Below are 143,819 nucleotides of genomic sequence, written 5' to 3'. Positions count from 1 at the left end.
TTTCGAGCAGCGCCAAAAACCAAAATCGAGTGTCCAGTCATTGGCCAGTGGTTTCTTTTAACTTTTAAGTTTAAGATCATCTGTTCCAGCTGGATTAACAAACAAAATGATTGATTTTTAATTATTTGATACTGAAAACATCTAATTTTCTTTTTAATTTTTTATATCCCAAAGTTGAGCTGAGTACTTTTGCTCAAAACGTGTGAATGAGAATTAAATGAGGACCGAAATGTTTGCTTTGCTTCCGCAGCGTGTACAATTGGAAAATAAGGAATCAAAACAGGAATCGCGAAATGTCAAAACCAGTGAGGCCAGGCAGTGCGTGAATCGACCTATATTCGATTATTTTTTATGATGATTAACTGAATCTTTCATGAATAATTTTGTATCTTATCGGCGCGTTGCAAGATTCATCAATTAGATTCTTGGAAGATCATACGTATCTTTTAAAAATGGTTTTGGATTGGTTTCTAGCAAAGGCACATTAGCAATGACCCAAAAGCAATCGAAACTATTAATGTAATCAGAACCTTATGGTTCGGAAGATTCCAAGTATGGTTTTTGGCTATGCAGGAGGCTTGTTTTAGGGGCACATGACAGCAAGGCCCAAGAGCGTTTATATGAATTGGAAGATCCAAGTCTTGATGAGACTGAAAAGGTGTTGATAGCTAGAGAACAAATGATGAAGAATTCGGAACTTTTGGGCAGCTACGACAACAGAGTGAGTGCTATAGATCGATTGGGTCCAAAGTATGATTCTGGTAGGCCTTTTGGAAATCGAAACGGTCGAAGAGAAATGTACCCAAACCGAATGAGACAAACTTCAAGCGTTTCGAGAGACTGCAGGATAGCGACTCAGATGAGGATCTGGAGTGTATGACGATAACTGCTGGAATACAGGTAAATAAACCCGTTTTTCTTTTTGTGAAAATGGCTGGGAAAGTTTTTAGAATGGAAGTAGATAGCGGATCTGCTGTTTCGGTTGTAAGCAAACAAATTTATAGAGAACATTTTAAACATTATAAATTGAAACCATGCAAGAGAAATTTATCCGTTGTGGATGGTAACAAACTTACGATACTTGGGTTTTTTGACATTGACGTATCATTGAATGGTTTTTGTAAAACCGTCATGTTTATAGTGATCGAAGTTGCAGGTAATTTCGTACCGTTAATTGGCCGTGACTGGCTGGATTTATTTTTCAATGGTTGGAGAGCTAGTTTTGTTGAGTCTGTGGCAGTAAGAAATGTTAAAACTGTAGATATCAACCAAAAATTAATTGATGATTTGAAAAATAAATTCAAGTCTTTTGTTTTTTAAAGATTTCACGGTTCCGATTTAGGGTTTCAAAGGTGATCTAGTCATTAAAAATCAAAGACCCATTTTCAAAAAGGCTTATTCAGTTCCTCTAAGGCTCAAAGACAAGGTGGTCGAGCATCTGGATTATTTAGAAAAAAATGGAATAATTACACCAATTTCGCCGGTAGTAGCAATTGTAAAAAAAAAAAAATATAACGATATTAGGCTCGTTATCGACTGCAAAGTCTCAATCAATAATGTAATTGTATCTAATACATATCCTCTACCCTTAGCTCAAGACATTTAAGCCACCTTGTCAGGGTCAAACATATTTTGCTCGCTCGACCTTGCAGGTGCATATACCCAGCTCGAGCTGTCTGAACAGTCAAAAGAAATTATGACGATAAACACAATTAAAGGGCTTTACACCTACAATCGTCTGCCCCAAGGTGTAGCTTCTAGTACTGCAATTTTCCAACAAATCATTGAACAGGTGCTACACGTTATTCAAGGCGTTCCATGTTACCTGGATGACGTTCTTATTTCTGGAAAAGACAAGGAAGAATGTAAAGTACGATTATTTATGGTTATGAAGCGTTTACAGACAGCAAACATTAAAGTTAAACTTAATAAATGCCAATTTTCCGTAAAAGAGCTCACATTTCTTGGACACATTATTAGTGCTGATGGACTGAAACCATGTCCAGACAAAATTGAGACAATTGTGAAAGCAACTGTACCTAAAAACACTACTGAACTAAACGCATTTCTAGGTCTATTAAGTTTTTATGGGAAGTTCATTCCAAACCTTTCTGTTAAATTAAACTGTTTTTATAATCTGTTAAAAATAATGTCTTAGAATATTTTGATTCTAAGAAGCCACTGATAGTTGTTACAGATGCGTGTAATTACGGCCTAGGAGGAATACTAGCACATGTGGTTAATGATAAAGAAAAACCTATTTGCTTCACGTCATTTAGTCTCAATGAAGCACAAAAGAAGTACCCTATACTACACCTAGAAGCTCTTGCGGTAGTGAATTGTATTAAAAAAATTCACCGCTATCTATACGGTCAAAAATTTGTCGTGTATACAGACCACAAACCGCTTCTAGGTGTGTTTGGTAAAGAAGGAAAAAATTCCATCTTTCTAACGCGTCTGCAACGCTGTGTTATGGAACTCTCCATCTACGATTTTGAAATTCGTTATAGGCCATCCAGCAGAATGGGTAATGCAGACTTCTGCTCTCGGTTTCCACTTCCCTCTGCTGTTCCAAGAAGTATTGACAAGGACTATGTAAACAGTCTGAACTTCACCGATGAACTACCAATCAATTTTTTAAATATTGCTGATGAGACAAAAAATAAGATTATATCTTGACAAAAAATATAAAATATCTTAGACAAGGTTGGCCAGAGAAAGTGGAGAAAGAGTTAAAAGATGCGAAATCTCAAGTAGTTGTGCCAAAAACTTTACAGGAAAATACTTTAAAACTACTTCATGCAAATCATGCCGGAATAGTTAAGATTAAACAATAAGCGCGTAAAACCGTATTTTGGTTTGGTATAAATGAGGATATAGAGAAATTTGTAAAAAATTGTACAATATGTAATCGAACTTTAATAACTCCCAAGAAAAAACTAGAAACCTCATGGATACCTACTGTGTAGCCGATGATAAGGTTTGCGTCACACGCTATCATTCGCGGATGACACGACTGCATCTCAGGCAACACTGTCAGCAACGGTGAGTCGACAAAGATCCTCGCATTATGGTGCGCTCATATTCGTGCTTCATTCGATAGGCAAAAGTGCAAGTGTTCGGTCGGTAGCGCTCGCACGCTAACTTTTGGCTACCCCTTAAAGGCGTAAAATTGACCCGTTATTGAGAACCTTCGCGATCTGTCAAATAACGGGTCATTTTGACGAGTCAATATTACCCCTTATTCCGAACAAGTAGCGAACGCTTCAAAAAGGGTAACTTTGGAACTTGTCATTTGGTACGTTACTTTTTCCATCGAATTGTTTGTGCAGAAAGATTTTGGTAAGATTTTCTTATTACAAATTTATGTTTCTTTAATATTTATCTTAATTAATTTTCATTCAGATCTGAACATCAGCAGGCCGCGGTTGAGGACCCGTTAAATCCAAATAAAAAATATTCAACCACAATTGATGCGGTTAAGAAAGTTTTTGGTAAGTTGTTTAATTTTTATTTTCAATTTCAAATTTTAAATCTCATCTTAAATCATCTTTTATCTTTTTAGGGACATTAAACACGATGGATGAACCACAATACCGGCCCAGGAAGCATCGGAAAAACATCAACATTTCGACGAAAAAAAAACATCTTGTGGAAAAAAACAATATTGATGGAAAATATTGAAGTGTTAATGATTCAAGACAATTAAGTGTTCAATTATTGGCATTTTAACAAACAGAATGGAATATTATTCATTTGGTTTGATTTTTTTCTCTGCAAACGAAAATGCTTTTAGCTAATACACAAACCTCCACCAAGCTCAAGCGTTTCAAATAAGGGGTAATTTTCATCCGCTACAAGCGTTATCATACTGAGTACCCCCTAAAAGGGTAAAGTGACTCTATCCGTAAAAAGGAGTTATCCCAGTCTTATCGAATAACGGGTCATAAGTATTCGTTAAGGGGTAGCCAAAAGCAGGTACTATCGGCTTCTGAGAAATTTTGGGGGCAAAACACTAGCGCCAAAATAAAAATTACGAGTAGGGCTTTAACCATTAATTAGAAAATTTTAACAGCATGCTTTGAAGTTTTGGTTTACACCACAATCGATTGGAGCTTTGAAATCAAATTTTTTCAAATCCCTGTCTTCACAATTCGGACGAAGAGCTGGAAGTCTGGGTCAAAAGCCTCGAACGGGATTCGGAGAATCGTGAAGAAATCACCGGCTTAGATTGTAAGTATTTTGTTAAATGAAAGTTCGATAAATTTCGATAAACTAACCGAATGTTAATACGCTTCCAGGTTTTCTCAAAATAACACCCACTTCTCAGAAAATGATACTGGTGAAAACCAAATCTTTGCCAAGGCAGTGGCTATTCGAGACGACGACGACGGAGATGCATACAAATATCGTCATGACAAAGTGAATCCACGTTATCGAAGCGTACCCTACCAATCTCGTTGCCCCTTGCGAACGCATAGACACTGGCGAAACGCTAAAGTCGGTGTCGTTCCCCGAAGGAATGAAGGATGAAGTGCTAAAAATCGATCCACATCCGGACGAAATGTCGTCACCATACAAACCGCCGGCAGACAAGGCTAATCCTCGACCACAATTCCACTACCGGAATATGCCGAGGCGTGCACGAAAATAATGATAATAAATAACAAAGCCAGTTTAAAAATGTGTGTCCGATAATAAAGCCTTTTAGAAATTTAATTTCTTTTTTGTTGAATTTATATGTGAGAACTTTCCTTTAAATGGTGGGAAAAGTCTTTTACAGTTGGCATATCAAAATTGAAGATTGAATATTTATATTTATATTTTAATTGTTCATATTTTATTCATATTTGCTTATTCATATTCGTACAGAACAGCTGCAGTTCGTCATCACATCCAAATAGGATAAGGTTCGGACCACGGTTTTTAACACATGATGCAAGAACCTGTTAGAACCAGAAAAATAAAACTGCAAAAGTAATGTGTTTTCAAGCTTGAATGCTTGAATGTTGGAAGCTTGAAGACTTTTTCGCTGGTGGCAGCACCGTAAACAAAAAGTTGATGTCCCAGACTACTTGTTCGAAAAACTATTCAGCCGGGTATCTTGATAGAATAGAATATCTTTGCCAAAAGTTAGCGTGCAGTCGATTTTTAAGTGTTAGTGTTGTCAAAAGTGGAATAGTGTCAGGCTTGGCAAATATCATCACGCTCTTTTTTTTGACGTAGAATTACGTCTTACGGCAACACTATAGGGGGGCAAATTGAAATTTGCGATCGAATCTCGCGTCACGAAAAACGCCTCTTTCAAAGACATCCTATCTAAAGGATTATGACGTCATCACCAAGCCAAAACAAAAAAAAGAGAAAAAGAAAGAAAACACGGATGCCCCGCCTCTTGATGAGTTTTGATTTTCCATGTATACGAAAAGTATAAAAACAACGGGGCGCCAGCGGCACGGTTTCAGTTTCTTTTTGCTCGTCGTCGTGTACAGTTCTCCTGCAATTCGATCTGCGTTTGGACCCCACCAGTGGTAATCCAACGCAGATATCGTTTTGCAGTTAGTTTAGTGGAAGCCAGCGAAGCAGAAGGATGGTTCAGCAGCAGACATGACGATTTAGCGGTGCTGGCGACTAGCAGCGGTGGTGGTGACTAGCAGCGGAGGATAACCAGCGGAGTTAATGACATGTTGGCATGACATTTTGACATGACATTTTGACATGACATTTTGACATGACATTTTGACATGACATTTTGACATGACATTTTGACATGACATTTTGACATGACATTTTGACATGACATTTTGACATGACATTTTGACATGACATTTTGACATAACATTTTGATATGAGATGGGTATGACATGACATTTTGACATGACATTTTGACATGACATTTTGACATGACATTTTGACATGACATTTTGACATGACATTTTGACATGGCATTTTGACATGACATTTTGACATGACATTTTGACATGACATTTTGACATGACATTTTGACATGACATTTTGACATGACATTTTGACATGACATTTTGACATGACATTTTGACATGACATTTTGACATGACATTTTGACATAACATTTTGATATGAGATGGGTATGACATGACATTTTGACATGACATTTTGACATGACATTTTGACATGACATTTTGACATGACATTTTGACATGACATTTTGACATGACATTTTGACATGACATGTTGGCATGACATGTTGGCATGACATTTTGACATGACATGTTGGCATGACATGTTGGCATGGCATGTTGGCATGGCATGTTGGCATGACATGTTGGCATGACATTTTGACATGACATTTTGACATGACATTTTGACATGACATTTTGACATGACATTTTGACATGACATTTTGACATGACATTTTGACATTACATTTTGACATTACATTTTGACATTACATTTTGACATGACATTTTGACATGACATTTTGACATGACATTTTGACATGACATTTTGACATGACATTTTGACATGACATTTTGACATGACATTTTGACATGACATTTTGACATGACATTTTGACATGACATTTTGACATGACATTTTGACATGACATTTTGACATGACATTTTGACATGACATTTTGACATGACGTTTTGACATGACATTTTGACATGACATTTTGACATGACATTTTGACATGACATTTTGACATGACATTTTGACATGACATTTTGACATGACATTTTGATATGAGATGTTGGCATGACATCTTCATGAGATCTTCACATGACATGCCAAGTTTAAATGACATGTTGACATGATATTATGACATACAATTTTGACATGGCATTGCATGTCGACATGACATTAAATGTAGACATGACATTGAAATTTGACATGACATTTTGGCAAACCAATTTGAAATAACATTTTGTCATGAAATTTTGACAGAACATGTCATGAAATTTTGAAAGGACATGTTTTCGTGACATTTTGAAATGACATTCAAGCTTGCTGCCATCACGGTTTGAAATGACATGCAATGATGATGTCATTTTGACATTAGTTCTAAGCATTTCATTATAATGCAATTTTTTTGTTTATGTAATCAATACAGAAATAAGTTAATCATAGAGAGTTATCGTAATTCTACGCTCACTACATGGTTGTAGCATGATTACAACCTCTTCAACTTTTTAACTCAAAATTAAGTATGACCGAGGTTCAAAACATAGTTCGATTCTATGAACTTAAAGTTAAGTACCCTTTTTCCTCCGGGCGATGGATCAAAACGGAGTTCGAACTGCGAACTCAAAATTGATCCCTTTTTTTCCTTCGGCGAGGGATCAAAGCTGAGTTCGACCTTATGAACTAAAAATTGAACTCTCTTTGTTGGACTGAAAACACTTAGCGAGTTCAGTCCGAACCGGAACAGCAACCAACAAACACGTCGCAAAATTTTGTCGTTCCGGAACAATTACCGGAAGACTATGAAGGAACTTCATAATGAAATGCATGTTCACCGTGTCAGCGTAAAATTCTGTCCGTCATTGTCATCATATGGTGAGCGGCTTGGAATGTCCGGAAACTTCCGGATGTTGTTTACTTCGTTAGTGGGAAGTAACATCCGGAAGTTTTCTTTGACCGGGAGTGTCAAAACTTTCCACCGCTCTGTAATTGCTATGCAATGTACCGGAACAGCAACATCCGGGTACAACAAATTTTAATCATCCTTTGATTCCCTGAAAATAAGCTACCCTCGAAAAAAAAAGGATAAATTCGAGTTCGGCTGCCGAACTTAGTATTGAGTATGCCCATGCTTGTCCAACACCTCGCAAACCGAACAGAGCAGAGAACGAATTACACTTTTATCATTTCGGTTTCCGAGTGCACTGCTCAGCCGATCAACGTTCACTTATCTTTTTGCCGAGTGCGCCCGATTGCGGTTGCTCCGACGGTCAGGTGGACGTCGCTCGCTCTAAAGAAAAGAGAAGGAGCTGGCTAGAAAATTGTGCTCTAGCGACGCTGCTGTGTCGCTCAGTGTATCAAGCTAGAAAGATTTCAATGCAGGAATGTTTTCTTTAAAAAAAAAGCCGCTATGCAGTGCGAAACAGTGCATCAGTCGAAGAAGTCCAATGTAGGTTTATGTATAAAATATTTTTGTACGTAGCCGGGCCTGCCACTTCCTAGCAAATTATTTGAAAAACATGGTGAAAACCGGGTAAATAATCTGAAATTTTCCATTCACAAAACCGAGCAATATCTGGCCAAATCTGAGGAAATTCCAGACATTTATCTAATGGAGAAAAACGACTTACATTTTTTGGGTCGCAACACATCGGCAGTGTTACATTTATGTTTAAAGCATACGAAGGAAAGTTTTGGTTTGATTTTTGATGAAACAAACTTTCACAAATCCAATTTTCGACAAACAATTTTAAACTGAATTCGATTTTCTTGTTTCATTTTCCAAATAATGTTAATAAAACTGGGCAAAATCCAAGTAGTTTTTTCACAATATTATCACGGCATCCGCAAATTGCTGTATACTTAGGTTGATGTACTTTAAATATCGTACGTGGGTAGCATTCATTTACTAAAGCAGCAATTCGCAAAGTAACATTTACTAAAATTATCCAAAAATCTTTGTCTATTAAACAAACCCTGAAAATTACGCAGGGATCTGGGACAAATTTTAGTAATAAAACTGCAAAACTTTCACAAATCGTAAAATTTAGGATTTATCTTCCTTTACCGCTATGCTTTTGATATTTTTTGACAGAAGAAAGCTTTTGTAGCTAATCATTGGTCCTGGTGCAGAACATCAATCTAGAGTAGAGGACTCGCTCAGGAATGACCGTGTAGGTGTTTTGGGCAAAGTTGTTAATTCGTATATTTTGATATAAAAGTTAAAGTGGAGAGATTAAAAATAGCATGATAATAACAATAACTTTTTGTATAATTTTTTTTTAATTTAACCGTATCTCCTTGGGTTAAGATTGTAGAACTTTGACATGTTAAGCAAAGTTGTGTGTTTTATTGAGATAAATAACTTTGTGGAAGGAACTAAAGCTCTAAAATGCTAAACAAGAAAGTTATGATTTATATCTTGCTATTGGTGGACCTCTAAACTTTATATTTCATATCAAAATATGCGCTTTATTATACAGAGCAATATTGTCGAAGACACCAGCATTCTATCTTAACTATCTTTGGCGTTATTAATTTAGTTCCGTTAGATTTATGTTCTGCCTTGTAAATTCTGACGCACTTCGAAACATCGATCCAGACGCAACCGATGAAGACAAACCGAGTTTTCTGTAAAGCTTCCCGCATAGCAAAATACTGTACGCTGAATCTTCCGAATTATTCCGTTCTGATTACATTAATAGTAGCTTTTCATATTGCGTCTTGACTTGATGTGCCTTTACTAAAACAGATAAAATATTATTTCCGAAAGATATGATTAATATTCTTAGAAACAAAATGATAATTTTTGCAACGCAATCAAAGGATAGAGAATTATTTCTGAAAGATACAGTTAATGGTCATTGAAATTGATTATTTTTGCAACACGCCAATTTTTCCAACCAATTTTCTGCTGTCACGTAAACGTGGCCGGGTGCTGAAAAAATATCTCACGGCTTAGTTCTGCCCAATTTTAAAAGAGTCAGAGCTCGAAGGAGTCGGAACGCTAGGCGACGGATCAGCCCTCTTGGTGATGGTGATGGTGAGTTCTTATTCAGCACTTGGAATAATTCATGGTTATGAAAAATATATTTTCTTCCAGGTGCTGCAAGGGAGGACGAGGAAAGGTTGCAGGCTTTCGGTTGCGCGAACTGAAAATGGCAGGAGCGCAGATCTAAAGAAAACGATCATGAAACGGAAACGTTGCAGTAAGTTCCAGTCGAGTTCCATAACGGTGGAGTGGTCGGTTGTGATCAATATAGATAGCTCCAACACTTCCGTTGTATCTCCGCCTCCATCTCAGCAGCCGGGAAGGGAAGCAGTGGTTCAGTGGAACAGCCAACAAAAAGCACATTGCATTGTGTAAAATGTAATTGTTCTTCATGTTTCAATATGTTGTACTTAAATGTTAAATAAACAATTATAGAAAAACAAATTTTATTTTATTTTTCTCATAAATCCATTGATTAATAATAGAAGATACACCGTATCATCCGCATTTTATGGGTGGATCATTAACAGAAGATAACACGTACGATCCAGGCGGTTCGTTGTATTTGAATCGTTGTTGAATCGTAACTCTACTTAACAACCCGTTTCCTGTATCGTAAAGTGTGTCCAAACGATAGCCAAAACGATTCATATAATCTTTGTTTAATAATCTGGTTACTATTAGGGTAATCTTTCGGGTGTCTCGGGAAAAAGATTACAGGAACAGTCACTTTATGATACTGATTCATGCGGGTTCTCTTTCGCCCGAGTGCGAACGAATTTATCTGCACCGAGAACGCACTTCATCAGTTTGCTTGCTTCTCTTGTCCACACTTGGGTGGACGCTTGGTCGCTCTGGAGGTAACTGAGCATTTTTTAAAGATTCTCCGTTTGGGAAGAGCACAGCGAAAATAATACACGCTCTTACTCTGAACGGGCAAATCTGAGGAGCGATGCCATGCATGAGTATGCCTATCAGAACTTAGTTTTGCTCTTGCCCAGTCAAACTCAAAGTTGAGGGATGCCACCGAAGTGCTGTTTTGAACCAAAACTACTTAATTTTGAGTTTAAAAAAAAGAGCGTGATCGTCATGAGGCGTGAAGCTGTGACTGTGAAGTCTCTTAGTCCGTCAAACTCAATTGACTGTTCCTTAACGACCAGTCACTTCGTTTGCCAGTCATTCATTCCCCATTCATTTGAAGCTAAAATAATAACCTAGTCAAGCAATCGCATTCAAGCGACCGATGACGAAAAAGAAACGCATTTATTATTATTGTTGCTCCTGCCAGCAAGCCGAAGACGACCGAAGAGGAACAAGAAAAGCATTTATTATTATTGTTGCTCCTGCCAGCAAGCTCGTTTTCAGTTTTTTATTGCTATTGTTGCTCTCTGCCAGCAAGTCGTTCAATAAGTTGTACCTGCCGTCAGCAGCCGATCGAAGTGTGAAGAGATTTGCCAGTCACTCTCAGGAGAAATTTTGACCATGTGTAGGAGCTTCGCCAGTCAATGATGGAGAAATGTTGATTGTTGTCGTGCTTTGTCCGTCATGCGAGTAGTGAGGCTCCGTCAATTGAGAACAGTGCCAGTCGTTTGATGAAACAAAACTAATCGGCTCAAGCGTGACGGGCGAAATTTACCATCACTGATAGTGATCATAAGGTGTCGAATTGATTCGAAAAACGGTGGGGTTTGTAGTTCTTGTTGGCTTGTCGTTTTCCAGAATGCGGAACTCGGCCAGGAGGCCATTCCCAAGTAACCATTAAGCCGTTAAAATTGGCCCTACTTCAGCTCTATAGTCGGATATAGGGCATGCTTACAAAGTAGACTGCACCAAATTTGTATGGGAAATTCAAAACCTGTGAAATGTTATGCGCTGCAGGTTAAAATTGATCCTTGGCCTAGTACAAGATCTCATGCCAAATTTGGGCCAGATCGGATCACGTTTAGGGGTCGCTCAACGAGCCTGAAGTTTGTATGGGATTTTGAGACATTTTGTTCGGGAGAAACATGAAAAACCAGTTTTTCATCAATAACTTTGGTTCCCGTCGGCCGATTTCTTTCAAAAACGGGTTTTCTTAAAGCCTAAACTATGAAAAATATTTCATCCTAAGACTGCATTTCAATTAGAGTTAAGATAAGAAAGTTATAAGGCTTCAAAAATGGGTTAACTTTTTTAAGGATGGTATTCATCATTGTTAATGAGTCGAGGCGGTCGAACATATTGACGCCTCATTAACAGTGCTGAATACCACCGTTAAAAAAGTTAGCCCATTTTTGAAGCCTTATAACTTTTTTATCTTAACTTTTATCGAAATGCAGTCTTCGCATGAAATATTTTTCATAGTTTAGGCTTTAAGAAAACCCGTTTTTGAAAGAAATCGGCCGACGGGAACCAAAGTTATTGATGAAAAACTGGTTTTTCATGTTTCTCCCGAACAAAATGTCTCAAAATCCCATACAAACTTCAGGCTCGTTGAGCGACCCCTAAACGTGATCCGATCTGGCCCAAATTTGGCATGAGATCTTGTACTAGGCCAAGGATCAATTTTAGCCTGCAGCGTATAACTTTTTCAAAAGTCGGGTCATTTGGGGCACTCTATTACAAAGCCTCATAAGCTCTATATTCGATTTAAGGGCTGCCCAAAAGCCACTTTTGGCGTGTATTTCGGCCGATATACGGCTTGCCCCCACTTTTGAAGTACGTCTTTTGCAAAATGTCAAAAAATGACAGCGAGCAAAAAATAAAATAAATAAAAGGCGAATGAAGATTTGATTTTGTTTTTTCCTCTCCCATGGAACCTTTTTTGTTTCTATCTCCCTCTTACTTACTATTCCACCTCATTTAAGCAGGAACTCGATTCGAACTCAGAACATCTACGACTCGTTGTATTCAACAGTAGGTTTGTCATGCTTTACTGCTTGCCCCATATCGACCTTTCATCAATTATAGCAAAAAAGACATTCTTAAATACATGTTTTGGGGATTCAAATTGGAGGCCAACTTTAACGAAAATAAAACACTTCAATTAAATAAAACTAAAAATTTTATTTTGTTTTGCGTACGACGTCAGTGTGGAACAAAATTTCATTCACTTTATTTGTTCTGTGGATAAAAACTGGACAAGGACAAGGCACATCACATAATTTTCTCAGCCTTGTAAACATTGTTTTCGACTGTTTCTGCTCCTTCTGCTTCTGCTCCTTCTATGTCCAACACTATGATCTAGCACAAAGGAAATTCGGAGGGAAACTCGAATGGAATACTGTTGATACCGCCGACTAACTTCCGGGCTTTCGTTTTCCATTGGTATTGTTCACTTTTGCCTTGATCGGCGGGAACTCCTTGTGTATGACCCGCGGTTGAAAATTGTAAAGCACCAAAACCACCAAACCACCGACAAAAGTTTAAAATTTTGAAAAAATCTATCCTGATAACGAAAATTTACTTTGATTACCTTGCTCATTTTCTTTTTACTCTTTCAATTTTGATGGTTTTTCGTTCATCTTCTTCAAAATTACAACTGAAAGCCGCAAATCAGCATTGAACTTATTTTAAAAGGGCTTCAAACCCTGTGGCACTGTTTCAAAACTGATATACGGCCTATTTAAAAGCTTCATAGCCACAATGCTTATTAGCATTTAAAAAGACACTATACGGCTTGTAGGCACTGAAGTGCTGTTATTTCGCCATTATTCGGCTTATAACAGTGCTTAATGGTTTATTGGGTTGTTTTTTTCAGCTTGTGCGAACGGCAGTTAAGGTAGGTGAACTGCAGTTATTCAGTGGAAAAATGTTATATTCCCTAGACTGTCAGAACCAAGTTGGTTAGTTTTGTCGCTCGTTTCCACTTGCATTGCTTATTAATTTTTGAAAAGGCGGCGAAAGTTTAACTAAGAAACAGAAAACTTGCATTTTTATTCAAAGCAAAAAATAAAATACAACGCGTTACTGTTTATTCTCTTATATGGCGGTAAATGTTTGTGAAAGATGAATTCTTTTCATTTAATGACCGTAAACTAATTGTTCCCTATTAGTTGTATAACATTTATTGCGGAAATTGCACCTATTTAGACTCCTGTGCAAATAATTTCTACGGAGAAATATTTTCGCACTGACGCACACATAGACAACCCGTGTCAGTTTTTCAAATCAGCCGTTGCTCGCTTCTAATGTTCGAATCACATTTCCAAACGGCATAATCGTAATTGTTTTGGCGAAAATTATTATGAAATGCGAACCAAGGAGTTTTATAACGAAAATTGACCGATCGACAAATGAAAAGAAACGAACAGAAAACAGAATGCATTCTGTACATTCGGGTTCAAGAATGAAAGTGGATCAAATAAATCTTGCATTATTCGGGCGTTTTTCGAATTACTGAATCATTAGCCAAAAAATTATGGATTCACTGACAATTTTTACTGACACACCAGTCGCAATTGTTTTTAATTCAATTTTATCCAAAGATGTAGAGAATATCGATATGTGTCATTGTCTATGTATAGGTCTGTGAGCAGATTTTACTGCGCGAGTTAACGCCGTCTCTTGCCAGACGTCGTAGTCAGCTTTTTGGGTGTCACCTGAATCAGTAGCGGCATCGAGTATCATCAACCGGCAACGAGGACGACCGATTCCCACAATGGAAGCGCTGAGTAGGCATTCCACGAGTCGGTAACATGTATGAATGTAAAAGGTGTGTTCTTTCTGAAGCAGGTTGAATAAAATCAGTTTTAGTTGAACAGTAGTCAGGTGTAGACCTTTTTTTAAAAGAAATCCCACTGGCAGAATTCTTAACTGGCGCCCGAATAGGGACCTCGCGAAAGTGGGAAAAGTATAAGTCTGTGGTGAAAAATCGTAAACAGTGCAAAGTGCAAAAATCCTCAAAGTGGAATATCACAATATTCCAAGTGTTGGTCCAAGGAGCCAAGCAATATCACAACCTGGTTCAACGAGCCATTATCACGAAGACGAAAGCGGAGATTAGGACACCGAAGCCAACCGGCTCAATCGCTACTAGGGACCTTAGTAGCAGCGACGCAAACGACGGGCAAAAAGGAGAATCCCAACATAGCTGCCTGGTTTCCCCCCACGAGCGAAGGTCACCCCGAAGCTTACCCACAAAGTCCAGCAGGAATGCTTAGCACCTACTTGTAAGTAAACTAAACTCATTCCCCCCCGTGTAAAAAAATTAACTAATTAATAGACACCGAAACGTCGGAATAAATAAACGTCGTTTATAAAAATTAATTGGAGTGATTTGCCGTAAATAAAACACTAAAACATACAGTCGACATCTTCAAAATCAATATTAACTAATTAGTTTAAAGAAAGTGAAGTGTGTGAAAACTAATCATGGCAAACCCACCAGCCGCTCTGACCACCCAACAGTTTATTGATCTGGGTAAAGTTCCCGATTTTGTTCGGGACGTAAAACCATTCACCGGCAATCCGACTAAACTTATCGATTGGATCACCGATGTCGAATCAATCTTTAGGACTTATCGGGAAAATGGTGCGACTGCCGCACAAATGAATATTTTAGAAAGAACGATTCGTAGGAAAGTCGAAGGTGAGGCTGCAGATATTTTAAATTCGAATAATATTACTGCGAATTGGCCCGATATTAAAAATTCTCTGATTTTATATTACAAAGATCAGAGAGATATTAAAACTCTCGATTATCAGCTGACGTCAATTAAGAAGTCAGCAAATGAAGATTTGAATAGTTATTATAGCCGGGTCAATGAACTCCTTTCATTATCCATAGCGCAAATTAAAACAGACGATACAATGAGACTCAATGCCAACGCACACATAAGCTATTTTCGGGAAAAAGCTCTTGATGCTTTTATCAGGGGACTGGAAAAACCTCTCAACATATTGCTCAAAAGTTCAAACCCAGCAACACTTAGTCAAGCGTACAACTTTTGTATAGAATATCATAATTTGGATATGAGATCCGCACCATTCAGGAATGAATTAGGTGGGCAACCAGTTCCAAAACCCCGTGCTCTTCCAGAAATTCCACCAAAAGTACAGATCCAACCAAAGTTATTTTTTCCACCTCCTATTCCACCAAGGAGACAATCTATGAATCCATTTCAAAATAATTTGCAGCATACTCGAGGTTTCCCATTCCAAAATCAAATGCAAAATAACCCATTTCGCTCACACCCGCAAAATAATCCATTCAGACAGAATCCATTCCAAAACAATCGCCAAAAAAATCCCTTTGGGCAAAATCCATTTCAAAACAACGCATCTTTTAGACCAGAGCCCATGGAAGTTGATCCCAGTCAACAAACGCGAGCCCTCAATTACGGTAATCGACCGATGATGAATATGAAACGCCCGCACCCTCCTTCAACACAACAGAACAATTTTAAAAGACAAGCGCACCCGCTTGCAGCCGTTAGCCCCTATCCCGAATATTATGATGAAGATTACAATTATGGATATGATAGTCAGTACTGGGAGAACAGTTACTACGATGACTCATACCAAGAATTTGATCAACTATCACCTGAAACAGGAAAACAGAACAATCAATCTGAGGTTGCCAATCCTGAGCCACAGGAGGCAAATTTTTTAGAATGGCTCCCGAGTTGGTAATTCCAACTATGCCATACATTAATCTTAAAACAAATATAGGAGATTTCCCCTTCCTTATTGATACCGGTGCCAACATAAACCTTATTCATCCAATGTTAGCATATAATTATTCACTTTCTAAACCGTACTGCTTTAAAGCAAATAACATAGGAAGTGCTTATGGCAAATTCAATGCGGACACAGCGATTGATATTAATTTTTTCCAGCCCAGGATAAATTACATTGCTCAGTTTCTACTACACGACTTTCACCCATTTTTTCATGGGATAATTGGAACTGGAATTCTATGCTCCTTAAATGCACAAATAGATTTTTCTAAGAACATGTTGCAGCTGAGTAAAGGAAACCAAACAATAAATATCCCGCTCCAGCAATACTATCCCGAACAAAGCGCCCCTACAAAAACAACAAACAGTATATCTCAACCGACGGTACCTCATAAAACAAACATAGTACCTCGGCAAAATAACACCGAGCAAACGTTTCGCACGTCTCATCTTTCACCCAACGAAAAAAATAAACTTTTAGAAGTGCTACAGCGACATAGAGAAGCATTCCATAAACCGGATCAAAAATTAACTTGCAGCACGATAGTGGAATGTGCAATTAACACTGTTGATGATATTCCAATTCATCAAAAGGTTTATCCATACCCTGCTGCCTACACGGAAGAGGTGAACAAGCAAATCGAAAAGCTTTTGCAGGATGGAATTATACGGCCTTCGAGATCAGCATGGACATCGCCTGTTTGGATTGTTCCAAAAAAATCTGACGCCTCAGGCGAAAGGAAATTTCGGATGGTAGTAGATTACCGAAAGTTAAATGAAAAAACAATTTCGGACAGGTATCCTATGCCTGAAATAAATTATGTTATTGATCAGTTGAAAGGCCAAAAGTACTTTATAACTCTCGACTTAGCGTCTGGTTTTCACCAGATAAAAATGAAGAAGAGTGACGTCGAGAAAACAGCATTCTCGATAAATAATGGCAAATACGAGTTCACTCGTATGCCATTTGGCCTCAAAAATGCTCCAGCAATATTTCAACGAGCAATCGATGACGTTTTGAGGAAGCATATTGGTAAAATATGTTACGTCTACATTGATGACGTTATCATTTTTGGCAGAACACTCGAAGAAGCACTTAATAACTTGGAAATAATTTTGAAAGCTCTGAACGATGCCAATTTAAAAATTCAATTGGATAAGTCTGAGTTCCTACGCAATGAAATTGAATTTCTCGGATACGTGATAACGTCCGATGGAATTAAGCCGAACATTAAGAAAATTGAGACTATCGAAAACTACCCAGAACCGTCATCAATCAAGGAGCTGAGATCATTCTTAGGAATGATGGGGTATTACAGACGGTTTGTGAAGGACTTTGCAAAGATAGCAAAACCCCTTACAAACCTTCTGAGAGGGGAAGGATGTACATCAAATAAAAAAATTAAACTAAACGAGGCAGAGAAGTTTTGTTTTAGGAAGATGAGAAAAATTATCACATCATCTGACGTTTTAATTTACCCTGACTTCAATAAACCGTTTTTACTCACGACAGATGCCTCCGACTATGCTATCGGAGCTGTCTTATCACAAGGTGATATAGGTAAAGATAAGCCGATTCACTTCGCCTCAAGAACTCTTTCCAAAACAGAAGAAGGGTCCTCCGTTCCGGAAAAAGAAATGTTAGCCATCTATTGGGCCCTACAAACTTTTCGAAACTATTTATATGGTTCAAAATTCACTATCCTCACAGATCACCAACCATTAACTTTCTCACTTTCTCCGAAAAACACCAACGCAAAGCTAAAGCGTTGGAAGGCATATCTAGAAGAGCATGACTATTCCATCCAATATAAACCCTGTGGAGTTAAAATCCCTTTAAAATAAATAAACAAACAAAACATCCAATATAAACCAGGTAAGAGTAACGTAGTCGCGGATGCCCTGAGCCGGATAGTTTGTTCAATGACTGGTACGCAGCATTCAGCGGATAACAGCCAACATTTTTATATAAAATCTGTTGATGTGCCAATCAATGTATTTAGACATCAAGTAATTTTAAACCAAGGACCGGATCAAGTGACAATAGAAAAACCATTTGAAAATTTTACTAGAATCAATGTATTTATCAAAGATATTAATGACAATTCACTTTTGCAGGTTCTGAAAAATCATTTTGACACCAGTAAGTTAAACGGACTTTTAACAACGGAAGAAATCATGGGTAAATTACAAGAAGTATATAGAAAGCATTTCGGAAACCAAAATATGTTAAAAATCCGTTTTTCGCAAAAACAACTTCACGACATCCAGGAGGAGGACAAACAATGGAACGTTATAAAAAAGGAACATTGTCGTGCACACCGGGGTGCAGAAGAAAATAAGTGGCAAATTTTGAGGAGGTTTTATTTCCCAAAGCTTTCTCAAAAATTGCATGAATTCGTAACAAATTGTCAATTATGCCACGAAAACAAATATGATCGAAACCCTATCCACTTTCCTTTACAAAAAACTCCCATACCAAATCAACCATTTCAAATAGCTCATATAGACATTCTTTTCATAGACAATCTCCAGTATTTAACGTATGTCGATAAATTTTCAAAATATGCTCAAGCTTATTTAATTCAGTCTCGAGCTGCAGTAGACCTCGTGCCTGCTGTAAAAGAGGTGTTATCCAAATTCAAATTTCCCGAAACTTTGGTCATGGATCAAGAAAAATCGTTTATGACAGGGGATCTAGTACACTTCTATAACACCAATCAAATAACGCCTTATATTGTGGCAACTGGGCGAAGCGAAATGAATGGCGTTGTAGAACGGTTCCATTCCACGATTTTGGAAATTTATCGAATCACGAAGAGAGAAAATCCGACAAAACCACCTGAACAATTAATGGAAATTTCAATAGTCAAGTATAACCACACTATCCACTCTTCCACTAAATATACCCCATACGAAATCGTTATACCAAGCTCACAGAGTTCACACATAATCGAGACTGTTTATAAAAATTTATTGACGAAACAAACGAAAGACTTAAAATACCATAATCGTAAGACAAAACATAAACACATCATAGAAGGGACAAATGCTTTCGAAAAGACTAGACGTAGAGTTAAAACGGTACCTAGGTACAAGAAAATTAAGATAGACAAAGTTAATAAGAGTACTGTTAAAACAACTGACGGCAGACGTATTCACAAAAACGACATAAAAATAAGGAAATTTTAGACGAGACTTATAAAAACCTTATTTTACTCTTTCAGATTCCTGACACTTACGGTGCAGACATGGACATTCGACATAAAAAGACTGGACCAACCAATTTTCGTGTACGAGATAGGAACAGCAAGGATACAACATCAATCCATATATTACATACACCATTTTAACATAGAAGCAATACGTACCCATGTAATGGATTTGAAGATCAAATTTAACGAAATTGAAGCAAACCAGTTTTCAAAAATTATACTTGAGAAATTTGATGAAATTGATACTTCACTTAAAAACATAATCCCTACTAAGAGACAGAAAAGATGGGATGCTGTAGGAACTGTTTGGAAATTTATAGCGGGAACTCCCGATGCAAACGATTTAAGGATGATAAACTCTAGCATCAATAATCTCATTTACAACAATAATGAACAAGTAAAAGTTAATAAAGAAATGTCTTTGCAATTAAAAGAATCAGTATACAAAACTAAAGACGCTATCCGACTGTTTAAATCAAAATCGTCAGAATTGTATTCTATCAATATTTTGTTCAATCTCAAAAATCTTAATGAAATGATAAATAATATAATCGATACTATAATGTTAGCTAAGCTAGGGATTTTAAATGAAAAAGTTTTGACTAAGAACGAATTAGAAATGTTAAGGAAGGATTTAGAAGATCAGAACGTTACAATTCACTCCTCGTCAGAAGCAGTCAACTACGCCAAGACGTCGATAGCTACCAACCATCAAGAAATCGTACTCTTCATAAAGATACCAAAGCTGGATTCCCGAACCTTCCGCAAAGTCCGAGTTTACCCAATACTTCACAACCATCAACAAATCCATACAACCAAGAAATTTCTCCTGATTCATCCAACTGCAAAATTAACCATCAAGACGTTAGAACCGACAATCTATAATATTGAAGATACTGAAGTGGCTGATTCTACATGCATACCAAATCTCTTAGATGGAAAAGCAGCCATCTGTAACTACACATTAAACCCGATACAACACGAAGTTGTACAGATTGATATGCACCATATACTTATCAACGCCGCTAATAACTTTACCCTATCATCCGATTGTATTACTGCTGAGAGGATCCTGTACGGATCTTATTTACTACAATACGAAAATTGTACATTGATAATCAACAATAATTCATACACCAGTAAAATCCGGAATGTCACTGGTATATCCCTTCACCTGCCACTGGACGGAATCTCCATTACCAAAAATGGTGATGTACTAAACCTGAGCATGGAACACCTCCACAAGCTTCACATAGAAGCTCGAAAAGATCTGGATTACCTGCGTCTAAACAACAACAGCTTGCATTTCCCACATTGGACAATATTTGGAGGAATAACTCTTCTTCCTCTTATAATTGGTATCGTTATTGTCTTCAGTATTTTCTTTCACAGAACAGCACATATTAAACTACAGACCACACCAAATGTCAAGGAAAAGGTTGAAAATCTAGAATCAGGAAAAGGCATTGAAAATTTTAAACCACTTTCCATAGCGGATATCATGAACCAGGAGGTTCATCTTTAAGGAAGGGCAAGTTAACGCCGTCTCTTGCCAGACGTCGTAGTCAGCTTTTTGGGTGTCACCTGAATCAGTAGCGGCATCGAGTATCATCAACCGGCAACGAGGACGACCGATTCCCACAATGGAAGCGCTGAGTAGGCATTCCACGAGTCGGTAACATGTATGAATGTAAAAGGTGTGTTCTTTCTGAAGCAGGTTGAATAAAATCAGTTTTAGTTGAACAGTAGTCAGGTGTAGACCTTTTTTTAAAAGAAATCCCACTGGCAGAATTCTTAACTCGCGCAAATTATTTGCACGGGGGTCTAAATAAGTGCAATCTGCGCAGTTTGTTGAAGACGGCAACGGTGCGTATGAAAGTTGATTTTTTGGTAGAAATAATTTAAAGTAACTGAACTCTGATGTTGGTCCTTTTTTCATATAGTCCCTTTTCAACTTTCAGAACATGATAGTTTATATAAAGAATGTGATGGTGTTAGTGAGTGCGAAATTGTTACCTGTCAAATCAGATTCTCTCAATAGTCTAAAAATTTGTGCAATTGACAATAGATGGTGGCAAAAATAAAGTTGAATGATAATAGCTTCGTTCAATGGTTGGTAAAAATCGGTTTCAACTGATTTCGTCAACTGGTACATGTTCAATGAACCAATGTTTTGGTCGAATCTAGTCAGGTCGTTGTTCAATGGAGCAAGTAGAAACTAGTAGAAACCAATCCAGCTCGGGAGCAGGATTTGTTTCGACCTGGTAGAAATCGGTCGAAGTCAATTGGAAAGAGACAGGTGATCAACTGTCAACCCATTTCATGTTTCGACTAAATGTTTTCCCTCAATTTGAGAGCAAAAGAAATTTCTTCGAACAGTGGTGGTGGTGAGCTTATTCAACAATTGAAGGTGAGAGCATAATGGTTGCTTAATTTTTATGTTAAGCATGTAATACGAAACAGAATTACGGAGTATCTATGAACAAATCTTGTGTACGAAAAAATGGTTACCTTGACAACATGTTCATGAAAAAAAAGGTAAAAATTAAGTGTGCTTAGGAAAAGAGTAAATAGTATTATTGATTCACCTTAAAATAATGAAGAGTCCTGTAAGTCGTAATTATTCCGGATATTATTGAAACAGTGATTACGTATCGTCTGGGTAGTTTTATATTTAACCGACCGTTTTCAGCAAAGATCTCTTGCCAACTGATTTACATAGAAGTGTTTGTAATGAATGTAACATTAAAATTCTCTCTCTCTCTCGAAGCGCTTTTCGGCTCCCTCCCAAAACAGCAAAAATTTGGATTACTGAACGTTTCCAGCATTTTTTTTGTTGGAAATCGAGGCAAAAATTTGCTGCGTACGTTTAAATTTTTGAAGCTGAAATCTACCGTTTTATTTATTTAATCATTTCACAGACCTCGAGAGCGCCAGAGAGATGAATGAACACCGTAATTGAAACCATCTTTAGCTGAATCATATTTTGGAAGACTACTTGCGTTGACAAACTAATTCAATATCAAAATTCTGTTTAGAAAAGTAGGTAGAAAACTCGTTTCGGTACCGAGAGAAAACATCACCCTTAGTCTCTGAAGTAATTTGTTTATTTCATTCACTTTGACTAGCTTTAGCAACACAAAACGGCAAACATGTACTCGAGCATTGTTCAGAGGAAACATCTGCAACAGATTACAAAGACAAGATTTCGAGCAGACTGAACCGAAACACAAAATTGTAGCAATCAAAGAATGATCCTTAATTTAAATATCACTCGACCTGGATCCAGTCACGATGGCAGTTCCGACTGAAGTTTGATTGCGACGAGAGTTCCAATCAAAGGCTTAAGTTTCCAGTCGTGATGGGAGTTCCGATCGATGTGTGATTGTAATACACTTTATAAATTAACTTTGGATCGGGAGGACCAACATGAAGAGTGTTCTGAAGGTTCACTTTATAAATTAAGATTGGATCGAGAGGACGAACATGAAGAGTGTTCTGAAGGTTCACTTTATAAATTAACGTTGAATCGGGAGGACCAACATGAAGAGTGTTCTGAAGGTTCACTTTACAAATATACGTTGGATCGGGAGGACCAACATGGAGAGTGTTCTGAAGGTCACTTTATAAATTAACGTTAAATCGGGAGGACCAACATGAAGAGTGTTCTGAAGGTTCACTTTACAAATATACGTTGGATCGAAAGGACCAACATGGAGAGTGTTCACTTTACAAATATACGTTGGATCAGGAGGACCAACATGAAGAGTGTTCTGAAGGTTCACTTTATAAATTAACGTTGGAGCGGAAGGACCAACATGAAGAGTGTTCACTTTACAAATATACGTTGTATCGGGAGGACCAACATGAAGAGTGCTCTGAAGGTTCACTTTTTAAATTAACGTTAGATCGGGAGGACCAACATGAAGAGTGTTCTGAAGGTTCACTTTATAAATTAACTTTGGAGCGGAAGGACCAACATGAAGAGTGTTCACTTTACAAATATACGTTGGATCGGGAGGACCAACATGAAGAGTGTTCTGAAGGTTCACTTTATAAATTAACGTTGGATCGGAAGGACCAACATGAAGAGTGTTCACTTTACAAATATACGTTGGATCGGGTGGACCAACATGAAGAGTGCTCTGAAGGTTCACTTTTTAAATTAATGTTGGATCGGGAGGACCAACATGAAGAGTGTTCCGAAGGTTCACTTTTTAAATTAACGTTGGATCGGGAGGACCAACATGAAGAGTGTTCTGAAGGTTCACTTTATAAATTAACGTTGGAGCGGAAAGACCAACATGAAGAGTGTTCACTTTACAAATATACGTTGTATCGGGAGGACCAACATGAAGAGTGCTCTGAAGGTTCACTTTTTAAATTAACGTTAGATCGGGAGGACCAACATGAAGAGTGTTCTGAAGGTTCACTTTATAAATTAACTTTGGAGCGAAAGGACCAACATGAAGAGTGTTCACTTTACAAATATACGTTGGATCGGGTGGACCAACATGAAGAGTGCTCTGAAGGTTCACTTTTTAAATTAACGTTGGATCGGGAGGACCAACATGACGAGTGTTCCGAAGGTTCACTTTTTAAATATACGTTGGATCGGGAGGACCAACATGAAGAGTGTTCTGAAGGTTCACTTTATAAATTAACGTTGGAGCGGAAGGACCAACATGAAGAGTGTTCACTTTACAAATATACGTTGGATCGGGAGGACCAACATGAAGAGTGTTCTGAAGGTTCACTTTATAAATTAACGTTGGAGCGGAAGGTCCAACATGAAGAGTGTTCACTTTACAAATATACGTTGGATCGGGAGGACCAACATGAAGAGTGTTCTGAAGGTTCACTTTATAAATTAACGTTGGATCGGGAGGACCAACATGAAGAGTGTTCTGAAGGTTCACTTTATAAATTAACGTTGGGGCGGAAGGACCAACATGAAGATTGTTCACTTTACAAATATACGTTGGATCGGGAGGACCAACATGAAGAGTGTTCTGAAGGTTCACTTTATAAATTAACGATGGATCGGGAGGACCAACATGAAGAGTGTTCTGAAGGTTCACTTTATAAATTAACGTTGGAGCGGAAGGACCAACATGAAGAGTGTTCACTTTACAAATATACGTTGGATCGGGAGAACCAACATGAAGAGTGTTCTGAAGGTTCACTTTATAAATTAACGTTGGATCGGGAGGACCAACATGAAGAGTGTTCTGAAGGTTCACTTTATAAATTAACGTTGGATCGGGAGGACCAACATGAAGAGTGTTCTGAAGGTTCACTTTATAAATTAACTTTGAAGCGGAAGGACCAACATGAAGAGTGTTCACTTTACAAATAAACGTTGGATCGGGAGGACCAACATGAAGAGTGTTCTGAAGGTTCACTTTATAAATTAACGTTGGAGTGGAAGGACCAACATAAAGAGTGTTCACTTTACAAATATACGTTGGATCGGGAGGACCAACATGAAGAGTATTCTGAACGTTCACTTTAAAAATTAACGTTGGATCGGGAGGACCAACATGAAGAGTGTTCTGAAGGTTCACTTTATAAATTAACGTTGGAGCGGAAGGACCAACATGAAGAGTGTTCACTTTACAAATATACGTTGGATCGGGAGGACCAACATGAAGAGTGCTCTGAAGGTTCACTTTTTAAATTAACGTTGGATTGGGAAGACCAACATAAAGAGTGTTTGAAGGTTCACTTTATGAATTAACGTTGGATCGGGAGGACCAACATGAAGAGTGTTCTGAAGGTTCACTTTATAAATTAACGTTGGAGCAGAAGGACCAACATGAAGAGTGTTCACTTTACAAATATACGTTGGATCGGGAGGACCAACATGAAGAGTGTTCTGAAGGTTCACTTTATAAATTAACGTTGGAGCGGAAGGACCAACATGAAGAGTGTTCACTTTACAAATATACGTTGGATCAGGAGGACCAACATGAAGAGTGCTCTGAAGGTTCACTTTTTAAATTAACGTTGGATCGGGAGGACCAACATGAAGAGTGTTCTGAAGGTTCACTTTATAAATTAACGATGGATCGGGAGGACCAACATGAAGAGTGTTCTGAAGGTTCACTTTATAAATTAACGTTGGAGCGGAAGGACCAACATGGAGAGTGTTCACTTTACAAATAAACGTTGGATCGGGAGGACCAACATGAAGAGTGTTCTGAAGGTTCACTTTATAAATTAACGTTGGAGCGGAAGGACCAACATGAAGAGTGTTCACTTTACAAATATACGTTGGATCAGGAGGACCAACATGAAGAGTGTTCTGAAGGTTCACTTTATAAATTAACGTTGGAGCGGAAGGACCAACATGAAGAGTGTTCACTTTACAAATAAACGTTGGATCGGGAGGACCAACATGAAGAGTGTTCTGAAGGTTCACTTTATAAATTAACGATGGATCGGGAGGACCAACATGAAGAGTGTTCTGAAGGTTCACTTTATAAATTAACGTTGGAGCGGAAGGACCAACATGAAGAGTGTTCACTTTACAAATATACGTTGGATCAGGAGGACCAACATGAAGAGTGCTCTGAAGGTTCACTTTTTAAATAACGTTGGATCGGGAGGACCAACATGAAGAGTGTTCTGAAGGTTCACTTTATGAATTAACGTTGGATCGGGAGGACCAACATGAAGAGTGTTCTGAGGGTTCACTTTACAAATATACGTTGGATCGGGAGGACCAACATAAAGAGTGTTCTGAAGGTTCACTTTGCAAATATACGTTGGATCGAGAGGACCAACATAAAGAGTATTCTGAATGACCATCGCAAAATGTAGATATTAATGAAAAAAGTGGGCTTGATAGACCTTCACTATTGGATCGTGATGAGTGGTGTTCCGAAGGGTTCAACTGAAGTTCTTACTGAGTTTAGTTAAAGTGTTCTTTGTGTTTAGTGCGAGATGTTCAATACCGAAGGAAAATTTGAGATACCTGACCAGGGTACTTTGAGATTTGAGATAGCACTGACCCGGGTCAGGCGGTGCAAATTGAGACAGTTAACTTCGTTCGATGCAATTGTCATTTATCAAACGTAAACAATGATTGCGATGAGTTCAGTATCATTGCTAAATGCACTAAAGGCGTTTTCGTCACTTTGCTAATCCTTATTCAAAAGGATCTACATTATTCTGGTAAATACATCATCATTTTTTATTTCGGTGAGAAAGTATTCCTTTTATTCGTTGATAGCTTCTGGGGTGGGTGGAAATTGATTATATGCAATTTGGAACAGATGCTAAGAAAGTTACAAGGAAATTCATGAATATTATTGCTCGTTTCGGATTACCTGACGTACTAGTCACCGATGGAGGACCACCATTTAATTCAGTAGAATTTGTTAATTTCATGAAGAATCAAGGAATATTGGTATTGAAAAGTCCTTCTTATCACCCTGAATCTAATTGGCAAGCAGAAAGGTCCGTTATAACAATTAGAGAGGTTTTAAAGAAATTTCTTCTTGATCCACAAATTTACAAATTCGACATTGAACTGCAAATAAATTACTTTCTGATAAACTATCGAAATGGCTGTCTAACAAGAACGGGTTCTTTCCCTTCTGAAAATGTCTTTGATTACAAGCCTAAAATGCTGCTTGATCTCATGAACCCTAAGAATCACTACTCGAATAATCTGGATACTAGCTGCCAGAAATCAAAAAGGATACTAAAACATGATGTCAGCGATCGAGCTGATTGTTCTGGGCAGAAAATACATCCTGATGTAAGGGATAGAATTGATCATTTCAATCATTTAGTCCCAGGCCCCAGGTGATAAAATATGGTATCGCAATCACCAAAAAGGTGCTGAGCGATGGTTAGAAGCCCAGTATGTGAAAAGATGTTCACAAAATACTTTTCAAATTTCTATAAAGGGTCACATTAGATCTGCGCATCGCGATCAGTTAAGGTTGTGTTTGAACAGAACACCTCCTGGAAATTCGATGATCAAAATTGTGTAATCGGAAACGAAAATTTGTAGAAGATGACTACGAACCGGACTTTGCAGGATTTCCGGAAAGCCCATCAAACCCTACTGATTCAGGACAGCATTTCGATTCTCTAATTACAGGCGTTAGAAGGTCCGACCGAATAAAGCGAAGGCGTCAAACGGCCTTAGATTCTACAGCTGCATGAATTATGGTTGAATTAAATGAATAGGTTTCGAATTACAAGATTTAGCATGAATTATAATTAGAAAAACATACTTGAAAAATGAAGGATTGTCGTGTCTGAGCTTTTCCGTTAACGAGAGAGTCGATTTAAGATCGTTCGCGAGTGACCCGACTTCGAATGTCATATACAAAGAATAAACAAGCCAGTCGAAGCTGGACTATCGAGCTGAGCAGTCAACTAAACTTGTTTGTTTTATTTCCCCTATCGCAGGAAGCCCCAAACACTTTAAGCGCGAGTATAAGCCAATGCTTTTCCGTTCACGTTTAAAATACGAGAAAAATGGTGATTTTTTTTTTCATTTTTGCCAAGTTAGTTTCAAATGAAAAATCGTTTTTTTTTTTCAACAGGTCGCTTAGGAGGATTATTCCTGCATGGAAAATGCGTTTTTGGAGTGTAAGTGATGCTCTTACCAATTCTACAGAAATTCTTGGAATCGAATTAAGAATTCCGAACACTAAAGTGGTGTCGGAGTATGATGAAAAATATAAGTTTCAAAATGAAAATATTGTTCTGTAAGTTCATACAAGTTCGTCGAGATAATTAATTCTAATGTTCAAGTGAGGATGTCGTTATTAAAATACATTTTCGTCAACAGTAACATACGTATTTATTATTTAATGCTATTGATGACAATGACAAAAAAAACAGCTCAGTTAAAAACAGCAGACTAGACTTAGGGATACCATAGGTACTCTTTTAAGAGTACATGTACTCTTTTTCGATTGAGAAATGAGCGTACTCTTCTTTTTGTGAAATTTAACGAAATGTACTCTTTTTTTTTGGTGCAAGGAATTAAATATAATTTTCTCATATAAAAAATAACTTATTTCTTCCGATACATGAAGATTGTATTCTTATAAATACAAGAGATCCAACTTTTTATGCATTCGAAGCACAGCACTTCAGTTTTGCGTCTTTTGTTGAATGTTCAAAGGATGGCACCAATGGAAGGAATCACGGTTACATTCACGATTTCCATTAATAAATTTCGTTCTCAATTAGCGTCTTTGAGTATGCAGTTAACTCCCGGACATCAGGCAATATGCAAACAATAACTAGCTTTAAAGCATAGTGACTAAAAGCGCACAAATTAACAATGATGTTTCAAAGAATGAAAAAAGGTGCCTTTATAGAAAAAATTTAAAATGCGGGTTTTATCAACTTTGGTGTGCTTCTCTGCAAAAAATCGAAAAATTCGAAAAATAAAACTTAAAATACTAAGCATTTGTCATGTAAGTCACAGGTTTTGCAGCAGCTTGGCGGTATTTGAATGACCTAAAACATCATGATTCGAATGATTGATGTTCGTCTTTACAATTTTGAAATTTTTTCTCATTGTACTCTTTTTGGCGTTGCAGGATATGGTAACCCTAGACTAGATCAAAACCATCTCCGAGAATATAAACGTAACCAAAATTGAAGTCATGTTAAGTTTGAAGAAAAGCAGTGTTGCGCTAAAATGACAACGGTGTTGCTGTATGATTTATTTTAAAAAGGATCAGATTGCGTCTCTTTTGTTTTTAATACAGGCTCTTTAGTTGCCACATTTTCACAGCAAAAAAAAAACAAAGTTAGCTAACTGACATCAACTTCCTTTCCAAAAAGAATTTACTACCACACGCTTGAGAAAACCAGAAAAAAAGAATTCTCATCCATTCACTTGGACTTTACGTGAAAATTACGTGTCAGATGTATGGAATTACATTAGCTATACTACAAAGCACACATAGAATCGATGTGATGCATCAAAAGCTAAGTATACGTAAAAAATCCCGTATTTTTAATTTCAAAATTATTTTGGGTGCAGAGTATCCTGTCGCCTTTATTTGCCGTCTTCTCCGGCTGTTTATGTTCGCACTAAAAAATCAGAATTAAGAACGACAATTCCGCACGAGAGCTATTCTTTTTAAAGGAAAGTTGTCCGCGCATTCCGCTGAAAATATGCTACAATCTAAGTTGTCCGTGCTTTCCGATTATCTTATTTTCTCTTTTTCTCAGATGATTCCAGAAAAAAATAAGAATCCATGAATTTTTGGCTCTGTCCTTTCCACTGCCTAAACAATCTGTATCCTAACATGGCTTTTATATTGAATTGATGTAACGGGTAATCTTTTACTTCTAGTTCGCTGATAAGCCAGGAGGAAATATAATAGCTAAATGGAAGTGGCCTCGAGAGGTTATTCCTTAAAGCGATTATTTCAAATCAGTTGAAACGCCCTATCGGTAGTTTGGGATTAGTCGCGTTTCGTCAATTGAAGTGATCTTGTATTTTGAGTGGAATGCGAGGTTTACTGTTTTACGTTTTGGCAATCCAGTGTATTGCGCTTATCCTTGGGTCAACTAAAGATTACAAGGATAACATTTGTTTCAATGGAGATTATGATACTGCTGGCAACTGTCAGTGTAGGGAAGGATATTCGTTGTTTAATGGAAATTGTTTCCTTGCAACAAGTCCAACAAATTATCAAGCACCCCTGTCTACGAGGACCACAAGGCGCTGCGGTGCAGGGATGATCCAATATAACGGGAATTGCGCACCGATCGATTGCTCTGGAACTTCATGTGGTGCGGCGTGTCTACCTGGCTTCATCCTCAAGGATGGTTTTTGTGTGCTCCCAGATCAAAAGTGTCCACAAGGAATGGTTTCACATGATGGCTATTGCCATTACTATCCACTTCTTCCGTCATCGGCCACATTACCACCATTAGAGAAAATTGAAGAAGTTCCTCCGTTGCGTGTTACTATTCCTATGCCCGAGCTCCCTCTCGATCCCCTTGATCCAAACAACGGTAAAATAACAGACTCGGAAGAAGTAGAAGTAGTCCCCAACCTTAGACCACCCAGTCAAGCGTTGCCAGCTACGAGCAATGTTCACAATCTCAATACAGTGAATTCACCTACTGACGTCAACACTCACAATGTGAACAACGTATTCGTCCACATAACTCGAACGAAAGCTAACGGGGCCATCAAGGCCGTAGTTATAAGAAACAACGAGACAACTGTTTACGAAGAACCACCGAAAGAGAAATCAGACCCAGCAAGCTGCGAAGAAACCGAAGAGGAAGAGGAAGAGGATACAAGTGAACCCCCATCAGAACAACCGAAAAAGTGCTGTATTGTGGTTTCTCCTCGTATCTGCCAGAAACAGGATCAAGACGAGTGGGTTTGTTTCCATCGGAAGCATTATCGTTGCGGCAGTTTTTGCACTGCGGACATTATGTACCTGAAACCACGCCAGCCGAAAATACACAACTCGATGTTGCTCATGCCACCGACTTATGGATATTCTCCCATGATGCGTTTCGGTATCTGTCGTTGGGGAGTCTGCCCACCGATAGGTAATCGAGATAGATCACAAAGTTAAGAACATTTCTCTCTGACAATTTTTATCTTGCAGATTGTTCCGGTTGCCTCAGTGGAACGTATCGCTGCCACTATAAGTGCTACACCTATGATTGTGCTCAGTATGGTAAATGTAATTTCATTAACCAAGAGGAATTCTGTAATGAACATGACGATGACCTATGTTAGCTTAAGTAAAATACCTAATTTAAATCAATTAAATTTACTGAATAAATAAAACTTAAGCATCTTCAACTCTAGGCGAAACACTGTGGATTTTTTTTTTATCCTTACTTGGAATCGACTGATTTTACTGGTTTACGTAAAAATGTTCGAAACCCAAACTAATGTCTTGTGACTCCTATCCTGCAACACCAAAAATTTAAATGCTCGAAAAATAATAAGTTTGAATGATGGGCCTCAAAATACATTGAAATCAATGTTTCAAATTAATGCAATTTCCGGTAAGTCATTATTAAATTATTTAAAATGATGATTCTTATTCTGAATTTGAAATTTGATTGAAAATAAAATTAAAGCGGCATTTGTAAACTATTTGTATAAATGTTTACAGAATAGAATCAGCGACAGATTAAAATCAGAATTTAAGTTTCGGGCCACGTTCCACGTCGCCAATGGTTGCTTCTCCTTGATTACTCGAGGCCATCAATTTTACACAAAGTCCGAAAGAATGATGCTTGGTTAGAAGCCATTCTCATTGTACAAAACTGTGGCTTTTCCTTTTTTATATGATTTATATGGTTAATAATGGCGCTGGCCCCGTCCCAGTAATGAGTAAGATACTCTTTAAGTTTAATTAGCAAATAGTCAGAACTCAGAACCAGAGAAAAGTTAGTAAATATCACTAACTATGGAATATAAAATACAACACCAGATTTCCAAAAAAAAACTAAATCCGAATAGTAAAATAAATTTCAGACTAGGCTAGCGATTGACCATGATCAAAAATTGTTCAGAAAATGATGATAACTGTTGATTATTGATCATCTTAATGTTTACTTTCTTCATTTTCAATTGAAGGGTTTATAAAACAACATGTTAAGTTCATCATTTATAGTTTAAGTTGGCAATGTATTAACAAGTTAAAATCTGATCATTTTATTTTTTTCGATTCCGGAACCGGCCAGATTGGCCATGGCCAGGACCAAATGACTCCGAACCACTTCTCCTATCAAATCAATCAATTCATTTTTTATACAATTTTTTCAAAAACTTTACTATTTGATATTAATTTTTACATGGGAACTAGTACTATTTACTATTTACAGTTACTATAAAAGCGCTTTCATTTTAAATTTTTTTCCGAAATCGCCAACCCATTTGGCCGCGCCCGACGCAACCATCCTATCCGAAAAACACTAATCATGCAGCACAAAATAGTCGCTCATACACGATACGTGCGCGCGAATATCCAAACTCGCGGTGAGCTAGCCCGGGCGTGTGCTCTTCTGGATTTTCGTTCTTTCGTTTCGCACAACCTAAAAATTATTAAACCATTACGATTACAAAAGACGTGTGTATTCGATAGAATGAACTTTTAGATTGAAAAGAAAATGGCACTTGTTCTCTCTCCATAGTCGCCGTCTGGTAGGGGCAAACCTGGCAGTGGTTGCCATCTCAACACCCCTGCTCAACCACAGCAAGGTCCGATTCCTAAGGTTGACCGTAGTTTCTTGAAGGCACCCGATGGCAGTCCCTTCGTCATGATGTCTGCTTGTTGATCCGTTGAACAAACGAACTGTACCGCACCAATCCAAAATCAAGGGTCCCCTTGACATACCGAAGAGCCCGTTTGAGGTGAACCCAGTGTTCCTCATTCGGACTGGAACTGGCTGTAGTAGTTCACGGCAACTCCTAGGTCGGGGCGAGCCGTAAGCGAGGCATACATCAGGCAGCCTACTAGCTCTCGATAGGGCTTATCCGTTCTGCGATCTTCGATTCCCTTTTTCAATTGGGGTGGAAATGGGTTTGCTTTCAATCATCTCGAAGCGTTTGAGTAAGCTCTCCAGGTATCCTCTCTGGCCAATGCTCATGATACCAGTTCCTACGTCTTTCTTGATGGTCATGCCGAGGAATTGTTTCACTTCTCCAGCATCTGTCATATCAAACTCCTCACTGAACCTTTGTTTGTACATCTTCACAAGGTCCAAAGACGCTCCAGCGATCAGAATGTCATCAACATAAACTATGACAATGATCTGCTGCTGTTTCTCACTAGCCGTGTACAGACACTGGTCATCAGCACTCTGTTTCAACCCCAGCTTCTCGGTGAACTCATGGAATCTCTGGTTCCACGTTCTGGACGCTTGCTTTAGTCCATAATAGCGCGGTGAAGTCGACAAACTGAATCCTTCCCCTGCTGAAACCCATCCGGCTGGGTCATGTAAATTTCTTCACTAAGAACACCATTCAGGAATGCCGTTCGCACGTCCATTTGATGTATGTGCAAACGGTCCCGGTTCGCAAGCGCTAACACCATCCGAAGAGTATCCAATTTAGCCACCGGCGAATAGGTCTCGGTATAGTCGAAGCCTTGTTTTTGAGTAAAGCCTCTGGCTACCAATCTGCAGGTTACAGCCTTCCTGCCCTTGGGAAGCTTCGTTAGTGTCCATGTTTTGTTTCGCCGCAGGGAATCCATTTCGTCGTCAATGGCCGCTTTCCAGTTGGCCCAATCCGCACGACATTTCAGCTCTTCAATCGTGCTCGGAATGTTGTCGACGTAGCTTATTGCACTCAACGCAAACACAGCATACTCAACATCAAAATCTCTATGCCACGCCGGAGGGGCACGATCTCGCTGCGGTCTTTCGTTCAGTGCTTCGTTTTCGGAGAGCTCTTCGGTTGTACTGGACCGACAACTCTCAAAACCCTCGAAATCCTCGGACGTCGTCATAACACTTTCATTATCTCCGGGCTCATCCTCAATTTCCACAAGAGGATTCGATGAAACTTCGACGCACTTTTCAACCGGAATCAATTCGAGGTTCACACTTTCTTCGACTTGCGTCTCCACAAAAACCACATCACGAGTGACGACAATCCGACCCTGTTTCGGATTCCAGATTCGGTAGCCATTCGAAGAATAGCCAACGAAAACACCACTCCACGCCTTGGAGTCTAGCTTCTTTCTGAGCTGCGACGGGACGTGCACGAAAAACTGAACTCCCAAAAACTTTCAGCTTCGAAACATCCGGTTGTCTATTCTCCCACAGCTCAAAAGGCGTTTTCACTTCCGTCACTGCACTTGTGGGGCTTCTATTCAGCAAGTAGGCGGCCGTTTGCACGGCTTGTCCCCAAAACTCCTTGCTCACACCCCACTGTACACCCTCTTCCGCACAAAACTTCCTGAAGGCTTTCCCGGTGTACCCCGTGTTATCGCACCGCAAGCGAGAGATTTTCTTGCCAAACTTGGCCGTCACTACGCCTTGAAGCAACGCAGCACTTCACTTTTCTGCTCCATCAAGTACACCATGGTAAAATGCGTCCAATCATCGGTGAACGTGACGAAAAATTGTTACAGTACTTTCCAATAATAAGAATTGCGCTTAACAACAAACTCATAAATGAGTAACATAGATGTACAGTTGAGGAAATCAAATGATTACTGTACCGCAAATCATCGAACACTCGGTAGCCGCTCTACTGAAATCGCTTCTACTGTCAACACAGTAACTGTCACATCGAGTTCCGCTATAAGCTCAAAAACCTAAAGAACCTCAACTTGGCACATCACGTGAAAATCGCCCTAACAGGGGAACTGAAAGCCAATCGACAACTAAAACTACATCCTCAGGTGAACCACACCTTGTCGATTAACCGTCCGCCAAGGCACGAGTTTGATGCAAACCCTCCATAGCCCACGGAAAGAAACCTAGCTGTCCTCAGAGCCAACCAATAACTACAATACATAGAGCGGGAAACGGTAAAGTTGAGAAATCCCAGGACTTGAACTGGAATACTGTCCTCCAGGACAGTCGACTTAAACAGCATTTCATCGAAGCTAACCTCATTCATAAAATTTTAGAATTTGGGGAATCCCAATTCCAGAAGGTTAGGCCGTGTTAAGTAAACCAGATAAAACGACTAATCGCAAGCTTCAACCCTGGCCAAATCAGCCTGCATGAGTGCATGAAAAAGCCAGCGATAAGAATAGTAGCGGAACAAACTTTATTGCATGAATGCCAGTGAAAGCGGAGACATAAACGATCCACGAACAATCATCTGACTACAGGTAAAATCGAGCGTTTAAGTTTGTTTGACAAAATTATTCTAATAGTCCTGCCTCACACACATATATAGATCAGTTAACATCCTCGGGCATATGATCGTCCCATTGCGCAAGGAGAATAGGCAACATCACCGTGCTAAGCAAAGTGATTCTATCTGCACTCACACCATACGGAACCGTAAATAATCGGACTCCAAGAACCGGAGAAGGTCCTCGTCTACGCCGCAGGTAGGACAAGCAAACGAGCACTAGAAATCGACGTGTATACTTACATAAATCATGCCATTTCAGGGCCTTTTTCTTAATACGGTTCTGATCGCTGAAGGAGATCAGAAAGCGACAGAATATTGCTTTAACTGCATGCAGCTCGATCAGCTGATTGTCAACATTCGTTGCCCAGTGTGTGTGAGCGCCACAGTACTTGGTCGTCGATCAGCGCCGAAAATTGCGGAGAGGGAACTCCGACAACAACAGAGCGACAGTGTTTGCCGAAGTGAGACGCTCCTTTGCATGTGTGCATGATACGAAGAGGAGCAAAACAGGAAGAGTGGTGTATGCATGTTCACACTCGAGGCAGAGGCAATAATATAGCAAGTGATTAGCTATCACGATGTCGGAGTGTACACGTGAGCTACGCGTACGGGGAAGGAAGCGTATGCAGGCGAATGCATGCGGAGAAAGCAGTCTACGATTCCGGGGCCCGTCGACGTTCATCAGCAGCGACAACTCTATGTGTAGCGGTACAGGTTCGATTAGATTATAAGGAATTATGATAGCATAAGAATAGAGCTTCAATGTTAAATCGTACTTATATCACAGAGAACAGACATCGAGCCCCGAACAAAAATGTGTTGAAAACGTATGTGAGAATACCAACCTAAGTTTCAAACCAAATTCGTAAGTGGACTAACTCCATAAGATGTCGCTACCAGTACACATATTTTTCCATTTTTTCGACACGCTTAGAAATTAATACTCATAGCTTATCTCAAATGAGGCCATTGCAATATATGAGAGTAACACAACTTTTGTGTAGTAAATTTTAAGAACATCTTGATTTAAAAAAATGCAAATCATATTTCAATCATACTTTAATCACTGTCATATGTCCCAGCATATGCCCCATATTGTTCAATCAATATTGACGCTGAATTGAAAGTTGAACTCCAAGTTTTAAAGTATGTCTGTCAGTAAATAGTTTTCTAGAACAGAGAATGTGAACATAAATGCTATAATTGTTAATTATGGGTCGGTATTCCGGTTGATGTTATCTTGTAACTCATGTGTAACTCAGTTATTATTTACTCATTTGTACTGATTACTAACCCTGAGTTACAAGTCCTCTGTATCGATCTCAGCCCAATAAACATTTTGGCTGCTTAAGAATGGCAATTCGCTGAACAAAAGCTGAGCTAAAGCGTAATTGCTGCTACAGCTTAATGGTTGAATAAAGACAAACTATAACCATGTTTCAGCGTTTAAAGAAGTCTCAGTGCATCCAATGAAAGGAGTTCAAGAGTTGCTTCCATAACACTATTTCAGCCTTGTTTCAACCATTCGCTACCATTGGAATTTGACAGACTGTGAACTGTGGTAAAATTGCCCTGCATGATGGCGGCTTGATTGGAATGAGAGGGGAGTTTTTGTTTTCTTTATGCAATGAGATATTTTTTTTATGATTTCTCATTTAGCTTAATTTTGAAATAAAGAATAAAGAATAAATTGTCTCACAAATTTTATTTTTGGTGCCCGAAACTGAAAAAAAAGATCATTTCTCTCACACTTATTTGAAAAAAAAAAATCGGTTGAGAGGCAGGTTGGTCGCTTAAGATCGACAAATTTTCATCTCGCCGCAGACTTCATGATTGGTTCTGCGTACTGCGGCATGCGACCAACAAGCCGGAGGTTTAAAAGTCGGGGCAGTTGAAACGAAAAAAAAAAAACAACACAGAGGGGAAAAAGTGGGTGTGGAACATCTGACAGACAGACATTTGCCTTTTTTTATTTTTTTTTTTTGGATGATCCGTCAATTGACGTTTAATGACGTTTGCTGAATAACTTCTTCAGATCAAGATGATTAAAGGCTGAAGACACGTGAATTAGTGAATTTTTGAGACCTTCTTTTAGCCAGATTGCTGGTTAAAAATTAAACCACGATATTTTTTCAGCGTTTATTCAGCAAAAAGTGTTTGTTGGGAGGTAACATCAACCAGAATATCGAGCCATAATTTACAATTATAACATTTATGTTCATATTTTCTGTTCTAGTAAACCGTTAACTGATAGTAAAATCCCAACACATACTTTAACACTTGGAATTCAACTTTCAATTCAGCGCCAAAATTGTTTGATTGGTGCATATGACAGCGTTCAAGTGTGATTGAAATATGATTTGCATTTTTTTTAAATCATGATGTTCTAAAATTTATTACACAAAAATTTGTGTTACTGTCATACATTGCACTGGCCTCATTTGAGATAAGCTATGAGTATTAATTTCTAAGCGTGTCGAATAAATGAAAATAAAAATAGGTGTACCGGTAGCGACATCTTATGGATGTTAGTCCACTTACGAATTTGGTTCGAAACTTAGGTTGGTATTCAAACACACGTGTTGAGCTCCAGCTCGAACTCTGTGTTCTCTGTGCTTTAGCGCATCTCAAGCTTAAAGCTTTCGCATGAGAATCGAATCTTCGGCCAATTAAGCCAATAAAATTACTTGTTTCTTAAATCATGAATTTGCGTGTTGACTTTTGATACACTCCGGGTAGGGCAAAGTTGTTACAAAATCTCGAACCGAACTTCCCGACCGGCGAAACGGAACCACATACGTCTGAGTGGACCAGTTCGAGCACACGCGACGATCGTCTCTCGACAGACGATGAGAACGGCTTCCGAGCCATTTTCCCGGCGATACACGATTCACAGGTTAACGTTGCACCTTGTTTCTTTTCAGTGTCTATTTTCAGTCCCGAAACCATATCGTTACGAACGAGCACTTCCAAGTTCTTCGCGGAAATGTGGCCATACCGACGATGCCACAGCTCGAAATTCGACTGAGCTACACCGCACGACAACAACGATTTCTCAATAACACTGTTCCCGATCGGCCGAAAGTCCAGTTCATACAGTGTTTCGCGACGCGTTCCGCTGGCTACGATTTCCGAATCACGATAAATCAGTACTGTTCCTTGTCCGAACACTACCCGCATGCCAGCTTTTTCGGCCCGCAATACCGAAAACAAATTGTACCGTAGTTGCGAAATGAACAAAACATTTTTCACTGTGCACTCAATGTTCGCGCCATTCGCAATCGATAACACTTTCACAGTTCCGATGTATTCTGCCACAAGGGACTCGCCGTCCTTCGCAACAGCAATTTCGATCGGTTTCTTCAATCGACGAATTTCCGTGAACAACTCCTTGTCTCGGACCAAATGTTCCGATGCCCCGGAATCGATGAACCACTTGGTTCCACGCACTTTTTGGGACACACAGCCAGTCACACCGACGAAACACACTTCATCCGAATTATTTTTAACACCATCGGCAACATTTGCTTTCGGGTACCGATTCACTTTCTGAAACGACTGCTTCTTCTTTTCCGGACAGTCCACTAACTTGTGTCCTTCCTTCTTACACCGAAAACAACGAAACTTTTTTCACTTCCATCCATCGTTGCTGTGCACCTGCAGGAACATTTTACATTATTTATTTTATTCTTACCTGTATTTCAATCAGCACTTTTCAGTGCTAAAATTATTTTCATTTTCTTTTATTCATATTTTCTCTTTTCTATCCAGGATGGGGAAGTCATCGGCCGGCTCAAGGGCCGGAAGAAAACGGATTGCCGAACCTAATTGGTCCATCGTCCAAAAAAGTTGAAATATCCAATTCATTCGATGTCCTTCATAACATCGGTGATGAGGAAATATTCATATTTAATTCTGATAAGAGTACTAAGAAACCTTCTTCTTCTTCTTATACACTTAAAAACGAAAAGATTCCACCAATAACGGTCACGATTCCTGACTTCAATGCCTTTCGAAAGAAATCGTCACTTCCGTCAAGGATGTGAAGATTTCTTTTCAGATCGGTCGAAGGGGAACTGCTCGTTTATAGGCGGAATCTTTTAATGATTTTCAAAAAATTTTAAATTATTTGAATAATAAAAAACACAAATTTTTCACGTACGAAACTAGAAGTGATCGTCCATTTAAAGTTGTACTTCGTGGTCTCACCGGCGATCAGACACCGGATGAGATCACAACTGAATTAAATTTTTTGTTAGGTTTTTCTCCAATTCAAGTAATTCAAATGAGGAAAAGAACCAAAAGAACCAACACGAATAATACCAGTAGTATTGGTTTTGCTCCTGAACTTTATTTAATCCATGGTAAAAAGGATCAGGTTAATAATTTGAAAATACTTGAAAAGGCTCGTATTATGTTTCATTGTCGAGTAAAATTTAAACCTTTTCGTAAATCTTCTACCAATTTTTTACAAAATATTACGCAATGTCGTCGTTGTCAAGATTTTTGTCATGGCACTAAAAATTGTAGAATGAATGCCAGATGCATGCTTTGCGGCTCATTCGATCATGAAAAATCTAAATGCCTTTTTGGTGGTGATAAGCCAAGAACAGATTTTTTTAAGTGTGCGAATTGCGCAGGTAATCATTCTTCGAATTCTCTAGACTGTCCCGTTAGGGCAAAAATTGTTGCTTCTAGGAAAAATCCCAAAGTTTCCAGAAAAGTTTCTTCTCCTCCTTCCTCTTTTTCGTCTACACACGTCAGACCGGCAAACAATCTGCCTGTTCGCAGTCAGCCTCGGCCTACATTGGAATCACGACTTGGTAATGCTCGAAGTGATTTTAACGTTACCTGGGCTGAATCTGCGCCACAGACTCGTTATTTATCGTTCTCAGAGGTGGTTGAAAATGAGTTGCCCTCTTCAGGTTTAACTAATAAAAATGGGAAAACACCAAGTCTCAACGTTCATGCGAAGGCTTGGGAAAGTCCCCGAAATTTAAATACTTGTTCTTCTCCTTCATTTTCTGATCCTAACAATTTTGTCGATTTGGGTGAGATTACTGAGGAAAAATTAAAATTTTTGCATCAAAATTTAATGGAAATGATGCAACTTATGTTGAAAGCAAATTCAATGTTTGAAGCTTTCCAAACTTCTTTTAATTATGCTAACAAAATTATTATGACTTTGCGATTCCCTCATGGATCCAAATAGATGTTTAAATATTATGAATTGGAACGCCAGATCTTTGCTGGCTAACAAAGATGAATTCTTTTTATTTTTGAAAACTTAAAACATAGGGGAGAGTGGGGTATCGTGGGCCATGGGGAAACATGGGCCACTTTTAATATCTCAGATGTGTGTTGAGATAAAAATCTCAAACCAACTGTCATCGTCGTCGCTTTGTGTGAGCATATATTTCTATATGTTGTTGACTGAAATACGCATCATATGCTTCTTTTATTTATTAAGCTAAAAAAGTTAGAAAAATTTACTTACATAATTTAAAAAAACACCCGCTAATTTCATCGATGGGGAACCTAAAGTGCATAACAAAAATATGCTCATACGCTTATGATCTTAGTTTTGTCATGATCTTTCACGTGGAAAAGGAATTTTTGACGAAACACCAATAAGTCACACAAACGCAACCAATTTGCAAATCATTGCTTGTGGGGAATCGTGGGCCACACATCTTGAATCTGCTATATTTTTATGTTTTTATACACATTCAGAACTTAAAATACGTTTTACCTATCTGCAAAGTTTTCTTACACCAAATGAAGAGTTATGAAAAATATTTTGTCCATCCTGTATAAGAAATTTTGCCAAACCGTTCGCGAGCCAGGTTTTGGAATCTATGCGATCATACACAGCTCACTTTTTTATTTCATCATCTGAAATTGCTTTTAAATAACGAAATGAATAAGGAAATCACAGTTTTGGGTCAACTCATAAACTTTGCATGTTATTTGGTCAATTTGGATTTGGTGGCTCACGATTCACCACCATTTTTCAAAATCCAAAAAATATTGCTTTTTTTCAAACAGTCAGAATTTAGGGAAAACAACTCATTAAAAATTAAAAAAAAAAACCATATGATACCTTGAAAATGTAGAAAACCATACCATTTTTTATTTTCATTTTATCTTTTATAATAAAGAAGTTATGGAACAACGAAAAAAAGTGGCCCATGATTCCCCACTCTCCCATACATATTGCTGCCATCACTGAAACTTTTTTAAAGCCAGACAATAACTTGAAAAGCAATGCTTTCTTTAAAATTTTACGAAATGATCGACTTGATCGACAAGGTGGGGGTGTAGCTATTGTCATCAATAGTCGTCTCAAATTTAGACTTCTTCCTTCTTTCAATACAAAAGTCTTAGAAACAATTGGAATTGAATTAGAAACTTCTATGGGGAAAATTATAATTGTTGCCGCATATTTGCCTTTCCAATGCAGCGGTGAACAGAAAAATTTTTTTGAGGAAGATTTACAAAAACTCACCAGAAATAAATCTAATTTTTTTTATTATTGGTGACTTTAATGCAAAACACCGATCTTGGAATAATATTTCATCAAATTCTAATGGGAATATTTTGTTTAATGACTGCTCTGCATGTTATTATACTGTTGAATATCCTAACGGACATACTTGTTTTTCTTCAATTAGAAATCCCTCCACAATTGATTTGGTTCTAACGGATTTAGGCGAGCATTGTAGTCAATTAGTTACTCATGCGGACCTCGATTCAGACCACCTTCCAGTAACATTTTCTTTATCCCAAAGTCCCATTGAAAACCCTTTAAAATCAACTTTTAACTTTCAAAAGGCTAACTGGGAGCGATATATGAATTTTATTGAACGTAATCTAGATGTAAACGTTCTACTGAATTCAATAGAAGATAGTAATTTGGCTGTAGAAAATTTGACAACTTCAATAGTCAATGCAAAAGCCGCTTCAATACCTAAAGTTAAACATAAATTTAATCAACCTTTAATTGATGATGATCTTCAGTTTTTGATACGACTGAAAAACATTCGTTGACGCCAATATCAACGAACTAGGGATCCTTAATTGAAATTAATTTATTGCGACCTTCAAAAAGAAATCAAACGTCGTTTAAATTTCATTCGTAATGAAAATTTTGCTAAAGCAGTAGAGGACATAAAACCCTACTCAAAGCCATTTTGGAAATTAACTAAAATTCTGAACAAGCCCCAGAAGCCAATTCCTACTTTGAAAGATGGGGATAAACTTCTTTTAACTAATTCAGAAAAAGCTCAAAAATTAGCCCAACAATTTGAGTCTGCTCATGATTTTAATTTAAACGTTGTAAGCCCAATTAATGCTCAAATTTCCCTTGAATTTGATGATATTCTTTCTAAACAAAATGAATTTGAAAGGATTTTCTATATTCTTATTAAAAAGTTGTCTGAAAGCACTTTAAATTTTTTAGTTAAAATCTCCAATAAATTTTTTCACTTGGCTTATTTTCCCTATTTTCCCAATAAATGGAAAAATGCCAAAGTAACTCCAATTTTGAAACCTGGAAAAAGTGCTTCAGAGCCTTCAAGTTATCGACCAAATAGTTTGCTTCCTTCTTTAAGTAAACTATTTGAGAGAGTTATTTTGAATAGAATGATGATTCACATTAATCAGAATTCAATTTTCCCTGATGAACAATTTGGTTTTCGTCATGGACATTCTACTACACATCAACTTTTGAGTGTAACTAGTATGATTAACGCTAGCAAATCTGAGGGTTATTCAACTGGTGTTGCTCTTCTTGATATTGAAAAAGCTTTTGACAGTGTTTGGCACAAAGGTTTAGTAGCTAAATTAGCTCGATTTGATTTTCCTGTATATCCCACCAAAATTATTCAAAATTATTTGACTAGCCGAACCTTACAAGTAAGCTATCAAAATTCGTGCTCTGAAAGGACACCCATTAGAGCTGGTGTCCCTCAGGGTAGTATACTTGGGCCTATTTTATACAATATTTTCACTTTTGATCTTCCTGATGTACCAGAAGGAAAAGGTAGAAGATTATTTGCTGCTGATACTTTGCTTTCAGCCAAAAGTCGGAATTTACTGGTGGTACGCAGTAGATTGCAACAAAATTTAAATTCCTTTTTGAATTACTTGAAAATGTGGAAAATTTCTCCTAATGCTTCCAAAACTCAACTTATTTTATTTCCCCATAAGCCAAGAGCTCAATTTTTAAAACCTAATGAAAATCATTCCATAACTTTTAATGGGGTTTCATTAGAATGGTCTGATCACGTGAAGTACTTGGGACTCACACTTGATCGGAATCTTACTTTTAAAAATCACATTGAAGATATTCAATCTAAATGTAATAAATACACTAAATCTCTTTATTCTCTCATCAACAGGAAATCCCGACTCTGCCTGAGGAATAAGATGCTGATATATAAACAAGTTTTCCGACCAGCGATAATGTATGCAGTTCCGATTTGGTCTAGTTGCTGCGTGACGAGCAAGAAAGCCATCCAGAGGATTAAGAACAAGGTTCTGAAAATGATTTTGCGGCTTCCACCTTGGCACAGCACCGAAGATCTTCATCGGATTGCGGGCATTGAATCGATCGAAGAGATGTAGAATGTCCTACCCGGGATTTCCTGGTCGGGAATTCCCGGGAATTTAAAAAAACGGGGAATTCCAGAATCCCGGGAAACCCTTAAAAATTCCCGGGAATTCCCGAAGCCAATAAAATGTACTAAATTACTAAAAACTTACACGATCTAAATAAAAAATGGGTCAGATTGAGCTAGGAAAATAATAGTTATACCTTGATGGCTTAGTCTCAAATATTATTTATTTTCTTAAATCTGATTAAAACATTGAATCTTATAAAAAAAAATTTTTTTCCGATAGAAAACTTCATTTAAAAGAGAAAATTTCAAATAATTTCAATAATGAAACGCTACAGAAAGATTTTAAATTTTCCATTTTGAAACACTCATCATTTAGAACTTCCGTTTCGGAAACTGTAAACAGTAGCAAAATCATCGGCAAAGATATGACATAATGTGAAACATATGGATAGTTATTTGCAAATTTACGATATTTGATGAATAACCTGAAGTCTAGCTAACTAACTTCTATCGATAATGAAAAATCTTTCTCAATTATTTCAAATTTTTGCAGCTAGAATCACGCCAGCTTCTCGTTTAAAGTATTTTGTTTTTGGGTCTTGAGTTTGCTTATTGAATTTTTGAGGCATTAAAAAAGGTTGAAATGTTTTGCAATGCTTCTACCTTACATTTAAAAAAATACCATATTGATAAGGATTCTTATGCAGAAGTTGGTTAAAATCTTCATGTTGAAATCATCATTTTCAATTCTTCCCGAAATTCCGGGAACTCCCGGGAAAAGGATCGTCATATTTCCCGATTCTCGGGAACGCTCAAACGGCCGGGAAATGGACACTCTAAAGAGATGGCCAACAAAAGCATCTCCAACTTCAGAGGAAAATCGATGCAGTCTTCCATCGCAGAGATTCGTTCTCTTTATAATTAGTTTAATTTTAGGATAGTGTTTAGTTTTAAGTTTAAAATATTTTTGCCATTACAGGATGTTCTCCTACATTAAATACTTAATTGCGCTAAGCAAATTTAATTCTTATAAATCAATTTTTAATATCTAGTTAACTAAAGGGCTCTGAACAGTTCATTATTGAGCTGAACACCTAATTTAATGTAATAATTTTATATTACACTAGCTGATCCCGTACGAACTTCCTTTCGCTTTAAATCATTGGTACGTCAAAATGAGTTTAGAAAAAGAATTCGAAACATTCTTTCGACAATTTTGGGGAAAAAAATTCAACAGTGTATAAAGTCGCTACTATTACTATTACTTGAAATTCAAATTAATCGGTTGATTGGCTTTTTATTAAAATTTATGTGAGAGTGTTTTTTTCTCGATCGGTTGCAAAATCTAGACATTATGGCAGAAACATGTACTATTTGTTTATGTGCACGACTCTTTTGCTTGACCTTCACACTTAACTCTTTTTCTGTCGCATGGCCCGAAATTTGATAATTGAAACCAATTTTACGTTCCTCAAAACTCCCTTGTGCCATGTTTTCTTTTCAAATTATGTGTAAAATAACGTCAGGAACTTGAAAACAGTGAACAGTGAATATAGACGCCCTTTTCGCCGATCCTTGACACGGAACATGCTACCTGGAGTCAATTGCTCATAGTTTATAACCCTCATCTGAACATTTTCATCTCAATCCTATGCATGATCACGACAATATCATGAAAACAGTGAGCAACTGACATGGACGGCCTTTTTTGACCACGCTTCAAAACTTGACACCTGAAATCAATTATCTTTTCTGTTAAACTCCCATGTGTCAATTTTCATTACAATTCTATGCTCAATCAAGAGAATATCGTAAAAACAGTGAACAGATAATAACCCCTTTTGCCGACCCCTGAGTCAAGATTTGAAACCTGAATGCAACAGAGTGTTCCTCAAAACTCCTATGTAGAATAACGTTAAAATCGCAAAAACATTAATCAGTGGATATGGACGACCCCTTTTGCCGACCCCTAACCCTAAACTTGATAACTGTAATCGATTGCTCGTCTCTCAAAACAATCATGTGCAAATTTTCATCACAATCCGATGTATAATAACGCCAATATCGCAAAAACATTAATCAGTGAATATGGACGACCCCTTTGGCTGACCCCTGACCCTAAATTTGATAATTGTAATCGACTGCTCGTCTCTCAAAACTCTTATCTGCAAATTTTCATCACAATCCGATGTAAAATAAAGCCAATATCCCAAAAACATTAATCAGTGGATATGGACGACCCCTTTCGCCGACCCCTGACCCTAAATTTGATAACTGTAATCGATTGTTCGTCTCTCAAAACACTCAAGTGATAATTTCCATCGCAATCCGACGGAAAATAACGTCAATAACGTGAAAACAATATTTGTATTGTATGGACGACCCCCTTCGGATGGGGTCATCCAAAAATCTATAACATTTTTCATCATTCCTGGTCCTAATGAGTATCCATGCCAAATTTCAGATCTCTAGCTCTTAAGGCAGCTGAGCCTATTGAAGACAAACATACGCACGAACAAACGGAAATTACTTTTTATATATATAGATTAGGGTTCCAATTCTATATAATTAGACAATAATATTTAATTTGTATCTGGATATGTCAACAATAAAAGATGGAAAGTCTAATCATAATTACATGACCCAATTGGTCATACAGCTATGATTGGGCGGGGCTTATTGGCAATGGAAGTAGCCTCGGGATGTGCAGCTGCCATTCTGAAATGGGTTACTGGAATTTCAGTAGAGCTTACACCACCAGCACCCGCGATTGGACAATGTTAATCAAATAGATTAACATTGGCTCTCTTGCATAACATACCTGCCAGCTCAGGGGGTCGTTGGATGGATCATACATACATACACACTTAATCTTTTTGCCTGTGGTCGGTGTGGAATCGCCTCCTGATCCGTTGTCTAAGCGGAACCACGTCCTATTTTGGTTGTCCTGTAAGTTGCTTCCGACTGATGAAAACGCCGTAACACGAGTGCCTTGTTCGACCACTGCTCGTTCGTCGATCAACGGCGGTCACATGAGAGAGAGAACTCTGAGGCTGATATCATGCTGAAGCAACTAGCAACGCGACCTACAACGCAACGTTCACACGACTAACCAGCTCTCATTTGATCTCCATGGAAATCGCGCAGACCTGTCATACTGGTCGCTTTGTATAGCGCGACCAATCTGATGCCAATGTGTTTTGTAGCGCGACTAGTAGGAAATCCAATAGGAATATTGTTTTTTCTCGATTTGAAGCAGTGATTCCGGGGTTTAAGCACAATAGTGCGAAGATCTGTCCGAACTTGTGATAATAAACTAAAAAATATCTTAATCGGCGAGAAAATTTTCATGAATTCTTAGTTCCGGCAAAAAACAAGGAATTTTGTCTGTTCAATTTTCGGCATTCTTGCAATCCGGGTCGTGATTTGATGAGTTTTTGATGGCTCCCGAAAGAAAGGAGACGATTCAAAGCATTATCAGATATAGAGAAGTGAGGATTTGTAGGGAATTTCAAAGTGACAGGTCGCGCCAGCATGACATACCAATGCGTTGCAACGCAATCTTATTGGAACGTTGCGTTGCGTTGCGTTGCTAGTTGCTTCAGCATGACATCAGCCTGACAACGTCGACGACAAGGTTCTTAGATACACTAGGTTCTCCGACTTTCACAGTAAGTAGGCGAGGAGTGAGCGGGGCTCTCAATGAGTTTGTTTATTTTTTGCTCAGCTTTTCTGGGGTTTATTGGTAAACAAACTTCATGAGTTCCATATAGTTGCATAGCCTACATAGCCAAAATGGCTGAATCGGGAATTCGTTATTCGGGAACACCTCCTGAATATATACCCACCTTGGTCGACGATGCGAGAAGGGGAATCATACTGATGTAGAGACTACTAGAGAAACGTCAGATGCTAGCGAAGAAGGTTGCCAATTTACAAGATAACGCGTTTTGTCAATACATCAAACTTTATTATCAATATCTCACAGTCGGAACGATTCAGTCCTGTATTTTCAACAGCTGAAAATTACAGGACGATCTCAGGACAGAAAAACACTACAGGAAAACAACTGTCAAAATCACCTGTGGAATCGAAACTGTTTCCTCCTGTAATTTGCGGGAGGTTTCGAAATTTTCCTGTAGCCTCGAGACTTCTTTATTACGAGATTTACATGGCATTCAGGGATTTATTATGCAGAAAATTGAATACATAAACATTTTTTCAAATTATTACAAAGTTTATTCATGTTTCGATGAGAAATGGATGAGCCTGGGTGTTCGTTTGAGTACAACTTTTTGCCTGAAAAAAAATTACAAAAATATCAGTTCCATAATCAGATATTACCTATTTAAAAAAAATACCTTTTCATCCAGTACTTGGAAATCATTTATGGTGTTTTTGGACAAGCAATCTGGTGAAGTACTGGAAATGTTGCAAAAATCAGTTCAATATGTCCTATATCTTCGATTTCAAACACCACCGGTGATCCTTTGTAGCAAAACGACCTTCGACAACCACCTCGGTTGCATTAAACTGTGGCCACACTTGGTTGTATGCATTTTGTCTTTTTACGCAAGAGAACATTATTTTTTCGATACCGATAATATAAGTACACTGAGGTTTTTTTTACGTGGTATTTCGTCCCGCGTAAAAATAAAACCGCGTAAAAAAAACCGCGTTAATTCGAAAATCCGCGTAAAAAAAAACCTCGTTAATTCGAAAATCCGCGTAAAAAAACCCCGAAATTCTAAAATCCACATAAAAAATCCATTTTAATTAAAAAATTCGCGCAAAAATGCACGTTACTAAAAAAACGCGTAGGAACCATGATTATTTAAAAATTTGCGTACAATTATAATTTATTTTTAAGATAAAAAACAAAATCAATTAGATTAATAGAATAGTAGAATATAGTGAGCCTTATTTGACAGTGTGGAATTCAGATCGTCTCATGTCTCATGTCTCAGGTCTCATGTTCCATGTCTCAGGTCTTAGGACTCATGTCTCAGGTCTCATGTTCCATGTCTCAGGTCTCATGTCTCATGTATCAGGTCTCATGTCTCAAGTCTCATGTCTCAGGTCTCATGTCTCAGGTCTCAGGTCTCATGTCTCATGTTTCATGTCTCAGGTCTCATGTCTCATGTTTCAGGTCTCATGTCTCATGTCTCATGTCTCAGGTCTCATGTCTCATGTCTCATGTCTTAGGTCTCATGTCTCAGGTCTCATGTCTCAGGTTTCATGTCTCATGTGTCATTTCTCATGTCTCATGTCTTAGGTCTCATGTCTCAGGTCTCATGTCTCAGGTCTCATGGCTCATGTTTCATGGCTCAGGTCTCATGTCTCATGTTTCAGGTCTCATGTTTCATGTCTCATCTCTCAGGTCTCATATCTCATGTCTCATGTCACATGTCTCATGTCTCATGTCTCAGGTCTCATGTCTCATGTCTTAGGTCTCATGTCTCAGGTCTCATGTCTCAAGTCTCATGTCTCATGTCTTAGGTCTTATGTCTCAGGTCTCATGTCTCAGGTCTCATGTCTCATGTCTCAGGTCTCATGTCTCAGGTCTCAGGTCTCATGTCTCATGTCTCAAGTCTCAGGTCTCAAGTCTCAGGTCTCAGGTCTCAGGTCTCAGGTCTCATGTCTCATGTCTCTTGTCTCAGATCTCGAGTCTTATATTTCAGGTCTCAAATCTCAGGTCTCATGTCTCAGGTCTCAGGTCTCAGATCTCAGATCTCATGTATCACGTTCTTAGTCTTAGAGCTAAGATTTTCTTAGTTCTAAGTGTTTTCCTTTAAAAAAGTCTTAGAATATTTTCTCTCAAAAACCGCGTTAATTCGAAAATCCGCGTAAAAAAAGCCGCGTAAAAAAAACCGCGTAAAAAAACCGCGTAAAAAAACCTCAGTGTACGCTGTTATAGGAAACTTACTGCACTTTCAATGCTGGCTTCAAAAGATTGGACATTCAAAAGATTGACAAAAAACTAACGTGAAAACACATTAAAGTTCCTTAACAGCTGCTAGTACAGGATGGAAAAGGATACACAATAAAAAGCGCGATAGAAAACGGTTGACAGATGCGACCATCTGTAACCATCCATTTGATGGGTTACAATAACATCTTGGTTTTTGGGCCAATTTGGATGTTATTCTGTAAATATTGTACTTCTTTTATTGTTATTAAATATCTAAAAATAGGACAAGATGTCAGACTCTGTGATTTTATGTTTGAGTGATATCTTTTCCTGTTTTTAGCAGCATAAGGCTGGTGTCAATTCGCGTTTGTTTTGTTTAGCCATTTATTAATTAATTTATTTATTTATTTATTTATTTATTTTGTACATTTTCGTTAAATATTTATTATTACATTTACTTAGTTTTTTATTCGTAATTTTGTTATACAGTTAAACTTGTTAGTAAATTTGTTTGGAATGCACAAGATAAATATAGATGTACCTATAACCGTTTGTAAGTCCGACACCAGCCATGTTTTTGTAAATAGTTGTGAAGCGTTCAACGAAGGGGACAACAACACCATCCACGGGAAGTGACAAGGAAAGGAACACATACAGAATAAATGATAGTTAAGCGCTGCGCCCGCAGCTCGTGGCTGATTCTATCGAATGATAGTTCCGGTCCGGGTGGAGTGAGAATAGCGACAGCGACGTTTCCTACGAAATTGGGTGGCACAGACCCCCTTCCGCTAATTTGTAAAAAAAAAACAACGATCAGCTAGACGACTACACGCAGTTGATTCCTTGCTGGTCGGTCGAGTGTGGCCGAGTGTAGTGATTCCCAGGACATTTGTTCTTCCCAGTGCCGATATCACCATTGCCCAGAAAAAGTCACCGGTGTTCCGCGAGTGCAAAAGGTCGTGCTGTGTTAAAGTGCCCTTTACGCTACAACCCCCTTGAGGCACGGTGGCAGTGGTGAGGCCTGGTGGAGGCACGCCTGGGAGTCCATTCGCCAACCGCTTTCGTTAGTGCCCTCTCGATTGGTGAGTCACTCGCGTGGAACTGAAAAGTGCACCATTACCACTCCCCGGACCTACCAAGAAACAAGGCCTACGCCTAAAAGGCCGAGTTGTCGCCGGAATATTGATTCCAATACCAGCTACGGCAGTCCTGTTCCTGAATCCCGTTCCGTGGTTCCCAAAAGGTGTCCCCCAACGAGTCGACCATCGCAGCAACGGCCGCAACGAGATCCAGAACAGTTAAAAAAAAAGCGCAAGTACAAAACCCCATATTAAAATAAATTACTTAAATTTAATTACAATTATAATCATTTTTTTTGAAAGCACAAAGTGCTAAATTATCAATCCACTCCCAATTATTGTCCCTTACATCCAAATTGTAGTGACATTAATTGATTGCATTCCGTAAATCAAACATTGAATTTAATCGTTTTTGTAAATATCATGTCGTATTGTTTTTGGTTAGAAATCCGCCCATAAACCTAAATGTTTCTGTTGTTGTGATTCCTCCTCGAGAACCATCCAGTTTATTCCCCTGTTGAGCTAGCGCAGGGAAGTGGGATCTTTCTGATTCTAACACATCTTACGTACAGATCCCTGCAACGTTATACGATTTGTCTATGTATCTTGTGACCAACATCTTTTGAGTAAGTCTTGGTGAATCTCGTTTTTAAGCTTTTTTTCCTCAGATTTATGCTTTTTTTTGCCTTGAGAGCATAGGAGATGAAAGCTCAAATCTGAAGAAAAAAGCTCAAATCTGTCAAAAAAGGGGAAATCGGAGGGGAAATCTGAGAGACCATACGGTTTGAATAGCGTTGCCGCCGTCTGCTTACGTAATACATGACAATTGTTCGAGTGCCTGTGCGTTCGTAAAAATTTCATCGCGAATTTCAGGAGAGATGAAGCATCCCGTGATTCGGGTGAGTTCCCATTCGAGCTTCGTTTGAATTGAGCAGTTGTCCTGTGAGGCTGAAAATTATGGTCTCGAGCGGAATAAATGCATTGTTAGTGTGTACATACATACAGCAGTTCACCTTTTTACCCGAAAATAACCTTGTTATGTTACTTTAATTTGTCGGCCTTAGCGGTGAAAAGTGATGTCCTTTTTAGTAGGGACATCTAAAGCTTATGAAATTTTATAGATGGATAGAAGGTTAGATGAAAATGAAAGATGTTGAAAATGAGCGGGTAGAATTTATTTAGAAGCATATCATCACATATCAAATTTTTGTTCCACCGCTAAGGCCGACAAATTAAAGTAACATACAAACATTACGGTGGTTAATCTCTTCATAACCTTGTTATGCGTGCCGATTCAACGCGAAATATTATACAACAGAATTACAGCGGTAACAATGTTGTATTTTAATGGCTTCAAGATTATCATCAACCCTCACAGCGTGTATTATATCATTGCAAAACCTTTGGACGGCCGTTCCCGAACACATACACCGCCAAGTGTTTGTCATGCATTCAATAAACAGAGTAAAAATTAGCAATATAACGCTTCATTTGCCAAAAGATAACAAACGCACTCTGGCGGCATGGCTTTCGATCTCGCTAGCTAGCTGTAAGACTGAATTCGCCTGAATTCGCAGAAAGTCTGAGGTAATGATTAATGGCATTTCGGTGAATAATACATTCTAATAGGAAGAATTTCAAATGAAAGTAATGAAAATTATAGACGGATAGATTAGATTAGGAAGCATGAAACGTGTTGAAAATGAGAAAACTTCTTGCCGCACAAGACCATTCGTCCAGCATCGTATCATTGTCTAGAAGAAGCAAAGTCGATAGGCTGACTTTGCATTGATCTATACAATGATACTTAGATGGATCGAAGTACATGTTTTTCGTACCCCGATCGGACAAGGTTTTCTAAAATCACGCTCTTGGCTCATTTTCAACACATTTCATGCTTCCTAATCTAATCTATCCGTCTATAATTTTCATTAATTTCATTTGAAATTCTTCCTATTAGAATGTATGATTCACTGAAATGCCGTAAATCATTCAATTAAAATCATAAACTAGCGGCGATAAACTACATATGTGGAACTGTTTAAGCCTGCGAATGTGGCAAAAAGGCTCCGAGGGGTTGCGGATAAAGGTGCAAAAAGGGAGAGAGGTACACGGTCACTTCTTTTCCTAATCTCGATAACGCGTCTACGCGCTTTGGTGGTGAAGTGATAACCACTGCTTAGTGGATCGGAAAACAAAACGACGGCGACGTTCGACGGCCCATCGTTGATGCGTCCAGGTGTGCTCAGAACGAAAAGTATACTTCCGCAAACTAGACACGTTTTGAGTGCCTTACTTTTCCGAGGCGGGTAAGGTGCGGACCCTTTTTAGACTTCCTACTGGTTAAAACTGTCAAAGGTATGTAGTTTTGATTAAATTAGTTTCTAGATTTCCTTAGTTTTTGTGTGCTCGGTGTGATTCACTTAAGGTTATAGGGGAGAAGCAGGCTATATGCGCCTATTAAGCACTAATGATGTCATCGAATATTTCAACTTCAACAAATATGTATATTAAAACTATATACACATAAGCAGACGTTTCTTTACCATACATTGGAGTAATTTTCATGATGAAGTATTTTGCAGATTTCGAGAAATTGATTTTTTTAATAAAAGTTGTTTAAATTCCAGATCCTCAAACCGTGCGAGCTAAATGCGCCTATTGACGCTTTTAGCAAAATTCCAGTTCGGGGTTTAGGTGCATAAAGGAACACTTTCCTCTAAATGCAGTTGATGATTAGATACCGACTCGCCGTTATCGCAGTGTCCAAATTAGCAAATATCATTTTTGAAATTGTTGATTGCAAACATCATCACCGGTTATCGACAGAATTGAGGGGGGTAAAGCTCTCTAGTAGACAGCAACGGTTTATATGGGTTTGCAAGTTGACATTTGGACGGTAATATGACAGCTGTTTGTTTGAAATTTTATTCGAGTCAATCAATCATAAGTTAGTAAAATCGCATAAATACTGTCTTATCGAATGATAGCAATACTCACATGTTTCTTATCGAACACGTTTGGATCAACAGTAGAAAACCTAATAAACCTTAATGAAGGTCATTGTTAACGTTAAATAAAAACCTTTAAAACTATTTTCAGATGATGCTCAAACATGTGCCAGTGGTAATCGCAACAGTAATGGTGGTAGCTTATGGTTTTCCAACACCCGATCCATGTGAAAATCTGACAACGGAACGAGTGTGTAATGAAACACAGTACGAGCTTTACCGCGATTGTATTGAGGAAACCAAGGAGTTGCGCAAAAAACGCCAAACCATGTGCCCCTACGCTTTGATACAACAAGATGCACCGTACACAGCGAGTACGAACTGGTACGAAACGGACGAAGAATCTCTCCAAACGACGGGACTGCCCGAAAATATAGTTCCTCCTATCGTACACGTGATTCCAGCATGGCAGAACGTAATAACAGTGGAGCCAGTAGACTCAAACAACATACCAGACAATGATATACAATCCGATCCAATTGATGACGATGAGGTTGTGGATGACGAGCCTCCTCAAGCTCTTAAATCTCTCAAACGAAGAATTATAGTACAAGGCGAAGGTGACGAGGCCTTGGAATACCATGTTCCAACAAACGTTACCACAGTTATACGTTTGACAAACGTAGTTAATAACACAAATATAGTTAATGCACCTACAAATGTTAACACTACAAACGTCAACAACATTCACATTTATGCCAACCTAACAGAAGGTGAACCAGAACCCAAGCCGGAAAAATGTTGTACAGCGGTTCGTCCTAAGACCTGCAGCGCGTCAACGCAAGGAGTTCGCTGTCAGCACAAAAAATTCAAGCTTTGTGGACCTAAATGTACATCGGACGTGATGCACGTGCAACGAAAAAAGCGATGCGATGCCAACGGAAACTGTCAGGAAAAAATCAGCTACATTCCACAGCCAGAGAAGCCCGTCTGTGTGTACATCGATCAATGGCCTTTCGTTGCCTGTGGGAAACCAGCTAACATGAAGGTAATCTGCGACGGATGCTATGATCACTATGGTCAAGACTTGGCAGAATTCAACGGTGGCCCTATGCCGGAACAATGCAGGGCTTGCTACGACGATGGCTTCCAATACGGACCAATGTATCGTCGAGGCCCAGTTATGAGGCCATTCTACTCTCATGAACCACCCTGCCAGTTTTCGGGTAATTGCCCAAGCTCGTACCAGGACTGGGGATATCCCAACCAGGCTTGGAGTCAGCCGTCACCTTACGATCCAGCCATGGATGAATCCAACACCTTTTATTACGATCAAGCCGAACCAACAATCACCAACGACACCGAATCCGACTGGGGAATCCCGGTACACAAATGTACTGTAGTCTCCGACGATAACACGATTTCCGTGCAGAATTGCACCAATACCGTTGAGAACCAGTATGCAGCAGCACCAGCCAGCTATCCCTACTACAACTCGCCTCAATTCGGAGCAAAATCGAACACCAAGGTCTACAAAGTGAAGAAAGCTGCCCAGAAAAAGCAACAGGTTCACAGGCTATCGGAAGACGATTGGTATCCGTCTTCAGGGGAGGATGCAATTCAACTCAGACAATTGAACTCAGACAGTGCATTTGTCGTTGAAGACGACGATGATTACGATTTAAGTCTTTGAGAGTATTTTGGTCGACTTATCAGCTGACAATTGTTCATTTGTGATATGATATGAGTTATGTATGGTTGGTTGGAAATACCAAAAGATCGTGTGAGACAATAAAAAAGGGAAAAACGATGTTCAGTTTATTCTTCCCCTGTGCAGCATGGAATCGAGTTAATCGTGAATCAGAGTATCATAATCAGTAGACTGTGTGGCAAAAGCTACCTGCGCGAATCGAGGATGTTTTAAGCAGATGGCTGCAACGTTACACGATTTGTCTATGTATCGTGTGACCAACATCTTTTAAATAAGTGGTCGTGAATCTCGTTATTAAGCTTTTTTTCCTCAGATTTGAGCTTTTTTTACCTTGAGAAGATAGGAGACGAAAGCTTAAATCTGAGGAAAAAAGCTTAAATCTGTCAAAACGAGGGGAAACAAAGGGGAAATCTGAGAGATGTGCTCCATACGGTTTGAATAGCGTTGCCGCCGTCTGGTTTTAAGTCCAAAGAAAACAAAATGAAACGTATGAGTTAAAAAATGGACTATTAGATAATCAATTTTTCATGAAAGAAAATTTATATGAACTAACTGACAAAAATATAGCTTATATTTTCGAGCGTCCTTGCGCAATTTATCGCGCATTAAAACATTGTCGGAAAAAAATAATCGTCTGTACATGGTTTTAAGATCTTTCTTCGATTTCATTATCAATCAATCTTGAATTCTCGTAAAAAAACGAAATGCAAAATGTCCAGTTGACCAGCGTACAAAAAACATAAATAAAAGCCTTTTTCGGAAATTTTTCCTCGTTTAACTTCAAAATTCCTCCTTAGTTTTCACAATATAATTGAATATTTTATTCAGCCGCTGTCGCTGCAACTTTGCCTGCAGCTCCGAAACCAGTTGAGGAGAATGCAGTGTCCAGACATGTTTGTCTATGTACAGCAGACACCTTTTCACTGTTTGACTGGTTGCACCGACCTTCTGACCAAGTGCAAGCAGCGATGTAGCAGTTTTGCCTTTGTTCGTACTCTTGAGCACCTTTTAAAAAACTTCTTGTCACACAAGGAACCGGAACCGGCGGCGAGCCTTGCCTCTCTCGCTCGTGTTGGCTACCGCCATAATAATATGCGCTAATACAAAAATCAGAAATGTGTACAATTTAATATAATCCATACTTTCTAAAACTTCTAAACATTCATATACATTCATATTCATAGGGTAGGTGCACCATCCTCCGTCGTATCCATCTGATTCGTCTTAATTCATGAATGCATGTTTTAGAGCCGAAAAATCACTTTCCACCTTAATTAGCTACTCTATATGATAAACTTACGCCTGGGAGTTTATTTTCTATCATAAATTTGTCACTTTAAAACTATTTTTTGAGATATTTGATTTTGAAATCGCGAAGTGAAATGAATTATTGGCGCACTCCGCCATATTGAAAGACGAACTTAGTGATCCCTCCAACGTGTTTCTTTGCTTTAACGCTTCCTGTCAATGCCTGTAACGATCAAAATCATAAAATCCAACAGAAAAATGTTTAAATAAAATTAGAAAAATGATCTCAGACTAATCTGATTTCTATAAATTTGTTAATTTTCGATTAAAATCGAATCGCTCGGACCCCATAATTCGTCGTAATTTTGCGACAAGCATAGGAAACCGTTTTGCAATAATTGGAATTAGACCGGTTCATTTTTAATATTTTTTGCTGACCACAGTCGGACTCATAAAGAATGAACATAACTGATTTCCAAGTAATTTTGTTTATTTGAACTCATTCAAGCTAGGAACTTGTGCGCTGGGAGATAAGTGCAAAAAGTCTATTTATATTAAAAAATTACTTGAATGTATTCAGCATTGCTTATAATGCATGGTTTTAAATGAACAAAGAATTGATGGCTTTTTTAGCTAAGTGGTTGGTGTTTTACAAATTATTTACTACCAGTACAGTGCATAATTTAATAGACGTTGAGGTGCACGCAAGAATATCTCATACTTTACACATATGTATTTAACGTTCAACTCCAATGACATTGTTTCTTTAAAATTTTATATTTAGAGATTTGATTTTTTTTTTTATTCTATTATCTGATGACATTAAACTTTTTCTTAAGTATTCGATACATAAGACACATCAATTCTATGAAAATAAGACTGTTTGAACTTCTTTCATTCAAGCTGCAATATCTCACATACGACCAAACGCTTTACTCTACAGAACGGTCACTGAGAAATCCTTGAAAACTAAAACTAAAACTTCTCCAGTTTTCAGAGATTCTTTGAATTGGAATCAATAACTACTCAAGGAAAACATCTCAATTCCTGCAAAGAAAACCTCTATTTCTATTTAATTTTAACGATGCATGGAAAAACAATGCAATTAATTTCCGTTGAAAGTCAAAATAACCAGAAAATTTGGATAAATGTATCATTGAAATTTTGAAATTAGAATTCATGAGTCTCTGGTTTGGATTTCAATACAAGTTGAGATAAAAAATCGATAAATATGATTTTTTGTACATAAAGTCGTTCAAAATCCAACCAAATCGATCCTGCTTATATTCTGATTCCTACCATATAAGTTTTGAAAATTGACTCATGTTTGCTTAATTTTTATAAATTCTCAGTGAATTTGCAACAAAAGATGTTTTGTCGTTTTTGACATATTACAGTTTGAATGGAAAAAGTCGAAAAGTTTAATTTTAGTGGAATTACTTTACGTCATTTCCCAAAAATTTTAACCCAAAAACTTGCATTTAACTGACTTAAATGCAAACTAATTTGCAACTTTGACAACAACAAAATTTTAGAATAACGAAGCGTCAATTTCCGAAAAAAAAACCTTTTTGCAAAAACTTTTAGCGCTCGTAAAAAAACACGAATAGATGAGCTGAACCTGTCTAATGCGCATTACACGCATCAACGTCAGGGATGCCAACTGTTTTTCAGAAATATCTGGAAGATTTTGGAAAAAATGTCTGAAAAAGTCTGGATGGCTAACTTTATAGTAGACGACCTTTTTTTTTTTTTTTTGGTCACCAGCTCGCAATATTGTAGTCTAGGGATCAATACTCATTACATGAAAATAATCAATGTCTGGTCTACGAAAACTTAAGCAACCGAATGCCAACCGGTCTAATGAGCTTCATATACTGATTTCAGTTCGTGCGAGGGCTAAGTCTTCTCGACCGCAGTTGCTTGTGGAGTCCATAGTAGGCACGACTTCCGCTGATAATTCGCCTCCGGATCTCACGGCTGGTGTCATTGTCTGCGGTCACCAGTGAGCCGAGATAGACAAAGTCTTCGACTATATCCAGCTCGTCGCCGTCGATCGTGACCTTGTTATTACTGAACAAGCGGATTCGGTCGGTCTCGGATCCGCAGGCCAGCATATACTTCGTCTTGGACGTATTAATCATCAACCCAATCCTTCCTGCTTCGCGTTTCAGTTTGCGGTAGATCTCCTCCACGGCCGCAGATGGTTTGACGAATAGGTCAAAGTCGGCAAAGCAGATAAGTTGACTGAATCTGTTGAAAATCGAGCCCCGCATTCCGCCCACCGCTCGCCGAATAACACCTTCTAGTGCCACGTTGAACATCACGCAGGATGGGCTTGTCTCAGCCCCCTGCGCGATTCGAATGAACTCTAAAATTCACCCGAAATCCACACACAGCACTGCTTTCCATCCATCGTCGGCTTGATCAGTCTGATCAGCTTCCCGAAGAAGCCGTTCTTGTCTATGATTTTCCACAGCTTGTCACGGTCAATTGTGTCGTATCTGGCTTTGAAGTCGATGAATAGATGATGTGCAGAAAAATTGGGTTTTCGGCAATTTTGGAGGATTTTTTTTTAAATTTTTTTTTCCCAAGGATTTTTACTCTTTTGAGTAATTCATCCTTTTCCTCCGTTTCAACTGTATGATGTCTTTTTTTTTTAATTTTTTTTTTACATTTTTTTTTGTATATATTTTTGTGTTTTTTTTTCAAATGGAATTCAAATATGTTCTGTGAGTTTGGTTTCCTTGAGGAACTTTAATATTTTCTCCTCTTCCAAGGGGCAATTTGAAAGGGCCTGACGAAGGCTGTCTGCAACCTCACAATTTGTTCGAGAAAGGTGGTATTGTGGGCAGAATAAAATTATGTGTTTGATAGTTAGGGGGGTATTACAAGATACACATATGGGTGGGTCTTCGCTGTCCATTAGGTGACCATGGGTAAGCCTGGTATGGCCAATACGTAGGCGTGTTAGTATTCGCCTTTCGTGGAATGTTGGACGATCCTTCCAAGCTTCGGTGGTGTTTTTAATTTCTTTCAGCTTATTGTTCGATAAATTATTCCACTCATGGAACCATGCCAACGTGAACCATGCCAACGTGCCAACGCTTGGTTTGGGGGATTGCGTAGTCCGCCAGCCGCAGCAAGGCGATCGGCCCTTTCGTTGCCAGGGATTCCTGAGTGCCCAGGGATCCAGCACAAAGTGGGGTTTTTTCTGAGGGATGCTGAAGAGAGTTCAGAGACCCAAGGGTGCTTGACATTTCCGGCAGCGACCGCTTTTAGGACGCTGGCGGAATCAGAGAAAATGACCGAAGGAGTCGAGGGACAGTGGTCACGAGTTGCTACCAAGAGGGCGAAAGCCTCTGAGCTAAAAACTGAACAAAAAGTGGGAAGGGGAAGTGATATGTTGTGGTGATTGCTAAATATACCGCAGCCAACCTGTCCGTCGAGAGTTCTAGAACCGTCAGTATAGAATTTAGGAATGTCGTTGTATTTCCTATTGACGAGGTGATGGAATAGTGATAGGACCTTGGATGGATTATCTCCAGCTCTTAATTTGGAAAGCAGGGAAAGATCAATATTGGGAATTTTTTCGTTCCATTTTTGTATTCTGGGTTCGTTACGAGTGGCAATTTGTGGTAAGGACACGTGGATTTGCTCAAGAAACCTTTCGGTGCGTAGAACTAAAGGTACCTCATGGGATCGATCGTAGGATAACCACCGTACTGTTTTTGTGGCAATGTTTTTGAATAGCACGTACCTGAAGGGCAATTGGACACTTTCCGACATAAGCGATGTTATGGGACTTAGGGCTTATGTCCCAGGACGCAAGACTGAGATCAATTGCGGACAGATTACCAGTGGAAGGGCAAATTATGGTGGGGAGGAGGTTGTTCAAGATGGTGAGACTGTTGTTGTTGGAAAAATTCTCCAAAAACGAACCTTTCTTGTCGGTTTTATTTGCCCCCCATTCTGTTGAGTGGGCATTAAAATCTCCCATAATAAGGACTGGTTTGGGTAGTTGCTCAATAATATTTTCCAGTTCTTCAGAGTACACTTGATAGGATAGTTTTGGAGAGATATAGATAGAGACGGCTGAGATTTTTACGGGGGATTCAAGGCGAATGGCAATTACGTCAAGTGAAGAATTTATGGGTAGGGTTGTGTAAGGGAAACCAAGTTTCCCTTACCGGCGCCTTGTCCTGTCTGATGGAGGTGGAGATTGTTATCTTTATTAAAGGTTTTAGGGATGAGCTGAGGAGGTGCTAGCGTTTCTTGTAGTGCGATGAGAATTGGAGAAAATCTGGTGGAAAGAAGCTATAGTTCCAGGCCACGCGCTCTTAGGCCGTTGAGATTCCACTGAATGGCTAAGGGGACTTTGCTTCTGCGAGTCGGAGAGTTTCTTTGATGGGGGAGGTTGGGGGGGGGAATTGGGAGCTAGGGTTTGAGGATATGTTGCTTGTGGGGAGATCTATTTGCTGGGAAAAGCTTTCGTTTGGACTTGAAGCCATTTTAGGATTGGTTTGGTTTTGACTTACCGATTAGTGGTTGTGGGTGGGGACGGCTGTTGTTGGTTTTGGAGGGTTCCGCAATTTTGATCGGATTGACACACTGTTTCTTGGGAGTACCTGTTTTCTTGTCATCTTTGGACCTTCGGTTGCGGCGATTTCGTTTTGATGCTTTGGAGGTGGTGCTGGAATGGCTGATTTCGGTGACCATGGTGGTGTCTGAGTTGTCCGTCTCGGTTTCGGATGTTGATTCGGTTTCGTGGTTTGCTTGGAGAAGTTGAAGTTGGGCAATGAGCTGCGCTACCTGTTCTTCCAGCTGACGAATTCTCTGGTCCTTCGTATTTCTGCTGAGGCCATAGTGAGGCGTTGTTGAATTTTGCTTGTTTGTTGGGAAGTGGCTTGACGACTACGGTATTCCTTTGCAGCGGCTCCTTGGGAGATTCCTTGATCCACCCGGATCTTCACTATCTCCTGTTCCTCCCTCTGGACTGAACACAATCGGCTCATAGCGGGATGGGTGCCGTCGCAGTTGAGGCAATGGGGGTATTTGTTGCATTTTGGGTGTGCCGGAGATTCACCGCAGTTCAGACATACTTCGGAGTGTTGACATCTAACCTTTGTATGCCCATATTTTCCGCCCTTGAGGCAGATGAGGGGCCGTGGGTAATATGGTCGAGTGGGGGTGCGTATATAGCCGAAATAAACAAAATCCGGGGCCACAGTTCCGCTGAATGTGAGGACCATTGAGTTTGTGGGTACCGATTTACCGTCGATCTTCTTGATGAAGCGGTATACCTTGACCACTTTTTAATCGGCGAGATTTTTTTGAATTTCCTCGTCTGAAAGTCCCATGACTTCTCGACAGGAAACTACCCGTTGGCATGTGTTCAGGGTTGGGTGAGGCGCAATGGTGATTTTTGTTCCGTCGACTAATTCCGTCAGTTTACAGAGCTTGTTCATTTGGTCGGTGCTCCTTATTTTCAGAAGGTAGGCTTCTCCATTGTTGATGGTGTTGGCCCCTTCAATTCGACCGACGAACCGGTCAATCGATTTTGAAATGCTTCTCTCAAGCTCATCTCTTCAGCATTTGTAAACAAAATGTTCTGCCTCACAATGAACGTTATTTTATAAAAATTGATCGACTGTTGAATTTTTGATGATTTTTTAAAGCTGATTTATATGAAAAATCGTTCCTATTTAGCCCAGTGTACCTTTTTTATAAAACAACTTTGATGAAGAGCGCAAAACATGTTGATGTTTGCATTGAAAACTGAGATTCCTTCGTGTTAAAAATTACATCAAAATTTCTTTTATTTCTCAAACGAGAAAAAAAGACAAAACAAAACTACTGTAACATTTTTCATATAAACTATACTAGCGACATTTGAGAAAGTTGATCGATGATTTAAAACTAAGTTTTGAATTTAAATGTTAGTAGTTGTAGGGAATAGGATTGGTTATTATAATTGATCGAATGAAAAGTTGAAGATTATAGGAAATAGGTATAAATATGTTGAGGTTATGGAATAAAATTGAAAGTGTACGCGAAAATGGAGGGCTGCATACTTTCATGAGAGTGTGCACAGATGAACTCGTGAGTTCCACAAGAAAATGACAGTTGAGCGAAAATGCGATATAAATGTCCGTGAGTGTGCGTGTGTTTCTGTGTCATCCAAAAGGAGTGCGAGAGCAGCACCTTCGAGGCGCTTGGGTGAGAGTGATTCATATGGCAGTTAAGAAAATATATTTCATACGAACGGACGCGTAAAAAAATATAAGGTGTCGAAAACAAGAAATGTGTCCTCAGAAAAAGGACGCCCGGTCACTACAATGGCGCAGCATTCGCTCCCAATCGGTAAGTATAACAGTGAATAAAAGTTGAATGATTGAGAACATGAGTCTTTACGGAAGTATATGTTTTAAACGTAGAGCCATTTGTAAAAAAAAAATAAAATTAACATTTGGAAAGTTTTGTTTATAAAAAAGGATGAAAACAGTAAAACTGATGCAAGGTTTGAGTGAAAAAAGGTTAATCCTAAAATGAGGTTGTAAGATGTTTTTTATGTTTGTGAAAATTTCTACTTTCTCTGCGACGAAAGTTAAAAAAAAATAATTGTATGTAACTCTGCCGGCGAAAGAAACGAAAAAGTGAATGAAACCAGAAAACTTATGAAACTCTACTAACGACATGTTAAAAAAAAAGTTAAATGAATTGAAATTTTTTAAATAGTAGTTTTATTGAAAACAGGAATTTTACGTTGATCTTGAAAATAGTATGAAACTCTGCCGAAAAAAAGGTTAGAGAAAGAAAAGTAAAATAAAAAGATATTTGAATGAATATTTTTGCAAAAACGGAAATTTTAATAAGCTCTGCCGACTTAAGGTAAGAGAAACTGAAAACTGTATGCAACTCTACCGACGAAAGGTTAGAGAAAGAAAAGCTAAATGAATTGAAAAATTTTAAATGGATTTTTTTTATTGAAAGCGAAAATTTTACGTTTATCTGCCGACGGAAGGTAAGAAAAACGGTATGAAACTCTGCCGACGAAAGGTTTGAGAAAGAATGGTAAAAATAAAAATAAATTTGAATGGATTTTTTTTTGTATAGACGAAAATTTTAATAAACTCTGCCGACGTAAGGCCAGAGAAAGAAACTGAAAACTGTATGCAACTCTACCGACGAAAGGTTAGAGAAAGAAAAGCTAAATGAATTGGAAAATTTTGAATGGATTTTTTTATTGAAAGCGAAAATTTTACGTTTATCTGCCGACGGAAGGTAAGAAAAACAGTATAAAACTCTGCCGACGAAAGGTTAGAGAAAGAATAGTAAAAAAAAAAAATTAAAATAAATTTGAATGGATATTTTTGTATAAACGAAAATTTTGATAAGCTCTGCCGACGTAAGGTCAGAGAAAGAAACCGAAAACTGTATGCAACTCTATACCGACGAAAGGTAAGAGAAACAGAAGTTAATGAATTGGAAAATTTGAAATGGATTTTTTTATTGTAAACGAAAATTTTTCGTTGATCTGAAGGTAAGGAAAACGGTATGAAACTCTGCCGACGAAAGGTTAGAGAAAGAAAAAAAATTTGAATGGAAATTTTTGTGTAACAGGAAATTTTTGAAAAAACTTAATGAATTGAAAAAATTTAAGTGGTTTTTATTGTAAGGTAAAATTGTATGTTGATCTGCCGACGGAAGGTATGAAAAATGGTATGAAACTCTCCCGACGAAAGGTTAGAGGAAGAGAAGTAAAATAAATAATGGATATTTTTGTTTAAACTAAAACTGGAAGAAATAAACTATCGAGGGAAAGTAGAAGAAAAATAAATTAAATGAATTGAAATTCGCATTTAAATAATTTATAATAAAACAAATTGGGCTGAACTCTGTCGAAAAAAGGCCGAATAACAGAAGCCGAATAAACGAAACGGATTTTAATTTTATGCAACTCAAAATGTATTGAACATTCCCATCGAAAGGTTACAGAAAGAAGTCATAATTACCACATTTTCAGTGTTGATTTCGTTTGATAACAAAAACTGTAGCTTTATTAAAAGATTTTCATAACCCTGCTGACGGAGGTAATTGAAAAAGTAATGGTAGTGATAACGCACTTCGGTACAACGAATTCGAGCTATGAAAACTATTTGGGAGATAATACAGATAAAAATATTAAAATAAAGTAGTTATAGAGATATTTGGGAGTTATAGAACATATGGGGTAGATTATTTTTAGGAAATGATCGTATGCGATCTATTATACATAAATGATCATAAATCACCATATGTCACGATGAAATATAAAAAAAAGACTGATGGAGCAATTGACAATCGGATGGATATAAACTGAAAGAACTTTAAACCAACTAAAAAAAAAGTTGAGGAATCGAAACCAGTATTTAAGCCACGACGTTTATCTCATTTCTTCAAAAATATTTCTTTAATTATTGACATTTACCATTGAGAATCGGAAATCCCTCAAGATTCTTTTAGGAAACGTACATAAAATGTCTTTGGATTTGAGGATCAATCTACGATAAAAGACATGAATTAGAACGAATTGAACATTGATGATTACATATGTCGAATAGTTAAAGGCTGACGAATCAATTAAAACTGCATGAATATGAACTGGAATAACTGTGAACTATCTTAAAATAAGATCGTTAAGAAATCGAAGCCAGTAAGCCAGTATACTTCAGGAACATCCAATAAAGACAAAGCTATCTTCAGTAGAAATTTTGTATCTAATTCTACGAAAAAACTAAGGAAAATTGAAATGCATTAAGAAAAAGTGAATCTTAGTGACAAGCCCCACAATCGAAATATGGAAACATCGTAATCTTGATGACATAGAAACTTCCTCTTCAAAGAATTTTGAAAGATGATGAATGTATTCTTTAATTTTTGAACAGGTTACTCAGTAACCTATCGTTTTCTTTTAAAGTTTGAATTAAAAAATATTGAGATTTGATAATATAACGGGATTTCGAGAAAAGCATACCCACTGTTAAATATTAAAAAAAAAATAAGTTCAGTTTTGGCAGAATATTTCGAACGAAACATAAGAAAAATATGAATATCTACAGGTTGTAGCAACAGATATCTCAAACTCAAACCAACAAAATTTCTTCACGAATTTATACCAAGGATACGAAAAACAAAATCGAATCTGTATTTTTATTTTTATTTATGAAATTGCCTAAAAAGCACGATGAAAAGTTTTGAATGCTTTTGTACACGAGCGTGTCTATCAATAAATCATCATTTTTAACAAAAATGTTTGGTAGTACGTCACTTGAACTTAACTTCCACTGATAATTTTCACAATATACAATAGACCATCTGTAGATTTCAATGAAAAATAATAATGTAGAAGCTAGAAGCAAGAAAGACGACTTAAAGCACTGCTTCAAGTACTATCAAACCTACAACTCTGTCAAAAATTACGGTTTTCTAAAATGTATAATCGCCGGAGGGTATTAGTGAAGAAAGAATAGCCCATAGAGGTAAATCTGTGGACGAAATATGTACCTCGATACAAGAAACTGTGCGGCTACGGTTGATAGTAGGACACTTCTAGTAATTGATATCCGGGTACAGTTGTTGGAGACACGATGTTGTGAACCCATTGATGTTGAGCACGAGTCAGTCCCGTCCGGTGAATTCATTGAACACTTTATCAGCTTCATTTAGCTTCTCTTGTGTTGAGGATCTTGTTTCACAAGCTTTGAGTATTTTTGCTACACAGTAAACGAAAACTACCGAGTTCGGTAATTTATTTTACAGAACCAGTTCTGTAATTCGAAAGTTTTCGGTAATTGCTCGATCTGACGTCTTGTTTTTACCGAGTTCGGTAAATCAGTTCTTGATTTGCCGAAGTTCGTTTATTTTTATGTAAACAAATCGTTTTGCCAAAAAATTTCGGTAAAAAAAACACCGAAATCTGTAAATCAATGTCTCTGTCAACACAAACGTCAAATATCGAGCGTCCTTTTCTCGCAACTTTGAGTGCAACTATCTTTCTCTGATAAACGATGTATTAGTGGCATCCCGCTTGCTCTGTGACAAAAGGCAAAGTCGAATAGGAAACGTTTTACTGCCATTTTTTCGTTTCGTCTTAGTGTGAAATCTTTAATTTTACTGAAAATAAGAGAAAAATGAGTGTTTTATTCAACAGTTTTTGTTCTGTTATCGTTTGCTAAGCGAGGACAGTCCATCAGGTAGTGTCAACAAGATTCTACAGGAAATAAATAACCCGTAAGCCTGAATAGAACATTCGATATGGGTAAGTCGATGCCACCATTTGTGTTTTTAATTATTGAGATTCCAAATCGCTTATTTACAGGTGAGATAAGAATAACTTTTCGCTTCCATCGCCCATTCCGAAAGTCGGAACGGAGCGCTATCTGACAAAATCCGGTGGTTTCAGAAGTTTCGAGTTTTTGCTTGAACTAGAGCATGTCTTTCATCAAGCAACCAGTTGAGCAGTTGCGAGATAAGAACAAAAGGCGTCTTAATGAAGAAGAGTAATGAAAATTTCATTTTCCAAAGTTTCAACGAAATTTCTGGTAAGCTTTAATTATTTTGAAATGATTTGATTTTATGTATAGCAATTAAGTTTCTTCATAGAATCCCCTTTATTAAATCAGTACAATTATTTTTTCAGATATTTTCATACGGACACACCAAAAACACTGCCTTCAAAGCTCCCACATCAGTATATCTGAAATCTAACTACCACCGCTACCACCCCGATAAATTTTTTGGTCATGAAAGAGTCCAATGTCCAACTGTGGGCATGGGTGTGTGGAAGCAACAGCAGCAGCATCAGCAGTAGTAGCAACGAGGCTGGCACCTGCCACAGTTAACGTATAACAACAACCGGCGACGCAACAGCGGAAGAGAAAAGTTCGCTAGAATCTTCGTACAAACCAAAACAACAACAAGGTTAGTGATTTTTAAAATAGTTCCTTGTTTTTGGTGGCTCGATTTAAATAAACTCCGTCAATATTGAAAATAGGGAGGATTTTTAAAATGAAACTAAGGAAGAACGCTTATGCTGGAACAAAAACAAGTTTCTCTGCATCGCTCGGAACTTCCGGCACAACTCATAATCGATTCGCCTGCCGTGCTTCTGATTTTTTTCCTTTTCAATCTCTCATTCATTGTTTTCAAATTCTAAAGCTAAAGTGTAGATGTCTTCTTCATTCATTTTGATTTTTTTATTCCCACAGAGCGGAATCTTCCGACAATGTTTTGGGCACTGTTCAACTGGCTAATAAAACGCTCTGTGGTGGCAACGAAAACGAAAGAGAAGATTTCTTTCGACGGTTCGGCGAAACAAAACGATTTCTATGAGTCCGATTTTTTTCGAAAGACATGTTTCCCAAGATGTGCCGATTCTTCTACAACCTAAGTCAAGCAAATAATCTTGATCGGATCTCTGAGTAGGTATACCATCTCACGTCATCAGTTGGCTTTTGTGCATGGCCTTCAGAAGCAGTTACCGTCAGTGAAACCCCCATCAAAATGTATGATCCCATCGTTGTACTGTTTCGATATACAAGCTTTGATCTACACAAAGCTTTGTTTTGGGATGCTCCAAGCAATAGTCCTTCAAGAGCACTCAACACTTTTCAAAAGTAACGGTAATACATTAAAACGACCTCGGTTTTCCAATGTCGAATAAACAATGTTGTGCCGTTTCAGGAAACCAATTGCGTTGATCGGTGCTGATAAGCTGGACGCGGTAATCATCACTTATCAATCAAAAGCTACTGAATCCGAAAGCCAAAAGCTGATGTAAAAGGTATGTAAGCTCCTTGATGTTGTTCGTTTTTTTTTATTTTAATTATCTCGATTTTCAAGTTAAAAAATACGTCAGGCACTGCACCAGTTACTTATGCCAAGCAGCAACATCACAAACCAAGGCATCAGTGAGCATTGTTAAAAAAAACTTGATAGCTTCGGAAGCTGCTACCAGCCGTACTTAGCAACAACAATCTGCTTCTCCGAAGCCGCTATGGATGATACGTTGTTTCTGCTAGAAGTCCGTAGAAAGGGTTTACCTCTTGAGAAATTGGCTCACAACCATTCCGAAATTAATTTTGAATCTTATGATGCCCAGAAAGTCTCCAGTTATCTGTGGAAAGACGTTAAGAGTTTCATTTGAGTTATTGGAACTCTTGTCTAACAGAATATCATCGTTTGAAATGTGATACCTATTTGAATAATCTAGAGGGTAAATCATAAATGACTTCATATGGTTTCCGAGCAAACGCCTTCACCTTCTGCACCAACAGCTGTTGCCCCTGAGAGCAGCACCTGCAGCCTGTTCAGCAGCAGCATCTACTGTGTATACGGTCCAACTCAAGCGGGTGCAATAATTGGCGAGGCTTTCTCTGATAGGTTTGTGCGTTTGTAAACAATTGGTATATTTTGTGGGCAAAAATTAGTAATAGGTACATTTATTTGGAACCATTTCAGCAATCCTTTTATCCTGGTGTAATGCAACCGTGGTCAGCTTATAAAATAAATCGAAGCTCTTTTGTTGAGAGCAACAAATTGGTCCTATGTGTCTCCCATGCCCCCATGTTGGTTGATCTTTCGTCAAACTTGCGCATCCATAACGAGGCGTTGGTACCGAACCGGTACGATTTGGCGTGAAAAGATGGTATTCAGAGCAACGTTGGTATTCCAAAATCAGACTTAACTCAATTTTCAAGTACCGAACCACTGACCACACTACCATCAACATTAGAAAGTAATGAACTGCTATTCTTTTTCTTCAAAAATTTCGTCGAAAGTTTGTGAACAGGAAACAGCGGCACACGGTTCGATCAACGACCAAGGTAATTTTTTAATTAAATCAATCGCAATGCCAATGAAAAGCTTCAAGCATTTTATAACTGACTCAAAGCTTGTACAAAACTTTATGTATGAACATGTTTAAATTTAAAATTCATTATCTTGTCAAAAAATCAAGATGTAAAATTTTTGCTGACTTTAGATGCAGATGGAAATCTGCTTTCCAACTGAAAATTGACATTTCAAATAGTAATTTATAATAAATTAACAAAAAAGGCAAAAACTTATTTACAATTCAATCAAGACTGATCCGTTGCACACAGATGTTCAGTTTACCTGTTTCTTACTGTCGATTTCATACTTTTATTTTCAACATGTCACAAAAAGGACATCAAAATTATACAGCCTCGAATTTGCTAAGCCCCGATTCGTATTCGCATAAGCCTGATAATTCTGGTGAGTACTAGTATTTTTGTAAGCAAAAATTAAGAAAAAAAAAATAAAACTGTTACTTCAAAAAAAAAATTTTTTAATGTTTTTTTTAAATTAATGCGATAATCGAGAATTTAATAGGCGTCGTAAAAAAGGGTAAGTATTATCATGTTTTCTGCGCTTGCGTGATTTCCACTCGATGATTGAACTTGCACAATTACAATGAGTTTAGTTGTTTTACCTGAACCCACAATATTCTTCTTTCCAGGACTATATTTCTAAAATTTTATAGCCATAGCCAATTTCTATTAAACATATCGTTCTTATTTCGATTGAAATGTGTCAGATGAATTTGAATTTTTCTTTTATTTTGGATGTTTTTTTAGGTAGAACAGCAAAATAAGTAAGCAGTTTGAAAACAATGGTCACATATGAGGACATATGTTTTTTTTCCTGCAAAACGCAACAACAGAAGGGCGATGGCTGCTATGGGAGGGGCTTGGCGCAAAGTGTCAGACTAATGAACATTTTTGCAAAAACCGTCCGAACATTTTTTGACTCAAGCATTCAGTCAATCCGAAAAAGGTAATAACCGTAAAATTTGAAATATGTTTATCGCTTTTGGTGATTTTTATAACTTTTTTAGGATTCTGTGAACCAGTTGCACTGATGCTTAAGTCCTCGAGAGATATTTTGGGAATCAGATGTTTTTTTAAATTCAAAACCATTTCATAGTAAACAACATGTCTGTTAAGAAATGTTGTGAGACATTAACAATATATGTGTATTAATTTAATTCCTATTTTATATTTTTTGAATTTGATATCAACTAGCTACAGTCAATTTTAATTAATTGGTTGCATTACTTATAAGGCATGGATTCCGACGGGAGGGTCGAAATCCTGAATTGATGATGTGGTTTGTTTCGCACAGCACAAACTTCGATGTGAGATAACACGAGTCGATTCCAGAAAGTGCTCCATGCCAAAAAAAAACTTCGTTTTGACTGAGCCTCTAATGCTCATCATAATGGATAGATCTGTTTCGCTTGTAGTGTCGCCTGAAAATGCCAGTAATTTACTGAAAACTGTGAAATGTTCGGAAATTTTCACCGAACATCGTAAAACATTCGGTAATTTCAGTTTGTGCATCATATAAACTGAAATTATCGAATATTTTACGGTGTTTGGTTAAAACTCCTGAATTTTGCAGTTTTCGGTAAATTAAGACATTTTAAGACGACACTACAAGTGAAACATATCCATTCTGATGAGCATGAGAAGCTCAGTAAAAACGACATTTTTTGCATGGAGCACTTTCTGGAATCGACTCGTGTTATCTCACATCGAAGTTCATCATTTAGGTAAAAATAAAAAAATACCCATTTTTCGGTAAAAGTTACCGGATTTTCGGTAGTAATTACAGACATATCGGTAAAAATCACCGGATTTTTGGTAAATATTACCGAACTTTTTGAAGTTGACTGGTAAAATTTACCGGTAATTCGGTAGTAATTACAGATATTTCGGTAAACTCTACAGATTTTTCGGTAAATATTACCGAAATTTTACAGTTTTTTCGGTAAAAATGATCCATATTTCGATTATAATTACGGTATTTCGGTAAAAATTTTAGGGATTTCGGTAAAAATTTTAGGAATTTCGGTTAGAGTTTTAGGTATTTCGGTAATAATTACAGGTGTTTCGGTGAACTGTACCGGTTGCTCGGTTCATATAACCGAGCTTTTATAGTTTTTTGGTTAAAAATGACCGACCTTTCGGTAATAATTAAAGACATTTCGGTTCAACAATACCGGTTTTCGGTAATATAACGAGCTGTCATGTTAACAACTGTCAATATTTTGTCAGATGATCTGCCGAGTTTTGGTTATTTTTTACCGAAAAAGGTCCGTAATATTTGACAGCTGTCACTCCTCGGCCATGAAAAAATTACCGAACAGTTTAACGAACTCCACATGTTAGGATTTCGGTAAAATAATTACCGAACTCGGTAATTTTCGTTTACTGTGTACATGTACACGGAAAAATTGAGTTATTCATAAAATGTATTGCGATTACACTTTCATTATAACTAATCAGTTGTTTCTCAAAATTTGTATATCCCCAATTCAATTTTGAGTAATTTTAGATAGTCAATATACAGATGTGAACTAAAACTCGATTATTCAGCTCTGTATAAAAAGTTTGCTGTTGTTGGAAAGCTTTGGACGGGGATGTCAAATCATTAATATTTTTTAATTTCATTACTTATGTGCTACGTCAGGTCAAATTTTATCGATTTTACGTTCGCAAAAGGTATGTAATTTAAACATTGACCTTCTTTGTTTAACCCTACTTTGTTATTTCAGGAATATTGCCCACACAGTTGCTGCATTTGGGTGTTTCCCATAACCGGCCTTTTCGGCAGCCGGAGAAAACCATCCGTTGTGTTTGTGGCCGACTGGATCTTGGAAAATGATTACAGCTGTGATGATTGGTGTTGCTTCTGGGGTTCTAATCTGATTCAAAGCTTTTCCAGATAATTGAACGAGATCATCGGATGGTCCGTGATTTTCGTAAACCAGCTTCCTTACTTCCTTGAAATTGATTGGTGCTTACATTAATTTGTGTTTGTTTGCAGGTGCAACAAAAAGCAGAATTTGGAATAAAAGCATGTGAAGAAATCTTGAGGCATTTTTTACGTCGGCAGTTGAAAATCCCCGACAAAAAGAACCACAGTGATAGCAGGAACAATAACCGGATTGAGAAGAACAACATGCAGTTACTGATTTTGAGGTTCCAAACAGCAGTCGAAACCTGACGGTGGGCTCAATTTTAGGAACGAAAACTAAAAAAAACCGACAGTGCTGAAGAAAACTCTGCTGCTACGAATGAACTCAAAACAGGAACTGCATCAAAAAATGATGCTCCCAGACGATAGTAAAAATCCGGTCGCTTACTTGCGAAACCATGCCAAGCTCCATGTCATTGCTTTTTAACTTAAAAGTAGTAAAAGGCATGCGGATAGACAATATCGAATTCAAATACTGTGTCCAAATAGTAAGTATCGATTTTTACTACTAATTGTTGAAAATCTTCTTGATGCCATTCGCATTTCAGTTTTGTATATAACTTTCATTGAAATTCTTTGAAATAGACATTATTTCAATAACTACCTAGAGTTCAACAGAAATGGAGTAATTTTGTCAACTAAAGTTTATATAAATTTGTATCAAATTAATTCTTCTATAATCACGGAACTGATAATGTCATTTCTTTAGATAAAGTGGTTAAAGCATGTTAAACAATCTAAATTAAGTCTTCATTGTTTTAGAAATTGAATTTCAGTGGAATTTATCTTCATTTTTATACGTTATGTTATTTTTCAGTAACAACATTCCTTGGCATTAACATCGACGAATTGCACACCGTTGCATTTCAGATTCAACAACGGTGTAGTTCAACTTCGGACACGACGGTGGGAGACAACGACATGCTAGAGGCTAAAATCTTTTAAGTAGGAAACTACCATCAAGAATAATTCAGATTTGTAAGATAAATTATCTATTCGTAATTGTTGTTACAATTTACAGGAGCACATTAGTAGGTCCGATTTCACAGCTGTGCTGAGTGGGCAGTCAGAAACCGGTGCTGAGCAGAGTAAATGTATCTGGGGAACGGCACGCTGGTTCTCAATTCAATCGGTGTTCTGCTTCCGGTGTTGAATGCCTCACAAGCATCTGTTCATCAGCATTGTATACATTTGGTTGACCCAAAGATGGGTGGCTTTCTTGAGCTATCAGTATCCGACGATTCCTTTAACCTAAGGCAATGGCACTTTGATCAATTGGCTTTGAGAAAGATGGAAAAACTGTCGATAAGGAGCTGATCAGTGTTGGATTCATCAGACATCCGGATGTAAGGTTCGAGATTTCAATTTTCTGACTAGTCATACCTAAATGTTCGCTTTATCCCGTATAGGAAGTAAAAAGTCCGCAAAGTTGCTCCGATCGCTGGCGAACTCAAAATAGGGCAGTACACGCACTGATAGAATGGGCCTTCCTTTTCTTCGGAACAATCTCTAGTGCATGCGGTACAAATGTACAACGTTTCCAAGTTGACCTGCACAGCAGAAAACGGCAACCGAATCCAAAAACGACAACCAAATTCATGTAACACTGTGGTGGAAGACAGGTTTTTTCGGACGATTGCCACCAAGGAACCTATACTGACGGCCAAACAGAAGCGAGTCTTCTATTTTGTTTATATTATTACCTATAACGATGTAAATAAAGAATAATTAATTGTTGAAAATATCCTTTTTTTCCGAAGAAATTCCTCTAACTTTACTTTTGCAGAGAAATTATCAAAATGCATGGGCATCCCCATGTCAAAATATACAGAATTGACTAACTGGCTTTAAAGCTCAAAATGTATAAAAGCTTTTTGCTCACGCTCTGCGTAGAACGCCCAAACATAAAACTAAGTGGAGACACTTTTCTTGAAACTGTATGGATTTTTATACAGAATAGAGTAACTTTTGTTACCGTGTAGTGCACTTAAATGTAAACAATTAGAGCAAGTTCACTGGTTGAGATGGAGTTGGAAATTTCGAAGGTTTACATCACATCACAACACATTTGCCGTCCACCGGTGTTGGGAAAATCTGATATTCGAACAGTTTCGCGCTGCAAAATTTGTATCGTATAACACTTTTTGGCGGAGGGTGATAGAAAAACACGATGTTTTGCAACACCGAACCGAGTGATAGAGTCGGCGTTGCAATACAGTATTCGTGCATGAAACGCTTCGGTGCTGCCATCTACCTTATGCTCAAAACCTCATTTGAGGGGAAAATAAAGGAAATTGAGCAATTTCAGAATTTAAACGAAAAGTGATATTTTCTTTTTCTTTTTTTATCTTTTATCACTTAAATTGATACGAATTGCAATGAAGTTAATCAACTCTTTCAAATTTACAGCCAATTTTTTTCATGCCCTTGCCAATCGAATACATTTTGAGGCGCAGAGATGCCAGATAGCTGGGTGAATAAATAAATTCTGCTTGTTTGTTTTGTTTGAGCGGTTTTCGGGAGTAGGAAATTGTTTCGTTTATTTATTTGAAAAAGATATTCCGTCGGAATGTCCGATAACAAGTTCGGAACGCCGCCTTTAATGGATCCATCATCTTTAGAAAACGGAACCCTCGCTGTTAATTCGACAAGTGTCAATCAGATCAAACGTAGGCGTCGAATCGGGAGTAAAATTCAGCTTGTGTCTGAATTACCTATACTTTTTATACGTCACTTGCCTAATTATCACTTTGAAAATGATTAAGGAAGAGTTAAAAAACTTTATCAACTCGTGTAATCAAATGCACTCCAATACAAAACTCCTTATTCTGCAGAATACAGTTTAATATTGGAATGCATTATAACTTAAACAATACTTGTTCATACATATAAATAATAAAATTTTCATATTGACACTAGGTACTATTTCAAGTTAATGATCAAGTAAAATGAATTTGATTTCAATTTTCAAACGGTGAATTCAAAATAAAAAAAAGTCAGTAAAATTACTGAAAAGCTAATTCACTTGGCATCGCTGGTTGCTTTCGATTTTATACCTTCGTATTCTATCACACCGGTGGACGGCCAACATTTTTGGTCTATATTTCACGATAGAAAAATTCCCATCTGTACTACAGCTGTCAAAATTCCTACCACTTTTTCCCAACACCATTGGACTTGCTCTTACAAAAGGTATTCCCGGTTGACATAAATATAACAAATGGGCCGCATTCAGGCTTCTCCAGTCGAGATGTTTCATACGTTACTTATTTTCTATAACTCCCGTTAGAGGTGTTACAATACAGGATTCATATTAAGATGGTTCAGTCATTTTTTAAGTCAAATATAGACATTCATGAATACATTTTAATTTCGTAAAGAATAGATAATACCATTATAATTTTCTGCATAAAAGGTTCAAAACCATGTTGACAGTTTTCAATCAGGTATAAATTTTCATATAGTAAATTGCAAAGCGTTTTTTTCAAAAGGTTGGGAATACTTTTATGAAGAGATTAACCACCGTAATTTTTGTTTGTTACTTTGATTTATCGGCCTAGCGGTGAAAAGTGATGTCCTTTTTAGTAGAGACATCTAAAGATTATGAAAAATTTTTTTATATAGATGGATAGAAGGTTAGAAGAAATGAAAGATGGTGAAAATGAGCGGGTAGAATTTGTCTAGAAGCATTACCATCACATACCAAATTTTTGTTGTGTAGGCTCGTGAGGAACTCAAAAGGAGTTGTTTCCATTAATTACTAGCTGAATATAAGGTGTTCAAAAGGAGTTGTTTGCATTAATCACTAGCTGGGATCGTGCTTCTGTGACAGCAAAATGCGCCTTGTCACGATTTGGTCAGTTCTGGTTCTGGGTTTTCTCGATTATTGCTGGTCTGGATTTGGGTATGTTCCGGACTGGGGGAGGAAGACTGAAATTTGCTGCATCGTTTTCTGCATCGTTTTTTTACTGTTCGGCAAAAAGCCAGCAATTGTTGAAAAGATTTGTAATCGTTCAAATTTTAACTTTAGATGATCAGTTTCGTGTAACTCAGTTGATTAGGTGCTAAATTTACATTTAGCTATATTTTTAGAACAATCATTAATCAAGCCATTTTTATTTATCAGCTTCAAAACTTTGACGAAATTTGAGCGACATAATACGCCTGATCATGCAGGAATTGGAAAGAGCAAAACAAAACCTAATTAAATCATTGTTTTATGCAAAACAAGTGCTTTTCAGCATGAAAAAAAGTTTTATTAAAAATTACTATATAAGAAAGTAAAATTTTGAACCTTCGCACTGGTCGGTAGATTGATGAGAGAAATTTGACGTTTGAATTTTTTTTTTCTTTTTTTATTCAGTCTTCCTCCCCCAGGTTCTGGAGATTGATTTTTGGCGGACCGATCTGAAACTGGCACTATGGAATTTGTGAATTTTGGGTACATAAATAAATTCGTTGCTTGTTGTCGTCAGAGTGTTTTCGATTGTCAAAAATACCTTACTAGCGTTACGAGCGTTACACCTTCAAATACACGATAAGCCGCAAACATACGAATTTAAACAAATAGCCATCACGTTTACGTAAAGTAGAATGGATGAGTAAATTTTATTCACCTATGATGTTTGATAATGATAATCAAATAAAGTAAAAACAAATATAGTGAGTGTATTTATAACTTCAGAATAGCACTCTACATGGAGTTAGGTTATGTGTCCTCCGCTCCCTTTCTGTTATTTTTTGATAAAAAAAAAGACTTACGACCACAGTATCACACGCATACGGAATATTAAATTTTCATCTGACACACTCACATCTATATGGAAATAAAAGCATTTGATTGAAAGGATTTTATGAAATATGATGTTCAACTGATCCACTTTATTTTGAAATTTTAGTTTTTATATTACGTAGATTGATGAATTTCACAAATGATATGGATAGAGAATAGCAACTTAGGGTAGTTTTTTTTTTTTTCTAAATGAAAATATCAGAACCTTCAGCTCACGTGCATCGTGTCCTCGACCTCTATAGAGTAGGCAAGGAGGCGGATGTAGGGAATAGGATTGGTTATTATAATTGATCGAAAGAAAAGTTGAAGATTATAGGAAATAGGTATAAATATGTTGAGGTTATGGAATAAAATTGAAAGTGTACGCGAAAATGGAGGGCTGCATACTTTCATGAGAGTGTGCACAGATGAACTCGTGAGTTTCACAAGAAAATGACAGTTGAGCGAAAATGCGATATGAATGTCCGTGAGTGTGCGTGTGTTTCTGTGTCATCCAAAAGGAGTGCGAGAGCAGCACCTTCGAGGCGCTTGGGTGAGAGTGATTCATATGGCAGTTAAGAAAATATATTTCATACGAACGGACGCGTAAAAAAATATAAGGTGTCGAAAACAAGAAATGTGTCCTCAGAAAAAGGACGCCCGGTCACTACAGTAGTTATCTACAGTTTTGCCATCACATGATGTTTACTCTTGGACTCGAGCTCACGGACATCGGCTCAGGAGGTAACTGTCTTGCCAACTGAACTATATAACACACAAGACCCGAAAAGTGTAGGTAGAAGTATTTTTAGTTTATTCAACTTTTATTTATGTCTGTTGATGTTACCAAATCTTTCACTAAAGATTAAAGTTATCAACAATTGTAGCACACTTCAGGGAAAGGTATTTCAGCAAGTACGACATTCAAAATGTTTTGAAAGTTCCATCGTCTGAAAGGCTCTAGCATGTGATTTCGGAAATCGAAGTTTGTGTTAATCTAAAAAAACCAAAAGCATTAGCTAAATGATTAATTAAAATCTTACAAATTCAACATACTGCTCTCGCAATCATCTGCACGTGGGCGTTGTTCGGATGGCCCACAATGGTGATATCATTTTGATTACTAATGCTCATGAAAGTTAAACTGCCGCTGACTTCTCCGGAAGCGAATTCACGTTTAGTTACGATTGGAAACTGGAGCTGCGCAAACGTAACCAACACTGTTCCCGATCCTTGCCAACCTTCAAGATCGGCCGTAAAATCTAGCACAACCGCTACGTTCAGCCACAGCATTTCCGACTCGAAACGTACTTCCGAATCCAGAAGAATTTCTCGGAAACGTTGAGTACTGAGCTGTATTTCACCAATGCGGGCCACAAAAGCCGAATGGAATGACACATCTCCATCCAGACGGATGCCTTGTGATGTGATGCTGGTTATTTAAAATAGAATTAGAATGAATATATATATATTGTTCTATTAAATCCCGTAAAATATTCGGCTACTAACTTAATACTTGCTGTATAACTGTCGATTGGTAGATCCGATCCAGTGATAAAACGTGTTTCAAGTATTTCCACCACTCTTTTTGCTACCTTCTCAAAATACACTTGAGAACCGATGACTACGAAAAGAAAATTATTTTATGATAATTTAGTGGGCGAACTCTAAGAACCAAGAACATAAGAATTACCTCTAACAGCGCCATTAACGAAACATGCGAGATAGCACAAAATTAAAAATATCGTTATGATCTTCATTGCTACCCTAAATCAAATGGCCATATCAGATTAAGCTACGGTTTTGCAACCCAAAATATCATTGGCATTTCAGGACAAAGCGTCAAGAGATTAGCTAAAATGAAGATAGCTTTCTATGTTATCGACGGTCGAATGTGTACAGCTGATAAAGTAATCAAATAGTACGAATCCCGAAAATTTTAATACATTGTAGGTATAAACAAACAGCTGACCCGGTGTGCTTTGCTATACCTACCTTACAAAAATAAATTGAGTTTGAAAAAATAATTAAGATTTAATTTTATTTCTTAGCCAGCATTTCCAATCAAATTGCAACATAATTTAGAAGCAAAAGCTTTAAAAAGAGAGCTGCAACCGGAGTTTAAATTTCGCTACATAGATGATTTGGTATTATTTTCTTCTCTTAATTTTTTTTCATGATCTGAAACTTTGAAAATGTTTATTTTAATGATATGTTAAGTGCTCACTGTAGAGGATAGATGAAATGAATAAAAAGATATGTATATAAAATAAGAAAGTTGATATAGGTCAAAATTTTACATGTTAGAGCAAGTCCAATGGTGTTGGGAAAAAGTGGTAGGAATTTTGACAGCTGTAGCACAGATGGGAATTTTTCTATCGTGAAATATAGACCAAAAATGTTGGCCGTCCACCGGTGTGATAGAATACGAAGGTTTAAAATCGAAAGCAACCAGCGATGCCAAGTGAATTTGCTTTTCAGTAATTTTACTGACTTTTTTTATTTTGAATTCACCGTTTAAAAATTGAAAACAAATTTATTTTACTTGATCATTAACTTGAAATAGTACCTAGTGTCAATATGAAAATTTTATTATTTATATGTATGAACAAGTATTGTTTAAGTTATAAAATGCATTCCAATATTAAACTGTATTCTGCAGGATTAGGAGTTTTGTGTTGGAGTGCATTTGATTACACGAATTGATAAAGTTTTTGAACTCTTCCTAAATCATTTTCAAAGTGATAACTAAGCAAGTGACGTATAAAAAGTATAGGTAATTCAAACACAAGCTGAATTTTACTCCCGATTCGACGCCTACGTTTGATCTGATTGACACTTGTCGAATTAACAGCGAGGGTTCCGTTTTCTAAATATTATGGATCCATTAAAGGCGGCGTTCCGAACTTGTTATCGGACATTCCGTCGGAATATCTTTTTCAAATGAAAAATCGAAAAAATTTCCTACTCCCGAAAACCGCTCAAACAAAACAAACAAGCAGAATTTATTTATTCACCTAGCTATCTGGCATCTCTGCGCCTCAAAATGTATTTGATTGGCAAGGGCATGAATAAAATTGGCTGTAAGTTTGAAAGAGTTGAATAACTTCATTGCAATTCGTATCAATTTAAGTGATAAAAGATTTAAAAAAAAAGAAAATATCACTTTATGTTTAAATCCTGAAATTGCTCAATTTCCTTTATTTTCCCCTCAACTGAGGTTTTGAGCATAAGTTAGATGGCAGCACCGAAGCGTTTCATGCACGAATACTGTACTGCAACGCCGACTCTATCACTCGGTTCGGTGTTGCAAAACATCGTGTTTTTCTATCACCCTCCGCCAAAAAGTGTTATACGATACAAATTTTGCAGCGCGAAACTGTTCGAATATCAGATTTTCCCAACACCGGTGTGTGCAGATTCAACTTTAGAGTGGAAATCACCCAACACGCGAGCGCCGAGCACATGACTGACTTCGCCGAGGAATGGCTCACGAATGGGGCGACGTTGATCGGCTCGCATGTGCGTGAAGCAGAGAGCTAGATTCGGGTTGAACTCCGACAACGACGATATTCACAGTGGTTTAGGCAGTGTGCGTGTGGCTACTAGTTTGGCCCCACACATCCTCCTTCTTCTCTGATGAAAAAAAAATTGAACGTGAAATGTTTCCAGGCGTTCAAATTTCCATCATTCTAGCAATCTTGACCCGCCACATCTTTCTTGTTAGTAATCAAAATTTTACAAATCAACGGAATTTGCAAAGGCTATTTGCTAAGCTCATGCAACTGAGTGAATCTAGCTAAGCGCTTACAGCTTAACAGTTCAAATCACGTGCTGGCTATGGGTGCTACCGACCGAGGGTGTTATCAACCTTTTTAAGCACATTGAAAATAAAAACCAACATCTGTATTTATTTTGGTTTTTCTAACAAAGTAGGGGACACTACCTTCAAATTCTAAACCGCTTCCTTGCTCATATTAAAGGTCGTCCAACCCAACTCAACTGTATTGATCTAATAACTTCTCTCACTTCTACTTTATTAACAACTGTTAACACAATAGTTTAAGTTATTTGACGGCTGCCAGCCAAGCTTAATTAAACAAATCAAAACAGTATCTTATTTCGTTGATAATCCAAGCTCAATGGAACAGAACATGAATTATCAAACTTCATGTTATACGGAAGGTTTACTATCTGAGCTCAACTGCCGCTCATAGCAAGTCCGTCCCATTTGCGTTTTTGTTGAATTGAGAAAAACGGCAATGAAAAATCGTAAAATGTTCCATCGAAAATTCGCCACTGGTATGCGTTTTTAATCAAAGTAATCACCAGAATCTGTCACTGCAACGGGAATCTAAAGTTTTTCGCTTTATAAGGTTTGTTTTTTCGTTTTAATTCTGTTGAAAATCATTTGCTGGGCCCTTATGGCAGTGGGACCGACATGCGATGATTTAAGCCATATGGGACCGACTTGCGATCATTTGTGCAATGGGACAAAATGACTTGGGGTTTTTTTCAATGTTCATCAGAACAAAGTGCTGAAAACAAAATTTTCTATTGAAACTACAGATAAAATTAAAGTGATTCCAGCGATTAACTGAAAAATGACAAAAACGCAAATGGGACGGACTTGCTATGAGCGGCAGTCAACTAATCGTGGTAAAGGTTGGCTGTTGTATCAAGCTTGCTCTTTATTCTTACACAAATTATCATAAGAATGACAGCTAATCGGAGTGAAATTCGAGTGAAAGCTATTGGTATTTTGTTTTTAGGAATTTCACATTTATAAAAAGTTCTATCTTCAAATAAATTCAAAGTTTCTCTAGTTCCCCATCAACGTCTTCTGTCAGAGCCTCATTTGAATACCGACTGTTATCGATACGTTTCGATATAAAGTTTCTGCGGAATCATGCTTCTTTAAATTCACAAGTATGCTTTTCTAACAAAAAGAAACAGAGCATATCAAGGCTTTCCAACAATCAATTAAGAATAGTGTTGCCAACCGCTTTTCCCAAATTCAGGAAGCTTTTGAAACAGCAATCCAACATGAAATTATCGAATTGATGGCCATTTAGCTTTCCCGCTGAAACGATAGGGATGGATATGAAGCTACTTTTTCACTCAGAAAGAAAAATCCACAATAAATTTCACAAGTTGGTTGAAATTTTATCTGCATTCGTGCTCATGCAAAACACCCAACCTCAACAGCGATTCACCATTGTCAATTGAGCCATGCACGGATGTAACCAGTACCTAACCTTCCAACTGGCACCATATGGGTATTTGCGTTTTTTCCCATTTAGGCATTTAATAATGCCTATTCATTTCCATTTGTTTAAAAGTCAACAGTACATAAACATATATTTTAATAACTGAAGATTCACATAATAGCTGTACCTGTCTCGCTCAACGTTAAGTTGTTAATTTGCAGACTGAACTTGAGAAAATCCTTACATGAGGTAGCCTGTGAAAATATGACGCAACACGACAACAGCATTTCATAAACACATTAACATCACCGTTCGTCAAAAAGCATCAATATCATTCGGCCGATCGTGTGTTTGAAACATTGCGTCCTGTTCGATTGCAAAACTGGTGGGAGTCAGACGGAGAGATTGAAAGAAATTACTCCGACAAGATCTTTCGTGTTGCCGATGAACGGGGTTTGCATGTGTGCGTAGTAGAAAAGGACGAAAGCGATGACTGCAGTGCTGCCCATTTATCTGTACTGCAACCAATCCGTCCTTTTTCTAAAAAATCTATACCGACGATGAATTTAGTACAATCGTCGGAGAGTCGGTTATTTTCACAACTCCAATGTTTGAAATTGAAACAGTTTCTAATACTTCAACCAATTGTAACTTTTTCAATCACTATAAATATTTCAAAAACAACAAAAAATCTGTCATCTGTACGAGCAGACTCTGTAGCAAAAATTAGCTCTAATATCTGCGCTTTTCTAAATAAATCTGTACGTGTGGTAACCCTGTTATACTTTTGACCGTTTCGCACGATGCATGTACGAGCGCTGAATCAGCAGAGCGAAGCAAGCGAAGAACTGTATTAGAATTCGTGTAACAACCGAACCCAAAGCGCAGTGTATCAATAGTATCAGTGTATCCGAATAGGGCCGGTGCAGGGTTGCAGGGTTTAGAAATTCAAAAATCTTTAGTAAAATCTATATCGCACATTTGGATGCGAAATGCTTTAAAAAAGGGAAAAAAATACTTAATAAACACCTCAAAACATGTATGTTAAATCAAATCTGATTAAGGCAGTCTTTTATTTCATACTCTTCATACTTTTTTTTGAGAACATCTAACACTTGCTTCCGTGTGTTTTGGCCAACGATTTGCCTTTGAGAATTGCTGTCTTTTTATTCATTACAATTAAACCATAGTTCGTTTTTTTTTTCAGACCAACTTCATGGAAAATTGCTACACGATATATTAGGCTTTTTTGTATATTATAAATATCGCGTCAATGTTCATCCAATTTTTTTTTTTTAAATTTTAATCCATTTGACATGAATAGCAATATCCAATGTACTGCTTAATGGCGTTAAACCCCCTTTTTTCATTGCAAGAACAACTTCATCTGGATCATCCATTCTGTGCGTAAAATGTTAACTTTTAATTCCACTCACACACAAATGAAACCATTTCCGTAATGCGTTTTTGGTTTTGTAAGAAAGCCTTGGTTCTAGATCGTAGCAATTCATGGAATCTATTTAAGTATATTTCTGGCAATCATTACAATATTTGCCTTTTTTTTTGATTTATTTTTTTTGTAATTCTAATTTAAATGAATCCAATTGCCGTATTTGCGTTGGAGATAACTTAGCAAAATGATTTTTTTTAGCATCGGTGATCACAATTGAAAAGAATTCTTATTTTATTTTTCTTATTTTTTTCAAGTAAAGTTTTCTTTTCATCGTTTTATCTTTTCTGACATCCCCCATTCATCCTCGTACCGACAAAGTCATTTAATTTCTTGGCGGATAAATGTGTTAATCTGTGTTAATGATATCAACTTAAGTGCACATGTTTCCAATTGTTCTTCTTATTATTTATTTTTCTTCAAATTTTGACAGTTTCTTCATGGATAACGAAAGTGAACTCCCATCACATCTATACGTTTGTTTTCAAATCGGACTTGCCGCAAGTATTTGCCAGTCAATTTAACACGATAGTTTGTTTTTCTATAATTTTGCTTGGATCATATATTCCCTAATATTCTTTTTATTTTAAAATATCAGTCATATCGGGTTCTCACCACCCTTTGTTATTGAATCGAATAGCGGACTCTTTATGCTTTTCTGGTATCTTAGCATTGTTCTTATTTGACACTCAAATAAAAATCTAGAACGCTTTTTCCACGAAACGGACTCTGTAAGCTTCTATCAGCATTGCTTACTTAAACCCAGTTCCATCACTCGCTATTTTGATTTTTTTTTTTTTATTTGGAGCAGACATTCAAATTCAATTTATTTCCAAACTGTCCTTCCAAAGACGGGCCCTCATCACACTTTTCAAATTTCGAAAGCAGGCTCTTAACGCGCTTTGTTTCTTGAATATAAGAAGCGAGATCTTAACGATTTTGGTTTTCTTTTAAACACAATTCCTTTTTCTGTGTATAGAATTCCTTCTTTTCCCAGTGGACTCCAAACACGGTATTTCTAAACTGGATACTTAACGTGCTTTTCTTTTAAAATATTTTCCTCCCAAGCAACTTCGCTTGCCATTTTAGAATTGGACTTTCAATGCAGTCTTCTCGTCTATTTTATGGCTACCTTCAAGCCATTTTCTATTTTATCTGACTCCATAAACTGACACTAAAAGCCCTTTTGTAACTTCAAAAGCGGGCTCACAACGAGCTTTCTTTTCAATTTATTTCAATTTCAAAAGCAAACTCTCAACGTGCTTTTTTTGTTTTGAAACTCCAGACGCGGACTCCCAACGCGCATCTCTGAACGCACTTTGATTTGAAATTCCAGAAGTGGACTCTCAACGCACTTCTTCTTTTTCGGCGGACTCCCAACGCGCCATTTCTAAATTTCAGAAGCGGACTCTCAGCGCGCTCTTTTGGAATTGCAGAAGCGGACTCTCTACGCGCTTCGCCTTTTAATTTGATGGCGGACTCTCAACGCGCCTTTTCAAAATTTCATAAGCGGACTCTCAGCGCGCTTTTCCTTTGAATTTTCGAAGCGGACTCTCAGCGCGCTTCCTAAGTTTTGCTTTCCCTTTTTCGACTAACTTTTTTATACTTACGTTTACATCACTTAACGCTTCTTCTGGCACCACTTACACTCCTCGCGTGCAGGGTGATTTCCAAATTTTCTTCCCGTTTACTTTTTCCTCTTCACCGGTTCACAAAACTCAAACCGGCAAGCCTGACACAGTCGCCATTGTGCAGATTCAACTTTAGAGTGGAAATCACCCAACACGCGAGCGCCGAGCACATGACTGACTTCGCCGAGGAATGGCTCACGAATGGGGCGACGTTGATCGGCTCGCATGTGCGTGAAGCAGAGAGCTAGATTCGGGTTGAACTCCGACAACGACGATATTCACAGTGGTTTAGGCAGTGTGCGTGTGGCTACTAGTTTGGCCCCACACACGGTGGACGGCAAATGTGTTGTGATGTGATGTAAACCTTCGAAATTTCCAACTCCATCTCAACCAGTGAACTTGCTCTTATTGGGTTTCGCGTTTCATCGTGTAAGTTGAGAGCGAGCGAGAAAAATGCCAAGCTCCGAAACAGGAGCAGAGCAATTATTCAGTTGCAGTGTTCCAAATATCACTCATTTTCAATGAATGTTTCTGATTGCCCTTCGCACCTGAACGTACAGCGGTCGGGTTTCGTTATTGATTGCTACTCGACCTACCCGATCATCGATCGTTCAATTCATCGCTAAAATACAGATCACCTCGCACGATGCTTGCTGTCAAAACAGTGCAGCACCATCATCAAATTGGAATCTCACCAATGCACAATGCATATGGCGAATCTTGTTGGTCTTCGATCAGGAGTGAATGAATCAGGCATTGAGTGAGTGATACATGAAGCCGATCATAAGCGTATTTTGTTTGATTTGATATACAGCAAATTAATAAATTTATTTGTTGTTATAACGTTTTTTAACATCAGTATGATTAAAATCAAATTGTAGTTGTGTTTGTGAGGGAAAAATGTTCACTTTCGCCGTGTTTTTCAATTTTTACAAGTTCTTTTATTAAACTGTCGTCCGTCACGTTAAAATTACTGAGAATTTATGGTGTTCCTCACAATTGTTTGATTTTTCTCGTCCTGCAAAAAATAATTTTGAATTTCATATAATTCAGGCAGATACTGAGTGAGCTACATTCAGAATGGATCAGTTTGTATCTCAATCATCTCCGATATGCGATGTTTGCTAAACCGATTATTCTGAATGATGCGACTCGGTTTGCATAGCTGATAGGAGCGCTGATCGAGATTGCATACCAGCCAGGCGAAGCAGTTGCGAGAGGCGCTATCCCATTATACAATCAGAATGTTTCCAACAGGAAACGCATCCTGAGTGTTTGTTTTGATTGATATTCGGAACACTGTTCAGTTGTTCTACGACTATTGGATTATACGGATGTGCGTTGTTAAAATAGAAAGTAGTTAGAATCGGAAGGAAACTGGCGGATTCGACAATGGCGCAGTTGAGACTCCCTCCGCCAGGTAAGTTAGTGATATTGAAAACAAAGGAAATTATCTTAGTGTTTCGTTTTGGAGAATTCAAAGTGAAGTGAACAGAAGAAACAATTTTAAATGGTTTGATATGGCAGAGCTCTGACGCAGGGGCAGAGCTCTGATCAAAAGTAAAGATTTATGATAAATGGCAGGCTGATGATGGAGCTCTGACGCAAGGGCAGAGCTCCAAAGCCAGGGCAGAGCACTGACGCAAGGGCAGAGCTCTAGAAAAAAAACTGACTCTGACGCATGGGCAGAGTTGTTGGATGGATAATTTTTGCATATTGATATTGAATCGGAAACAAAAAAAAATCGTAAAGGTTGAGGCTCTGACGCAAGGGCAGAGTTTCGAAATACAATATTAAGAAGGAAATCAAAAAAAAATTGAAAAAGGTGATGTTCTGACGCAAGGGCAGAGCTTCGTAGCAAAATAAGAGAACTGACGCAAGGGCAGAGCTCCAATAAAGCAGGGTGTCATCCGCGATTTCGAAGCTAATTTTTGACAGATCGTGTGTGTGCAAGAAAATGTAAACAAATGGGTGGAAATACTAGCCTGTAATAAATTATGATTTTCTCTGATTTGGTAAGGATTTTCAAAAAATTGTGAATACATGCATAAAGTAAAAGGTTCAGAGATTATTGTGAGCTATAGGAGAAAATCTGTATGTGCCGTGATGCATCGTAAATCGACGACAAAAAATGTGGTTTTTTTACTATTCCAAAAACCTCTTGGAGTATTTCACATATTTTTGAATGAAAAATTAAGCCAAGTGCACATTTTCAATTGCAATTTGTTAAAAGATAAGTCAATTAACATTTCTTCAAAATTTGGAAAAGCCCCAACAATTGATAAGCTAGAAATTTCTATTCAAAAATCCATAGATTTTTGCTATTTTCTACTAAGTTTTCTTCTGCAGCTACATAAAATCAGGCGTAATAATTTGAAAGCTGGAGGGTGGATTTTTATATTTGATGGTGGTTTAAGTGAATAAAAACAAGATTCTCGAGCTACTACACAATTTTAGATTACTTTTATGCTATTAAATTGACATCGTTCAATGGTATTATCATGTTCTGTCGTTTTATCGGACCTTATGGTCTGATTTTTTTTTTGGCGAAACTTATTGAAAATTTAATTAATGCAACCAAAAGCCGTACAGAATTTCAATTAAGAATTTAACATTTTATACTGTCTTAAGCTGAAACTTCATACATTTTTATATCTAACTTATTTATGAAATGTTATATTTAAACTTAATCCAACAGTTAGTTGATAGTAACAACGAACAAATCGTTCATGCATACATACCAGCCAAAATGACATGAAGTTCAATATAAAGATATAATATAAAAATATAGATAACAAATTTGAAAAAAAAGAAAGTCTTGAAAATAGGCGCAAACAATTATTTAACATTGGTTACATTTGGTTTTTTCTCACCGACTGACTAGTTTAAAATGGATCAATCACATAAAATTGACTCTTCAACCGGGCAAATTTATTACGATTTTAGTGGAAAAATAAACTTTTTGGTTTGTGTTTTTTTTCATAATCATTTGGATTTATGAAAATTTTACTCAAAAGATTATAAAGTCTTCTATAGTTTATCGTTTACCCAGAATGTTGCTCACGCTTCATCGTACTACTCGAGATGGCAGCAGCGCAGCATCGAAACAGCGAATAGTTCTAAATAAAAAACTTTGAAAATGCAGCAGTTTTAGAGGAATGAAAGCAAATTAAAACGTTCAATGAATGGGAAAATAAAAGATGACAAAAAAGTGATGAGTGAGCTAAAAAAAAATACAATTATGAAAAATTGAGATTTTAAAAAAAATTAAAAAATAAGAATTATTGAAAAATATAAACTAAACTTGAAAATAAATCTTTGAAAAGTAAAATTTTAAGTCGCTAAAAATGGTAAATGATTGACATGAAATAGCTTTGGATATTGGAAAGCCATAGAAATTTAATAAGTAAATGGGCATGAAAGATGGAACCCGATTATCACAATTGAGAATTGTAACGAAAAAGTATGAACAAAAGATATTAAAATGTAAATGTAAATATAATAAACTGAATGATTGAAATCAAGTAGCTGAAAAATTGAGCTTAGGAAAGAATAAAATAGATATGTAATTTTGAAAATTAAATATAAAAAATAGCTACGGCAAATGTTGTAAGAAGAAAATAAGAAAGTTTTTAAATAAATTTAAATCCCAAAAATGGTAGATGATTGAGATGGATGAATTATGAAGTAATGAAACCAAAAACAAAATAGAAAAAAAAACAAAAATTTTGACAACATATTTATTCAAAAGATATACTATAGGTATAAAAAAGCAAATAAAAAAAAATGAATCATTGAAATAAAGTAACATTAATGCAGATAATTTTAGAGCAAATTTTGTGTGATTTTTTGAAAATAATTCAAAATGACAAAAACAGGTTAATGATTAAAATGAAACATTTATAAAGTTTTGGAATACTAGAAAAAAGCCAAATAAAGTAAGCGCCGAATTTCATAATCGAAAAACTGTTATGCACAAAAAGAATTTCAAAACAAAAACTAGATCAGCCTTTGGTTAGAACTGAAAACGTTATTGACAAATGATAATAAACGAAAAAGAAATAATAAAGAGAGAAGTTTGAAAAACATTCAAATCGCTGGAAGTTGGAAAAAGAGATAAATAAGAAAAAAACATCTACAAAGTAAAAAAAACGTTTCTCTGACGAAAGTGTGGGGAGAATATTTCTTCACATTTTCCATAATGATCTTTTTGACTTTTGGTGCGATTATTTAAAATTGATACTAAGTTTGTTTTAATTTTCTAACAATTCGTAATGTTAAGTAAGATTGAGAGTAGAGGAGGAGATGAATGTAGAGGATAGATGAAATGAATAAAAAGATATGTATATAAAATAAGAATAAATAAGTTTCGCGTTTCATCGTGTAAGTTGAGAGCGAGCGAGAAAAAGCCAAGCTCCGAAACAGGAGCAGAGCAATTATTCAGTTGTTCTACGACTATTGGATTATACGGATGTGCGTTGTTAAAATAGAAAGTAGTTAGAATCGGAAGGAAACTGGCGGATTCGACACTCACTACTGTAAAAAAAACCTTATTAGTATCTAAAAGTTTCATTTCGGTATATTTTCCAGATAAGTTAAATTATGCCGAATATCGTAAGAATAAAGACTTGCCTCCTTCTTTCCTACTTCGACCAGAAATAAGGGAGCATCTAAAATTATTCAAAACTTACCTTCTACAGGGCTAGAAGCGGCCATGAAGCAAAAAAGTAGGGGAGAATAGAAACTATCAAATGAAATTAGGGCAAAATAAGTGACCACATCAAGCCAAAAATTTTATCAATAGGGGCTTCAAAAATTTCAACCAATAAATAATCAATTTGATCAATTTGAAATTTTAAATACAGTTTTTATAAGGATTAACGAGCTCCTCGTAAATAAAAAAAAAGTTTACCAAATGGCTCAAGGCAGGCAACTGAGTCAATTTAAGGTAATTTTTTCATCATCTCAGGGCCTGAGATCTTAAAATTTGGCTCAAACTTCATCCAGTTTTTTGCCGAATTTTAAAGAAAAGTTTTCATCTGAAATCCAAATTTTCAGAATTTTATGGAAAAATTTTGCTCACACAATATCTTTCTTCCTGCTCTGGAAGGCGTTTTATCGCGGAAGGCGTTTTTTTAACTTTGTCTAAGACCTTAGCTTCGTACCATTCAGTTACACATAACTTTGCATTTTGAGCCAAAACAAAAAAAAATGGCCCTCAGGACCTGAGAAATTAACCCTCTAACAAACCAACATATAGTTTCGATTTTTTTTTACATTTTTTTAGCTTTATTCAGTACCTACTTGTAGGGATGAGATGAAGAATATACAGAAAATAAATCAAATTTAATTAGGAATAAAATAATAGTTGTATTCGGCAACACTGTAGATGAATAAAATCAAATAAATTTCTATGAGAACATTTGCTATTTTGGCAGCACTTGACAAACAAACAAAACAAAGTCAGTCATTGATCTATTCTTTCGAGTGACAGACGTGTTTAAGTGAATCTCTGAATTGAGATTCGTAAAATCACGACAATGGCGTGGTTGGTAGAATAAGCACAAACAGCGCAGATATTTAAGGCAGCTGCTGCTGATGGTTTTGATTTGGCCTTCCGGTGGAAATAAGACGGAATTGCCCCTGAAAAGCGCAGATATTTAAGGCTGCTGCTGCTGATTGTTTTGATTTGGCCTTCCGGTGGAAATAAGACGGAATTGCCCCTGAAAAGCGCAGATATTTAAGGCTGATGCTGCTGATTGTTTTGATTTGGCCTTCCGGTGGAAATAAGACGGAATTGCCCCTGAAAAGCGCAGATATTTAAGGCTGATGCTGCTGATTGTTTTGATTTGGCCTTCCGGTGGAAATAAGACGGAATTGCCGTTAAAAGCGCAGATATTTAAGGCAGCTGCTGCTGATGGTTTTGATTTGGCCTTCTGGTGGAAATAAGACGGAATTGCCCCTGAAAAGCGCAGATATTTAAGGCTGCTGCTGCTGATTGTTTTGATTTGGCCTTCCGGTGGAAATAAGACGGAATTGCCCCTGAAAAGCGCAGATATTTAAGGCTGATGCTGCTGATTGTTTTGATTTGGCCTTCCGGTGGAAATAAGACGGGATTGCCGTTAAAAGCGCAGATATTTAAGGCTGCTGCTGCTGATTGTTTTGATTTGGCCTTCCAGTGGAAATAAGACGGAATTGCCGTTAAAAGCGTAGATATTTAAGGCTGCTGCTGCTGATTGTTTTGATTTGGCCTTCCGGTGGAAATAAGACGGAATTGCCCCTGAAAAGCGCAGATATTTAAGGCTACTGCTGCTGATTGTTTTGATTTGGCCTCCCCCAGGTTAGAAGCACAGATATTTAAGGCTGCTGCTGCTGATTGTTTTGATTTGGCCTTCCGGTGGAAATAAGACGGAATTGCCGTTAAAAGCGCAAATATCTAAGGCTGCTGCTGCTGATTGTTTTGATTTAACCTTCCAGTGGAAATAAGACGGAATTGCCGTTAAAAGCGTAGATATTTAAGGCTGCTGCTGCTGATTGTTTTGATTTGGCCTTCCGGTGGAAATAAGACGGAATTGCCCCTGAAAAGCGCAGATATTTAAGGCTGCTGCTGCTGATTGTTTTGATTTGGCCTCCCCCAGGTTAGAAGCACAGATATTTAAGGCTGCTGCTGCTGATTGTTTTGATTTGGCCTTCCGGTGGAAATAAGACGGAATTGCCGTTAAAAGCGCAAATATCTAAGGCTGCTGCTGCTGATTGTTTTGATTTGGCCTTCCGGTGGAAATAAGACGGAATTGCCGTTAGAAGCGCAGATATTTAAGGCAGCTGCTGCTGATTGTTTTGATTTGGCCTTCCGGTGGAAATAAGACGGAATTGCCGTTAGAAGCACAGATATTTAAGGCTGCTGCTGCTGATTGTTTGTTTTGAATAAGCCTTCTGGTTGGGCAGGCTGTTTCTTAAAATACTATCGAATTATTCCGGCTCTTGTAAACAGAGACAGAGTAACAAGGAAAGTACAGTTTGAGAAAGCTGTTGCTAAGAATGTTTTTTTTTCGCGGATTGTTCCGGCTCTGGTATTGTCATTGAAGTTGAAATCCGAAGTTTTCGCGCTGGTGATCGGCAACCTTGCCAACTAGCGACGTTGTGAAATATCATTACTGGCACCGCTTTTGTAAAGTAATAACCACCCAGACAACCATTTGGTGGGTAGGGTGAATGTACCCAATCTTGGCCCCTAAGGCATGGTTGACTAGATGATTGTAGTCTACCTGGAATGTGTACCTTCAAAAGTCCTTCGACAAATATGATTGCTTACTAGCCTGAAATGCAGTAAAAATATGTCCTTGTTTGAAAACGGTTGATAATTTGAGATAAACCTGATCAAACTATTGATTGAAATGCTCCTTATTGTAGCCCCCGCGCCGAATTTTGGCCCTTTATGAGTTCCTTAAATTGGCCGTCTCTAGGAAAAGCTTGCCTCACTAATACAACAACAGCCCCACGTATTCATTGAAAATATCACGGAAGGAAGCACATCAATGTTCTGTATTGTTTTCAAAAAGTCAGAAGTACGAAATGTCAATCAATTTTTATAATTGATATTTGCATGTAAAATTATAATCTTGCGTCAAAAAGCATTACTAGTTTATTTAAATTTTTGTGTATTCATAATTTCTATTATAAGTTCCAAACTATGGCATAAACATAACATAAATATGTTCATTAATCAAGCAAACAAATTGTTTCCTAAATCTGTAACATGCAATCATGATAGATCTGTTTCCAGTAAAGTTAACAGGGTAACATAAGATAGTAAATGTTCATATTTTTTTATTCCACTCCCATAAAAAAAGGACCGACATTTTAAAAACTGTTATGATCGAGGCAAGAAGCAAGCTAAAGCTAAAACTTGAGTCAGCGAAAGATTCTTTTAATCATACATATTTAAAATGTCGCCCTTAGGAATTTTCTAGCAATCGTTTGCGTACACCGGGAAAGCAAAACAAGACAAACTTTCGCTCACTCCAGCCAGTCTAATAGAAATAGGTTGCATCTCACTCATTCGTTTGGAAACTATAGGCAATGGAAGCGAACAGCAAATTCAAAAGCTGGGTGAAATTCAAGCTGCATCCCACTCGCACTCATGCAAAATCATCACCCAAATTCGGCAGCGCTTCTTTCGCATATTCCTTTCCTACAGAGCAAACGTCATCACCTCTTGCTGATGCACAGTGATCTATAATAAAAAACAAACTTGGTCAAAATATGATTTTTGATTCCACATGAAACTGCAAACAATAAAAAATTAAGTTCGTTACTACATAGTATTCCAACATTGCAGTGCAATAATTTTTTTAAATAAACATAATATTTAGAGTGTCATAATTTGAGCTTTATAACAATTCCTTTCAAAGCGACACATATACATCAAATCAAATTAAATCAAAATACGTTAAACATCATTTCCAAATGTGGAATTTTTTGAGTATGGATATAGTAACATCAACATTGAGATCCAAGATATCAATTCGGATTCGGATTCGGTAAATTAATTTATTGAAAAGTAAATTTTATTGAGAAGAAAAGTTCTCGAAATTTACTATAAAAGAGCAGCTCAAATTGTAGCATTATAATTCCAACGAAGATGCCAAATAAGCTCGAGTCGACTTGAGTGATAAATAAATTAATTTTAGTCCAAAATACATTCATGATATTTTAAATTTATTTCAATCCTTTACATTACTTTTGACCGGCTTTTCAATTTCTAAACCACTGTGCACCGTCGGCCGACGAACGGCCGCCGGCTACCGACTGCCTGCTGATGTCGTTTTCACACATACATACATACTTCTATTTGTGGAATTGCATGCCAAGATTAGGCCAAAAATTTTTTTTATATTTTCTTAAATTCTAGATAAAAATGTACGTCGTTTGGAGTAAATAATAATTTTATATTTTTTGCCATGTTTCGCTGTAATCAACGGTAATTTTTAGTGATTTTTCCGTGAAGAGGTGTGTTTTCAAAATCAATCCGAAGTTGGTAGATGCACTAGCAAGGTAGGTTCATTTAAGATTTTTTCCGAAGATCATAATTTTATTCGCAGTTTGTCATGTGAAAAAAATTTATTTCGTAGTCATTTGAATTCAATTGTGAACAAATGCTACGCAGAATGTTGCAATATGCGATTTTCTGTTATGTTTGATTTTTTTTTCATTTTTTGGCGTATGTTTGACATCAAAAACACCAAAATGCATTTTGGCATGCCAAGATAAGGAGCATGCCAAGTTAAGGCTCACTTACCCTATTTCGAATTTGCAACGCAAATATACGTGCAAATATAGGTGTAAACATATTGTATATTATGTAGCAAAACCAGTATATACGTATCATTTTGGAGGCCATATAGGTACATTAGCAATCATATTCTTGATGTGGATTGTATTAAATTACGATTTGCACGACTTGTCATGCGCATCATTTACGACTACCCTCATTCTTTTTGGAATATACTATGACAATTTACATCATCATACAGATGATTGAGGTTGTAATATACGACATTTTTCGTAACAATATGGAAAGTTTGACGACTTATTTGGTTGTCTTTTGCGACTTGAGTGCAGGGCTCTCATTTTCCGTCAGTTGAATAAAAATAAAATTATAATTTTTTTTTTTGTACTTTAAACCAATTGGTTTATTCATCCCCAAAAATAATAAAAATAAGATTATTTCAAAGGAATGCGTTTTTGCTTTCAAGTTTCAAGTTTATATCGTAATCGTACACATTTATTATTTGCCTGATTGCTGATTTTTTTTTAACGTTCATGAAGTTATTGTTAGTACCTGGATTTGATCCCCTGACCATACGATTTGCAGCTCATGATGGTACCTCGACGCTATCTGGAATATATAAATTCAAAGGGATTTGCTTCAAAGGCATCAAACCAAAAGCAAATCGTATATTTCTATAACTTAAATTTTTTAAATCGTAGAACACGTCATCGATGATCTAAAAATAGACCAACAGTTTGAAGCCTCCTTTAATACGATTCCAATCATCGATGTCCCATCATCATAAACGTTTTTATTGAACTTTTTTGTATACTTTTACGATTACCAGCAAATACGTTTTACGAAAATCAGACATGCGAATTAATTCGCAAAGGTATACGATTGCATGCACATTATTACGAATCAATGCAGTTATATACGTTTTTTTATTTCGAACATAAATACGAGTCTCTCTTCTTGTCGTAATAAAATCATGCAATGCTTTTAAATACGATAAAGAATATGCTGGGACCGCGCATTGTAGGTGCAGATATACGAAAATGAGTATAAATAACATTCTTTACGATGTAATCTGTAAAAGAAAATACGACTTCTGGTTGTCTGGGCAGCGTGCCTATACAGCTACGGGTGGTTGCATATTGAGCAACAGTAGGCAAGGAGTACCAAAAGTTTTTCATTGGTGGGGGGTGGAGACGGAGCGCTTTTTGACAGCGAATTGTTCGCCTACCATGCCTACACAGTATTAAATAATTACATGTTATAACCTGCAAATAAATGGAACACGTTATTTCTACTAAATTTACAAGACTTATGTCGTAATGTAAATTCCAGAAACGAAAAAAATGACAATGTGAATTTACATGACCATAACAATGAAGCCGTTCCAGCTCATTGTTCCCTTTTAGTTTTTGAGTCATTGTTTTATCAACTTTTAGCCATCAGCCTTGCAACAAAGCATGACATAACAATGATTAGAAAGATTTTCAAAATGGTTTACATAACTGAAATCTCCGAGTTCCAGATTTAAAACGGCATTTTCTTGGCGCATCGAATCGAACTTGCTCCTTACCGGTCGGCCGTTCGGTGTTTGTTTGTGAAACGATCCTGCTACAGGGTGTATCTGAATTTTATTTTAGTTTCTTTAATACTTTTTGGATGGATATTTTGAAAATCATTTTTCATTACTTTCCAAAATAGGCATCACTATGTTTATCTAGAATGTTTTTTGATTATTAATACTTGTTATTTGTTCGTTGTACATTGAAATGTCCTTTGCAAAATGATGGGATGTGAGGAAGGGTTAATGAAGCTTGTAATTTGTTTGTATAAATATTAAACAATTCAAAACGATTCACATGTATATAAATCAAAGAACCTGATTTTTTTTAGAATTCACAAGTTTATACTTAAATCGAATAATAAAGAGATAAAAAGCTCCATTGTGATGAAACTTTTGTAACAACAAATTGAGAATAATGTTGACCTTTTTGTGCAATATTTATTTAGTCTGACTACATTTTGTGCTATTCATTTTTAATTATTAGATTTCGTATCAATGTTATCGGTTAGAGCTGTTCCTATATTTTTTTTTTAATTATTAAAAATCAAAGACAAGAAGTGAACTGTTGCTTAGAACAAAATATCACTTTTCCAATGAAATCTACGAAATTCAATCTAGTATTATACTATTTTTAAGAGGTTTTTTTTTACTATGAGCAATAAAATATAGTTTGTTTTTGGTGAAAATTTTTAAAAGGATTTCACTTTTTTATATTTATTAAAATTGACAAACAATAAGACACACCCTGTGCTCGACAGCAACGTTTCAGATTCCAAACATCGTTTCAAACAAAAGTCATGTAAAATTACAACAAATTAACCCGAATGAGGAAACGCATGATTTTTTTCAGGGCTGCGTTATAGTATACAGCACATCTGACCGAATTTTACATGAAATTAAATTTTACATCAAATGTATTGTCAATTGCATGATTTTTTAGACTATTGAGAGAATCTGATTTGACAGATAACAATTCCGCACTCACTAACACCATCACATTCTTTATATAAACTATCATGTGCTAAAAGTTGAAAAGGGACTATATGAAAAAAGGACCAACATCAGAGTTCAGTTACCTCAAATTATTTCTACCAAAAAATCAACATTCATATGCACCGTTGCCGTCTTTAACAAACTGCGCTGATTGCACCTATTTAGACCCACGTGCAAATAATTTGCGCGCAGTAAAATCTGCTCACAGACCTATACATAGACAATGACACATATCGATATTCTTTACATCTTTGGATAAAATTGAATCAAAAGCAATTGCGACTGGTGTGTCAGTAAAAATTGTCAGTGAATCCACATTTTTTTTGGCTAATTTTTCAGAAATTCGAACAACGCCCGAAATGTATGATTTATTTGTTCCACTTACATTCTTGTACCCAAATGTACAGAATGCATTCTGTTTTCTGTTCGTTTCTTTTCATTTGTTGATCGGTCAATTTTCGTTATTAAACTCCTTGGTTAGCATTTCAATTTTCGCCAGAACAATAACGATTATGCCGTTTGGAAATGTGATTCGAAAATCAGAAGCGAGCAACGGCTGATTTGAAAAACTGACACAGGTTGTCTATGTGTGCGTCAGTGCGAAAATATTTCTGCGTGGAAATTATTTGCACAGGAGTCTAAATAGGTGCAATTTCCGCAATAAAACTCAGATTTTTTTTGTGTGTATGATAGAGTATTTCCTGAGACAGATTATGGTAGGGTAGCTTTTTGTTTTTGTTTTGAAAAATGTGAACACCAACTGGTCGCCATTTTGATCTTTGATGATAAGCACTGTTCAATGCTTTCTTTTAAAAACTTCTTTCATTAAAAGCATCAACATACCTTCATGTCTTAACTTGTTGTGTTTTTACAAATCATTAAATAAAGAACTTTTATTCTTCTCACCAAGATGCGCTTACAAAACCACTACAATTGCATTGTCGGTTTTATTTCGTTACTATCTGGTCATTGAACATGCGTAATGTTGTTGTTATGTTTACCCTACCACGATATGCCGAGAAAATGTAAACATGAGAAATCAGCTGTTCGTCTGACAAGTGGGGAAATGCCTTATTACGATTGCCTGTCACAAGATGGACGATTCCGTGTATTCACGCAGAGTAAACTTGAATTTTGGAACGAACTAAATCTGACTTTGATTCAAAACATTAATTTTTTTTAATCCAGCTCCTGTTTTCTTTGAATCAATGAATTATAGTTTTTATTGAAAAGAATAATTTTTGAAAGAATACATTTTTTGAATTGAATAACTTTGGACTTTGATTTCAAACAAATTCTTTGATTCAAAAGAAATTTGTTCAATTGCATATTTTCTTAGAAACAAAGTAAATTTTCTTTCAACCGAAGAAAAATGTTTTAAACTGAAAAGAATAATTTTTTGAAACAAAAACTTCAAACTTAGAAGATATTTTGCATTGACTTGCAAGAAGAACAGAAAACCGAAAAATCAAATAAAGTTCGGCCGCTCGTTTTGAAAATCAAACCAGTGAATCGGAGTAAGCTATAAATAAGGAGGATTCAGGATGCAAAATGGTAAGTGTAAGTTGATAAATACTGAATATTTAAGTGAATTCAAGATTTTCTAAAACGCTTGTATAGTTACAGGACCACGGCCGACGGATAGATTTCCAAGTCTCTCGAACATGGAGAAAGCTGCGCAAAGTAACACCTCCCCAAATCCCGCGGTCGTATTTTTTCGGCCCAATCTTCAACGGCAATCACCAGTCGGACCAGCCAGCAGCTGGAGTGGCTTTCGGAAGTTTATTGACCGGCCCAAGGAGAATGCGAAACTTTGTCAACGATATCAAGGACCCTACTCGGTTATAGTGAACCAGTGTTTTATGTGTTTGTGAATAAAAAAGAATTTAAGAACTAAAATTGTATCTTTTTATTATTCAAACTCCTAATTGGAACTTCGAAAAAACAGGGTAAAAATCTTCCAATTGGAATAAATGGAAAATGGTTCAATGAATAAATGCTTTTAAATCTATATCTAAATTACCTTTGAGCAAATATAATAACTTTAAATCAAATGAAACTGGTTTTTGTATCAAAGCATTAATATTTTCAATCTAAGATTTTTCAAAAGAAAAAATCTCTGAAACAGAGGAAAATGCATTTGAACTAAAGGATTTTTTATTTATACCAAAACCAAAGGAAAAAATCCTTTGTTTTTGCAGCACTTTCCTTTGAAATAAAAAATCTTTGGTATAAGAACACACTCGAAGTTGTACACGTCCTGATAATAACTTGTCGCGCAGACACCAGATACCCAGACTGATCAGTGGCGCTTGAATTCATACAACTACAAGTCGCCCAGAATCATACGCCATCTGTCGGGGCATCGTGAAACTACTGTGCTACATCAAGAAAATAAAATACACTTGATAATTAACAAGCCAAATAAAAACCGTCTTGATTGAATCACCTATTAGTATTTGAAATTCTATCTCAAACATTTTCACTATCGTTTTTGTCTTCAATGTTAATTGTTTACTTTAATTTACTGTATCATAATAATTCATTGAGTTCGGAATTGTTTGTCATAATCTGAAAGGTTTGACTGCGACCAAAAAGACAAGCAATATATAAATCCTTGAAAAACTTGAATTCTAATTTATCTTAACTGTTTCTTGGCTCGTACCTAGATAGGTTTGAGGAGTGAAATAAGTTATTGACATATATTGAATAATATTTAAATGTGATGAATGTATTGATAAGATCTTAAATCCTATTTGCCGCTGGAAGTATTCGTGATATAATGCTGGTAGTTTCACGTGGTTTCACGACCGTGTTTGTCGACCGGGTATTTTTCCCTGCTCAAATGTGCGTGAGAAATGTCAAAAACATCTGTTTTTGGCATAATTCTAGACTGGACTGGAAATAAAAGCGACCATGTTTTTAGACTTTTTTCCCCATCTTAATCCGTACACGAGAGCAAGTACGCGTGAGAAATGTCAACTTAAAAATCTTTTATTCGAAAAAAAATTGTCGAAAAACTGTACTGAATTTGGAATATTTCAAAATGTAGGCTTCAAATCCACTTCGCTTTGCTTCCGAAATTTCTTCACCTTGGACATTCAACCAAATTCTTTGATTCAAAGTTTTGTTAAAACCATATTTCGAAAGTAATTAGTTTACTAAATGAATCCATTCTTCAAAAACTATAATTTTGAATAAGGGTCATTTTAATGTTCCTTAACCGATGCTCAGTAAATAAGAAATAATTTCGCTGTAACTAAACTTATATATCGATTTCAATGCTTTTCAACACCACCAAAACGAATTTTGAATGGTAAAAGAACAGTACTATCTTGATGCAAACGAAAATCATTTTTATTTTCTTGTCGTTTTATGGAATGTCAAATATCGTATGTCTGTGTGAGTGAATTCATTTAATGTTTATATTTTGATGTGACGAATTCACGTTTGTTTTATTTTACCCATGGATAAAATCAATTACACGTGCGATATTCAAAAAATGGTTCGAAATTTAACCAAAAAAATAATAATGAAATAATAACTTAACAACAGAACAGGAAAAGCTAAACTAAGAATAGCTAAGAATAAACAGACTCGGATAATTGAGATTGTTTGTCAAGAATCATCATTATGTCAACCAACGCACTTTGTTAGAAATTGTACTAAATTTGATGGAAAATGCATCATCTCGAAGCCAAAAATATTTTTTCCACAACTGCCTCTTCCAGTGGGCAGTAAAAGGGCTAGTTTGGTATCCAAGTTTAGTTAGATATTTTGAAAAGAAGACATTTTTCGAATGTGACTAATTTTTTCATAGAAAGGGAAGTTTTAGGATTTATTGGAGGAAAAAGTAAATAAAAATCTGACACCGGTTTTTTGTTGTAGATGGTGACTTAATGGTATATTTCGTTGTTGAGATTTTCATTAAGCTTCTTCTGTTAACAAAACATTGCTTTACAAATTTTGTAAATATCACGTCTACTTTTGTTTTATTCAGTTTTTGTAAACCTCTATAAATGCGGCAATTTGGCTAGGTGAAGGGTTTTGAGAAACTCTAACTGAAACAGATTGTTCAACATAATTTTGTTAGAATCTCGTCCATTTAACTGATTTAACAGTTCTAAACAGTAATATAATTCAAAGCCACATTCAATATACTGTAGTTTTGCAATATACAATCAGTGGAATGTTTATGCGATGTCATATGTCGAAGTCTTGCAGTTGAAAGTGATTTTTACAAATGAAGCCAAAGATGTCATAAAATGGTTATTTTTCAACCACAACGCAATAAGGAAATGGATCAGAAAATCTCAAGTTTTCAGTCAATTTTCATTTCTGTCGAAGTCGATGTATTTTTATAAGCTTTATGGTTGAATTCTAACCACATTTGGTTAATGCGCTCTGTGCAGACCGGTCCGGAGCTCCTAAGTTTGGAAGTAGTACCAGTGAGCCACCGGCTCAAGAACTGCCGGAGGAACCACACACTGCTTGACTCACCCGCTGCTCGCCGACCGACTGACTTGCTGACTGGCGTGCATGCTCGTGGCGGAAGACCAAGTGCGTGATTGATCCATTCACACACGCTCCAATTCAAAAACGGGTTTCGAAATATATCGTGTTATTTTTTTTTCTATCAAAAGTAGGAAATCAAAAACGACCGTGTTCTTCGCTAGATGTAAAAAAATAAATAGCACAATGCAAATGTGTGTGTGATATATCGAGATTTTTCCTTTTGTGTATGTTGCCATTAGTTTCACGATAACCCGTAGATAGCGCTGCGGAACAAGCGCCAAAATCAGCCTTCAGTGGTCAGTCTAGGTATCTGGTGTCTGCGCTTGTCGCCAGTGAGTGTCGCCACACGCAGAACCAGACTAAACCATTAATGTTTGAAAAATAACCATAATGATAGTTTTCCCGGGTTAACTCATTTTATGACTTTACCGTGAATACTCATAAAATGAGATTTCAAGGAGAACTTGGATTATGGTTATTTTTCAAGCATAATCAAAAAGTGAAAATTTGCAGAAATTGGAGGGAATTTCCTTGGTTTCTATGTTTTTTTTTTTGCTTAAAATCCAATAATTAAGGGAAAAATTCACCGAACAGGATCGAATTAATCTGAGAGTTTTTCGTAGGATCTTTTATTGGTTAATAAAAACGGTTCCATTATGAACTTGTTCCGGTAACCTCCACAATCGGATGCTGGCAATGAAGAAGATATGAAGTGAGGAACCCGTCGATTAAATGGTTCTCAGGTATTCAGTCGGTCACTGCTGCCACCACTCCGGATAAGCGCTACTGCCTTTTCCCCGATGAATGTACCTGATCCTGCGCCCACTGCTCTCTTTTTTCAGTGTCGGGTTTCTACTGAATTTTTCGAATCGGACAGACTCGGAGGAAGTGCTCTGCTGGTCATTTCTGAAATGGCAAAGCAAAAACCGAATTTGAGTACCAACCTTATTCTTTGTTTTGCTCTAAGCAGTCACCTTCCGCATCGCTATCGTTGGTATTGCTGCCATCTACCATTCCTGTTTTCTGACTGGAAGCACCTGATCCAAATCCTAGAGCCGATCGGTTGTTCTCCCTCAAAACAGCTAGCTATTTCAGAGCTTTCTGCCGAGGTTCCGGTTGTTCTGTTCAGTAGAAAAAATATAGGTTAGTTCCGCGTTGATTCAAAAAATTATTTTTATTTTTCATTAGTTGATTTCAGCAGATGCTTACCCGTATTGTTATCAAATATTTAATACTCCTGGAGCTGTACACTCCTTCAACCAACTAAATTCAGTTGAACTCAGCCGGCAGCGCGTAAGAAAAACAAGCGAACTGTGCGTCCAAAGATGGCCACTATATTGTAACATATTGCGGTTGAAATTTAACCATTTTATAATTTTTCCGTTAGAACTTTGGAATGCTTAAAATTGAACCGTTCACTACGGTTAAAAATCAACATTTATGGCAGTTCTTTCTGAAATCGCATGAAATGGTTCAAGAAAAGTCATTAATGGTTAATAAAATATGAGCGTGCAGTAAATGTCGCCAGCGCTCATTGACGATAACTCCGGTTTGGGGATTCAGCGACAATAAATAAAAGCAGAGCGACAGAGAAAGCACAAATTGGGAAGGCATTTGTGACGAATATTTTCGGATGAAATGAAAAATATGCCAAAAAAAAATGAATCGCTTTTGCAGAGAATGGAATGTAGAATTGAGATGAGGGATATTTGGGATATAAAATTTTGTATTTTAGAAAAACAAAAGTCGGTAAAGTAAAGATTCTATTGAGAATAGAGTTGAGAAAGAATGTAGAAATGTGATGAAGGATAAGCAGAAATTAAATAAAATTTGTAGGATGGAGAATAAAGATGTGGAATATGGAATAAAAATAGAGAATATTTGGTTAATTAAATTTAGCACTAAAGAAAAAAAAACAAATGACGATGCGTGAAAAGTTTTAATTGAGAATAGAGGTGAGAAGGAATGTAGGGATAAGATGAAGAATATACAGAAAATAAATCAAATTTAATTAAGAATAAAATAAAATAATAGTTGTATTCGGCAACACTGTAGATGAATAAAATAAAATAAATTTCTATGAGAACATTTGCTATTTTGGCAGCACTTGACAAACAAACAAAACAAAGTCAGTCATTGATCTATTCTTGCGAGTGACAGACGTGTTTAAGTGAATCTCTGAATTGAGATTCGTAAAATCACAACACTACTTTAAAAAAATTGGTGGTTTTCTGCATTTGTAAGATGCTACGTTGGGAGTTAGTATCATCGGTTTAAACAAAAATGTAGTAAGAACGTAGCTTATACTAGCGAACTCGCGACACTACTTTTCGTCACCATAGTCAAACCCTTTTATATCTAAATCCATGGTCCACCGATGAGTTTGAAATAACCTACGGTGGTGAAAGCAAAAACGCACCGAACCGTTTCTTTGTCAAGTTAAAGGAAACTTAAGAAAAGCACTTTCAACTACCGACAGTTACTCCCATCCGGGCAAGCTTTGGGAAGGTTAATATGCCTAGGCAGCGCTAGAGGCGCTGGTGTACATTAGGAGAAATCTCCGAGAAGAAGCAGCTAGGTGTAGAGGAAACTTAAAAGCCAAAACCACCCACCAAAATGTAAATTACATTCCTTACTAATCCTACAAACAAAAAACCACCACCGATAAGCAAATTAGAAAATGTGAATAAATTAGTTGTTCCAACAAACGTTTTTAAGCCCAAATAAGAGATGTTTTTATGAAAGGTTTCTTTCGGTAGTTAGGTAGAGTTTTTTTTTAAAGTAGGGTTGACTCTAGCTTGTTTCTTTTCTCGTTCAACCCCTTTTCAGTTTCCGAAGCAATCCTGGGGAATTTTTTCGGGGAAAGTGGGTCCGCTGAAGATAATTCTGGAAATATAGTTTTTCCATTTAGTTAATATTTTTTTGGGCCAACCGAACAACCCGTCTTAGTTTTCGTATATTTTTCGACCTATTAGTCTGGGATATTGATGGATGATCGACGGTTGAGGTCGGTGGGTTCGGTCTGATCTGGGCCAATACAATATACACCCACCCTATGTTGGGTCTCATAAGCCGGGCAAGCTATCAAAAGGCGGCTGGTCTCCTCGGAGTGGCGCCTCAATCATTCGCTAACAACCTAGATCCCAACTGCCTCCCGTTGCACTAGAAATGGTTATAATTTTTATAATGTTTAAAATGAGGTCCTCAGAACCAAAGGTGTATTAATGACAAAGAGTTCGATTTTGAGTTAAGGGGCCGTTCAGATACCACGTGGACAGAAAAAATAGACTTTTGACCCCCTCCTCCCCCTCCGTGGACAAGAGTGGACATTTGGCAAACCCCTACCCCCTTCCCCGGATGTCTACATGGACAGATTTGAAAATGTTTTTTTCTCGCTTAGTCAGGTTAGGCCGATGACATAGTGAATACGATGCGATGCGATGCGGTGAATGCGATTCAATGCGGTGAACCACAATTGATGAAAATGTATGTGAATCGCTTAAACCTGACATACTCAACGCGGCGAAGCAGATGTCAATTTGTTCCGCCGCTCGAGTTCGCATAGGCTGCGTCCGTAGATTTTCCGCCTATTCGCATCGCATCGCACTCACTATGTCATCGGCCTTAGGCTGATGTCATGCTGAAGCAACTAGCAACGCGACCTACAACGCAACGTTCTCACGACTAACCAGCTCTCATTTGATCTCCATGGAAATCGCGCAGACCTGTCATACTGGTCGCTTTGTATAGCGCGACCAATCTGATGCCAATGTGTTTTGTAGCGCGACTAGTAGGAAATCCAATAGGAATATTGTTTTTTCTCGATTTGAAGCAGTGATTCCGGGTTTTAAGCACAATAGTACGAAGATCTGTCCGAACTTGTGATAATAAACTAAAAAATATCTTAATCGGCGAGAAAATTTTCATGAATTCTTAGTTCCCGCAAAAAAACAAGGAATTTTGTCGGTTCAAATTTTGGCATTCTTGCAATCCGGGTCGTGATTTGATGAGTTTTTGATGGCTCCCGAAAGAAAGGAGACGATTCAAAGCATTATCAGATGTAGAGAAGTGATGATTTGTAGGGAATTTCAAAGTCACAGGTCGCGCCAGCATGACATACCAATGCGTTGCAACGCAATCTTATTGGAACGTTGCGTTGCGTTGCGTTGCTAGTTGCTTCAGCATGACATCAGCCTTAGCCGACGCTAGATTGACTGAGTTCTGAAGCCTAGCGCGGGCGGCTATCTTCTAAGTTTGGGGTTTTCTTAAATTGATATATGCAACACCTTAGAGGGCGATGACCGTTTGGGATGCTTTGTCCGTGTATGAAATCTGATCCAAAGAGAGGCGAGGCGTTCTTCTTTTTATTCTTATAATTTTATATCTCAGCCGAACTTCGATTCTCAATTTTCGTTCGACGCCTCGGGATGGGCAACCGAAAATTTGAGTTTTGAAAAGAAATGTTTTTTTTCGGAGAAATTCGTGACTTCAAGAGTCGGCACGAATTTCGGTTTTGAAGAAATGCATAGACTCGCTACTTCTTTTGAGGAATTGATACCTTGACTCGTCCATTGTGTCCTAGTTTGTGGTGGAGGCAGAACCGGGTATTATAATCCGCGAGTCGTGTGCTCTTATTAAAGGTAGAGCTTTAAATGTGAATTTTGTAACCTTTAAGTTTTTAGTGGAATTAATTTTGTCGTTTCTCTCCGTAGTAAAGTGAAGCATTCGCCAATAAAGTGCTTCGAAAATCATAGGATTTTTCTTTAATGTGTGATTCGAAAGATCCTTGGGTAAAATAATGCGGAAAGATATTAGTGCGAAGCGTGTTCTAATTCTAATCCCAAAAGGCAGATTCAGATCACACTTCCGGTACTGCAAATCACCGACTCGTGACAAAACACGTCAGCCGAAGCTCCACCCCTACAACAACGGTGGTACGTTCAGGCGGAATAGCAACCGTTACCCTTGAGCGGCATACGCAAGACGGCTTCAGTTTTCGGCTCGACGACTACGAAATTTATCGGGACGCCGACGGCATCGACCAGACCTCAACAACGACGTCGACATTCGGTGAAGCACGCTGGTGAATCAACTGGCGATTGTAACCGTGCAATGAACATCAGCGACAGCAGCACAGCAACGAACGGTTGATTCGATGGGTAACTTTCCCATAGATTCCATCGTGCTACAACACCTAGTAACGTTGCGTTATGACCATATATCCAGCGTTGTTCTGGCCCTTAAGTCCCCTGACAAGTATGGGAGACTTTCAGCAACCAAAATGTAAACATAAACAAGTCTCATCAACTGAAATCGCACTATACAAGTTGCCGAGTGTGGACGAGGCTTCATAGAAAGTTTCTTGAGGCTTAACTCAAATCAGTTAAAAAATGGTTTCTCATTTTTGGGTAGGTATCGTCTAATCAAGTTTGAGATTCGATGGCATCATTGTCGGTGGAATTATTTTAGCGTGAAGACTTTGTTTACTTTTTTAAATGTGGATGAGTAACGTTTAAAAGGGACATATATTTAAACACTTTCAATTAATTTGATTCAAAAACCGTTCAGAAATTAAGGAAATTAAACAGGAAGCCTTGTAATTTTAATGTTTCACTCTCGAGTATACGGATTCATCGTACCAGAAGTAAGTATTGGTTATGAGACTTCTCGTCTAACCGTCATAGTGAGCGGACCGAAAGCGACTCCAAGTCAAGGACTGTGAAAGGGAAGCCGTTGTTAAGTTTTAATTTTACAAATCTAGTTTTTTTAGTTTTACTGAAAACAAGTTTAATACAAAATTAATGTGAAGGAGCAATAAAGAAGGCGCATCAAAATATAGCTGTAAATAAAATAAAAAGAGAAAAAAATTAATTTAGAATATAATTAGGGTAAGTGATTAAAAAAAAAAAACAAAATGGCGTCGCAGCCATCAGATCTGCGAAATCTTCCACCCGATAGAGACAAGGTGAGTGAATTAACAGACGAAGACATAAATGACCCGGAAGTTTTCCGCGGCTTCATGGATATCTCAAATAACGAAAAACGGAAACGGACTAATGATTACTTAATCGAACAAGAACAGAAAAAAACCAGAGCATCATCACGCACACGAACAAAGGATACAGCAAAATCTCAAACACACACACAAACAGATCGAAATAACATTTACGATATACAATCAACATCCAAAAATACACAAGCAACACACACACAAACAAAATCAAACAAAAAAACCACATTAAATAAAAATCGAACATCGAACATTATTTTTATTGAAGCGATCGAAAAAAATAAAGAAAAAACTATGCTAGAGCCTATGGAAGTAGGTAAATTCCTACACCAGGCAAAATTGGACCAATTTAGCGAGCTTAAACGCGCTGGCCAGTTCCGCTCCAAGCTTACCTACAAGTCGCCAGAACAAACCGAAAAATTATTAAACGCTACAGAATTCCTTAAACTGCATAATATCAAATCTTATGTTCCATTAATGATGTTAGAAACAACAGGAGTGATTAGGAACATTCCAACATCAATTAAACCTGAAGAGATATTAGAAAACGCGATTAGCGATAAGAAAATTATCAGAGTAGAAAGGATTAAGATTAAAAATAAAACCAGAACAGAGGAACAGAAATCAAAATCAGAAGAACAGAAATCGAAATCAGAAGAACAAAAATCGAAATCAGAAGAACAAAAATCAAAATTAGATGAACTTATTGATACTAAAACTGTAAAAATAACTTTTGAAGGTTTGGAATTACCAAGAGTAATACAAATCTATGGAGTTTTTGCGAAACCAGAGAATTATATTTATCCCGTCCGCATCTGCAATAAATGCTGGAGGTTGGGACATAAAACCGCGTCCTGTAAGGGAAGAGAAACTTGTAAAATATGTGGGAAAACAGTTGACGATAATCATAAATCATGCGAATCAAATACACAACCGAAATGTCGGAATTGCAAAGGCAATCACCTACCTACAGAAAAAAACTGTCCAGAAAGAATAAGAAAGGAGCATATAAACGTCGCGATGACCATAAATAAAATTACGTACGATGAGGCTGAAGAAATGTATCCAAAAACCAAAAACCAATTTGCATTACTCGAGTCTACCGACGAATTTCCGCTGTTGAAACGTCCAAGTAGCTCACAACAAAAATTCCGTTTTACTAACATCCCACAAAAAATAGCTAACTACAGCAAAATAATCGACAATGTTAAAAATAACAAAAATCCAACCCAAAGGAAAATTAACACATTTCCAAAAGCTGACCCAATTCAAGAAAAACCCCAAATAATCAATAACAATCCACATAAAACAACAGATAAAGAGAAAATGGATTCAGAAATTAATATTATTCTGAAATCACAATTAGCAAAAATTATTGAAAAAACTTTGAACAAAAATAATCAAGCCATAGATTTAAATTTACTTCTCACAGAAATTAAGCTTACTATAGAAAATATAATAAAAGAAAATAATCGATCTAATACCCAAGAAGAAATTAACATTTTGAATTTACCAATAGCAAACGAGGAAATTGTAGAAGAAAACTAAACATCCATCATTAAAGAAAAAACACAAGAAGACAAACCTATACTTGCTTTTAAATGGCGGATTTTGTCAACAAACTGAATGTTGCTCAGTTAAATATAAGGAGTCTCAGACCCCTACAGAAAAGAGAAACTCTAAAAACCTACTTAGTGAACAACAACACTCACGTCTTCTTGTTACAAGAAACCTGGTTGAAACCTAATGAAAATTTTAAATTTCTAAACTATAATCTTGTAAATAACTGTAGACCAGATGGCTACGGCGGTACAGCTATCCTTATCCATCCAACACTCATATATGAAACAATATCAATTCCACAAGTCGATCTCGAACTGACGGCAATCAAAATTAAAAATATTAAAAAACATACAATTTTTATATCACTTTATATTCCACCCGATGAAAATATTAATGACATCAGAACACCACTTAAAAACCTATTTGATTACATAACAAACAACCCAAACGATGTCATACTGGCAGGTGACCTAAATGGTCATCACCCAATATGGGATAACAACGCGACTAGAGCAGATACTAGAGGAGAATACATTACCGAACTCCTAGACGACCACGAATTAATCCTAATGAATAACGGCCAACCTACAAGATGGCCTGACATTAACAAAAATGCAACTGCCATTGATCTTACACTAGTAACACCTTCATTAGCAAGCCACATTAATTGGAAAATTAGCGAAGAAGATATCGGATCTGACCATAAATTAATTGAATTTCAAATTGAGGATATTAATAGATATAGTAACGACTTTACTAAGTTTATCACCAGTAAAAAGAAGGCAATAAATTTTCTAAACCGAATAGACCCAAGTTCACTGAATAACACAGAACACATGATATCAAAAATCGAAGAAGCGATGAACAAAGCAACCTATAAAATACATACGGACAGCAAAAAGAAAACAAAACCTTACTGGAACGATAGAATTATAAAGCTATACGAGGAAAAGAACAGAAAACATATTATTTTTAGAAAAAATCTTACACTAAACAACAAAAAAGAATACAAAAAAGCAGAGAGAGAATTTAATAAAGCACTGAAAGAAGAAGTATATGAATACAGGAACAAAATGCTTGAAGAAATAAATGAAAATACCAACATCAACCAAATGTGGAAAATAATTCGAGCAATTGGCGGTAACTTTAAAAATAAAGAGAATCTGGAATTATTAACAAATGAAGAACTAGCTAGGTCATTCATAGAGAAAAATTTTGAAAAAGAACCGGAACCGATAAAATTTATTACTAACAACTTTGATGTTCAAGAGGAAAAATACATTAGAAAACTAAGTTTAGAAAGTATGATGAAAACGATAAAAAATAAGAAAGACCACTCAGCAGCAGGGAGTGACAAATTCTCATATTTTATGCTTAAAAACATAAATCTGAAATTGCAAACTAAATTTTTGGAACTAATAAATGAAGTATGGATAAAGGGCCAAATTCCCAAAAAATGGCTAGAGGTTAAAATAGTTCCCATACTAAAACCAAATAAAGACAAGCTATTAGACACCTCCTACAGACCGATATCACTTATCAATATTAATCTCAAAATTATAAATGTAGAAATCAAAAATCGTCTTAATCATTTTATCAAAATCAATAATATTTTACCACCACTATCATACGGATTCAGGGAAAACTCATCCGCGATAAATTGTGTAAATCATCTTGTTTCAACAATTACGGAAGCAAAAAGAAACAAAAAGTTTTCATTAACGATATTCATGGATCTAACAAAAGCTTTTGACTCCGTGGACATTAACATACTGCTCAAGAATTTGGACTTACTTAAAATCCCAATAACAATTTTAAAATGGTTATACCTATATCTTACACAACGAAAAGTTATCTTGGAAACCGCTAACAACAAAATTTTAAAATCAACAGATAAAGGACTCCCTCAAGGATGTCCCCTGTCCCCTTTGCTCTTCAATCTTTATACCGTAACCCTACATAATATAACAAATGACAAAGTCATAGTTAAGCAATTTGCAGACGATTTTGCATTAACAGTCATAGGAGACTCTATTGAAGAAATAGAAAGAACAGCTAACATCATAATGAACACATTCCACCAAGAACTAACTGAACTTAAAATAGGTGTAAACCCCACTAAATCAGCTGCCATACTTTTCCATGCAAGAATAGCCGATCGAATCAACATCCAAATAAACGGACAGCCTATACCACAAACAGAAAAACATAAATATTTGGGATACATCATAGATAATAAATTAACTCACAAACCCCACATAGCCTATCTGGAAACAAAAGCAAGGAAAAGATTAAATTTAATAAAAATAATAGCCAGGAAATCTAGCGGTGCAAACCCTAAAACCGTACTCAAAGTAAATAAAGCCATTATCAGATCCCAACTGGATTATGGGATTTCCATATACGGAGGCACAGCAAAATCCAATATAAAAAAATTGAATACTATCTATAACTCATCTATAAGAACTAGTCTCAGACTATTAAAATCGACCCCAACAAACGTGCTTTACTCCGAATCAGGAGAAATGCCTCTTAATTGTAGAGCCAAATTTCTTGCAAAAAAACAAATGCTGAAAGACTTTGTATACGAGAAACCCATTACTGATATCACTAATAAATTTATAGAATATAATGTACTACCCAAATCGTATACTTTTCTGGAAAAAACTGTATTTGAAAATAAATATTTATTAGCAATAACATCCCAACCTAAAACAACCAGCTTTAGCGATGAACCACTAGATATAAAGAAAATCCACTCGGAAATCCCGAACCTGAAACGAAAAGAAATAAATAACAATACAATTAAAATAATAATAAATAATCTACTCATTGAAGAATACAAAAACTTTGTACAAATTTTCACAGATGGCTCAAAAACATCTAACGGAGCAGGTGTAGGAATATGGGTGAACATCAATAATGAGACATTTTCACTAAAGCTAAACCAAGAACTATCGATCATGAATATCGAACTCATAGCAATTAAACTCGCTATAGACATAATAGAAACGAAAAACCAAACCCAATTTGTCATTTGTACAGACTCCAAATCAGGATTGGAAAGCATTAGAAATCAAAAAGGAAAAAACAATTATATAATTAGAGAAATCATAGACAAGCTAAAAAATAGTAACAAAAACATCCACCTTCAGTGGGTGCCGGCTCACGTAGGAGTGGGCGGGAACGAAACAGCTGATAAATTAGCTAAGGAAGGATGTACCAGCAATAATAATTACTTTTCACCAATCCCTTTAAACGATGGTATTAATGTAGCCAAAAATGAGTCTTATCTGGAATGGGAAACAATCTATAAAAAGGAATCCGAAACTAAAGGTAGAAAATATTTCAGCTTACACCCACAACCTTACACACAACTCTGGTGCAAAAATCTGAACCTAGAAACACATGAAATAATAACGATTGGAAGACTTAGAACACATCATACTCTGACGAAAGAAAAACTATTTCAGTGGAAGATTGCCAGTGATGAAAACTGCGACTTATGCCATGTTAAAGAAGATATAAATCACGTATTGTTCAATTGCAGTAAATACATTAACAGATCTAAGTTTCTTACACTAACTACTTTTAACAACATAGATTCAATTTTAGAAAAATTAGATATCAATGCCCTTAAAGAAATAGCTAAATTCGTAAAAGAAAACAAGATAACTTTTTGAAAAAAAAAAACAAACAGCACAATTTTGATAAACTTTAACCAGTTCTTTCACGTACAAAACAAAAAACCGTCCCTTGCAAAGGTAAACCAGAGTGCCTCCAGTAGGGTGGGTGCATACTGAGGAAAAGTAGGCAAGGGGTACTAAAAGTTTCTCATTGGTGGGGGGTGGAGACGGTGCGCTTTTTGACAGCGAATTGTTCGCCTACCATGCCTACGATTATGATTGCCTGTCACAAGGGTCACAAGATGGACGATTCCGTGCATTGGTATAAGAACACACCTAGCTTTACCCGCCTTGAGGTAAACAACTGAAAACACTGATAACTTTAATCACGCGCAAAAGATGCAAATGTAGCACAAAGCAACCCTGAATCTGACAAGACTTGGCAGTTTAGCTGGAAGTCAGCTCGCCACAATGAGAAGAAGAAGAAGAAGAAGAAGTATTGGTTATTCATGAGTAAAAAAATGTGAATCCGTTTAATGTTCACTTTTTGTTTCAGCAATCAGTTGACTAGTAAAACTTTACGATGGAACAACCAACACCCGGTCCCTCTCGAGGGGGTCGCGGCTCTCGAGGAGGCAGAGGAACCACCGGTGCTGCTGGAAGGCGTCCTTGGCGAGGTCGTGGATTTTGGCGTCCCTATGGACGTGGGGGTGGCTTCAATAATTCCGGACCTCCGAGGGAACGGCCTACGGGATTCGCTCTTCCTCATAGTTATGAGGGCGACGTATCCAGTGGTATTGCTCTGCCTAGTGGAACCTTCCAAACTCAACCACCACTTTCGGTGGCTCTCGAGAAGGGCGGCTGCGAGTATGCCGGCTGGAAATTGTATCTGCCCCAAGAAGGTATGTGTTTTTTTTGGTGATCGTTTTTTCCGGATCATTAGATCCTTGCTCTGTTCTAGGCTATCGCGAAGGATCCTCGATATTAAACAAGATCCAATCGATCGAACGGCATTATCTAGCTCATCCAAATGACTACGATTTATTGCAAATTAAGCAAAACTTTTGGTTTGAACTTGACCTCTCGATAACAGATGGGGACCGAGAGTTCAAGCGCGACTGGCCCACCTTTCGTCAGGACATGGTTGACAATCCTGAGCAAACGTTAGCAATCGCAGGGCTAGCTATGCATCAGGTCGCTTCCAAGGCTGTGGGCCTTGATGACTCGATTTCATCTACAGATCTGACCCAGAGTCAAAATAGTAAGTTTATGCTTCACACCATTCGTCCAAGAGTCATCGGTTACGGGCCGGAAGTTCATTTACGTCACATGAAGATTAACAGTTTCGGGAAGCTGATTGCCGTTCGCGGAACTATCATTAGGGCTGGAACTTCGCAGGTATTGAATTCTTGGATGGCTTTCAGATGTTCTCTGTGTCACGCTCAGCAGGCAATCCGCCAGACTGATGGTACTCTGACGTTGCCGAGCTCATGTCGGAATGGATGTAAGGCTCGAAGCAATTTCGTTGCTCTCAGATCATCGATTTTTACCAGAACGGAAGCTTTTCAAACGGTACGATTGCAGGAATCTATGTTGGGCTCTCGCTCTGAACATGGCCAGGTTCCGAGAAGCATTGACGTCGAGTTGACTCATGAACTGGTCGATTTAGTTTGTCCTGGGGATGACGTTACTGTAACGGGTATTCTGAAAGGTCGTCCACAGGAAGAAAATACATCACATGCGAGGAATTCGGCCAGCATGTACAAAATGTACATGCAAGCGGTTACCGTTAGAAGTAATAAAAACTCGCTTACTAGCTGGCACCGCGTATCGGAGTTTTCTGATTTAGATATGGAAGCTATTGAAGCGATACGTTCTGAACCCAGTACATTCAAGTTGCTTGTTCAGTCGCTTTGTCCGATGATTTTTGGCCATGAGATAATCAAGGCCGGTCTTTTACTAGGACTCTTCGGGGGTTCCGCGATAACTGGCGGTCGCCGTTCGGAGATTCACGTACTGGTAGTCGGGGACCCAGGTATCGGAAAAAGTCAAATCTTACAATCGTGTGCAGAAATATCTCCTAGAGGTATATTTGTGTGTGGTAACAGTACTTCTAATGCTGGTCTAACCGTTTCTGTTCGGTCCGAAAAAGGCGCTGGTGGCGCTTTGGAAGCAGGAGCACTCGTTCTAGCAGATCAGGGAGCCTGCTGCATCGACGAGTTTGATAAAATGACCGGTAATCATCAGATTCTTTTGGAAGCTATGGAACAGCAGGTGGTTAGCGTTGCCAAAGCCGGAGTAATTTGTTCTCTTCCAGCGAGAACATGTATTCTGGCAGCTGCAAATCCAGTTGGCGGTCACTACGACAAATCGAAAACCGTCTCTGAAAATTTGAAGATGAAGCCTGCCTTGCTGTCACGTTTCGATCTTGTTTTCATACAGTTGGATAGGCCAAACGAGTATCTAGACAATCTCTTAACGGCTCACGTACGAAGGCTTCATGGACTGAAAGCCGGACAATTACCTCAGGGAGCCGCATTCCAAGCTTTGCTTTCCGGCTTAGGATCTAGTAGCGATGCCGATAGCTCCCAAACAGAGGCACCATTACACGAGAGACTTAAACTTCGTGCAGGCGAAAAACTTGACCTTCTTCCGGCAAAACTTATTCAAAAATATATCGGTTGGTATCAAACTTCGAATTTTTATTAGTGATAATCACATTAACATTTTTTGTGTGTTTGAAAACTCTTTCCAGCTTACGCCCGCAAGAATGTCAACCCGAAGTTAACGGAAGATGCTGCCTTAGCAATCAGGAGCTTTTACATCGAATTGCGACTAGCTCAGCAGGGGATGGATTCGATTCCGGTTACCACTCGGCAGCTAGAGGCACTTATACGTCTCACACAGGCCCGTGCCCGTATGGACCTGGTCGAGGAAGCTACCGTTCATCACGCCCAGGACGTCATCGCCATCCTACGGTACAGTATGATAGATGTTTTCAGCAACGATGAGGGGGAGCTGCAACCACACCGGCTGATGAATGGAACCGGAACAAGTCAATCGAACCAGGTGAAAAAGTTTGTTCGACTTTTGCAGCAGAAGTCGAGTGTCCAGAGCAAAACTATATTCTCCCTGGTGGAACTGAAACAAATGGCTGGCGGGAGTGGGCCAGATTTCGATCGATTATTAGACGCGTTGAATATCCAGGGATTCCTGTTGAAGAAAGGTCGCGATCTTTACAAGTTTATGGTTGACTAGTACAACAGGTCAATCGTGTTAAGTTTTTTGGAATTACAAAAAATATTCATGTTAACTGGATTCTAAAATTATTCTGATGACTTTCATTGTGGTAAGTAACAATTGTGAACAGTTTCTAACAATTTCATTGATATGTTTTTTTTAATCTAACTTCAACTTAACATCATTGATTCATCAAAAGTATAAAATATCTCTGTATCAATTAGAAATAGTATTCAGATTAATTCTGTTTTTAGATTATTACATTTAAATTTTGAGTTCGAAAGTTAGATTACCTATTGAGGGTTGAAAATATTAACCTTAAATCAGTAATCGGAGCGTAATAGTTCCTTATCTGAATTATTTAGGAGGTACACCGGGGTAAGTGTGGACGCGGGGTAAGGGTAGACGATGGCTATTAAAACAAAACTGTGCACTTTTAAAGCAGAATGTTCAATTTACTTGTAATCTGTCCAATAACTGTGAAAAAGATACGATTCAGACAGTAGCGGATGTTTTCAGCGACTTTTTTGAAATTTTCTATTTTCAACTACGATGTCGAGTTGATGTGCATCTTTTTCGATTGCAAATTTCTCGTAAACTAGCTGGCTCTTGATGAAAAAGTCTACATTGAAACATTCCTTACTTTCTAAACAACCAGATAGGAAAAGAAACGGCGGTTAAAAATTAAGAAAAAAGAGTCTGTTCACAAAAAACTTAAATTTGTCTCCAACCCCTACCTGGGGTAAGTGTGGACGGCTTTAAAAAAACTTGATTTTAACACTTTTTTTTTCAATTTTCCGTCCTTCTTCCATCCTGAATTGTATTATTTAGCTATATTTAGCATTCGGATTATTAAAAGTTGGGTAAAGGTGGGTAAAGTACTTGTTTGTTCTGTGTTTTTGATAAAATCGGATCTCATGTGTTGCAAACTAAATTACACACAATAATTATTGAAAGATGCCTTACTAATAGTATCATGAACTTTTTTCAAAATTTTGGACGGTTCGAGCAATAAAGTAACGTAATCTAACAAGAAAACACAAAATTTTTTTAAAATTTCTTCAGTTCAGATCTCAATCTGAACTTTTAAAGCAGAAGTCTATATCTGAAATCAGAATCTGAATTCTTCAATCGAATATTTTAAATCCGAATTGTTGAGTCTAGAAAACTCGGCTCACCGAATAGTTGAGCTAATTACTCGGCCGAATGGGCCGAATATTTATTATTTAGATTTTATACAATTACAGACTTGTCAAATTTTTCTATTGGTTTTGAATACTTTATTAAATATCTTAAAGTAATGTTGCTACACAATCACTAAAAACTTATGGTTTCAGCTAAACATCTCAGATGTATCCGAGAATATTTCACAGTGGATAGCTTTATACTTTGATTATCGTTTCTCCCAGAATTTATTCATATATTCATGCTTGCCCATAAATCCAATCGAGAATTCGAGAAAAGTCAAATGGGATGGCCTGATATTGTTGAAACGTTCCGAATTTCACCCGGGTTTACTCTGATAATTTGCTAAAATAAATAAAAACTTGAATTTCTCTTTGAAATTTTGTAGATTTTGCCTTAAAAAAATATTTTCTAGAGTAAATTTAAAAATGAACCTAATTTTTTGTTTTACCCTTGATGCGTCTCAGCACTGCTGATGTGATTCGATGAACACATTAAATTTTGAGTATTTTTCTTCCTTTTTCGTTTTAGATATTTGGAAATAATGCCTAGATTCTGTTCAGATATGTTTTTTTACTTGGTTAAATATATCTACTTAATTTTGGAACATAAAGAAACAACAGACAAGATCTAACAACCGAATGCCTTTATTCGTAACTACCTGCGGTTCGGCAAAAATGACACGAATGGGATTAGTTTTGAGTTTGCAGTTCGAACTCCGTTTTGAACCATCTCAAGAAGGAAAAGGGGAACTAAACTTAAAGTTCAAAGAATCGAACTATGTTTTGAACCTCGGTCATACTTAATTTTGCGTTAAAAAAACGAATGACGTTATTTTCTTAAAGATGATTAAATCCATCTTTAAGAAAATAAATTTTCTTTTTCCCTATTCAATTCGTATGAAATGCTGATACACCAGGAAAACTAAGGTTTCGATAACCAACTTATCTGAAGATCCTTGTTATCTTATGTTTCCAATTATTTTTTTGCAGTTAAATGATCAATTAGTTTGAAAAGTTTTTCAATATGCTGGTTTCTTTAACTGTTTGGTAATTAAAATTCAGTTCTGGCCGTTTAGCAGTAGAGTTTTTTTTTTATTTCCATAGTATTCCGTGTCACAACATAATCTGACGAACATAACTCCCAAAATTCACTCGCAACCGTTCTCCAACACCTGTATTGCAGGACAGTCGTCCGATATCGTGCAACATGTACTGCCCAGCGTATCCGATCAGCCTTCACAACCTTCTGGATACTGGGTTCGCCGTTGAGTCGTGCAAGCTCGTGGTTCATCCTTCGCCTCCACACTCCGTTCTCTAGGAGAACTTATTCTACACGCCGCCAAAGATGGTTCTTAACACTCGTCGCTCGAATACTTGGAGTGTACGCAGGTCCTTCTCAAGCAATATCCATGTCTCGTGCCCAAAGAAGAGGGTTTCTTCCAAAACAGTCCTCAGAAGATGGATGGAATAAAAAGTTTAACTTGGATTTAAAAATACATCTTTATTTACATACAAAACATTCCAAAATAATCTACAATTTCTATTACCTAGCACGATCGTTCTTACAAACTATCTCCGTTAACAATAAGTATTTACAGCCTTTCATTTTTCGTACTTCTACAAACGTTGAACAGGTTGTTAGGAATGCTGATTTGATCTCTTCTGTTTTTTTTTCTCTTTTTAACAGTACGAACTACATAGTTGTCCTAATTCGAATAAAATTAGTTCGGAATGGTCACTGGGAATGATGATTCCTGTTCATTGTATTCGGTTGATTTTTTGTTTGTTTAGGAAACTAGATATAAAATGGATATGTCTTAAAGCTTTGGGATTTATAGGTGCAACATATATCGGAAGAATGGTTATATTCATCCCCTCCTTCTTGGAGGGGAGAATTTTCCTGGGACGGATTAGCCAACGCTCGTAAGGCTTCTGCTTCATGATGATTTTTTCAACCGCGAACTCGTGAGCTGTCTACATAGTCGGGAAATCGTTAGGCGGTTTATGGTTTTATTTTTTATAATGTTAAGAAAAGTTTCTTTATTCCATTTATGGTTCGTGAAAAATTGTTTTGTTGTTTTTATCGAAAGAACTTTCATTAAGTTTTTTTCTGTTAATAATTTGTTAGTGCAGTTTTCCCGAAAAATTTCACATAAGTTTGAATGAATGTCTTCATCAAGCGACAAAGTTGCTGTAAAGAGATTCTTCAGTTTTTTTTTCTTAATCTTATTTACAGGGTTGTGCCTTCGCTTTAAAGCGTACCTACCAGGGTAAAATAAATATACAAAATGGGCGCCCCTCGCAATGGCAGTCGGTAATCATAAAAATAATAATAATTTCTATCTATTTTTGCGTCGCTGGGTGGTTTGTTTAGTGCAAATCTACAGCTGTTCCGGAGTGGCGTTATAGATCTGAAAGAAGTGAAAAAAATTTAGTGACTAAAATTTCAGACGCGATTTGGAAGAAAAACTCACTCATAGTTTCTTGTTGAATTTCGACTTTATAGCTAGGGTTATCGTAGGACACTTCATTCTTCCGAGGTGGTGTTATGGTGGCACTTTGCACTCGTCTTCGCGTCAAAATTAGCAGTAGAATAAGCGTAGACATCACAGCTAGAGCTGCGATAACGGCCACAACTACCAGGGGACCATAGTAATCACCAGGAACCGCCTCGACGCCAGCCACCGAGAGTTTACCTGAGAGAGAGGTTTTGATGATCATAAGGACATTTGAACAAAAGCTTTTTGCAAGTTTACCGGTCTTTCCAGGAATCGCTGGACCGCCCGGTTTGGTGATGAAGTTCACGACATTCGTTTTCTTTATGCTACCATTGGTGAGGTACATCTCCAACCAAAGTCTGTACCTAGTGCCCGGTTTAAGCTCGGTGATCAGAGTTCCAGTCGTCGAGTCACGCTTGGCAACCTTGAATACGCTGTTGGTAAAACGATAACAGTTGGTACAAAGATCCCAATAAACCTCAAACATAAAACAAACCTTGAATCCTCTTTGCACTGTCGCTCTGATAGATCGCCCGATAGATGTTGACGTATTTGTCTTCCGGATAGGGAACTCCGGACCAGTTGACTTCAACGCTGCTAGCCTTAACTTTGCTAACATTAACGATAACCTCAAAGCCATAGATGTCGATTCGCTGAGCCGTGGTAATCTGTACCATTTCTCCAGCCCGAACTTCTTCACCGTGACCCGGGAAGGGTATGAAGAAGATTCCTACCTCGTATCGCGTTTGAGGTTTTAGATTCTCCAAAGTGTACTCACTCAACGCCCTGTGGATCAGAGGAGTGGCATCGTACACCATGCCGTCGATTTCTTTGTATCGTAGTTGGATACCATCCACGTAGTCCAGCTCTTCGTCGTCCAGCTTACGCCAGCTTATCTTGGCCCAGGTGGCGTTTACATCTCCCGCCCTCAGCTCCGGATCCTGGATAACCTCCTTGAGGAAGTTGGTCGGTTGACTGAGGTGTGGATAGTGCAGCTCATGGTTGATCAACGAAGGAGGCGTTATGATTCGATCCGACGGAGTTCGCACGGTATAAATTTGACTAGATGGCTGCGAGTTGACGTCCCGTAAGACCAACGTGATCTTCACCCTGTACTCGGTGTTGGGCTCTAGGCCAGGCAGTTCGAATTCCAGCTGCGAGGTGGCTATCAGGTCATCCGGTGGAGCGAAAACCTGGGCCTGCCAGGTCGATGTGTCGTTGTTGCGGGTTCGGGTATAGCGAAGCTCGACTCGCCCATGTAGTCCCACGTAGACCGAGGGAACGATAAAGATCACTCGAACCGTATTGGGATCGACAGCGTCCAGGGCCAGCACCTTTAGGTCCGCTTGCAGTGCCGGAAAACCTAGTCCAGGACCTGTCGGTGGAAGACAATGTTAGCGTGAAATATTAAAAACATTGGATAAGTAGTTTCAGTTAGGTAATCATCGTAAATATTAGTCTCTTTGTAGGACGACAAATGTTGCAATATCAATATAGAAATCTGTTAGCTTGATTTAGACTCGGTATGTAAGAATACAACTCGACCCATCCATATTTAAATTAAGCGTTACAGGCGCGAGTCCAGGATAAACTACTCTCGATTCGGCACACGGGCGGGCGAAAAGCTATGGGTTGCCAGCCCAAAGTTGCCAGCCTAAAGGAAGAAGGAAGACCGGACCACGGTCGGAGTAGAATGCCCGTTCGGCGGGAGGCTTTCGAGTAGTGTGCGTCTGATCTTGGCAGTAAAGCATACAAAGATAAGACTCTACCTTCTGCGTATGACGAGCTGTTAGGTTTGTCGCGAACTTTTTGTAGGATACCTCTACTGCCGCGGAGTATACGAGTAGAACGCGCTCCCTACGCCGGAAGCTGCGGGGATTAGACTTGACCTTCTTCGGAGTCGAACTCGAAGGGGGAAGAGTATTTACGCCGCGAAATACTCTCGGGTGAGGTGGCTTCACGTCGTCGGCGGGTGAGTCACTTGAGTTGGTGTAGGATGACGTCTTCGCCGGGAATCATTCGAGTAGTTTCGTAAAGCCCCAGACTAAATTGCCCCAAACTTGTATAAGAATTTTCAAGCTTTTGAAATGTTGAGCGCTGCAGGCTTGAATTGATCCTAGGCCTAGTAAAGGGTCTCATGCCAAATTTTGGCCAGATCGGATCACGTGAAGGGGTCGCTCAACGAGCCTAAAGTTTCTATGGAATTTTGAGACATTTTGTTCGGGAGGAGCATGAAACTCCAGTTTTTCATGAATAACTTTGGTCCCCTCCAGCCGATTGCTTTTTTTCCTTAAAGCCTAAACTATGACAAGTATTTCATCTGAAGACTGCATTTCAATTCTACTTATGATAAAAAAGTTATTAGATTTCGAAAATAGGGTAACTTTTTTCAGGGTAATGTTCACCTCTGTTAGCGTTGCGTGAAAATGTTCGAAGCAGTGTCTCACATTAACAGTGATGAATATTACCCTTAAAAAGATAGCTATCTTTTGAAGCTTAGTGCCTTTTTTTATCCTAACTCGAATCTTCGAGAAAACCCTTTTTTAAAATAAATCGGCAGAAGGGGACAAAAGTTATTGATAAAAAACTGGATTTTCATGCTCCTCCCGAACAAAATGTCTCAAAATCCCACAGAAACTTTAGGCTCGTTGAGCGACCCCTTCCCGTGATCCGATCTGGACCAAATTTGGCATGAGACCTTGTACTAGGCCTAGGATAAATTTAAGCCTGCAGCGCATAACTTTTTCAAATGTCGAGTCATTTGGGGCACTCTACCCCAGACGTATGCTGTGACAGGCGCGTGAGGAGAGGGCCTTGAGCCAAACCATGTGGAGCAATGATCTCGAGACGTTAGAGGAGAGGTCATTGGTCTCTTGCAGTGGTCTCGAACAGAGGCGGACGATAGTCGTGCAAACCAAGCGAGCCTCAAGTTACGAGTAAAGGCTGTCTTGAATCGTAACAAGAGGCAGGGTATATATGCTGGAGTTTTGACTTGAAATTGAGTTACCGATGAGCGCTTAAGCGTGGATTTGGTCTCCCACCTCGGTTACAGCCATCGTTATTATTGGTTATTCCAGAAAGTGAATCACATTTACGGATCAAATTCCCAGGCAAGGCAGACTGGAATGGATCTGGATAGGATACACAACTGGGACTCCGGTTTTGGAAATGATGGCAAGTGCGAAAATTATTGAAGTTCTTCTTTCGGTTCTCCAACCGAAAGAAGAACTTCAATAATTTTCGCACTTGCCATCATTTCCAAAACCGGAGTCCCAGTTGTGTATCCTATCCAGATCCATTCCAGTCTGCCCCTCCGGGAAAAAATGGTCCTACGATGACTGGTGCTCTGCCCGGGTTAAGAAATGATTACAAAATAACAAAGACTTCAGAGTGGAAGCTCAGTGAGTATCCCAGTAGGTCAAAGATGCATTCGATCGCCTGAAAGAACAAAAAGGTGACTTCGGGATTAATTCATCCCAAAAGATGAAAATACCAAAGATATCAGGTGTATGGTATTCTATAGTCTCAAACAGAGCAAAAAGATATTCAGTGGCCCTGAAGAGAGGAAAAAGACACTCGATAGCTCCAAAGAGGCATAAAATGTTTTTGAAGGCCCCGAGGTACTCAATTTTTTCCCGGGATCTTCCTCAGGATGATTCATCTCTTCTCTATCCATGTCTTGTAAGTCGAGGTATTTGATGGTCTAGCAATAAGTTTGAGAATATTCTTAAAACGGAAGGGACTTATTTAAAAGCCAAGTTGAGTGCAAGACAATCAATCAATGAAAAAAGTGTTAGTGGAGAGTGTTTTGAAAAAATATGATATATAAATAGCATTCTTTTTATTAATCATATATTCCCTCCAAATTTGCAGAAAAAAAGACAAAAAATAATCAATTTCAGATCCTGCGCAATCTTTTCTACCGGCTTTGCTAAAATTTAATTAAAACATTCTGGAAAAAATGTTAGTTTAAAAACGAAACTTGCTAAATTGATTGTTAAATGTATAGCTGGTCAAATTTCATTAACATTTTGCTAAAATCTTGCCTCGGAAATTTTGTGTGTGGGAAACATCGTAGAATGTTGAAATCTTGCGCAAAACGTGTGATTTGGAAGCCTCAACAAATGTTATGAACATATTATTCATGTAAACCCTCATCTAACAATAGTAAGGTTTAAAAACTTTAAACTTTTAACTAACTTTCAAAGTAAAACCCCTATAACTCTGCTCTGAACAGAGATAGAGTTTTGATGTTTTCAATAAAGTTTCATATTTTGTATAGGTATTCTAAAGGGTGATACGGTCAAAATTTGATCAATATCAACTTGACGTATTTCTTTCAATTTTGCATTTAAAAAACCTGAACACCCCTCATTTTGAAGGTGTGTGTGCGTGTGTAGAATGGTGCTCCTATTTTGATTTTGAAATTCACTCTTCAGTTGTCAAAATGCCGTCCAAGAAAGAAGAGCAGCGTCAAGATAGGTAGATCAAAAGGTATGACATTGCGCTTAACCTCAATCGACAGAGCCACACAGGGTCAAAAATAGTTACGAAATTTCGAACAATATGTAAGTGATTTGAAACATAATTTTAATTCATGGATGATTTGGGTGTCTTATTGTCCAAATAAGTAATCAGTCGCATTCTTTGAAATACGTTGTGTAGCAATTCGTAAAATTTATGTTCAAAAGCTTTCTTTATCTTGACTACGAGACAGTTTTTCTTTGGCAATTTAGCAGTATTTCAGCAAAATATTCGAATTTCGGAGAGCATTTTTTCATATGTAGTTGTAAAAATATGGTGAAAAATGACTTGTTACAACTTGTAATGAATGCTTCTTTATTTTAGATACTAAAAAATTTAAAATGTTTTAGTTATAAGGAATTCAGCAAAAAGCATTTTTTTAACTCTATAAAAAACCACTTAAGAAATATTTTTTCCATCCGCAGAGCACTTAATGCATTGTAAATACTTTGGTGAACATTTCTATATTTTTTGCAGAATTTTAAAATCAATAGTTTTATAATAAAACTGATATTAAAAAAAAAATTCATACATTTCTGAGGAATTTCTATAACTATTTTTCGGTTGGCCTACTAATACATATGCAACCACCGGAGTAGTATACCTAAGGATTCTAGCTATCCTGGAGCAGCGTATCAAAATTTCGCTCGCGCATCGTTAAAATCCGAGCTACTCGCACGCAAAGCTGGCAAAATCGCTAATCGTTTGCTAAATCAACCGTTACAAATGTAATTAAAGTGTTTGGAGAACGTTTGACGACAACCAAGAAGTCTGGGTCGGGGGGAAATTGAAAACCGGATGCCGCTGAGACGACAAAGAGAGTTGCCGGTAGTTTCAAGCGAAACCCTAACCACTCTCTCCGAGATGCCGTAAACAAGCTGGGTGTATCGTCTACAACCGTGCATCGAGCCAAAAAACGAGCCGGACTATCGACTTACAAGAAGGATGTGACTCCAAATCGCGATGATAAACAAAATTCGACGGCCAAAGCGCGATCCCGAAGTCTGTACACGACGATGCTGACGAAGTTTGACTGCGTGGTAATGGACGACGAAACCTACGTCAAAGCCGACTACAAGCAGCTTCCGGGACAGGAGTTTTATACGGCAAAAGGAAGGGGAAAGGTAGCAGATATTTTCAAGCACTTTAAAACTGTCAAAGTTCGCGAAGAAATATCTGGTTTGGCAAGCCATCTGTATCTGTGGCTTGAAAAGAAGCATTTTCATAGCTTCCGGGACTGTCAACCAAGAAATTTACGTGAAAGAGTGTTTGAATAAACGTCTGCTGCCTTTCCTGAAGAAACACGGTTGTTCCGTACTGTTTTGGCCGGATTTGACATCTTGCCATTACGGTAAAAAGGCCATGGGGTGGTACGCCCCCAACAACGTACAGGTGGTTCCCAAGGACAAAAACCCTCCCAACACGCCAGAGCACCGCCCAATTGAGAAATACTGGGCTATTGTCAAGCGGAACCTAAAGAAGACCAAAAAAACTGCTAAGGACGAGCAGCAGTTCAAGGCAAACTGGCTTTCTGCTGCGAAGAAGGTGGACAAGGTGGCTGTACAAAATCTGATGGCAGGGGTTAAGCGTTAGGCCCGGCAATTCGGATTTGGAAAAGCAGAGCCTAACTGAATATTTTTCCTGAATTTTATACTAATTAAACTCGAAAAAGAAATTTAATTTATTTTTTTAAATAAACGATTTCTCCGATTTACACGCGTTTTCCCTTGACAAAATTTTGACCGTATCACCCTTTACAACTTTGAAGAACAGAATTAAGTTCTATCCCTTGAAACAAAAAAGTTAGAAATTTCATTTTCCTTATAGTTTCTGGACTTTGACTTATTTTTCATAAAACACTTTTTAACATGCTAATGTTCCAAATAGCTCAAATGAAAGTCAAAGGCGCCTATTTGGGTTAGAACATTTAGCTTACTATAAATGTACGGAGTAATCAAAAAATCACGAAAATTTGTTTTTTTCATTATCAACTACGCCTTGTTCTTAAAACCAATCATTAAGACTTAATCACTTTGTGATGATATTGGTGTTTTTCGGTGTTATATGTTAGTGGAAGTGACTGTTTCGTTCAATAATTGTGAACACGGTGCTAAAGATAAAAATGTTAAAGCGCGTGACAAACATTAAGTTCATTTGCAATAATTTCTATTAAGTCAGCGACTACTGGGCATTATTTAGTACAGGGTCAAGTTCAAAGCGAAGCAAGTTCCAGTGTAAGCTTGTAGTGTGTGTGTGTGTTGCGTGCTAAAGAAAAATAAAACGGGATGAAAGTGAACCTGTTTGCTGGTGTGGTGATTGTGCTAAGGGTGGTGGTGGTGGTGGGACTTGATGGTGTGGCCTTGGGTGGTGATTGGGGATTCCAACGCCAATGTCTAGCGGCTCACCGTATTGACCGTAGTTGATACCGTTACCGGAGATCGCACCCGGACCTCCAGCGCCACCAACGCCCTGATGGGGTGGCGGGATCGGTTGGAAGGGTGGAATGTTGTTGATGTTCTGATGCTGACTGGGGTGCAGAATGGGACCGGGATTGGGATCTGCTTGGGCGTGAATCTGCTGCAGCAACTGTTCGATGCGGATGTTCGGGGGAATATTTTGTGGATTGGCTCCGAGTGCATTGATCAGCGTTTGCTTGTCTAGGGGATGATGGGGCAGTTGACCTCCGGGGGGTAAGGGTAGTGATCCACCTTGCGCTCCAGATCCGGTCACGTGTAGATAGGGGTTGTACTCGTTGTAGCCAGGTTTCAGCTCCGGCCCATAATATCCCGGTGGCCCGGGTCGTTGAACTCCAAGAGTAGCAGGCTTCGAACTATCGTCGTAGTTTGCGTAGTCGTATTTGTTGCTTTCGTTGCTCTCTGGTTGAACGCCTCCGTTGAAAATGTTATTGTAGTGATCTTTCTTGGAGTCTTCCTTTTGGTGTTTCTTGTGTGGCTTCTCTTGCGGAACTTTCGGTGGTTTACCGTCGATCGTTGGGTAGAAGGGAGCATGAGATGTTTCTTTGGATGTGTCTTGTTCTTTCTCTGACTTGGATTTGTCTCCTTTCTCGCCTTTAGGAGGTTTATTGGGAAGGAATTGATTGATGGTTTCAGGCATGAGCAGAGGTTTTAGAACGTCATTGCCTGAAAAATGTGATGTTTCGAGCATGAATGATACGTGCATAAACTAGCGACAAAGTGCCGATGATAATGGAGCATACGTACAGTATTGAAGGACAAAAGGCAAAGAAAGCATTGCAGATCGCTTTTAAACGATAACTTACCAGTAATAGTTGGTTCACCGTTGGAACATGTCCATCGCTTGCAGCAGTCATCATCGGGTAGAGGAGCTAACCGAGCCATTCGGGATTACATGGTAGATTCGCAGGTGGAGTTGCTGGAACCGGTGGACAAGCAGGTCGGCATTCTACAACGCCTGACTCGCAATAGCAATGCTGGTCACAACCAGTCAGGTTGCTTGGAATTTCCGACCAGTTGTCAAACTGTTCTCCTTTGTATTCACAAGTGCCGTTGTCGACACATCGCATGCGTTCAGGACAACACCTGGGAGCTATTGCTCGGAATGTAGCCGGTTCCGGCTCCCAACGAAGGCAGTGTGGATCCAATACGTCCAACCCGAAATAGGAAGGACACTCGATTTTAGCGCAATGAACTCCAACGTCGGTACACAAACACAACGAATCGCACTCGTCATGGAACTGCTGATTCTTGGTGTACATCTTACCCTTGTACTCGCACTGATCGATCTCTCCACTGAAATCGACCTTGGCAGCACTTCGAGCTGTCGTTGTGCTGCTAGCTGAAGACGATGAAGCACTTCCTGCGGGTGCCATCATCATCATCGCTCCGCCACTCTGTTCGTGATCATCCAAAATCACGTCACAGAATTCCCGATTACAGCACGCATCGTTCGGATCCGGTACGGTGACGCAGTGTTCCGATCGAGTTTCGTTCATCGGAGGACACCGGGCTACGCAGTCAAGCTCACCTTCGGTATTACAGGTGCAGATCTTTTCGCAACCCATCTCAACCTTGGCTCCGATGTTGTAGGACTGGTTCCGATATATACAGCTCGTAACGATTGCCGTCGATGTAGTCGGAATTTTGTCCGTTGATTGGCCCATGGGATCTAAGGAGGGAAGAGTAGCTAGGATTAGTATACGTGTTGGGCTATGTTCTCTTTTAAAAGTGCATGTACTATAGGATGGCAGCTACAATGGTAATTTTAAATTTTCCAGATCGAACATATGGATTGTAGATTGGTCAAAAAAACTGACTTGTGCCTAATTTCCGCTTAATCGGACTTGATTCAGCAATAAGATATGGTATTAGAAAATTCAGAAAATCGCCAATGTAGTCTAGCGGATAGGCGAGTCTGATTTTGGTGTGCCAGGCGTACTGGGTTCGATTCCCGGTATTGGTGAGAAAACTTGTGGGTTGGAATCGCCGACAGGTAAGATGTGTTTCCTCTTACAACTGACTATATTATAGGAATGTTCAATCAGTTGCCAGCTGGCCAGGTATATACACGATTGTCGGAATACATGTAAGTAAACTAGCCCACCTGATTGACTCGTTCTTCCGAAATAAACCTACATTAACACAATACATTCACTCCGTAACAGTTCATCCGGTGTGGTGAATCCGTGCACCCATGGTAATTAATCAACATACACACATATAGATATGGTAATAGAAAATTCAGGAATTCGACGTTTATTTGTTTGACTGCAATTCACAATTTCGTTAAAAAAAATCTTTCCGGAGATTCCATGATATGATTTAATTTGAAATCAAACTACTGAAGAAAGATTGATGCTACGCGCACCTTATTTCAAATTTAAAATGGAGTTTGACTGAGGTTCAAAACATAGCTCGGTTCTATAATCTAAATTTAAGTTCTCTTTTTCCTCCTTGCGATGGTTCGAACCGGAGTTCGAACTGTGAACTCAAAACTAATCCCTTTTTTCTTATGGCGAGTATTATGTCAAAACGCTCACGTTCCCATACTAAACTTGGTTTAAATTGCTTGATAACTTTTCCAGTTTTGCTCAAAATTCTAAAGAGACTCCCTCCCTCCTTTATATCTCCGCACTGGAAGACGGGAGGGGCACCAAATATTCACAGAACCATTTCTCGTGCCCAAATTCCCAGTCAAGCTTAATTTGGTTCCATTTGCTCGAAAAGCTCTCAAGTTATGCCTTAAAAATGTATGGAAGTCCCCCTTCCTCTTTCCTTTATCTTCACTGGAAGAAGGGAGCGGGAGGGGTTTGACATAATTATAGCACCATTTCTCGTACCCAAATACCCTCCCATGCCAAATTTGGTTCCATTAGCTTCATTAGTTCTCGAGTTATATAAAAAATTGTAAGCTACCCCTTCTCCTCCCTTCATATCTCCTTACTGGAGGGGTACCAAATATTTATAGAAACATGTTTCGTCCCAAAATGTCCACTAGACTGCCCCAAATTTGTATGGGAAATTCAAAACCTGTAAATGTTATGCGCTGCAGGCTAAAATTGATCCTAGGCCTAGTACAAGATCTCATGCCAAGTTTGGGCCAGATCGGATCACGGGAAGGGGTCGCTCAACGAGCATGAAGTTTGTATGGGATTTTGAGACTTTGTTCAGGAGAAACATGAAAAATCAGTTTTTCATCAAAAACTTTGGTTACCGTCGGCCGATTTCTTTCAAAAAACGGGTTTTCTTAAAGCCTAAATTATGAAAAATATTTTATCCGAAGACTGCATAACGATAAGAGTTAAGATAAAAAGTTATTAGGCTTCAAAAATAAGCTAACTTTTTAAGGATGGTATTCATCACTATTAATGAGTCGGGGCGGTCGAACATATTGTCGCCTCATCAACAGTGATGAATACCACCGTAAAAAAAGTTAGACCATTTAAATACCACCGTAAAAAAAGTTAGACCATTTTTGAAGCCTAAAGCCAAACAGTTATATCTTCGAAAAATGGATCATAGAAATAAAACTTGAATGTCAAATTACATCAAATTTATAAAAAAATCACAAAAAAAAAGTTCTTACAAAAAGACAAACATAAAAAATAATACAAAAATAACAAAATCTGATAAACCCCAAGCAACCAAAAGTCCCATAAAACAGGTACAACAACGCTTACTCAGCCCCATCATTGATATGAAGTACGTTCTATGCAGCTCAAAATTTAAGTTCTTATTGATACTTTCAAGTTCCAAAGAAATCTTAATGATATTCTATTCAGCTTCCAGCGGCCTCTTAATTCAGCTTCCAAAAAATCGCAAAATGAGCAAAAAATTTTCTCTCTATGTCAACTGAACCGTTGGCTTCGGTTCATATCACCTTCTCTTGATTATTTACTGTATTCTGAATACCGGTGCCGCCATGATGCCACGCGCCGGATTTCAAACTCGACAAATTGCTCAACCTACAAACTCAAGTGCAAAACTACTTATTGAAGAAAAAACTTGCCCGGCTTGGGGATCGAACTCCGACCTTCGTGGTGAGAATCGAACACGCTACCACGAGACCACGCCTAGATGTTGTTCTAACTGAAACTAAAACTCGAAGAGGTGATTTGATTTTGAAAGCACATCAATGCACTTTTTGTGACTTATCAAATCCCGTTAGAGCACTTTTGTGTCCTTTATGTGACTTACCAAATCCCGTATTGAGCACTTTTGTGCCCTTTATGTGACTTAAGTCCCTTATAACGTACGTATAGATCACTTTTGCAGCTTTCAAGTTCGTTAATGAGCACATATAGTTCACTAATGGGAATTGGGCAAAACAAGTCACATGCAACGTACATGTTAATCACTTTTGCAACTTTCAAGTTCATTAATGAGTACATAAAGTTTACTAAAGGGAATTGGGCAGTTGATTCTCTATGTCAGCTAATATGTAACATTCAATGCCTTCATTCAAGTATATATGTGACTTTTGGTTGCTTGGGACTTTACAAACACTGAAACAATGACAATTACTATAAAAATTACACGAAAAACAAAAATGACTTAATAAAATAAATCATATTTGCTATTTCATAATTTTACCATTTCGTCATATATTTTTTTTCGCGTGTTTCAACTATTTCTTGATCATTCCAAAGAAAAATTAAGTGTTAGACGCTTTATAAATATTTAGAAGAAATTCTTTGAACTTTCTACACATTTACTAAAACATCTCTGTATTTTGAGAACCATCCCAAGAAGTCGATTTCTAGTAGAAATGTTTTTTTTTCCCCGAATGACAGTCTCGAAAAAGTCATGGGCAAATGTTTTTGGACTTCCCCGATTTCCTCTCGGATGAAAATTGTTCGATTCCCCCCAGGTGATTTTTGAGAGTCGGTGGTTTTTTGCAAATCAACAAAATGTAGCTGTTCAGTTTAAAAATTCTTTAAATTAGCCCTTTAATCTGCATTGCATTTCATTTTTTTAAATTGACGATTGAATATACCGTAAACTTGGGGTAATTTGATCTCCAGGGTAACTTTTATCAACATAAAATTTTTGCAGATAATCATCATTAACTAAGTCTAAAGATAAAATATCTGAAAACTGTTTTCTACGTTTGAAGACCTTTTAATTGAGTTTCAAATAGGCAAAATTTGGTTTGTGGTTGAAGATTTTTTATATTACTTAAACTCTAATTTAAAAGTTTTCATATACACTGCCGGCCAAAAGTTTGGGATCACCCACTAAAAAACATGCAAATTTTGATCGTTCATATCTCAGCCGTCTTAAGACATATTGTAAATCTTCTGATATCATTTGAAAGATAATGAGCAATAGCTATCTCGGAGGTATTTTGTTCAAATATAATGTTTTAGTTTTGAGCTTAAAACTTAACATAAAGTTATAACATTTTCAAAAAGTCGCACTCAATATTCAAAGCCGATCATCTCGGGATAGGGTGGACCAAATCTCAAAATTTGAGTGGCATTAGAATTCCTGTTCTTTACTTCTCAAAACACAATCAAAAAAAATTGAGAAAAAATTCAAGAATGTATTTTTAATTAATAAAATATACACTTGAGTTATCGTCCAAAAGTTTGGGATCACCTCTTTGTATGGTGAGTTTGGGATCATTCTTATAAAAACATGCAAATTTATTTTATTCATATCTTTCTCATCTAACATCGTATTGCAGAGCTGAAGGGTTCATTTGGAAGCTTAGGAATTGTTGTTTTTTAATAAATTCATTCAAAAATTAAATTTTAAGGTGAGAACTATAAAAAAAATCTGGGAACTTTCAAAAAACAATTAATTTCAGGTGATTTTTTATGGTTATCACTTCAAAATATAATTTTTGAATGAATTTATTAAAAAACAATAATTCCTTACCTTCAAATGAGCCCTTCAGATCTGCAATAAGATGTTAGATGAGAAAGATATGAATAAAACAAATTTGCATGTTTTTATAAGAATGATTCCAAACTCATCATACAAAGAGGTGATCCCAAACTTTTGGACGATAACTCAAGTGTCTATTTTATTAATTAAAAATACGTTTTTGAATTTTTTCACAAAATTTTTTGATTGTGTTTTGAGAAGTAAAGAACAGGAATTCTAATGCCACTCAAATTTTGAGATTTGGTCCACCCTATCCCGAGATGATCGGCTATGAATATTGAGTGCGATTTTTTGAAAATGGTATAACTTTAGGTTAAGTTTTAAGTTCAAAACTAAAACATTATATTTGGGCAAAATACCTCCGAGATAGCTATTGAACATTATCTTTCAAATGATATCAGAAGATTTTCAATATGTCCTAAGGCGGCTGAGATATGAACGATCAAAATTTGCATGTTTTTTAGTGGGTGATCCCAAACTTTTGGCCGGCAGTGTATCTGTTTTTTTCGAAGACTCACAAACAAATACCTCTACTGTTAAATGATAGCATTTGGAAGCAAATGGATTGTTTTATATAAAAGTTTAACTTTTTTTCCTTTGTTTAAGTGTAGTTTTAGAGTTATTTTTATGGTAATTCTATGATAATTTTTGTATATTAAAAAAACGAACATTTTCTATGAGAAAGTTTGTATAGAACAAATGACTAAAAACCCTATCAAATGGTTAAGTTTGAATAAAAAAAAGCATAGGAACAGTGAGAGGACCTAAGGAAATGCATGAATGTTACATTTCATTTGTTTTTTAGGCCAAAAAATATTGAGAAATTTTTGCCCCTAAATGTCCATCTTTGGAGTGTATTTGATTCTGAAAGAAAACATTGAAAAATTCAATTGTGTCTAAACAAAAAAAAATACTGTTATTGATATTTTTAGCCATTTGTGCTAGTTGGCATCAAACCAATATTTTAGAAGATGTTGAGATACGTTAAAACCATAGTGATCAAAGTTACCTCGAAACGTGAAATCTGGTAGGTATTGTAACAAACATTTAGTTATAGCCACTTATTTCGTTTGAATATTCTGTTATCAATAATCATGTTTTTGTCGTTTATAGAGCGACCAGCAGTGATGAGAATCAACATATGCTTTATACTACTTACCTCAGTAAGTATTTTATGTGTTATATGAAAGCAATCCCTTCAAAAATATTCGAAAGTGGTTTAAAAAAGTGATCAATGTTCCCCCAGTTTACGGTACTCTTTCATAGTAAACAGATTTTTCTTCAGAATAATTTCTTGTTCCGCATTTTATACAAAAATATCAAATGAAATAGAACCAAACGTATGATAAACTGCGACTTATTGAAATTTTTTTTTTAATAAATACTGTCAACTGGAGCATAATGCAATACTTTTCAACTTCAATAGTTTCTAAAAACTACCGCTTTTACATCAAAAATTTTAAGGTTGATGGGACATCCAATGGACATAGTCAAAAAAATTATTGGTAACACCAGATACTTTTAAATTTACAAAATCATGCGATTAATAATCAATACAACAAAACATTCTTTTAGCTGAAATCTTTCAAATTATTTTTTAAACGATGAAATTTTTAAATGATTAAGATGTAAAACAATATGGAAACGAGATTTCAAAGGCGAATATTTGATTTGCATTTTGATGCATTTTATCCCAGACTGGTAACTGAATAGTAAAATAACTATTTAAAGAAATGTGGTGATTGTTCGAAATTTTTTTAGGACATCAAAAAATGAGAAAAAAAAAACTTCAAAAAACTATTTCACAATGTGAGAAAATATGTCATCATTATTTTGTTTCATTGAATGATACTTAATTATATAATATTAAAATAAAAATTGAATAAGTGTTGTGGTTTACAAATATTGCATCTAATCTTGCTGTTGCATGATGCCCCGTTTGACGATATTCACAAATATTTTAACCTCTGAATTCTTGACACTAATATATGTATCCAAACCGTATCCTTCTAGCTAAATTTATCAACCTTCGTTTCAATTTTTATTCTGTTAAAAAAATCATTTTATGAGTAATCGAACGTGGCTTGCGTCATTATTTGATGTTTAAAAAGTGCTGGCTTTATGCTGAGTATTGATGTAAAATTGATGATTTCGGTCCTTAGATGATGTTGGACTGAAAAAGTCCAATAAGAATTTAACTGGATACATCAATGTGTTTTAATTTTGTTGTTTATTCAATTTCACATTTATTTACATATATTGAAATGAGATTTGAAATCTGTACATCATCTTAAAATATTTTTTGTGGCTGCCCATTACTTATTATGTAGGGGAGAATGGGGATACTTGATCATATTTTCTTATTTTTATCATATCTTTTTGGAAAAATTTAGCAACTCGTCGTCATTTGCATTTTCTGATAGCGTGTAATTTCAAGTTTATATGCTCCAAAAATTGGAACGAAACATGAACCTGTTGATGAACTAGAAGCATTTTCGTGGAAGTAAAAAAAATGCGATATTTTTGAAGTTAAGGGAGACATGATCTTTTATTGAAGGAGATTTGATCATTCATTCCAGGGGCCCTAGTCCTAGGAAAAAATCAAACAAAATTTCAAAAAAGAATGTCAACTGACTATTTTAATCATGTTTTTTCTCATTTCACAATTAATAAATATCAGACGAAGAAAATTCCAAAACTATGTCTCAACCCTAGTGTTGTTGTATACTTTAAGGCGCTATTTTCTCAATCTAAGAGAAAATCAAATTTCTTAGCTCTTTTTGCCAGACAATTATTGTATTAATATCACTTATTGGACAAATAATCGTAATCTTGTAATCAGCAATGATCACGATCTATTTCGAAGAAAAAAAAATACATTTTTGAACTCTATGGATCAATTGAGCCCATAATGAACATTTTAGAAAACTTTATCTGGAAAATGTTGAGAGTTTACCACTGTTTTGAAAATATGGTTTTATGAAGTTCATATTACACTTTAACGGTTTATGTATTGGAATATATATTTTTGTTTTAATTTTTTCATGTCAGAATCATTTCAAAGTGTTAGAAAAAGATATTCAAGTTGCATTTTGTGAAATTTTTTAAACAAAGTTCAAGAACTCAAAACATTATTTTGTTAAAAAATTTTTTGCTTATGGCATAATTGTTTTTCTTCATTTAGCACATTTTTCTACAACATTTGGTTCTTGTAAGTCATTCCTGCTTCGAGATTTAGCTAAGGAATCAAGTATCCTCAGGGATCAAGTATCCTCATTCTCCCCTATATTTCAAATTAGTGATCAATACAAAAACATGGTCAAGGACCCTGGCATCACGTTAAATCTCGAAAAGCCAACATTTTGACGGTCGCCATTAGAGGAAAAACTTATCAATAGCAATTTTTTTTAATTGTTCAAATGTAGAACTAAGTTTCCGAAAATGTCCTCCACCACGACAAAAATCTCTGTTTCTGTCTGTCAGTAAACAGTTCTCACAATTATCAGTTATTTCTAAACGCACAAAAAACAGTAATGTAAAAAAAAGAAATCGTCAAAATTTCTTCCAATTTGCGAAATTGCAAATCTTTACAGAAGTAGATAGGTACATGAAAGCTTTCATAATTTACATTCATTTTACAAAAATCAATCACACTTTCAGCGTCAAAGGTAATTGCAAAATTTGCACCATAGCGGTGCAACGATCATTCGAACAGATGTCGAATCAACCGTTCGCCGCGTCCAAACTCTTTGAACATTCCAATCGCACAACTGGAAAGATTAACAAAATCAATTTCATGCCACTTTGGTCATCATCAGAAATCGGTGGTTATCCAACAATCAGTAGCTGGTCACTACACGAGTAAGCAAATCGGGGTACTCCACTTACTTACATTTACCCCTTTTTTCGTCGGAGGGTGAGGGATTTGATTGGATGATTCAATTTTGGTTTCGTTTGACTCACTCCGAAAAACTGCATTTCGCACCATTTCAACTGATGTTTGGAACGATGAACCATCTAGGGAGGATTCACACGAAAAAAAAACCTCAGAAATAAACTCACCGATTTGGACCAAGTCTCTATACCTTTTGGACGATATCTGGGTGCACCGAGTGGCCACGGTTATCGAACGTGCGAGTATGTGGGATGTTTTCGTGTAAATTTGGAGAAGAGCATCGAAAGTTGGCTAACTAATTTGCAATTCCGATTTACCGATTCCATCACCTTTTGAAAATTGCGTCACGAATTGACAGCTTACTTAAATGAGGAATCTTCTACAAAAATTTCTTATTTTTTATCCTAACGGCTTATTATATTCTAAAAATATTTCCAATTTTCAAAAATGTCGATATATCTCAACTTGCCTGATCGTCCATCGACCAGCCGTTCCGAGGGGCAAACCAGCATTGCGCAGCAATCGTCCGATTTGGAGGGCTTCTCGAAACATCCGGAGGAGGAGTCCGGCAGGGTTTTGCCCCGTTTGATGAAGGGCCTGGCACATCGCGGTTCGCAGCGCCATTTTCCGTCCTCCTCGCAGGTGCATCGCTCGTCACAGCCTTGGTCCCGTGTTTGATTGGTCTGCAAGGAAGGAAAAAAGTTTTGGAAATTATGAATTTTTTTTTGTTCAAAATTTAGAATATAAAGGAAAAACGAAATGTTGAATTCAAAGGTATTTAATAAAATGCAATACTCATTTTGGATATTTTGAAATTTGACTCCACAAGTTTTCATCGCCTAAACTTTGCATTTGTGGTTTTTTTTTATTATCTGATAGGTTTGCGCCGGGGGTCTTCAGATCTTCCCCAAAATTTAAAATTTGATTCATTTCTACGACATAAAAACACATGTATATTTTCAGATTTCTAACAATTTTTTTTTTCGAGTGAGATTTGATTAGAATTTTTTGTAGATAAAATAAAATCATATTTCAAGCAACATAACTCTGTCATTTTTCAACGGAAATCATAAAATAGCACATCAAAAAGCATTGAAATTTGATCAGCTATAAAAATAAAATTTTGAAAATAAATTAAGTAATGACCTTCAACATGAAAAATCGTAAATGAGCTTCAAATAAATAGTGTCTAAAAGTACCATCTGCGAATATTCTGCAAAAAATACCATTGTATATGTTTAGATGTAAAAAAAGATGTCCGTTAACAGACAATTTTGTCAAGTTTTTTTTATCGATAAAATGATACTATTCTGGTTTGTCAAAAAAAACTTCAATGTTCAGTACTCATAAACCCGTACTCACAAGACCTGTGCAAGTGATTTGAATCATTTTGCTACGTTTTGTGCTTTTGGTGACAATTTTGTTGAAGTAATCCGTAGTGTCCAGCCATAGACGACACTTTTTAAAATGAGTTGAAACTAACATAAAGAGATTTTTCTTAACACATGCTTATGTTAAAATTTTTTTTGTCTAATATAGTTTGATGATCATAATATCGCTTATCTTGAAATCAGTGGTGGAACCAATGTTTACATTTATATGTTCTTGAAGTTATTGCTAAAAAACCGGAAGTGTCCGGTAGTAGACAAGTTCCCCCTATTTTGTGCATTGATTTGACTATCAGTGATTTTAAGCGTCAGTAAATCTAAATTGATGCGTTGTCAAAATGTAACTGTTTAGCTTAATGTGTTACGCGAGTCCAACTAATTGTATAAGGAGAGGATTATCGGACCCCATTAAAATATATGCACTAGTTAAAATATGTAAGCTGGATGAACTGATAAACCCTTCAACAATGCCCTTCCAACAGAAATTAATTTGTGTTCCATCGTCATAAAATGATAAAATGCATGCCATGCTTGGTGAAACACAGAACGTGTTAGTTCCCTTGACAACACTTTTAAAACTGGATAAACTTGAATTTACGTTTGGAAATTTGAAATTAAAATGTGCGTTTATCTTTATCAAGAAAGGAAGTGCTTTGTATTTCCTTTGGTGATTTACAAGAAACTATAGCCTTGAAACTTTAATGACTTCCCTTCTCTGAAGGTTTCAGTTTGATTGTTTTTGAAAGTTTATTGTAGTGATTTTATGGAATCGTAAAGATCTGTGCCAATTGAATTGCGACACTGTTGTGCTATTTTTATTAATTTGCGAGTATTAGTTTTTAAATATTTGCTATCCCAAGTAACACAGATTATGCCAACTAGCATTAGGAAGTTTTATTATGGTTTAATTATGGCATTTTTTTGTGCAGCTCGTTTTATGGCGGTTTTATTATGGTCATGCAGAATGCTTATAATTTTTTTTCGACCATATGTTTTCAGATGGTTTTGAAAACGCTAATAAAACTTTTATTAAACATGCTGTTTTAGTTATTTTGAAAGAGTTATGAATGCTCTTTTTAAACTTTAATAAAACACAAACCTAGAAGTTTGCTCCAAGCTTTCTTTTGCATGTTCTATAATAGCACTCAGTGCATGATTATTAAACCGCCATAAAACTTAGTGACAGTTCTCGATCAAGATGTCAAAACAGGACACGCTCAGATTAGATAGCACATATTTGAATTGGAACTCCCATTTTTACACATTTTATGCGTGTTGGTTTTGAGTTAAAATTAAAAAAATACATCTTTGAAAACTTGAAATCACCGAAAGTGATATGAATATCTTTACAATATGAGTATTGAGTGAAAGGGCCCAAATAGTAGGAAAAAAATTGTTGCTTGACGCCATCATTAATTCAAGATGGCGGCTTCCGCTTTTATTTTAAAAGCTGTAAATTACTGAAAATATCGTGAAACCTTCACAATATGGTTATTAGTTGAAAGTAATAAACGAGTAGAAGTCAAATTTCGTTGCCCGTCTCCATCTTAAATCCAAGATGGCGGCTACCACTCAACTTGAAAATACTGTAAATGACTGAAAATCGCATAAAACCTATATTATAGGGGTATAAGTTGAAAGAAATCAACCGGTAGAAGTTGAATTTCGCTATCTGACGCCATCTTGAAATCCAAGATGGCGGCTTCCGCTAAACTTTAAAATGTAGTGAATGACTTAAAATGACATGAAACCCAGGTGGTAGTGGGTGGAAGGGCTTAACGAGTAGAAGTCGAATATTGCTATCTTACACCATCTTGAAATCCAAGATGGCAGCTTTCTATATACTTTAAAAATGCTCTAAATCATTGAATATCGCATGAAACCTCCAAAATATGGGTGTTTGTCAATTGGGATAGGTTATAAAAAGTTTATTTTTGCATTCTGACGCTATCTTGAAATCCAGGATGGTGGCTTCAGCTGAACTTAAAAATACTGTAAATGAATGAAAATAGCATGAAACTCCCAAATATATTGTATTGGGTGCTAAGGCTAAATGATAGAAGTCAAATATCTCTTTTCGCGTTTCTCTGAAAATCTGTAAATGACTGAAAATCCCACAAAAACCACCACAATACAGACCCTGTTCATTTTTGGCAACATTCGATTTTGGCAACATCGAATTTGGCAACATCGAATTTGGCACATGTGCCTAAATCAGACGGTTAACAGAAACAACATAGCCTTATAGTTTTCGTTAGAATAAGGCCAATACAATTTAAACATAATAGCATGATAGGAATAATAGAATTACATAAATGGCAAAAAAAAAAACAAAAACTATAAACAAAACAAGAAAAGTGCTAAATGCATTAGAAACATAATGAAAAAATAATAAAAGTGATTTAAAATGATCTAAATTGCCTTAAAATAGTAGTTTTAATGTATTATTACGTGAAAAAAAAGTTGTGTTCAAGCGATTTTTATTGATTAACAGTATTTTAATTTCAGTGGAAGCTGCCATCTTGGATTTCAAGATGGCGTCGGAAAGAAAAAAATCGACTTCTAGTTTAGCCCTTTCACCCAATACCCGTGTAGTGGTGGTTTAATGCGACTTTTTGTCAGCATTAAGCATTAAAAGTTGAGCGGATGCCGCCATCTTGGATTTCAAGATGGCGTCTGATAGCGAAATTCAACTTCTACTCGTTTAGCCCTTTCACCCGATACCCATTTTGTTGGAGTTTCATGCGATTTCAAGTCATTTACACCATTTTAAAGTTCAGTGGAAGTCGCCATCTTGGATTTCAAGATGGCGTCAGACAACGAAATTTGACTTCAACTCATGATTTAATCCACGGGTCATTCAAAACCAATCCCTTTTCATTCAAAAAGTCTGTCCTCATTTACTGTACTAATGAATAACAACTCAGAAATGAGGAACTCATCCTTAGCGTGTTATTGGTTGGCTTGCGAGAGAAACGTCAAATCGTAGCTTTTTTTGGGGTCATCATTTAACCATAATAAAACTATGAATTGACTCACGCCATGTTGGTTGCAAAATCGAAGAGCACAAAATGACGCCATGTTGATGGATTCACAATGCAAGCATTGGAAAATATTTTTTCAGGCCTTTTTCCATCAATTCCATCATGATTGACCATCAGATTTGACGAGGCGCATTTATTTTAAGATACTTTTTCATATACATTTTACCTAAAATTTTGACTGGCAGTAGAAAAGACGCTCAATATATGATTAAAATATTGGTTTTTTTAGCTATTAATTTTACCAGATCATATCTGAATAATGCAATCATCATTCATCAACCATTATGGTTGCTGGAAAAATTAAAAAAAAACTCCGAGAACTGACAGAACCGAAAAAAAAACAAAAATTTCTAACATGTTTAATAATAGCTTTTTAAAAGCTTTGGTGACCAACATTGATGACCAACAATTATATGTCTTGATGACGTTTCTAGGGTAGGGCCAAATAGCCTGATTTTGGCTTTATTAGAGTCCAGGTGATGTTATAGAATGCGCTTTAGCTTTTTATGAAGATTAATGCACAAACGATATTTTGCTGACCATAATAAAGCTAAAATTGTTACTTGGGATATGATCATGATTTTTAAACTTCGGTTGCCGTAATAGAAAACCCTCGTATTTCTTAGTTGATTTTTATTGCTTTGAAAAAAAAAATTGATTATTCCGGCAATGTCTATCAAAAAGGTTTTTGTTTGTTTTATTTGTGACACTTTACCAACGTTTTGACATTCGTGTCATAGAAAAAGTACCATAATTTGACCCCACGCCTATTTAAAAATACAGACACTTACAAGATTGGTCTTATTTGGCTGAAAACTTCAAGTCCGAATCTGCCTTTTTCTGAAACAACTGCAAAAATAGGGGAATTTTGGGTTAAATCAGCGATAACTCTATTTTCCGAAGCTTGCGGTGGCCAAAACAGCTTTAAATCGATTCCCCGGGGAAAGGTCTATTTTTGTTCAAAATTTTAAAGTCCATGATAGCTTATTGATGGAATTATTACAAAATTAGGAGATAAATGGTCATTATATTTCCGTTCGTAAGTTCGTGCGGCATTTGTAATTATATCCAATCGATTCTCCGGGCATTTTTCCTAAACGTAAGTATTCTAACATTGGTTTTTTCGTGTAGGCGTGAAGATATTGATTATTTTCCGAGGTTTATACACTGCCCCCATATGCCCATTGTGTATTGGTTGAGTTGAAAAAACTGACAATTATCACGACTGTTAGAAAGTGTGAGTTTTCTAGTTGAAGATACTAAAAGTAAAGAAGAAATGCTTCTTATTGATAGCAATGAATTTTTTTCGCATTTTTTCGTAAATAATCATAAGATTGCTTTCATTTCCTGCTTGAAAAATATTTCGGTCGACAGAAAGTAACAGAATTTTAAAGTAACTCGCATCCATTTTTTAAATGTATGAACTAACTCTCTATGAACGGTGAACGGCTCATGGGGGGGAAATTATGAAACTACGAACTCCTTCTATGTGATTCCTAATAAAATTCTCACATTGATGTTTTAATCTTGATATAACTTAACGTTACTAGCTGAGTCTAAATCTGAGTTTTTAATTTTTCATTCCGAGTCTAAATACTGCCTTTTGAATCGAAGTTCAAATCTGAATTTCGAATTTGAAAACGATGTTTTATAATTTAATGCGAGAATTTAATTTATACTTTGAATCTCAAAGGAAGAAGATTTTAAATATTTATACAAAAAGTAATACTAAAATTAAAAGAATAAGTTATAACTATAATTTAACAATAATTAACGCTACAAAATTACAAAAATAATATTTGAAGCAATTTGCCTTTGAAAATGGATCATGAATTGTTTTCTTTTAATTCATTGGGTAGGGAATTATATTTTGTTGGTCCAATAAACGATATCCTTTTTTGTCCTAAGGAGGTTGAGGATCGATAGCGTTGAAGATGATTTAAGTGACGAGTATTATGTGTTCGTATTCCCGTTGTGAAACGTAGGTTTTGAATAGAAGTTGGCGAATGCAGGTTATCAAAAACATACAATATAGTTTGGAGATCACAAAGATCTGATAAGGGTATGATATTATGGACTCTGGAGAAATAATAAGCCTAGTTGGATGCAGCAAAGGAAGATTGTAAATATTTCAAGCATCTATTTTGCAAAGTTTGATGTTTATGTAAGTGTGAAAGAAATGTTCGTCCCCAGACTGTTATAAGATAGTGAAATAAAGAGTGAATGAATACATAATAGAATTTCAAAAGAACATGTTGTGGCACAAAGTTTTCCAATCTCCAGAGTACACCACAGAGGGGAGAAATTCTTTTTTCTAAATATTGTATATG

The 143,819-nt window shown here is 37.2% G+C and overlaps 5 protein-coding genes and 4 long non-coding RNA genes across 12 annotated transcripts in view; 6 read left to right on the top strand and 3 right to left on the bottom strand.

The window, feature by feature from the left end:
• The first annotated feature begins 3,082 nt into the window (after positions 1 to 3,082).
• On the top strand, positions 3,083 to 4,989 carry LOC129756713 (uncharacterized). The gene is made up of 4 exons (XR_008739518.1): positions 3,083 to 3,342; positions 3,406 to 3,494; positions 3,566 to 4,233; positions 4,302 to 4,989. It is a non-coding gene; the product is annotated as an uncharacterized LOC129756713 (long non-coding RNA).
• A 24,962-nt stretch (positions 4,990 to 29,951) lies between these two features.
• On the top strand, positions 29,952 to 31,350 carry LOC129756446 (uncharacterized). Its single transcript, XM_055753323.1, has 2 exons — positions 29,952 to 31,091; positions 31,151 to 31,350. The coding sequence occupies exons 1-2, from the start codon at positions 30,029 to 30,031 to the stop codon at positions 31,282 to 31,284; spliced, it is 1,197 nt and encodes a 398-aa protein (XP_055609298.1). The 5' UTR covers positions 29,952 to 30,028; the 3' UTR covers positions 31,285 to 31,350.
• A 4,646-nt stretch (positions 31,351 to 35,996) lies between these two features.
• Positions 35,997 to 55,777, top strand: LOC129756520 (uncharacterized). 2 transcript variants are annotated; one of them, XM_055753430.1, is made up of 2 exons: positions 35,997 to 36,084; positions 54,093 to 55,777. In XM_055753430.1, exons 1-2 carry the CDS (start codon positions 36,010 to 36,012, stop codon positions 55,632 to 55,634), a joined length of 1,617 nt encoding a protein of 538 aa, XP_055609405.1. In that variant the 5' UTR covers positions 35,997 to 36,009; the 3' UTR covers positions 55,635 to 55,777. The 2 variants fall into 2 exon arrangements, with proteins under 2 accessions (XP_055609405.1, XP_055609406.1); XM_055753431.1 differs by lacking the exon at positions 35,997 to 36,084 and adding an exon at positions 53,087 to 53,348.
• Positions 55,778 to 66,992: 11,215 nt separating this feature from the next.
• Positions 66,993 to 69,309, top strand: LOC129758363 (uncharacterized). The gene is made up of 5 exons (XR_008739962.1): positions 66,993 to 67,483; positions 67,582 to 67,862; positions 68,150 to 68,563; positions 68,625 to 68,724; positions 68,784 to 69,309. It is a non-coding gene; the product is annotated as an uncharacterized LOC129758363 (long non-coding RNA).
• A 3,007-nt stretch (positions 69,310 to 72,316) lies between these two features.
• LOC129757118 (uncharacterized) lies at positions 72,317 to 73,902 on the top strand. 2 transcript variants are annotated; one of them, XR_008739622.1, is made up of 3 exons: positions 72,317 to 72,469; positions 72,523 to 73,213; positions 73,543 to 73,902. It is a non-coding gene; the product is annotated as an uncharacterized LOC129757118 (long non-coding RNA). The 2 variants fall into 2 exon arrangements; XR_008739621.1 differs by having other exon boundaries at positions 72,317 to 73,213; positions 73,543 to 73,670; positions 73,747 to 73,902.
• Positions 73,903 to 78,089: 4,187 nt separating this feature from the next.
• Positions 78,090 to 116,657, top strand: LOC129751603 (DNA helicase MCM8). Of its 2 annotated transcripts, none has more exons than XM_055747202.1 (4): positions 78,090 to 78,240; positions 113,901 to 114,246; positions 114,306 to 116,024; positions 116,100 to 116,657. In XM_055747202.1, exons 2-4 carry the CDS (start codon positions 113,928 to 113,930, stop codon positions 116,600 to 116,602), a joined length of 2,541 nt encoding a protein of 846 aa, XP_055603177.1. In that variant the 5' UTR covers positions 78,090 to 78,240; positions 113,901 to 113,927; the 3' UTR covers positions 116,603 to 116,657. The 2 variants fall into 2 exon arrangements, with proteins under 2 accessions (XP_055603177.1, XP_055603176.1); XM_055747201.1 differs by lacking the exon at positions 78,090 to 78,240 and adding an exon at positions 107,376 to 107,789.
• On the bottom strand, positions 78,311 to 79,256 carry LOC129751604 (uncharacterized). The gene is made up of 4 exons (XM_055747203.1): positions 79,190 to 79,256; positions 79,006 to 79,120; positions 78,553 to 78,928; positions 78,311 to 78,493 (listed from the first exon to the last, which is right to left on the bottom strand). Exons 1-4 carry the CDS (start codon positions 79,254 to 79,256, stop codon positions 78,371 to 78,373), a joined length of 681 nt encoding a protein of 226 aa, XP_055603178.1. The 3' UTR covers positions 78,311 to 78,370.
• LOC129751605 (uncharacterized) lies at positions 102,874 to 103,499 on the bottom strand. The gene is made up of 3 exons (XR_008738754.1): positions 103,355 to 103,499; positions 103,120 to 103,266; positions 102,874 to 103,051 (listed from the first exon to the last, which is right to left on the bottom strand). It is a non-coding gene; the product is annotated as an uncharacterized LOC129751605 (long non-coding RNA).
• A 2,595-nt stretch (positions 116,658 to 119,252) lies between the features above and the next one.
• LOC129753291 (putative epidermal cell surface receptor) overlaps positions 119,253 to 143,819 on the bottom strand; it is an 81,111-nt gene continuing 56,544 nt past the window's right edge. The window contains 9 exon segments of the mRNA XM_055749092.1: positions 119,253 to 120,182; positions 120,246 to 120,467; positions 120,528 to 120,703; positions 120,766 to 120,781; positions 120,784 to 121,644; positions 127,091 to 127,933; positions 128,074 to 128,154; positions 128,157 to 128,939; positions 137,527 to 137,740. Of these exon segments, the coding sequence (XP_055605067.1) occupies positions 120,175 to 120,182; positions 120,246 to 120,467; positions 120,528 to 120,703; positions 120,766 to 120,781; positions 120,784 to 121,644; positions 127,091 to 127,933; positions 128,074 to 128,154; positions 128,157 to 128,939; positions 137,527 to 137,740 (3,204 nt within the window). The 3' untranslated portion in view covers positions 119,253 to 120,174.

Source organism: Uranotaenia lowii, chromosome 3, assembly GCF_029784155.1.
Source record: "Uranotaenia lowii strain MFRU-FL chromosome 3, ASM2978415v1, whole genome shotgun sequence".
NCBI classification, from domain to species: domain Eukaryota; kingdom Metazoa; phylum Arthropoda; class Insecta; order Diptera; family Culicidae; genus Uranotaenia; species Uranotaenia lowii.
Note: the sequence above shows the minus strand (reverse complement) of the source record. Positions and strands in the feature narration are given on the sequence as shown.

What these genes read in the sequence shown, in the direction of transcription:
- LOC129756446 (XM_055753323.1), top strand. Translation starts at nt 30,029, where the DNA reads ATGCGAGGTTTACTGTTTTACGTTTTGGCAATCCAGTGTATTGCGCTT. An exon ending in GGGAGTCTGCCCACCGATAG is followed by an intron (nt 31,092 to 31,150) that starts GTAATCGAGATA and finishes TTTATCTTGCAG; the next exon opens with ATTGTTCCGGTTGCCTCAGT.
- LOC129756520 (XM_055753430.1), top strand. Translation starts at nt 36,010, where the DNA reads ATGCATGCGGAGAAAGCAGTCTACGATTCCGGGGCCCGTCGACGTTCA. An exon ending in CGACAACTCTATGTGTAGCG is followed by an intron (nt 36,085 to 54,092) that starts GTACAGGTTCGA and finishes AACTATTTTCAG; the next exon opens with ATGATGCTCAAACATGTGCC.
- LOC129751604 (XM_055747203.1), bottom strand. Translation starts at nt 79,256, where the DNA reads ATGAAGATCATAACGATATTTTTAATTTTGTGCTATCTCGCATGTTTC. An exon ending in AGTTATACAGCAAGTATTAA is followed by an intron (nt 78,929 to 79,005) that starts GTTAGTAGCCGA and finishes TTAAATAACCAG; the next exon opens with CATCACATCACAAGGCATCC. An exon ending in TGCAGATGATTGCGAGAGCA is followed by an intron (nt 78,494 to 78,552) that starts GTATGTTGAATT and finishes TGGTTTTTTTAG; the next exon opens with ATTAACACAAACTTCGATTT.
- LOC129751603 (XM_055747202.1), top strand. Translation starts at nt 113,928, where the DNA reads ATGGAACAACCAACACCCGGTCCCTCTCGAGGGGGTCGCGGCTCTCGA. An exon ending in ATTGTATCTGCCCCAAGAAG is followed by an intron (nt 114,247 to 114,305) that starts GTATGTGTTTTT and finishes GCTCTGTTCTAG; the next exon opens with GCTATCGCGAAGGATCCTCG. An exon ending in ACTTATTCAAAAATATATCG is followed by an intron (nt 116,025 to 116,099) that starts GTTGGTATCAAA and finishes AACTCTTTCCAG; the next exon opens with CTTACGCCCGCAAGAATGTC.